The following is a 144,179-nucleotide window of genomic DNA, read 5'->3' as shown; positions in this document are numbered from 1 at the left end:
AAATCAACAAGGCACTTAAGCAAGAAATAATTTAAAGTGCATGTATAAACCCATCAAAATCAGCAGGATCTGGGCTGATAATGTATCTGGGCTTAGCAGCATGTATGTCTTGCATGTATGCCTTGCCAAACCAGGCCTTTAGGTATTAATTCATATAAAGAGAGGGGACACTGTGACTTTGAGCATTAAAGTGTCTTGGGAGTAAGGTATTTTTCCTAATTACTTTAGTGCTCCTGTCTGGAGGAATTACAGTAACAGCAATTTCTGGTGAAACTTTAGGAGTCATTTATAAAATCCAAAGGATTTAAAAACAGAACAGCTGAAACTCTCTACTCTTTAACACCATAAAAAGGCAGACCGGAATAAAAGATTTCCAAGCCCCAGTTTTCTTTCTGACCAAAAATAAAGCCGTTGTTTATCAAAGAATGAATTCTGCACTGACTAGGCAAAACATCCTTGGAATGGACCAATTGATATTCAGCGAGCAAAGAGAATTAAGGACTTTTAAAAATGTAGTCTTTTATGTCCGTTCATTGCATACCATACTATTGCAACCATAGTCATGTCTTCATCTTCATAGTGCATTTTTAGGGTAGTTTACTTGATTCTGAAATACATGACATACTTTAGTACCTATTGTAAAATGTCCTTGTAAGAAAAAAACATTTTGACAGTTACTTTCACAATTTCATCATATTGATTTTATAGTATTATTAAGAGCCAAGAGAAATGCAGATTCTGTTTACAGAAATAGCAATATGTTAGCAAATATTTACATAACATGAAAGTTACCTGGTCAATATCTAATGAGATGAAGAGAAAACTTATGGCTTTTAGTACAGTATGAAGATTCCATAAATCCTCTGATAAAAGCAAAGTAACAACTTTGGCTTGTAAAGTGAACTACAGATGAGGTCACATCTATTCTTCTCATAGACATTTTCTCTGACAGTTTGTCCCTACAGAAATTACATTCATGTACACTGTTTAAATAGAGGTGTAAGTAGCACAGACCTTAGGTTCTTATACATGCTTTGGATTTCATTCTAACAAGTAAATAATACTTTTTCCACTTCTGATTTGTGACACAGGGTTTATTATGTTTTCTTCTTTTTTTAAGAAATGGAGATCATGAGAGGTCAATAATTACAGAAACTTCAATGACTGGAATTCCCCTCCATTGGTGTTTATGTATTTCTGTGTCTGCAAAAATACCATTTTACTTACTATTTCTAAGTACATTTTAAGATACAGTACTTAAAATTAATTTGACATTGTTGGAGGAGTAGCTGCCGGTTTGTTTCGATTTTCATAAGCCTATGTGATGATGTTGTTTATTTTAATTGATCATTAAGGCCTTGATCTTACTGGGTAAATAAATCTACTGGGTCTCTGCAAAACATCATTGAAATCAATTGCAAATGTGAAGAACCTTATCTGTGCAAATCACACTGTAAAATCAAGAAAGACATGAACAATTTTCTCAATCTGATGTTATTAAACAAATAGAAAGCATATAAAAATGAATAAATTTTTATAAAATTTTCAGATTATGTTTTTATCTCGTAAATACATGATTAATCCTAAATTCTGGGAAAAGCATGTATGTAGACAAGAGACACAAAGAGAAAATCACAATGTCTGGACATTCACTTTAGGGCTGGACTTGAGAATCCTTGTAGGTCCCTTCCAACTCATAATATTCCATGATTCTGTCATTCTGTAAGCAATTAAATGTAATAATGATAACATTTAAATAATGCACCTTCTTGAGAACATATCCTTTCATTGTATTGATGGATTCCTATGAAATGTGAGTTTTTATTAATACTAGAGAAAGAGATATTGGATGTGTTCACCAGAATAGAATCTGTCTGCACTTCAAGACAGTTTCTTTAAGAAAAATTTCTGTCTGGCTTAAAATAGCCTTGAAAGATAGCTTGCCTGGATGAATTCTGATTTGAAATGTAATTTTTCTCTTTTTAAAGTTGTTATGCAATGTCTTCTTGCTTTTAGTACACAGTTCAGAGTGTCTCTGCTACCATCAAGGCTACTGTGATTCCTTATTGTAAAAATACTGCATATGTAAAAACGTAATAAGTCATGTAGAGTCATTAATGACTATCCAGGCAAAAGGAGTTTTTCATTTCAGCATATGGGTGATCTTTATCAGGTTACTAAATGTGGTCAAATTTTCTTCAGTTCGACTAAGATAGTAACAAGTCTTCTGCTAACTAAAGGTGATTCCACTTCCCATACAGAATCAACAGCAAGAGAGATCTGGGTGTGTATGTTTCTTCATGCTTGCAAATCTATTTATTTACAATTCAACGATCCTTTTTTAGCAGTTTTTCCTGTTCCTGTAGTCTGGAAAGTGAAAACGGGGGCCCTTCCTAGAGACAGGAATTTACACAACTTCATGCAAACTTGCTGGAGCACTTTGCTGTGGTTTTTAGGTCTAAGAGCCTGCACAGGACAGACTCACAAGTAATGGCAATCCTTTTATCACACAAAACAGTAGCCATTTGATAAAAAATCTGCAGGAAATTACCTGGTCTAGGGAAATATTGTGCCTCTAACTTTTGGCCTTATAAAGACAAGACTAGGAAATGCAATTTACAACTCCAGTAAAAAGCAAGACAACATGGATTTGACAGTTACTGGATATTACAACCTACCTCTCTCTGTGCATTTAAGGATTTCTGTTCCTCTTGTCCTAGAGAAGACTTCACTCTCAGTCTCTATGATGTCATCTGTAAATCATAAGTATTAACCCTTTTTTAATTCAAAGGCAGTCTAATCTGATCTCTGAGAAATGACTGAGGTGAGTTTATAGAGATAAAATTTCTACAGATCTAAATAATCTGGAGAGATGAAAAACCTGTTTGATTTTCCCATCTTTACTGATAAGTCTACTACATCATAATCCTTCTACCCACATGCCTTGTCCTCTCTTAGGAAAAGTGGGCCTTGGGGGCTTGCTGGGGTTGAGCACAAACACTCATCTCTAAAGGCCAAGTCATACCACTGTAAACTTCAGGTCATTCTGCCTCTTTAAATCAGGAGTAACACCAGGCGTTATAAATGCACAGAAATTGAGTATGGCTTAGGTGTCAGCGTATGGAAAAAATTATACTGCATATCAAGTAATTTAATAATTCAGATGTATAACAATTCATAGGCTCTCACAAAGCAGCCAACATGAGACTTTGAAAGAGGACACTGGCCATCTTTATCCAGTGTCAGGCATAGGATGTGATGAGATGGATGGAGCAAGCGGGCAGACAGGATAGGTGTCTGCACCCTTATGTACACCAGCATCTTCCCCACCCAGGACTGGCTTTCTTGGTCCAGAACATACCACTGGACACTGCTGCTGGCAAGGGTCTCTTAGATGTGTGGCATGATCACCCTCAAGCTTTACTGCATGAATCATTCTGCTGGCAGTAGAGACACAAGGTGTGCTGACATCCTATCCCAAAGTCTCTTGTTATGACTTGTGGTTTCAAAAATAAGTCCTGGTAAACTGAGATTGGTGAGCTATCCCCAGAAACAGCCCTGTAAGCACTGCTGGGTAGCACACATCTGTGAGTACAGCCCAGTCACTGGGATGTCCCAGTGGCATGTGGAATCAGCCACCAAACACCTGGGCTTTAGGAGTGTTATGACCCACTCCTGAAGGCAAGGGTAATACAGGTTCTTGATCACAAGCTTTTTTTTTCTAACTCATTTCTAAGAGATTAAATTTGCTCCTCTGCTTCCTGCACAGCTGATTGTAATAATAGAATAATTTCCCTTTCCATCCAATCTGCTTCATATTCAGCTGCTAAGTATGAGCACTCCTTTCTTAGTTTCTGCAATACTTTCATTGAGTCTTTTAAAGGTCTTCTAATTTCAGACTCAGATTTCTGAGTAGCCAGTAGTTCCTTTTGTTCTGCTTTAAGGGCAGCACCTGAAATGGCACACAACTGCCTTTCCATTGCCAGGTTTTAGTTCATGATCTTTTGCAAGAATTGTAGTTTGATCTGCCACTGCTTGTTATGAGCCAAAGCCAATAGTTATGAGCCCACATCATGCCAGGAGGAAGAGCTATCATTCTAAGCTGTTTAATTTTATCAGGAGGGAACAATCCTCATTTGACTCACCGTTGGTAGTAATATCTTTCAGTAATCCACTGAAGATCAATGTTTTTCTCCCCACTACCCTCTCTAAGGGTCAGTTAGACTTTCTTATGGAGAGAAATTTACAACAGGTCTGGGTTACTCCAGAAAACCTTTCAAGTCTGATGTGCTCAGGTGATACCAAGAGAAGAAAAACTAGCAGTGGGGAGGCAATTGAGATCAGGTATATCTCAGATTGCCATTATTTTCTGCTGGGGATTTTGGCTTTGATCAAAAGTAAATTCTCCTTTGTCCGCCACTCAGATATTATCCTCATAGAAAAACTTCCTCACTGCTTCTCAGAGTAATTCTGCCTGTCATGACTAAATTAATGTTACAACCCACCCCTGAAGGCGAGGGCAAATCAGGCTCTTGTTAATAGATCTTTGGGGTGGATTACAGCAACAGTGTAAGTATAGATACACAAATATATGTGTGTTTGTGTGTGTATATCTATATAGATATATATATGATTTATCTTACAACAATTAAGTTGCAAAGGAAAGGAGCTATGTAGCTGTTTTGACTATTATTATAGGGAAGCAGCATTATAAAACATAAAAATAACACTTGAGAAAATATATAAGGGAAAAGTAAGAAAGAGAAAGAAAGGTTCAGAGTAGAATGATATCACCACCTGTGGACCCAGTGACGAGACTTGGTTGTTGCAATTTCGATGTTCGTGGGTGAATATCATGGTCACAGTGGTGGTTGCAGTCTTGATCCGTTGTGGGTAGGAAAAGCGTGTGAAACACAAAGTTCAATGGGTTAATATATGCTTAGGCTAAGTGGGAATGCTCAGGTACCTGCCCTGGGTGGGGAGTTTTACACTGATGCAAAACTGTGGGTCATGTGCAGTCCTCAGGCCCATGGAAGGCCTCAGAAATGTGTCTGAGGGTACTTTGGGGATCTTTGATGATTTATGATCCCCTCTAAGACATGACAGCTGCCTGTCATGTCTGTGTACTGAGCCAATTATCACCCATCAGAAGGGATGAATACCTTCAGATCTACATGTGAATGTCCTGGTACTTCTCCACTGGGGGTTTTCACACCTGAGCCAGTTATGTCCCATCAGAAGGGACAGATAATGTCAGTGCCCCTTTCCATTAGGGAGAAGGGTGTGGCTGGGTTTACAGTTGAGTCAGTTTTGTAAGGGAGAATTTTGGGGTGATAAAAAGCATTATGCCACCTTTGCAGGATCTGCTACTTTATTGGCCTCTTCCCTTATCTGGCTCAAAACACATCTTGAAGCCTCTGGTGGTGGGTATGCACCCCTCTGCACATGCGCGTGACCTTGCACTCATCAGCCAAGCACTCTGCTGCTTTTGTAAATGGCTGATTATCTCAGTCAGCAGACACTAATATTCCAGTCTCTCCCAAGGAGCCATCACCAAAAAACAAGGACATTGAGACCAAGTAGAGGGACAGAGCATGGAGAAGCAGACTGCTTCTCCTCCTAGTCAACCTGTACAGGCCATATGAAAGGTAAAAGCATAGGAGCTAACATACAGCCTGCTGGAAAGTAACATGACAAAAGAAGAAGGTAGGGAGCTTGTTTGAACTCTAGAGGTCATGAAAGGCAGTAGAACCTAACAGATCACAGGGACATAGAAGTAAAAGTTGTATCCTTAGGGCCTGTTGTGCTGGAGAAATATTGACCCTTAAAAGTCCTAAAAAAGCTTTTTAATAAAATAAATATAAATTTAAAACAAGAATGAAACTGAAGATGAGTACACCTTGAAGGACAGAAACAGCAGAAGAAATCCATTCAGATTTGCACATATGGGATGTGAGGTGCAGTCATAATGACTTCTTTAGATGCTTTTCTTAATGGAGAATTGATGTTTGTTTGTTGTTTGGGCTTTTTTTTTTTAACTAGGGATATGAAGGATGGGGCAATGAACCTAACCTAGCAATAGAATCTATTTCTGGTTGTTCATATATATTAATCTATCTATCTATCTATCTATCTACTTATCTAGCTATATGTAGATATAATATAGATATAAATAAATTCCTACACCAATACATATATATATATGTGCACAGTTACATATACACATTAACAATTTGTGGATATGACCACTCTTCTGATATCTTAGTTACAGAGTATTTTTACAGAGTATAGTATTAAATGTTTAGAATCATCATTCACACCCCTCCAGCACTCAGGCATTCTTTCCCTAAATCATCAGATTTTGGAGGTATTATAGAAAGCATGAGTATAGAAAGCAACAGAAAGGGTTTTGGAGGAGTCCCCTGCAGTCCTATGGGGTGGGGGAGAACACTTTTTATGAAGGTGTGGTTATGGCAGAAAGGAATTGACTGGAAAAGTGGAGGATGAAACACTCAGAGGTGACACTACATAGGTAAAAGGGGGCAGAGGCATGCTAGTTTTGAAAAGAGGATTGGATATGGATGTCATGGAAAAGCATTTGGAAGTGAAGGAAACTGAGGAGCACAGACTGAACAGGGAATGGGAATCTGTGTTCTTCCATGTATGTCTGTCTTTCAAACATCTCAATTACTTACGAGGAAAAGATGAATTTTCCATTTCCATAGTTAACCTTTTCTCCTTCTTTCTCATAAAATAGCAAATCCCACTTTTGAGAGAGTAGGGTGTACAAATAAACAGTCTTTAGGAAAATACAAGTGCATTAACTAGCACATATTTCTAAGAGCATATTGAATTTTCTCTCTTCTCTGGTTCTCAAAGTTGTAAAGTATATTGATAAATTCCAGTCAACAAAATGGGCTGCAAAAGTCTTCTTTCCTCCCCTCCTTCCCCCTCCCCCAAATAACTGAGCTTTTAGTCTAATTACTTATTTGCAGTCTCAGCAAGCCAGAGAGGAGAATTTTATCCACTTTGGCTTGTTTCGGAATACTAACTAGCCAGGCCAGTCAAGGCTCTCTAAAGAGTGAAAGTGCATGAGAGACACACTGCATTTGACACAGTCAGGAGGCAAAAGAAAGAGCAAAACAAAAGTCTATTCAGGGCTGAATCCTCTGATATACTTACCCATCCCCCACCTCCTTTAAAAATAAAGAGAAAGGCGAAAACTCATGAATCCATGGCTGAATGCCTGAGGTTGTCAGAAAAAAGGACAATGAGTGACAGCTGACTGTCAGCACAATTCTCAGAGTCTGAGTTATCACTTTTTGGCATTGTTCAAATTGGAAAAAAGCATGTGTGCTTAACAAGAAAGTATTGCAGAAGTGCTTTGTGAGGGGCTGTGCTCACACCAGCTGCAAACAACTGAGGAAGCTGTCGTTCCACATGGATTTTTTTCCATGCTCTGTGAAATCTTCCCTACTGAACTCATTAAAAACTTTTCTAAGCATGTGGGCACTAAATGATGCCTTAGAACAACAACTTGCCTTAGGAGTCATACAACTTTTCTTTTAAGGAAATCCCGACAGGCACACCTAAAATGGAGCAACTTACATGTTCAGAGCATTTATGTACCTGTTGATTATTTAAATAAAAACCCACAGTGGTGAAGGCCAATCTTTAAATATTTCCTGCATGTTCTACTTGTTTAGGATCTCCTTGCAAGCTTACTTTTTTCTCTGCAGATTTGACTACACTTTCATCTTCACTGACTGCCTTAATCCTCCAGTCTTTGCTGCTCCAGTGCATGATCAGCTTGTTTTTAAGTCACATCTACCCACATTTGTTAGTGCTGAAACATTACTTTAGGCACTTACATCTCCATAAATCCAAATGATGCACAGGTTTTTCTGAGAAAGGTCGAAAAAGCTAAAGCAGAGAAGATTTTAAGGTTATTTAAATAATGCATTTTTTAAGTTGGCAGATATTTAGCTGCATGGTTTATGTACTAAAAAGAACTACCTGAGCAGTGCAACAGCTCATGACAGAGAGACCCTGGAATGACAGGGTTTTTAGTAATTAAAATAGATCTAGCCTGTGTTCAAAGCATTAAGTCACTTAAGCCTGTACACCATCTGTGCTAGAGAGACATTGATTTTATTCTCAGCTCCAGGGTCTGTCAAGGTCCATAACAACTGGAAATAGGACCAAGTGTCCATGGCTTGCCACCTAGGCATGAGGGCTGCTCTTTGGTGTCCCTGAGAGGGAGGATGTGGCCAAGAAGCAGCCAGTGAGAGGGACAGAGGTGTTGGTCTGTATCACTCTTCCTGCTAGCAGAACACCATTGTGGGACAGCTCAAACTGGTGGTACCACTCCAGCAGGTGTTATGCACATTACGAATCTTTGGAAAGAAACAAAGAAAGGAGAGTTGGAGTGTAAGTGAAATACAACAAGGAAAATAGGAGGAAGTTAATTCACAGACTTTGTGGTTTTTGTTGTTGTTTTTTTTTTTTTTCCCAACTAAGAGGAAGAGATTTCTGTATCTGGCAGATGTGATACTTAGAGGTTCCTGCATAAAGCTAGTAAAATAAGCACCTACAAACAGAGGAAGATAGGTTTTAGAAAAACTTATTTATCTATCTTTGTAATCTAAGCTCTGGAATAAAGGCTAGGTTTTCAGGAAAGGGAACGGACTCATGCAAAACTCTTGCCAAAACTCTTTTCTCAAAACATGAACTTAGACCTGACCTTGAACTGAACTTTGCAACTTTGCTTCAGTGTCTATGCTGATATCACCATTTGCTGATCTCTGTATGTATAAATATTAAGAGTAGAAGTGCTCCTTTACTAGAAAGAATCCCATATTTTAAAATAAACCCACCTACAACTACAAAAATTGAGCTTATTTTTAAAGGTAGTGCCTAATCTTGTTTGATTTGAAATGATTTGCAAACATTTTTTGATGTTTTTATTGTGTGGAAGGCATGGAGAAGTGACTTTCCATTGGCAGCCTCATCATATTACCCAAATTTCTCGCAAACATGCTGTGAGTTCATGTGGATCATTAGTCATAACTATAAGAGCTACTCTCCAGATGTCACATAGGATATTTATAGAAAATAGAGAAAAAATGGACCAATATTTCCAATGCAAAACCAAGCAACTTAGTATTGAGCTTTAGGAACATTCAAATCTAATTAAAACACAGGCTATTTTTTTCCTGGCCCTTTGATAGTAACATGACACTTTCCAAGAGCTGTTGCTGTAGTCTTCCATTTTCAGGAGCTTTCTCCCTTTATAATTTGTTTTGGAATAATGGAACGCCAACTAAAAGTAGAAAATATTGTGTGGTGCAGAAGAAAGAGATACATCAGAAATTAATGCACAAAGAAATAGAAATGTGAATTGGATGAATAATCACATGGAAAGAAATAAAATTAATCATCCCTCTACAAGTTCTGTGCAGGCAAAAGATCTGTCTCCTCTGTTTAAGTCTGTGCATTCACAGGATGCCAAATAATTTTGTATTTTTCTGCATTAGTTTCCCTTCCACCTACAGCATGAAGCTTGGCTAGCTAAATTAGATGTCTAGAATCCCCTGGCTCCCTCTCTGGTCATTAGATAGCCTTTCCCAATAACTAAGATAACTAATTTAATTTTAAATGGTCTTTTGCTGAAGACTGCCTATTCCCTTTGACTGAATAAATTTAGCCACCTGTAGAGAGATGGAAGTTATAGACTGAATTTCTTGCCTATTTTTAGGACTAAAATGGGACAATATAAATTTCTGTTTCCGTGTTTTAAAATCACATATTCTCCTAAAATTTTCAGGTCAAGGTGACTCAAGAGTGATGTTGCTTCTGGTGTTTCCTACAGAACCTGAAGTCCTCATCTTAACAGAAACTTTGCTCACCTTCCTAAGAGATGAAGCAATGTTCCTATAAAGCCTTGGAGGTACAGGGGTTTGGTACATTTCTCTACTATTAGAACTACTATGTGTTCAAAGACAAAAATACACAAACCTCAATCTATATGTAACATACAGTACTTTACAGAAGAGCTGTTTTCAATGTGTATCACCTCACAGAATGCACACACCCACTCACAGTTGTTGTCTATAACCTCAAGAAACTTGTTGTCTGCTTACTTTCAGATGAAGGTACTCATGACCACATTCGTGGTGTTACACACAATTTTCAGTCCTCTTACCCAGACTATAGTGGTTGTGTCTGTTCATACCTCCTTGAAGTGTTAGCCAGTTTCATGGCTACCCCAATGATAGACATGTAATCATAAGAGATTTCTGCCAAATTATCTTAGTCAATGGGATTTGGTCAGTTATGTGTTTTGGTGCTGTTTTGTTTGGGGTTTTTTGCTCTCCCTAGCAGTGATGGGATAGGTATGCGAGCCAATAGGGTGAAATCTCACTTCATGAAGCCAATGGGTACACTTCTGGCTTGCCTTGTCCTTCGTAACTTTTGTCCTCTCTTTCTGGTTCACTGGAAGGATATTATCAGCTCCAAAAATTGACTTCTTCACCACTGGAATGAGAATACATCCTGCTACTTTGCAGGTTAAATAGGTGTATGGAAGAAATTTGTAATACAGCATTTTAAGATTTAGAAAACTGGTAGATCTCCTGAGGTACTGTCTGGGGAAAATATCTGAAGAAGTCTCTGGATGTAGGTAGGCTATTAGGTGGTAGCAGCAGACAACTAAAGGCTAGATTAGCAACATCGGGCAAGATGTGAAAGACCCATAATTTTAAGACCCATAATTTATCAATACTTTGGGTGATCCATATCTGCTATTCTGCTTCCCATCAGGTGCATTTTAAGAACTATGTTTTTTATTGTCATATTCTGGGAAGGACCATTGTAAAAACCAGCCATTTTGTTTTCATGAGAAAAAGTCCAGTTATAATTTGTCAGGTCTCTGATGTGGTAGTGGCAGGACAGTACTGTCCTTCCTCACAACTACAAGAAGTGACAGCCTTGAATTCTCTTTAGATAACATGTAGCATTTCTCAGAAACTGGACAAAGAATTCATTGTATATTTATCATTTTGAAAGCCTTTTTTAACCAATATTTTCCATTCTGTGTCAAAGGTCAAGTAAAGTAGAAATCCTTGTACGTGGAAAATAAGCTGTAGAAGATAAAAACTAACCTCAAAACAGTGGAAATGAAAAAGTTAAATAGATATTTACCTCTACATTCCTTTCCTTTCAATTTAAAATCAATGCACTCACAGAAGAACCTGTGCCAACTGGAGTGCTCAGTAAGTCATATGAGCTGCTGCTCAGGTTCCCTGCCGGTTTATGATCCTGGCTTTTCAATGCAGAGCTGCTATTCAGACCTCAGTACTTGTCCTGTGTTGTCTTCGGGTGTTTAACACTTATAGCACAGCACTTTCATTATGGGTAGCCCAGTTTAAACATTCTGTCCATTTATCTGAGCCCTCTGCAAACGTCTGATGGAGACCAGCTGAGTGCTCAAATTGAGTCACCTAGACAATGTTTCTTAATTTTCTTCTGCTTCTCATCATCTTCAGACTTTGTAAACAGCATTGCTTTAACTCAGCCTTGAAAGGGTATGTGTTTAGCAAAGCCTGTGTTACCAAAATATTTCAAAGATTTATTTTATCCCCTGTTTAAAGTGGAATACATACTCTCTCTTAAAATATTGTCTTTATTTAATTTGCTGTCAAAATGTACAAGTATTCATTATTAATCAGCACTTTTTTATTCCTGAAAAAATGTATGGCCTATTTCAAAAGTGTTCTCTAGATTGTTTGAATTTAAAAATCCTTTATTATATACTGGGAGTTTGAATCATATAAATTCCCAAACACTCCTATTTCTGGAACCTCCCACTCAAGGAATCAGTTTTATTCACTCTTAGTATTTTCCCAAAGAAAGATCATATGATGAATGTCTGTTTTCATCCTTCAGAAGGATATGAATAAGAAGAAATTATTCTGAGTACCTTCAGTAACTCTGCTATTGAAAAATGGATATTCCCAAAATATGCATATTTTACAAGCTAAAGTATGTGTTTGTTTGAAAGATCACTTTATTGTTGCTCACTCTTTGAATAACTCATTATCTGTATGACCACACAATGATACGGAATAAGCATTGAAAGGATGAGTATGAGTACACTTTGGATAATCTAATGCTTGACTATGAATGATTCATAGGAATAGTAAGAAATACTTGTTTAGAACCAGTGACAGCACTAATGCAAAGCATAAAAGACCAGTATAAAATCTAAGAAGGTTTACACTGGGTGAAGTTTCTGTTGGGAAACCAGGGCGTTGTTTCATGTACACAATGCTGCAGAGAAAAAAGTAACTTGTAATCCTGTAGAATAAATTAATGTAGACTTTTTTCTCTCGTATTTCTGACTAGTTTTGAAGCAACACAAGATCATCTTCCTTCCAAGGTTTTTATTCTTTGAATTTTTGGCGGTACTCAGAACATAGCAAAACAGCATAAAAAGCACTAAGAACAATAAACTGCAACACAAAATAGACATTTTTGACCTTTTAAAAAGTTACAATTAGTGTCTGGAAGTGTTAGGGAAAATTGCATATAGTTTTTTGCTACCTATTCACACAGTCCTTCATGTGGGCTAATACAAATTAGGCAGCAAAGGAGCTCAGTTTACCCATGCTATCCAGCTCCCATTTGTACTGGACTCTGTTTACTTCTGCTCTGCATGGGAAAGGGGACCATGGCACTGCAAATGCCCAATGCCTCTACCCTGTAAAAAAACTAGAACATTATCTAATACTGAGCTTTCCTCTATCTGTCAGGCTCAACCATTATTTTTAATTGTACTGAGGTGCAGGAACTGTTGTACATTCAGTTTTACACCTTGCTCAGCACTTTTGCCATCTTTACAAAATGCTCTGGACATGATTGAGTGGGGTATATTGCCAGAAATACGGAATTTATTGCAACACATTGTAAAAATGGGGATGAATTATGCAGGTGTGGAAGGTCAACATCTGGAAAATTGACCTCAAGTATTCATAGGTATGTGTAGAGAGCAAGTAATATGTAATTTTCCAACTTTGCCTATACTTTCCAACTTTACCTGAACTTCTATATTTCCACTAGGGCATAGAGCCCTTTTCTCATTCAGAAAAGAAATGCAGGTAGCAGTACTTCTGTCATCCTTTCCTCTAGCCATTGGGTGCTGACAGTTAATTTTATCTGTAGCCAAGATTCCCATCAACCTCCTTGAGGCTCAATATGGCACTAGTGGCTAAATGACACATTCTGAGTTTAGACAGCAAACATTGACTTCATTGCCCACTTAGCTCTAGCCATGAAGTTATGAACACAAAATATAGGACGATGTTGGATTAAAACAAAAAAAATTTAAAAATGGAGCAGACCTTGTTGCAGCTGCTTTTTCTTTTTTTTTTTTTCTTTTCCTTTTTTTTTTTTTCTTTTCTTCTCTGTACCTACCATATAAGCCATATAGCTGTAGTGATCCCTGCTACCACCTGTCACTGCAACTGAAAGAGAAAAAGGATCTTTGACCATAGTGGCTACTGCATCAGCTCTCTGTCACAAGCTGGATGGAGAGGTGCAGAGGGCATCTCGTCATCAGAGACTAATTTGTTCACTGCTCTGGTCTTCCCTACATATATTGAATTAGGCAGCAAAACATCAAAAAAGAGGGTCTGCAGAGAGACATGTAATGTTCATCACCCATTACATTGAGAAATAACAATTTTCAGAATTCTATGTAATTTGTACACTCAACATATAGGCATGATGATCTATTTAGGTGATTATAGATACAGGATAAAATATATGCATCTGTAACCCAGGAACCAATAGTTGATTCAAATGGGGGAAGATGGATGAATTAGCATTAGCACTTTTGCAGGCCATCTGTGATTTTTTTTGATGGAAGCCATACACTTTGAGCATTATTTTTGATGCATTTTAGTCTCTGTTGCATTAGACAACTAACAATGTAATGAGAGTTCTTCCTTGGCATTGCATACTAAATAGACATCTGAATAACTAAGGTATTCTGCTAACATAAAAATAAGTTTAAAATAATTTAAAAATTTGAAATAACAAAGCAGAATCTCTGAGGTGAAAGAAAGATAAAATAACAATACAACTTCACACATTTTCAACAAAAAAGTTGAAATGATGAGCAGTTTCCAGATTCAAGGTCCAGGTTTCACCCCATATGAATGTGGATTGAGACCTTCAATTTCCTGCCTAAAGTCCTGGCATGTCAGGCCATGGTAGATGGGAAGATGAAGGAGAATTCATCTCACACCTTGCTAGGTAGGTAAGCCTTGGTAGGTAAGGCTTTTTGTGAATCTAGTAGGACTAAAAAAACCTTTAGTTTTGGAAATGCCAATACAAATAATGTTCTCATTTTCATACAATTTTTGTTTCTTTTCCTAAACAGATGGTTTACAAATTTTAGTCAAATTAAATAGTGAATAAAAGATGTTTCAAAATTCTGTCTAACTGCAGAAAGTGAGCCCTTGCATGAGAATATTTTTGATTTTGTCCAGGCATGACCCACACCTTCCTTACTCCCAGATGGCTAGTGCCAAATATAAAAATTCTAACTTCCTCTAAATTTTTGAAAGTTAGTTTCTTCCAATTTTATGAAAACTTTATCTACAAAGGTACATATTTTTTATGCATTTACTTTTTTTCTTGTTTGAATACTCCTTGCCACGTTTATGAAATTCTTATATTCTTTTCCTTTGCTTTCTAGCAGAATATGTATCAGCAAATTTCTACCAGATATATGAATACAGTAAAATAAATGTAATATTTTAGTCACAGAACTGTAAAGAGAAATCCCAAACCAGAGCAATAAAAATACACAGTCACTATTAATCACTCACCCCTCTCGGAATGATCTCTCCTATCTTCTATATATCAGGATTGGTATCCTTTCATTCAGAAAAAAATGCCTATGACATCTATCTGTCTCTGAATCTCGCTTCATCCCTTGTTGTTTGGGGTCCAGACATCTGGGTAACTCAACTGCTGTTCTGTGCTCCTTTCCGCATTCAGTTTTAATCAGGATCTCTCATGCAATCTGTACTGGTCTTCTCACGCTGATTTAACTTCCTACATGTTAGAACAGACCATACTTGTGCTTTCAGGAGGATACCCTTGAAGACTAACCAGGCCTCCTAGGTGCCAGAATGCTGCAAGGAAGTTTCCTGAATAAGCCAGTGGATCTTCTCTCTTGAAGTCTGGGATTGAAATTTTCTTCTTTGTCCTACTCATTTATCTGGGTTAAACACTACAATCTTATGGTCATTATGGCCAAGGCTGCCCGTGTTCTTCACATTATGAATTAATTCTTACTTTTTTCATTATGTATCTAGTAATGAATCTGCCTTAATTGGCTCAATCCTATCTTGTATCAAGTAATTGTCATCATCACACTCCAGCAATCTGTTGTATTTCTCACTCCTGCTATATTCTATAAGGTTATTAAAATTTGAAGTTTTGCAGTTGTGACTACAGTAGTGTGAAGAAGGTAACACCTTCATTTTCTTGGTCTGTATCTATCCATTGTAGTTTTCCAGTTAGATGCACTATCCCACCATTTCTCTGTAATGCCAATAAAAAAGCTCTGCAGTTGTTTGTGGACTTTTAGCTCTTCTTTTCAACTGTGGTGAGTGAACTCATGTACATCATGCAGGATCTATCCCCAAGTCTCACTGCTTTTGCAATTGAAATGCAAGAGCTTCCAGCATCACACTGTCCCCTGGACACTTCCTTACTGCTCCATGTCAGTTTACTTTTTTTCAGGTTCCACCTAAACTCCTCTGACATGTATAGCTTAACTTCACATAATTTTCTGTTTTCAGAAGAATAGCTGAATCATAGCAAAAACTCAAACTGTGCATGTCTAAAAAACTTTGTAAACTGATCCAGCATCCTGAAGCAAATCTTTAAAATTTTTCTTAAAGCTTTCTGTGGATTTCAGCTCAGAATAAATCAGCATAATTTAGCAGAGGATTGCCATAAAATACACTTGACTCCTGTTTAAAAGCTAAAATAAATATAAATGGCTAAGGAGTGCAGCTCACACCAGTGAGACATTTAACAAGACAGTAAACCAAGTATGATTTAAGTATCAAACCTGTGATGGTGGTCCATAACACTTTCTTATTATTCAGTCTCCTTTGTAGGACCAATGGGAGGGGACATTTGGAACCAATCCCATTGTAAAATGACAGAGCTCTATATTTGGTCTTTTCTATGTGTCTATGTGTGTGGGGAAATGGAAATTAAAATCCCGACTAAAGTTGATACTATAAATATAAATAATTCTACTCTTCTACATTGGTATGAAACAGAATCATATACAAAATACAGCTTTTTCTAAGACAACACAGAGTAAAAAATAGAGAAGAATTGTATTGCTTCTGTGAAATAAACCATTATGGAACAATTGTATTTGTATTTTGACCCTGGTCTTTGCTCTTTTAAAAAAGTTAAATAGAAGATTTTTTTATATGTCACTGCTTGCTGTGTATGGCATGATGGAACCAAGCTACTTACAATAATAATTCACACTTAATCTATCATAGAATTATAGAAAAATACATCTGTAAATGGCTTTGAAAAGGTTTCAACATATGTCAGAGGTGTTAAAAAAAAAATCACGTTTGAAACAACACTCAAATTAGGTCAGAAAGTACTCCAAACAATTCCTGCTTTTCTACTGGTGTAAAAAGATCTGCAGACAATCAAGAGACCCAGTCACAGATCTCCTCAACAGTAGAATTTATCCTCAAAGGTTTAGTATTTATAATCCTATTATTTTCTAATCCTATTATTGTAATGTTTGGATGAACTGAATGTATTTCCTCTTTAATCTCTGTGTGATCACACATATTTCCCTTCAATGATGACTTCTAGCTGACCCTACAAATACTTTGTTCTTCTGTACTTAAAAATAAATCAGCAGACTAGTTAGGAAAATTGTATTTTCTGCAGATGCACCTTGCTGTTAGATAATGTCTCTTGATAAAGCTAATGCTTATAAAATACTGTAGAGGTGTTTGATCCCCACCTGATTTCCATTCAGATCATGTATTTCTGCTTTTCACTTGCTCAGTAAGTGGCCACTGTTAAACAATGTTTTAAAAACTTTAAAATCATATTTGTGCCTGTGCCTGGAATGCAGGACTATTTATGGAGATGTTACATACAGCACACAGAAAAAAATGCTGTGCAACTTATTGTTGTATGGATTTAATGCTATTTAAGGGTTTAACAGTGACACCACAAATCACAAGAAGGTATGAATTAATTTATGTCCTAACATAAGCCTAAGATAACGTTATAGCCTGGATTTTGAAAGTTGATTATTTTTGCATTTCCTTTCAATTGCATTTTCACTTACTATGCCTCTAACTTGCCTTCTTGTTTTCTCTTTTTGTCCTTTTTCCCATCATCTCCTGTTTTTACTTTCTTATTATGTTTCAGAATATCCTACTTGAATAAGAGATACAGAGCTTCCCTATAACAGGTACATTTTTTGTCATCTTTAAATAGCATGCATCAGAGAGAAACTAGGATGTTAAGGGCATTTAAAAAAAAGAATCAGTCCTCATGACCTGAGTACCCTTGAGATTCACAAGAGGGATGTAAATATAATGAAATATTTATGTAACAATTCAAACACAAATGATGACATTTACTTGTACTTGACAACAGTGTGTTTAAGCCTACAACCAATATAGTATTATAGAAGTATTTTCTCTTGCGATACTTATGCAAACTCAGCTTATGATCTCCTGCAAACATTTTAGTCTTCAATTCCTCTGTAAGGTACACACTGACAGAAAGTAAACTTCTTTTTATTGTTGTTCATTTACCCATAAGAACAAAAAGGACAGATGCATGTGAATTATACCGTTAAGACAGAGAGATCTTGCATGTATTTAAGCTGGTCAAACTTTTCCTTCTTTTAGTTTAACAGCAGCACATATTTGCTAACAGAATTCTACAAAATCAAGCATTTTGTATCAACCATTTACAAAATATTATCTTGTACAAGGCTAAAATGATGAATGCTTCCAGTGGGTTAGCTATTTACAACAAAAAATAGCTACTTCAGTTATGGATATCTTCTGGGTTCCACTTCTCACCCCCGTCCAGCTTTCTATGCCTTCATAAAGGACTTTGTTCCACAAATTATCAAGAATAAAAATAAATAGTTATAAATTAATTATGACTCTTTTAATCCTTGTTTCAAGTCACATACTTCAGTTTAATTCAATTTCTACACTGGAAGTTTCTAACCAGTAGTGAAGAATTGTATTACTATATCTCTTTCATAGGAAAGTCCACCTTGATTCAGACTGGACAGCTAATATTATTTTGCTATGAAGAACATACTACTATCTTAGAGAAGCAGGGATATGAGCTCTGGAGCTTCTCAGGAGGTACTGAACTTGTGATGATATTTCACATCAGCAGGAAGCTTTGTCAGCAGTACACCTACAAAAGAGGAAGCTAAGTTTCCCTAAACTGCTAGCTGACAAACTGCAGATTTTGAACCCACTTCCCGCTCCTATGGCATTGTAAGACAGATGCTAATTTTTGCTGCTTCCAACAGAAAAACAAGTTCCCACATATTCTCACACAGGATTAGAAAATAATCTCAGTTGAAATATAATCTTATCTGAAAGAAATCAGTGAAATAGCAGGAGTGCTCATGGGATGCTGCAGAAATGCTCTTGTGGAAGGAAAATATGAAAAGGAAGGCTCAAGTCTTTGATGTTTAGAGATAGTGAGGGAAGGATATTTAAATAACAAATTCAGAAAGAATATCTAGAAAAAGATTAATATTTTCACCATGTGTGGAAAAAAAATCCCACTGCAAAAGAGGAATGAGAACTTTAAGATGAGAGACACTGGACTGAAAATGATGGACTTGTTCAATACCACTGGTATAGTGATCTGTATGTCTTCATGGTTTCTCAATTTTCTTTCCTTCTTCATGTTGACTGGTATCTCTCTCATCTAGAGTTTCCTACAAAGGGATATGTTTGGAATGATATTATTAAGTAAAAATAAAAGAAAATCCTATAAGACAGTTTTCAATAAGAAAGACAATACCAAACAACAAAAATTAGAGTAATATCTTCCTTTATCAGTTATAAGAGATTATATTAATTAATGCCCTCAAAAATACATGCCTGGACTTTGCAATGTCTATAGAGAAGATGACCACTGTCTGCTCCTTTATCAGGAACTCACAAGTTCAAGGAGTCTTGCTCAAAATGAATTGTGAAATGGTTCCATACATCTGTTCATTTACTTGTTTACTATTAAAAAGCTAATTAATATTGATTATAAAACACAGAATTATCAGGGACTCTGCAGAAAAATCCAATGCCAGCAGTACAAAAGCCCAAATACTTTATCTTACAAAACACTTGACTGAATTGACAAGTATAAACATGCCACATGTTTGCACTCAAAACACCACAAGATTAAAAGCAGGGCTTCAAAGAGCTCACTTGAAAACACAACTTAGTGGTTTTGATTTTTCCTTAATCAAGAACAAATTTGGTATTCAAATTGTCTCCTGACATTCCTTATACTGTGCCCCATGTGGACAAAAGTCTTCTGTACTGTCCTCACAAAGACTGGCTGAATCCCACTGCAACAGTTTGCACATGAGGTATATATTTTTATGTTTAGTGATCTCTTGGGACAAATCAAACATTAATACAGATTCACAGGCTGATACTCTGAAAACAGACCTAGGAAATACAGTTTTCCAGAAAATGCTTATATTTCAGTGCTGTCCAAAGTGTACACAGACTGAAAGATGTTTGGAGCTGGATTGTTAGGTTGGTTTGAGGTTTTCTGGTGGCTGTTAAGTTTTGCTCGTTTGTTTGTTTTGCTTGTTTGTTTTGTTTTGTTATAGTCAAGCTAAATGGTGACTTCACATTGACTGCAGCTCTCGCATGAATACATCAATAGGAAGTAACAACACTCAGTGACATCCTTTCACTATGCTAATCTCCACCCCAAATATCCTTATGTACAGATGGTATGGAGATTCAGTCTTGTATTGATCTCTCCTTTCTTTCAGTAACGTTGCATAGAATTAATTCCTCAGGGAAATGGTGTAGAGAAGCAGGTTACTGCAGAACCATGAAAATAAAAATGTTATGTGAAAAGTGCTTCCCAGCTTCCAAACTAATGTCTTTGTCAAGTCGCTATTTTTGGTGCTTCTGAAACATATCAAAGCCAATATGCAGAAGAAAATGCTTTATCTAAAGCCCACAGATAGGAGGCAATTTTCAGAACTGGGAATGCAGCTCTGCAAATGCTGGTCACTGAGATTCACACTTCATCTGGCTTCTCTGCCAGAGAATGAGGGCACACACTAAATAGCAAATATTCACTCTCTATATAGCTGCGGTGCTGGAAGTCTTCTCATTTGACAGCAGGTTTTTCTTTTCCTGCATGGTTACTACAAGTATGTCAATGAGCTTGCTTGTTCAACAAAGGAGGTATCAGGGCAGGAGCCATTTGGACTAATAGGTAAAAAAAAAGGAGTCTTAACATTTCATTGTGAGCTTTCTCTACATATCCCCCTCACCCCAAACTTCTTCTCACAGTTTAGCACCCACAAGTGCTACATCACCTTTGCAATGTTCTAGATGTTGCACTCAAAACCTCAGAAATACAGTGCAAATCTTCATCTTTCACATCCCATACAAAAATATACACTATTTACTACTGATCGAAGTAGATGTGGTGTATAACTGCTTAAATATTATATGACTTGCAATATTCCAAACTATACTAAATACCCCAAGTTAAATCAGTGCCAGTGCTTCTAATATCAGGTTTTGATGTATGTGGAGTCAACAAGACACATCAAAATCTGAGTAATAATGACTTCAGAGCTATGTATATTTATCATGGGCTGGATTTCCTGGCATGCTGAAGCCTAGGGGGAAAAACTGCTGAAAAAGTCCAGCTCTGAGGTTAATACTCAAACTAAATCACTGGCTTTAAAAACCATTTAAATCTAGGACTTTAAGTTGAAGAGCATTTCACAACTTTACTGTCTTAAAAGTGGGGAATCCTAATAAGTCCTAGGTAGCTGCTGCAAGTAAACTGGAAGATGTTTCTCCGCAAGAATTCTTATCCATAAGTAGTAGAGGCACCAGGAAGAAGCTGCTACATTTGGGAAATATATGTTTAAGAAAAAGATAGCAATAAGCAGATAAGAAAAGGGAAAATTCACCCATCAACGGGATGACTTTATGATGGCAGTCTTGAGGTCCTGCATCTTGGTAGTCCTGCAGTTAGCTAGGATAGACACTGCAAAAGGGAATAGGAGTTGTTTGGCATGTGGATGTAGAAAGAGCTTTGTTGGGGAAAGTGCCAGTCAGCTAGAAGCTGGAACACTTCTGTCTCTCTTCTAAGTTTGTTTTTAAATCTAATATTGAAAATATACTGTGAAATGTACCATGAAGGTGTGAGCGCTCATAAGAAGCACAATGCTTCTTATAGTGGGCAGCTCTTTCAGAGTGAGTGTTGCAGTCTACCAAGTCATGTGCCAGCAGCAAGGCAACAAAAAAAAGGAAAGGTCTGTCTTCTTCTTCCCACATTCTTCCCACAGTCAGATATATGAGGAGGATGTGCTTTTTCTTCCCTTTTTCTCTTTTATACCCCCACATCAGTTTCATGTCTTTGCAGTTCAAGATTCAGGCCATGGTGCTGGCAAAACCCAGCAACAGTCCATGAAAAACACCATAGTGGTATTTTACCCTATCTGAATTCTCCTTTTTTTTTACTCTCTCTGAGGATGTTGGGTTACGTGAAGTTAATTTCCCTTTTATGAATCCTGCACCTTACCTGTGGCTGACAAAGAAAATAAGCACTTCCATCATAGGGCTGTGCTGAGCTGTTGACTCATCTGAGAACCACTATGATAACTCCTTGATACCACTGCCAAACAGTCCAATCTATGATTGTCTTTTTCTTTCTGTTATAGTATACATATTTCATGGATATGATGAGAGGGCCATGAAGTATATTAATTTTCTACTCATCAGCACACATTTCCAAGGAACTCAGAGTCTGGTGTCTCTATTTTGCAGCTGATGAATGTCATATTTAGTTCTCTTAGACTGAAACAGTTAGTTGCACGGCTTGACTTTCTGTTGTTAACTAAGAAAAAGTTTGGGAGGATGTTGAACTGCACTGTAGAGCACCATCTTGCCCCTGCCCACCAACTACTGAAAGTGTGTGCCTTGAGCAGGGAGGTTATCCTGAGTCCAAACTGAGATATGCTGCATATGTTTCTGGTCTCAAGGGCCAATGAGAACCTGACAGGAGGGTGGGCTACTTCATCCTCCGATCTGGCTCTTCACCAATAAAAGAAAAGAGCAGATTTAGATTTGAAACAGATAATCTTCTTTGCCATTTTGTGAGTTGAGGAAATATTTTGTCCAGTCTACTAGGGGCACAGAAGAGCTATATCTGCAGCAGACTGGGTGTCAATACATGTAATCAAGACAAAGTTTTTTATTTGTCAGGAGGGCTGCAGGAGGGATGAATAAATAAATCTGCTGCTTTAGAGCTGCAATTTCCTTTCCTGTCTCCTTCAGCTGCCTCAGGACTCTTCACAGCGATATCTTGGCCCTGAGGATTGCAGCTCAGAGAACCCTTCTGGAACTTGGAGCCTCCCTCTGTCTGGGAGACCCAAGCTCTGCCCTGAGCCTTACAAGAGGCTGGTGATCTTGCCCTTCCCACCTGCATCACCCAACCAATATTGCCCTCTTGCTTACATAAGCAGAACTGCTTCTGCTCAAAAAAGATGTGCAGAGCGTTCCTCTAATGCCTTTGGTAGGTGGGCTCATGCTGGGTGACTAGAACAACTGTTAGCTGAGGTCAGCCAGGCAGGAAAACAATAATGTCTCCAGCCTCCAGGGGCTGAAACTCTAACATCAGGATTAAGGCTGCTGCACTGTACTCAGGACATTACATCTCTTGCAGCTGACCTCAATCAGCAGCCATGTAGACCACCTGGGGGAGAGGGAGTGGAAGGGGTACAAAAGGTTTTATTAAACCCAAAAGAGCAAAAGGAAGACAGCCTTGAACCCGCCAACAAAAGAACGAAAGTTCTTGTAGGGCAAAAAGCCAGGTGATATTCTTTTAAACAGCTTTTTTCCTTCCTTTGTACTTCAGCTGCTAAAACCTGTCTCATATCTGCAGCTGCACGGGGGAGATCCTCCAACCTAACTCCCCTGACTTTAAAAAAAAGATAGTATTACTCTTGTAGCTGTAGTACAGAGAGCAGAAGGAGAGAAAGAGAGAGAAGGAGAGAGACAGTTTTTTGAACTAAGCAGTGCAGGATGTAGGAGGAGTTAACTTGAGCTCTCTTTTGCTCATACGCACTCATATTTCCCTGAGTTTGGCAAGACCACCATTGTGAGAGGGCTTAGCAATGAGTAGATGGTATGCATCAGTAACAGGATGCATTATGAAGGGGTGCTGTTTGGCCATGGGTGAGGTTATTTGTGTCTCTGAGCAATACCAGGAATGGTAAATGTGATAAAAATTATGCTTTCTCAGTGGAGAGGTTTTTCTGGTCTGGCTAAACTGTGCAATGGAGGAGATTTGAGTAAACAGGCATTTAATACAAACTTCTGAGTTCTTCAAATCTCTCTTCAGCTGTAAGTAACATCACTTGATATTTCTACAGGGCTTGATGAGATGAGCTTGCCTCAAACCCTTGGACAGGTTTGACTCCTGATCAGACAGAAATAGATAATTAAAACTTTTTCAAATCTTAGTGACTCAGATTTTTGAGGAAAGATAGCTTTATGATAGGTGAGTCTGCTATTGATACTGCTATTGATAGTAACTGACAGTACAAAATTCACTAAAATTTGTATTACAGTCATGCGTGGTGCTACTTATTCACGGATGAGAGGAACGATTTAAACTTGTTTTACAAAAGGAAGTTAAGGCAAAGAAGTCTGGATTCATCTTAGCTAGTTTTAGGCATGTAAGAGAGGCATTTAGTTAGAATTGCCATTATTCTCTTCTTCCCAGCTAATCAATGGAGAAGGACACACATATCAAAGGACAAATAAACCTGTATTTAAAACATCAATTGTCTCCCAGATGTCCCTCTCTCACTACTCATGAGCAAGAGAACCTAAAGCAAATATGATTTTAATTAGATCCCTCAAATTTGGCTGGGTTAAATTGGCCAAAGAAACTAAATGTCCAATGAACATGAGTCAAAGCATGTGCTTGGGAGCCAGTTTCAGTTCACTGCTTAATTGTAAATAATATTATTTAATTTATATTCTTTCAAAGCCTGTTGCTGAATTACACATACTACACACACAGGAGCCTCAGGAAATATTTAGTTAAAGTAGCACTGAAATAATTAAAAATTTTTTTTAAAAGCTCTTATCTTTATTATAAACATCAGAAACTTCAGTCTGGAGGAGATGTGAATTTTATAATGGTGACAGGCGTCAATAAAAAAACAGAAAGAAAATCAGTCAAACAACTATAAGAACAATTGCACTGTAAGCTAATGATTATAAAATTAATGATCAGGAATACTGTCTATTGGGTTTTTACCTTACTCATTTTTAGTAGGATAAGAAAATAAAGGGCCTGCATTTAAAATTATAGTATTGATGTAATTAACAACACTGAACTGGTCAGAAAAATTTCTCACACAAAGAGAGGATCTTGCAGAGATACCTTGCAGCATAACACCTGATAACAAAAGAAATTGTTATTTTCTTTCTCGTGAAAGCTGCTGGATCAGCCAAAATAGGGTGTACCTGTAATTGTCTGATGCCTGGACCCAGCAAAAAGATGTTTGAAACCTTGAAACTAGTGTAATACCTTTTCCAGAGTCTGATAATACTGCCTATTTTCCTTACCTCTTAATGCAACCTGCGATAAGAAGACAAGATTGCAATGTTCAATGAATTTTTTCTTAGAAAATGGAGTTGAGCTCGTTGAATTTATCATGGCCAGCTAACTACTTTAGCTGGGCAAGACTTAATAGTAATTCTGGAAAAGGGAATCAAAAACTCCCATGTCATACCTTCTCTTTGCCTTGGCCTTATTTGTCACACAGAAGAGCTCGAGGGACCCAACAAAGCATTTGGAGAATCTTCGTGGATAATGCATTGAAGATGGTAGGTGCAGAGGGCCACTAAAGGCCTTCTTCACAAACTCCATGTGAGATATTATCCCATGGAACTGTGAAAAAGAGAGAACATGATTTGGGAGAGCTTTAGCAGAGTTCTGAAAGCCCTGAGTGGCATTCTGAGGCTGACTACAGGCTAATTATTCACTATCTCTCCTAATGTGGAAAAGTAGGCATCAAAGAAGTAAAAGTCAGATCAGAAGTTACGGCTGGAAAAAGGCTTCTTTTTACCACAGAACACAAGGGAATCTGTAACTATAGGTGGGCTGAGTTACACTGAGTAATTTCACAGAAGAGGAATCTATTGAGGATTGTGGAGAATTTACATAACATTTGCATTAAAAATCCATTCAAATTTGGAAATTCTCTGAGTTAAAAGTTAAGTGAAGACTAGGAGAGTACTAAAACAACAAACACATAAACTTTCTCTCTTCTTTCTCACCCCTGGACATCTCTTCTGGCCACTCTTAAATGGGCAATGATCAGACCCAGTAGGATCATGAAACTTCTGCTACTATTACAGCAGAATCTTTGTCTTATGAGGATGTTGATAATGAGAGAGAAGTCCTTTAGAAGGCTGGGGCTACTGATAATAGCACTTATTTAATGAAAAAGTTTAGGGTTTTGAGAGCATGTGTCAAAATTTATTGAGTGGTCCTTTTTTTTGTCTTTTCAAACAATTCTTAGGATGAGATCATCTTAAAACAGCACACATGGAATCTACTAAGGCCACAATAGAATCAATTAAAAACAGTTCCAAGTAAAACAGATCCTCTGAATTTTATATTCCTCTATTCTCAGATCAGATATTTGTGAATAATTTTATCATTTGTAAAAGATTTTTCTGCACTAATTAAAAATTTAAGGAAAGACTAATCATTATTTTACCAGTTCTGCCTTACAGAAAGCACTATGAATTCCACACAGAAACTGAAATCAGAGTATTCATTTTCCCAAAAAAGTTTTGACACCAACCTTGCAAGTCCCTTGTAAGAGCAGTACAATTTCCTTAATTGTTCAGCAATCCAGTTTTGACACATAGTATTGCACAAAATATTAAAAAGATAGGTGAAGTTATGTGCATTTACTAATTTTCTAATCCTTGAAATGAATGCACTTTTCCCTTATGTGTACAGAAGTCCAAAAATCTGCTAAGCTACCTGTGTACAAAACCTTCCTCAAGGGCTGGTATAAAACTAAGGAATCAAATCCTACAAAATTAGTGTATGGATCTTTGCAAATGTCAGCAGCCTATATTTCCTGGGCATGATGCATCACATCATCTTGATTTTCCACGATAAATGTTACATTGAATATTAAAGAATAACAGCAATCCAAAGTATATGAAAATCAAAACCTACTCAGAATGCTCATTCTAGAAGGAGGATGGGAAGAAAAGGGATTACTGACACCACTTAAATTGGGTTTTTTTCAGCTCAGACTGAAGTTGCTTAGATGTCCTACAGCTGTGAATAGAAAATAATCTAAAGAAAATAGAAAGCAAAAAAATAGACATATATTCAAAATATGGGAAAGTTTTGTAAAATGAGATCAGGAACAACAAGATTTTGGCATAGGGGTTTCTGATTTTTGTAAACATTATTATTCTCTTACACATGTCTGGATACATGTGTGTGTCATAGAGTCAAACGCTTATGTACCCAGTCATTGCAAGATAATATTTTTTCATTTTTGCCACAATTCCTATGTAAAAATTCACATATTATATTAATTTACATTATAGCTAAACTATGTATACAAAAATTAAATACCTTTTCCAGTTAAGTTGGGTTTTTGGCTTACTGTTTCCTTAAAACCAAGCTTCCGAGCCAAATCTATGCTTGCCCTTGTGTGCTGTTATTTTTTGAAAAAGAACAAAAGCAGATTGCTGATGATTCCTACCCAATATATCGCAGTCTTCAGTCCTTTAATCTTGTATCACAGCTGAAGGTTAGGTTGACCCATGTAATTCTCAACAAAAGAAATGGTGGTGAAGGAAAAAGCTAAGGAAATTCTTGTGATAAACCTTGTTTAATTCTATTTTGGAGAAAGCAATCATCTCTCTTATTTGGATGGTCACGTAAAACTGCAAAAGCTTACACATAAATGATATTATACTTAATGGCATTATGCCTAAATGATACAGTGTCGTTTCATTTTTGCATAATAAAAGTAATTCACATGCAGTGAACACAGGGAAAGTTATGGAAAACATTTCTCACCCAAGGACAGAGTACCAGATGTGCTAAGACTTATGGGAGCAATCAAAGGTGGCCAAGACTCTGCTGTGGGGCCTTATTAAGTTAGACTGTGATCTAGCACCTTCAACTTATTAAGCTGTCGGGAGTTTCAGTGATTAAAACCAAAGAAAGGTCACTCACAGACCTTCAGCATTTCCCTGGACTGGTATTTCCTTTTAGGCCTTGGACCCTAATGAAGGCATTTCACTTGATATGTGGATTTTTAAAAATTGGTCTTTTGAGCTGGATTTCTCCATAGCTTGAGAAAATCTTCAATAGATTTTGCTTCCTCAGAACTCTGCATACAGTTATCAAAAATCCCAACCAATAGCAAGAGACGAGGTCTTATAAGATGGCTTTGCATATCATCAGTGCAGAGATCAAAGGAACAGGTTAATGAGGATCTGGAGTAGTTTAATTATGTCCTAGGTAAGAAGTGGGGGTTAGTGGCTGTAGGTGGGACTGTTATAAATAAGCTTTCAAAGCTCTGATAGATGGAGTCTAATGTTTGTAAAAGGTATGATAAAACTAGTATTTCTTATGGATTTAAGGTTACCAAAATCAACCCTCTAGTCCTAAAATGTCATGCGGCAGGAACAGACATAATGTGTTCCAGGTATAAGTGGTGTCAATGCTACCTTTTCAAGGGTGGGGTAAACATTGTTTCATCTACAGGATCATATCTATCACTGCTTACAAAGCCCTAATTTTAATACTACTGTGGAGTGTGCTTTAACTTGACCTTTTTGTGTCTAGATATCTGATGTGGTTAAAAAGTGACAGCTCTCTTCATTATCTGTATTTTTTTTCTTCTATTTAATGCTTCCTGTATTGGTTATAATGATATATTTAGGGTGGACTAGTACTTCTGCAATAACATATATCTTGTTGTTGTAATGATAGATTCTGGAAACCTGGCACATGTTGCCTTTATATTACGATATTACTGTGTTAAATTCAGTCTGGCTGGTCTCATATTATACAAGATAAAGAAGGAAGTTTTATACTCCTTACAATCTAACAAACCAAAAATACTACCCCATTACAAAGCAGAGTGTGATTGTGCTTCTATGTCAAGATTCATCCACCTTTAGTATACTCTTTCATTTCCTTTTAAAAAATTGCTGAGTATCAAGCGTTCCAAGATCATTGGGATGACAACTGTAGTAATTTTTAATATGTTTTTTATGCAGATATAGTGGTATTCATTACTGTTGGGTGGATACATATAAAACATGAAAGAAATTTACATCATCAGTTTTACCACTAAGGATGAAAAAAGAAGAAGTATTTAATTTTATTCTTTTATTAATTTTAATCTTATTATTAATAATAATTTTATTATTTAAAATAAAATGTGCATTTCCATCATCTCTAGATTATTCTGTTCTCATGTTGTAATTCTGCTTTTTACTCATTACAACCCAGGGGCTGATTCCACAGATCACATGTGACCCCTCAAGTTCACACAGGAATTATGCCTAAGAGAGCTGGGAGGGAAGCAGGAAGTTGGTAGTAAGAGTTGCGTTTGTTGCAGAACTGCACATCAGGTGGATGCTGCTGCTAGAACATTTTTGGGGTGGCACCTGCCACATTGAGGAGTGTTGGTGTTTTTACATATCTCTCTTTTATCTCATGAGACAGTACTCTAAGGAATGAAGATTTGCAGTTGCTGCAACCTTTTTTGGGGCCAAAATATAATCTCTAACACCCAGTTGCATTTTCTTAATTTTATTCCATTGTTTACTGACTTCAGGCAAATATTTCAGGTGTTTCAAGGCTGTTTTAGTTTTAATTTATAATGCATGTATCTATGAAAATGGATGTATCCTGCAGTGCACACTGTGAATTAGAAGAATAAAAGCCTTTGCCTCCACAAAGCTGGTGAGGAAAATGTGCCATTTTGTCCAGTGTTTGGCCAAAAATTTCCTGACCTTTTCTGGAGCTACAGGGCACTCTGTCATATTTGGCTAATAACTCAAAGGTTTACATTAGATTAAAGAACATGGCTACTGAAAAGTGGATAGCTTCCTGTGTCTTGGTTCACACCACTCTCTATCAGTCTGATAGAGTGGAATGATCCTCTCAGGGCTGCTTGGCTTGACAATAGGTTTTTCAAAACTGACTATGCTGTTCGTGATTTTTTTTTTTTTTAAGAATATTCTGGTTCTCTTATTGTAAGATTTATTTTCAGGCAGATAAATGGTAATCAAAAATCTTCCTACTTTTAAAGCTGTGAGATTCTTGTGCAAATTAATTTTCCTGAAAAAAAACCCAAAATCAAATAAACCACAACCCCCCCACAACAACCACTACTATAGCTGAGGACCTGAAGCTTCTAAAACAAACAGATAGACATAAGAAAGTCAACAAGAAGTTTTCCATTCCATTTCAGTCAGCTTTCTGACTTTTTAATATGACAGCAACCTATTATTAATAGCTCTTACTTGCCAGAAAACCTACCAAGATCTTTTGGAATAAGTAAATGAAGTTGAAAATAAATATCATGGCAATGGCTTAAAGAGCAACTGAAGAAAGATAACACTGAGATATATAATAAAGAAAAAAGGAGCAAACACCTCCCAGAATGATGAGCCTCTTCTCCTGTAATTGTGCAGGACTTGGAGAGAGTGGACTAAAAGGTAAACAGAGAAAGGACAAAAGTTGTCCGCATATGTGCATCCAGGGAAGACGCTTTGCTCTGGCTGATCTGAAGCAGTTTTTTCAGGGGCTGTCACTTCGGTGGTGTTTTAGCATGGAATTGTAAATATGGTGACATATGGAAAACACTCATTTTTCTCAACAGGTTGCAAAATATAATGTTAATTGAGGTTTGCTTTGTGAAACAGGTTGTCTGCAGTGTACAAAGCCTCATGGAAGAGGACGACCAAATTGAAAAAAGGTGGTGACCGATATCTCCTTTTCAATCTCATTATGAAGGAATGGCAATATGTCCAACGAACATATAATGAAACTATTTATGGTGTTTTTGTTTGGGTTTTTTTTGGTTTTTTTTTGGTTTTGTTTTGTTTTGTTTTGTTTTTTTTTTGTTTTTTTTTTTTTTTTTTGGGGGGGGGAATGCCAAAAAAAGCATGTTTCTGTTATTGAGTTATTTTCTAACTGGATACCTTCCTCGAGACCCAAACATTTCAAGTGGTAGAGGAAATATTGGAATGGATATTCTTTTTGCTTTTGGCTTCAAGGCAAGTTGAAGCAGCCTTATATCAAAGACGAGCTTGTAATACAAGTTTATGAGGGAGTTAGAGTAGATAGCATTCATAATTGAATTAACCCAACTTCCAGCTGTGAGTACATGCAGGATATTTCCTTTATAGGGACAGCTGTCCATTGAGTTCCTTGGCCAATCAATTCTGTTAACCACCTGCCATGGTGGCATTTAAGGCAGCTATTTTCCTTTTCTTTTAAAACTCATGTTTAATGAGGTGTTTAGTAGCCATATGAAGCTACACAAGCTACAAATTGCTGTTGCTCTTGGGCTGGTATGAGGGCTTTGTGTATTTATTGCATTTAATTTTATTACAGATGCCTTAAAAATTGGGTTTGTCTTCCAATACTCTACATAACCAAAGAATGGGGAAATAATTTGGGGTCCCACAGATAGAAAAACATTCTTCTAATAAATGAAAATTGCTGCCTTCCTTTAAAATGGTATTAATTTTAAAGAGAAATCACCATAAATTACCTGCTGCTGACAGATATATTTCCTATTTCCTACACTGTCTATGTAGGAAATTTGCTTTAGCGCTAGGAAATATTTTCTGAGCAGTTTATAAACTTGTCTAATTTATGATTAAACATATCTGGTTTGTCTCAACATTTTGATTAAAACCTCTGTCAGGTAGGTTAAATTTCTCATCATAAGAGTTTTCAGATATCTCCACTGACCTTTGTGGGAACAAAGATTTTCTCTGATATGTCAATAGGCCTTCACAGTTAACAGTATGTTCATTTTATTTCAGAAAAACATTTTAGGTCTTCCTCAAACAGTTTTTAAGAAAGTTTTTTCACCGTCCATTTGCAGCCTCAGGAATATGGTTTTGTATATGGAAAGATGATTTTCAAGTGGGCAGCTTCAAGGAATTCAATGCAAATTGAAGGTTCCTTTACTCAGATGTTGCTTTTGAGACAGATAAAATAGTCTGTTCCTTTAAAGGCTGATGGATGTTCTCCACTTCTAGGGCCAGGCAGAGCTCTCATATATGTTCATCGTATGAAGTTCATTTTTGCCATACCAGGTCTGCACATGAGAGCTTTGGGAGTTTAGGAAGACTGCGGGGCTCTGTTTTGAAGGGGATAAGAATCTTGCAAACACCTTCTTTTCTCCAGAGACATCATATTTTCTACACCCACTGCTGGCAGATTGCACTAAAATGTGAAATTTGGAATCTGCATTTGAAAGCGTGTGTGCCCCACAGTATTGATTAAGGTTTTGGGTCTAAAATATTGCTTTATGGAAAGACTCCCACATGACACAAATTCTGCATTGAGCTTTATAGCATAACTGCTACTAAGCTTTAAAAGGAATTCTCTGTAATGTGTGCACAAGGATCAAAGACTCTAATCTGGTCAAGAGTCTACGTTAGTTCACACGGAAGGACTGCAGAGATGCTGTGTGTCATGATCAAAGTTGGGTAGCTGACAACCAGCTGAACATTCAAGTTGCTCATGGAATTGTTACGCTTAGATTACCCTAAAGGAAGAAATAAAACCTTTCATTTCCAAGTTGGCACTTCCAAAAAGCATTTGTTGACATTAGGTGCAGGAAGAGGCTGCTTTTTTCAGTGCTAAATTTAATAGTTTATTTACAGTGAGAAAAGTGCAGCATTTCCTGCACATTTCCACTCTACATCAAGGGGACACCAACTAGCCCAGTTTGATATTGCATTTATCACCATGGCAAAAAGCTTGTATTAAAAAAAATAAATTAAAGAACATGCAATTCTTCTTGGACAGAGCTGATCTGCCTTTTATTTTTGTTTAACTCTGTTTAGTATGCAGAATGGACACAATGCCATGGTGACTTTTAACCCCAAGGGAGCGCAGAGCTCTAATGGCAATTTGAGTGTGAAATGTGGTCTCTGGAAGAACCCTTTAGAGTCAGGCTTGGAGTGCTGTTTGCCTTCAACTAGAGTCATTTTGCTGCATCTTGAGGTTCCCTTAGTTGGAGATATAGGAAGAGCATAACAGAATCAAAGTAATTGAGTGATGTTTGTGCATGTTTGTCTGCACTCTGCATCTTAAGAGAAGACTTTTGAGAAGTCAAATCAATACTACAACCATGTCCTGTGCAGCTGCTGCATTGTTTTGGATTGTTGCAATAATGAATTGAAGCCTCACAACAGCAGGCATAATAAGCGCTGCTCAGCCCATGGTATTCTGTCACCTTTAACTGCTTGTATCTATCTAAACCCCACTGTCAACTAGAATTATAAAGAAACCTTCTATAGACCTTTTACAGGCCTCAGCTCAAAAATGCAGGAGGCTTTTCAATGACATAGGGTCTGTGATGTCCTTCTTCAGGCCAAACTAGTACCCCTCTTTTCTTAAAACCTTAGCATAAAGCATGCAGAAATTGAATACCAGAATATTTTCTAGCAGGAGGGTATTTTTTTCTAATTTCAGCCTCTTGTGTCTGGACATTGTCTTGTTTTCACACTTTTCTTCATGCACTTTGGATCTCCTCCATTATGATTCTCTGTTCAGAGAGGGTAGAAGCCCTAGAACCTCATTTTGGTGGTGGGTGTGGAAGCTACATACTTTACTCTTACAATTTAAATTTGAATTCTAATGGCTAGACTTTTAATTTTGGAGTAGCTTCCATGGCAAAGCTGGTGTCACTGTGAAAATGAGTGTGAATGGGCATGAGCTATTTGGATGTCACAGAAATGGCCCTCAAGCTAGGCAGCCAGGGGCAGAAAAAGCAAAGCATTGCCTGTGAAAAATGCAGACAACATAGAAGACAGCTGGGAAGCTTGAGAAAATGTACCAGGTCCAAAAATTCATGGACATTGGAGGGGATTCAAGGCTGTGGCTTTCTTCATCTTTATGGCAGAGCAATAGGAGGAAATAATAATGGGCTTTTCCCACTTATTTTAGCCTAAACTTGACTGGACAAAATTTCTAGATGAAAATTTTGGTCCTCCCAACACACAGTTGAATTTTGAGACTGAGGCAGCCTTTTAGTATCAGTCCCTACAAAGGGGTTTCTTCCTGTAGTAGTCATCTGGTTTTGCCCAGCAGAAAGCTGAAAAATTTTGCAGCAGAGAAAGTTTTCCTGTCTTAGAGAGGGGAACCTGAGGTAGAAGTTTGTGCACCCACTTGTAAAATGATGCAATAATTAGCAAAGTAAAGGAAGGAGCAATGCTGTATTAATTTCCTATCTTTGCCAATCCATACTATAACTTTTTACTCTTATTTTCCATTGCTCAAATAATCAAAATTTGCACTGCCCTCATTGGCCTGCTAGAGGGTTGACACTTTGACATTGAGAACTTTAGACCTTTAATTTCCTTTTAGAACCACAAGGTTAAGTATAAAAGAAGAAGGTGGAAAAAAGAAAGATATCTTCCTGGCTAAAATATTCTGTTTTGTCAAGGGTGGCAAAATCAAACTTAGCTTTTATAATTAAAATAGTGTCATGTCCAATTTCCCTTCCTGTCTCTGCCTAAATTCTGAAGTGTTTTGAAGTAGCAGACAGCCGCATTGCAATACAATCTGCAAAATATCGGCACTATTTTCAAACATGTGGTAATGTTTTTCCACACACACAAAAGTGACCCAATCCTAACAGCAAACCAGACTGTTTCAAAAGTAACATCAATGTCGACAACTCCTATAGCTATTTAGTTTTACGTTAAACTCAAGAGTACTGACTCTTGCTGAGACTTGAAAAGAGCAACCACTTACCCTCATCCCAACTGATATGATTAAGTGGTTTTTACTACAGCCAGCCACCAATAGGAAAAATTTAGGTTTTGAGCCACATGCCCAAACCCCCCTATATTCTTGTGAATTAACACCTAGAGAATGCTTTTGATGGATACAAATCCTTTTTTATGATACATCATTTAGAAGGCTTTACTTCTTTTACTGTGGCTTATTAAAGGCAGATATATGAGCCCCCTTTCACTCTGATCGACATCACTGGCAAATTCTAATTGATTTTGCTTAGAAACAGGATTTGGTCTTTCATTGTCAAAGATTTCTTTTGAGAGCTGACATTTACATGGAATCCCTCTTCCTTGTAAAGTGATTTATTACAAATTACAGTGATTATCTCTAAACAGCATAGACATCTTTCAAAAATAGACTTAAAAAATTTTTTTTTGGTCAATTTATTATACTTGATAATTAATAACATTCATGGGAGGTAAGTAGGACAAAACTTGAGAGTTGGAGAACAAACTGGTGTCAGTTATCAAATTAAGGGGTTTTTTGCCTGTAACTAACCAAAAACAAACTACATTCCATTTGATTAATTAATAACAGGAAAAGCATGGAAACCATGCAAAAATTTAAACTATGCTTTGAAATGACAAATATTTGTCTTTTGATGCTCCTCACTACAAGAATGAAATAGAATTTATTGAAGTTCAGCTTCAACTGTATAAAATTGTTCTATCGCTAGAACACAGAAATGATTTAATAAATTCTATGAAAAGTCTATTTGCATGACATCAGCACCTAGCCTATAACCAGTGGTAATGGATTGTTGGCTTGATTTTATACCACTTGACATCAGATTACAATACAATGAATAAATGTTAACCTATAATCCCTTTAGTAAAAGCTGGCATTGTTTGTCTTCCCTTGCAGAGACCACATTGATTTTCTTTTATTGGATGCTCAAGTGCTGTGCCTCAGATTGATTGCTTTGAATTAAATGTGCAGAGAACATTTTTATTATTCTAAACCTGGAGTCTTAACATTAAAGGGATGCTCCACCCCCTGCTACACTGCTAAAAGTGTGTTCTACCATTTAATTTGGATTTCTTTCATTTTCTAATTTCTTTTCAGGGCTGCTGAAATGCTGACCCCTGCTCTGCCCCTATGCCCCTTGACCCTGACACATCTGACCAGTGATGACTCTGAGGGTGGCAAATTAATAGCAGCATTGCTTGTTAATTGCATAAGAGAAAAGCCAAAAATTTATCACCTCAGTCATGGCCATTGCTTCCCTTTGACCCCCTTCTCCCACAAGGCTTTAGCTGATGGTCACATCTGTGGTTTTTCTGTATCCTACATATTTCCTGTATAATTATTCAGCATCAAACCTTATTAATCAAATCGATGCTGTGTTTTAAATGGAAATTACTGGATTAATACAAGCATTCATTTCATCCTGAAAATCTTGATGGCTTTAGCACATGAAATACAAGCAGAATATGAAAGAAGGGATGTAGAGACCTGATTGAATTAGGAGAGGCATGCTGCACATTAAATTACATATGCCAGCAGGGGTCCTTGCTTTTGTAGTAAAATACTTCTGTAGAGTGTATACATATAAACCTCCTGTGATTTCTTTACACTAGTCAGTGCTCTCACATCAAATAAGGTTATATCGGCCATTTATATTTCTAAATACATATAATTTAATGTGATCCATTATTTGATAAGTATTTTATTTAACTTTAACTATTTCTTCAAACAAAACATTAACAAAACAGCAATTGAGTTGTGGCACCTCTTACTGGTTGAAGATATTAGTTAAGGAGATATCTTGTCCTTTTCTCTATCTATTATATTCAGTTTTGCAGGAATAAAAAGTATCAGTAAAAAAAAAAAAGAAGCAATTAAGTAATGAGGAGCCTTTTTTATCAAGATGTAAACATTCTAAACATCCTAAGCAAATTGCAACTTACCCGCTTGGGCAATTTCTGGCCTTTTTTCACATCTTGTGTAAATTTTCAGTTTCCTGCCAGTGAACCCATTGTGTAAAGGGCAGGGGTAAGGAAGTTAAAAAGTGATAAACTGTGAAATTAAGAAAGAACACAGACCAGTGGTATTACAAACAGATTGGATGAGCAGCTTACAGTCCTTCTCTGGACATAACTTGCATGTTTCTGAAAACTCCTTGTAGACAATCATTCCCATTGAATCGGTGGCTTGCAGGGTGGCACTGATTTTTGATTGTTTGCTAGCAGAAAGTGGAGAGGAAAAACAAGTAATGCCATGTACAAGCTTTTAAAATCAAGATCATAAGACTTGGAAAGAAGAATGGGAGAATGGGAAAACAAGCTTCAGATTTTCTCCCCTGCAAATGCTGAAGTACGCCAAGTAATTTTGGAGACCATTGATTGCCATTATTATTTTGAGATCTGAGCACTAAATTTTGCATACTTATCTCTCGGTAATATATTTTTAAGTGTAGACATCCCTGCCACATTCTATGTCTTGCCACGTGTTCATGCATTGAATAAAACCCAATCCCAAAAGCAAAGGAGAAGGATGCATTTTTTGTGTTCATTAAATGCTGCTCATGTTGTTTTCACTTGGCTATATCATGAGTTTTCCTCTACCAACAGGCATTCTTCAGAAAATCAAAGTTTTCTCACAACAAAAATTGGAACACAAGCACAGTTCAGAGGAGGAAACTAGAGCAGGCCTCTTTCTCTTCTAACTCAGCTTGAGCTCTGCTGTATATCAGCATCATGGTACAGTGCAAAAGCACGGATGACATGCTCTCCGAATGGGAGTCATCAGCAAAGATTTCTGTATGTCCCTATTTTCAATGTGGCATGATAATTCAGAGGAGATTTATACTTAAAATCCTCAGAAAATGCATTCTATAACTAATAAAATTATGTGCTATCATGCAAATCCAGTCTTAATACAAGATTGAAATGACTCAGAAGATGTTTACACCAATGTAGTAATGGAACTGCATTTGGCAATCACAAAAACAAGTTACTATGGTTTATTTGATGACATAAATTATTTCATTTTAATATCTCTCCTGTCAAATTAGATGAATTTACTTACCAAACTTTATACATAGTATATGATTAGTTGCAAAAGAAGATTAGTTGTAAAATAAGTCAGCTTAACATCCAGACACAGGATTTTAATAACAACTTGATATACAAAGACTGTCAGGTGCTGTCTGCTAGTGAGAAATAAATAATACCCTAGATATTTCACTATAATTACCATCATTCACTGTATGCACAGGATCTGCAGTAAGGCTCAGGCTGACATAGAGTCAGAAGTGCTTAACATCCCTCACCTGGTTCCCAGACAAATCTGTACACAGGAGAGAAACATTGGTGGGTGATAGTAAGATGCTCACTGGATTGAGACTCACCGGTGAATTTGCACACTGGTTCATATAATGTGAGCTTAAATGAAATTAAATGAAAGCTTTTTCCATGTAATTTTTCTTTATTTTTTAATTTCATTTTTCAGGTCAGTTAAAACCGTATGGACATATGATTGTGTAAAGAGTGATCCCTTATCTTTCCTGGAGTGAGTGAGAAGCCCAAGTGCCTGTGGTGCATCTTGGACACCAAGAAAGTCACATGTTCGGAGATGCAGTGATTTCTTTCTCCAAAACTACACGTTATGTCTATTTTCTGTAGTTTGATTTTTCTGTTACCAGGAGAGGGAGAAAGTTTATCCATCTTTTCACACATATGGGCCTCGGAAATGAAACATTGATATCTCAGGCATGCTACCAACAACACTTGCCATTCACCCAGGTGACTAAAAAAAAAAGTTGAAGTAAGTGATCAAGCTTATACTTATGTTTGAATTCATGGAATGCAAACATTCTTTAGCAGATCTGTTAAATGATAAATCTATGAATTGAAACCCAAATGCTCTACCATGGTTTCTCTTCTCTATGTAGCACGCACTAGATATTATTTCCAAACATAAATCCTTCTAAATGATTGAACAAAAGAAACCTTCCAACTTTCTGGAGGCCCATTAACACAGAAATGAAATTTTTGTGATGAATAAACTCTGTGAGGGTTAGGGATAATAACAGAACAAATACTTTCTGTAACAGTCTACAAATTACATGTTGTACTGTAAGAAAATCCAGCTGAATAAATAACATTCAAAGGACGAGTTCTCCATTGTCCTCACAGTACAGTAAAATATAATGTAAAGCATGTCCTAAGTATATAGGCATACTGATAACAAGCCATAAAACATACAATGATCAACTCAAATCTCTGAAACACATAACCGATAAGAGCTAAACATTTTTCAATGAAAATATTTTCAAAGTGATCATGTTTTGTGTTTTGCTATCTATAGCAAAAAAATCCATAAACCAAAATAACAAACACACAACAAAACAGCAGCACCTCTAAATGACAGGTTTATACAAACTGCTTACCCCTCAGCATCTGACTGACTGTATCACACAGGGATGGGCAGAACACAGGCTTAGACCTCCGCCTTCATGTAAAAGGAATGAGTAAGGAATTCACAAACCTGAGATATTTTCCTTGTGCAATATATGTATCTATTTCACAAGATTCTACCCCACTGACATGGTGGGGGAAATAATCACAGACTAATTTTCTACAATCTGACCATTTTAGTGGAGATTGCCCATTTGGAAAATGCCCACATTTTAAATTCATGTCTTACTTGATTTTAGTAACAGAAAAATGCATCAGACTGAAGATTTAGATCAACCCAATATCCTTCCTCACACCAGCTCCTCAAATAGTCTAGGACATCTCAACAAACACTTGAAATGCTACCAAACCCCAGCCGCCACTTCACATGATTTATGATGTCATTAATGTCAAGCTATCAGTGGACAAGAGTAAAAGAGACAACAGCAAAGCTGACTAAAAACAAATAGTTTTGATTAAACTCAAGGACGTTTGGTACAGCTTTCAGCAAAAAGGCATTAATCATTTCCAAAGCTGACCTTGTTTTTTTTCATCCTAAATGCAAAAATAATATGTGTAGGGATTCCAGCAAAATCTTTGAAGTCTACTGTCTGTGTAGCTGGATTCCCTTGTTAAGGCAAAAGTAATTAACAGCAATAGCATCACCTTTTTTTCTCTGGGGTAATTTTTGTTGATAATTGTCTGAGCACCGTAAAATTGCACTGTTTTTGACTCCATTAAGGTATGAAGAGTGTTCTTTAGGTCTGAGGCATTTTTCATCCCAATAAGAGATTCCTATAGTATATTAAAGGGGGTAATTATTCACAGATAGACACTTCCCCTAAAAAAACCCCATAGCAGACAATGACAATACAGCCTAATGATAAACAGAATAGGTTAAAAAGAAAGAAAAAAAGGAAGAAGAGAAAAAAGGTAAAGGAAGTACATCAAGTGGAATAAATTATTTTCATACACAACCCCCATCTGTATAATTGCAGAAGTTCTCTGGAGGTCTTTAGCTTCCATTTACAGAACTAGAAAGGTCTATAATAGACTGGATTGTTATCAAAAACAGAAAAATATGATTTTCCTGTTTGTAAGACCATAAATTAATGTCTTGGTGTAATGTGTGCACAAGTTCATCCTGTGTACATATGTGTGTATTTATAGAGAGAGAACACAAAGTGTAATGGATGGCTGTGATTGTTATTTAGGCAACCTCAGACTAGATCAAGTTGCCTCAGGAAACACATTCCAGGAGTATGAGACATCTACCACAAGAATTTAAAATTCAGATGGAAAGTAATGCTCAAGGCTCAAAAACATTACTAAACCCTCTTTTTTATGTAATAGGTATTATTTTGGAGCTAATGAGGATTTTTACAAAAAATTATCTTCCCTCGAAGAGGAAGATTCCTTAGAAGCTGCTTCCCTCTATGTCTTGAAATCTTTACAAAAAATCTCAGTCTTCTACTGTCTGTGATTCTAATAATCAGCTTATATATTATTTCATAGTATATAGCAAGAAGGTTAAATATGTTCTTTCAGCAAACATGCACTTATAACTTAGCATGTAATTACAGAATCACAGAATATTCTGAGTTGGAAGAGGCCCACAAGGAACAGCAAGTCCAACATCAATAAAAAGCCCATAGAGGGACTGAATCCGCAACCAAGTTGTTTATTAGACCATCCTCTTACAAACTGAACTAATCTCAGTCCATTAGATTACTAATGCAAAAATAGAGAAAAGCTACTATGGCTTCAGAATGAAATAATTAAATGGCTGTATGTCAATTTTATTTCTTTGTACAAGTACCTAAAACCTTCAATTTTTAAAAATAATTTTATTAAAATATGTAGTCCAAATACCGTCTCACACTCCTCTGGTACATACTTTGAAAAGGAGTGATACTCACCATTTCCAGCTGCAAACATTTTCTCAAAAGAGATTTGAAACAAAAATTTTTGCTTCTAAAACTAGTATTTACTCTGATTAGTGAAAACTTTCTGCTTAGCACTTTTACGGGAAAAAGACAGGCTGTATCAATTGTGCATGAGAACATTTGTAATATCACCCTCCGAGAATAATAAACAGATACTAGAGGCTGAAATTCTGACATAGTTTACAGAACAATAATCCAAACATCTGTTATAATGACAAGGGATTTGAACAGAATAGAGAGTACATGGGAAAGCGATGCTACTTTTAGTACAGTTATAACATTAAATCAAAGCACTGCAGCTCAAGGCAGCTTGCTGTTAATATAAACAATTTTCTACATATTCCTGGGCCACAAGCCAGAACTCAGGATTCAGTTACAAGCACAAGGTCAAGAGGGAATCAATGGTAGGAAATTTACCTTGTATGAATCAAAAGAATAAATTGGTAATTAAGGATGAAAACAAATTAGAAGGTATACTCTCACTTAACTCATCAAATAAATTTGTTGAGTAACTTCAGGCTCTGAATATATTGTAGGATCTGTAGAGATTTTAATGCATTTATTGCTTAAATCCAGAGCATCAGCTTTTTTGAGGCAGGCTTAGCAAATCACCTTTTTATATGTACTTCTTTCTATAGCAAACATCTGACTACAATTATGAAGGTAAATATTTAATCATGAGAAATGTAAATAAGATTTCTTTGAAAATCAATTCTTGCCTTCATATTATAAAACCAAACTTTTATCTCACTTCTGGTCTCACTTCACCTTCCACACCCAAACAACACCATTTAATGCTGCAGTGAATGCTAAAGACTTATAGTCGCTGCTGAAGAAAAAGGCTTCCTGTAAAAGATTTTCAAAACAGTCTTTGTAACCACGAAAAATTTTGTATATGTTTTTTAAAGAGCACATTTGTTTAATATTTTACCCCCTCACAAGCAGACATGCAGCAATCATAAGCCACTTGCTGGTGGATGAATGTTTTGAGATGCATGGCTACAGTCACTCATGTTTCTGACACAGTAGGAAAAAGAAAGCATCTTTGGAATGTAAATCAAGAAAAGGTGTTCCTGTGTTTCTTGGCTTTACCCTACTGGAGTCAGTGGCCTAGTATATTTAGGGAGCTCATCCTACGTAACTGTCTTAAATTCATAATTTCTATGGGAATAAATATTTTCATATGAGTAACTCAGTCTCCAACTTAACTACGGAAGGCCGGATAATCAACTAAGATATTGTACCTCATATGTGTAAAATTGTGGTAGGGTAATGAAAATCCCTCAGAGACACATTGCTTTTCATCTCTCTCAGCTTGGTTCAGCATTTTCCACAAAACAGAGCCTGAAACATCCTCATAGCAAACTGACAGTCTCTTTCCATGTGTTGGAAATGCTCTTTCCATGCATTGCATCCTGAAAACTTATTACTAATGTTTAATTCTCTGCATAGGTTTAAGTCACAGTCTTTCTATTAAAATGTCTGCACTTACTGCTGGTTACTAATTGTTTTGGTATGGTAATTGTTTGGTAAGGCTATGAAGTGATGAACTACTTTTATGGAGCATTATTTAATAGGTTCTCATTACTACTGACTCACATGGAGTTATGGCCATTTCTCTTGAAATGAAATTTTCTTTAATCGGTTTCCTAACTTGAATATATTGACAAAATAACTCATTATGTTTCCATAACTGTGACACTATCAGTATGTTTAATTAAAAAATACATGGGTTTGATTATTTCTTTGTGGAACACATTGTTGATTTTGTTCCTTTGAAAGATGATTTATAGGCTACCTTCTTTCCAGAGGGCTGCTAATATCAGATGCCACAATCACTGTAACCATCAGTATTTCTTCTTGTTGCCTAGAAGATGATTAGAGATGTCATGTTAGATTTTATAAGGTGCTGAGATACATCAGTTTGCAGATCAGATGCTGGAACTGAAATCTGCATCAGGAAGGCTTAGTACTTGAAGCCACAGAAATAAGATGGCTGTTAAGAATATTTTGAATACTGCCAGGATTTAATAGTAGCAGAAGAGTGATGATTAGCTACCTTGAAAGAATAAATTTCAACTTAGCCAGTCATGGGGCGAATACATTTTTGGCAAAAATATCCCTCCTCTTACAATTACTTGAATAGTAATAGCCATTAAATGTATCCCACCTTATGAGTCCTACTACATTTACTCTCTTAATTAAGGATGTATATTGAATAAGACTTGTATGCAAAAATTCTTTAAAAAAAAAGAAACCATGAAGACTCTGCTGTGTTTTTTGTGCCGTGTGTGGCAAACTATGAGATTTGTTTCTGGTTGTGTCATTATTGTATCCCAGTAAATCACAATCATTTCACCCACAGAGCCTCTGTTCTCTTTGAAAGCCGGATAAGGGGTAAGCCTTGAAGTCAGGTCAGCACTGTGTGGCCTATGCTGATCTGCAGGAAGAAGACACAACAGCAAAGTATGTTTTCATCTCCCAGATTCACCCTTAGGCACTTAGACAATTATTGTATGTGCAACCCTTTGTTCTCATCATTTTCTTGATACCATGCTAATATTTCCAGAAATGAACTAGTTAAAATTAAGGGAAGACTTCAGTGGGAGAAATTGATTAAGGACTAACAAGAAAAGGCAAAAAACCCCCTTTCCAATTGTGTTTTTAGGGTAGAATGACAACTGATTATCCTGTGTCTAGAGGTACTGTATCTTCCCCATCTAAAGTCATTTATGCAGATAATCTTAAATCATGGGCTCAATGGGCAAAAGGGAAGAGATCCTGAGAGTTTTTAAACAGAAATATGTCTCTGAAATCAAACTTTGTCAGGAATGCACTGACAGATGTCAGCATCACAATTCCTCAAAATGGGAAAGTGGAGAATTGTCCACAAACATTTGACATATTTGCTCAATAACATAAAACTCTTATAGGCTACAGTACAGGTCAGCAATTTTTCAAAGCATCTTCTCCTATAGCTTAATAAATAGTATGTTTCCTGAATGAAAATCAGCAGTACTTGGCAGAAGCATTTTTAGAATAAAAAGGCTGTAGATTTATTTTTAAATTTGAGGAATTTTAATATTGAATATTTAATACTGAGTATTTATTTTTCTTAATCTAAAACGTTATATAGCAATTTTATCCCCCCTCACAAGAACCAGAATGAAAATGATCGGTCTGCTTGTCACTGTGGGACAGTTTTTTAAAATGCATGTATCTTTCTAGGTTTAATTTAGTTCATGAGCTAGCTCACAAAAGCTACAGAGACATGTCAGAAGGAAGATAGTAACAGTGTGAAAGAACCAACAAAAATATTTCTTCAAAAGAATTTTACATCGATTTTGGATTATAGAGAAACATCTGTCCTAGAACTATCAAACTTTAGATAGATACAGATCTAGGTATCAAGGTGAAACTTGGCTGAATTTTTTCTGTTCTGGTTTTTTTTTTTTTTTTTTTTTTTTTTTGTAATGTCTTCTTTTATACTTGTTGCACTCCATGGATGCTAAAAAATATCTTGGAAAAAAGGTATTGCAGGACATTAAAGTAACAACTGAATTCTTCTGAAAATACCTATACGTCCAGATCTTCCATATTATAGTGACTGAGCTTTCCACTCTTGAAACACAAGGGGCTGGAAATAACAGGTACAAGGCAACACTGAAAATATATTTGTATTTAAGTTGATATAGGAGGGATGAATACTCAGCCCTGGACAATAGTAGGATTCAGACATTGATAGTCAAAGGAGGGACAGTACTGCAGAGAGGTAAAAATGTGTGGTTGGGTTTTTCTTACGCCGTGTTGTCTAGTCCAATATAGCCATCCATGTAAGTGCCTCCTCATAAAGGAATGTTTCTATTCCTGGGCCTGAGTTAAGTAAGGAGAGGAAACAAATGTCTAGCAACACTTTTATTCTACACAAATGAAGGCTTTTCCTCTTTAAATGGAAGATACAGAGAAAATAGGGCTGAGAGAATGGATTCCCAGCCACTTGCATAAGGATTTTTTGTTCACTTCAGTAATTGTGCCAGCGCGAGAGGTTGTAAATTGAAAAGGTCTGTACACATCCATGAATAATAATGTTTCCAGGGTAGACTGTGAGGTGGGACTGCCCAAAAATTATATCTTGTTTAAGACTGTGCAAAAAATGGTGAGATAGACTTTAATTTGATTCTAGTGTGTTTTGCCATTTAGACCCAAAACAGCAAAGTAATGAGGCATATTAATAGTTCTGTGGGAGCCAATAAACCTACACTTATAATTAAGCATAAGTTCAAGAATTTTTCCAGATAAAGGTTCATATTTAAAATTACAGCCTAATTAAATTATTTACCACCCCCAGTGACAGAACGTCAAAACTTTTCTTGGGCTTGTCCATAAAGGATGCGAAAATACTAGAGTTTATGATATATATTCATGCTGAAACCTTTTAGGTAATAATCTCATTCCATCAAGCAGTAAAATATTATTGTGTGTGTAAAAAAATGTAATCCTGTGAGTGGGTGTCATGTAAAAATGCCATGTTAAAGGAAATCTGCAGTTATTATCTCTAGTACTTTTGCTTCATCAATATATGTGTGCTTCCAAAACACAGCAAATGTAGCAAAGCACGCAGTAACTAGACTACAGAAAGAGTGAAATACATACTGCTCAGCTTATATCTCAGTTCTTTCAGGTTTTTAATTTAAGAAACTGTATATGAATTTGTAAATAAGGCATATAATCCTATATTTTAGAAGTTTATGTGGAAATTCTCATTCAGCAGTGCTTCACAAATCTCATTATTTTTACTGCTGAGATTCAACAACGCTTCTTACCTGGAGTTTGCACTGGGAAGAATTATCCCTTTTTAAAATTTTTCTTTTCGCACCCCTCCCCCCGCCCCTGAGATCTAAATTTCACTATCTTGGGATATTGATTTCTTATAGTGTTCAAAAGACCACTGGAAAATAATAAATGAGTCACACAATATTTTCTGCAGAATTTGAAAAGACCTTATGAATGTTTCGTTACCCATGCCTCTGCTGTCACAGCTCATGCAAGAGAACTCAAAAAGTCCCATGAATTCCTAGCTTGTTTTAGTAGTCAAAGCTATGAAAATTCACAACACCCCACCCCCTTTTAGTTTTAAATTTTTCTGCCAAAAAAGCCAAAATATTTTTGCAATTGCAAACAGGAAATGGATAATATTATTAAATGAAGGCAGGAACTTTTTGCAGAGGAATAAAAAAAAATATTTAGATTTTCATCATCTTAAATGGGGATAGTTGTAATTGCACCTATTGTGCAAAGTACAAGTTCGCTGTTTTTTTCTCCACAGTGGTGTGATATTATCTTGTCATGGTGAGCTCTGCTTCTGGGCTATGCATTAATTTAGCAGTAGGAAGAAGCTGGGATTGAAATGCCCATGTTTTAAATATCTGGTTGATGTAAAATAGCTCTTTCCTGAGGCTAAATCACCTAACTGTTCAAAAATCCAGACTGACGGCCTCACAACTCTTGCCTAACAGCAAAGAGCCCATTGGTGGTGGTATTTTAAAACAATTAAACAATTCTATTTATTGTTAGCAAATTATATATAAATATAGTAAGGACTGACAAATATTTAAACCACTACAGCTATAGCCTATTTAAACCTTAACACAAAATCCCATTATTATTGTATGAGAATGAACAAGTGATACAGAAAAGTGACACAGTGAGAGGAGGAACTTATGCTGTTCATAAAGTTCAGATAAGGAACTTCACCAGGCATGAAAACAGGGATCCTCCTTAACCCAGCCTAGGTAAAGTATCTAGCATGTAACGGGGACAGATTACTACATCTCATAAATGTGGCACATAAACGCAACTAGTTATGACTATGAATAACGCTGATTTAGTTTTGCATATTGTCCCCCAGTGTCTAATAACAGAAGATCCTTCTGTTCATCTTCATAAAAAATGCTATTGTCCACTCTGTCCTTAGAAAATCAGTTGGAAATGTGAACAAATATAAACCCAAAGTTTTTAGTGTTATATTTGCAACAGCAAGTTTCCATCTTCGCCTCTATTGGGTAGACAACATCTGAATCATTCTGAAAGCCTCCAGACCTTTTCACAGCAAAGAAGGTAGCTAGCAGTGGGATTAAAAATGATTGGGATAGTATCAAGTTGATTTGAATTTTCATTTTCCCCTTGAATCTACACCTAACGTTGACACCACAAATACATATTTATATAAAAGAAGCATACATTCTTTTTCTTTCTACATGGTTTGCCTCAAACACAGACTCATTGTAAATTTCAGTGTCTATAAATAACTAACACGTTTGCAGTAGCTAGAAGAAAGTATTGTATGTCAACAGGCTAAAGCAAAGTACATCAATCCAGGGTTGTAGCATATTTTGCTATGATATTGTGGATCTTTAGATGTGACAGGTGACAAAATGGATAGTGATACTCATGTAATCATGAGAACTATTTTCAAAAGTACATTATAACTGGTATTCTTAGACATATCAAAACATAGATTTCCAGAACTGAACTATATGCAAGATATATTGCTATGAGACATGAGGAAAAGACAGTATTTTTCTGTCCTAATGACCTATAAAAAGCTTCTCTTGTCATGCAGCCTGAATCAATATTTTATACCTTGAAATAAATGCATACTGTAGCTTATAAATATAAGAAAACAGAACAATAAATGTACTGATATGTGCTGAAGCCTTAAGCATTATTCTCTCCTGCTAGTGCATCCTGCAAAGACACATGTATATGTGCATAAATACAAACAGGTTTTCACATATACAGCTGGTAAAAGCATGAGAATTAATTTCATGAGGATGCAGTCGTGCCAAATATAAAGAAATATTACTGTACTTCATAGGAAAGTTGATTTTTTAATTAATTTGGAGATTCTTAAAAGAGGATGAATGTTGTAATGAATGATAACTGAGAAGAGTTTTTTGCTTATGTGCTACAACACTTTTTGAGAGAAAACAAGTAAGTTTTATTGAGTGCAGCTATGTTGACTAAAATGATATTTTATGGTGGAACAAGAAGTTAGAATATTATTTTTTGTACAGCGTCTGTTTACCAAGTGAAAAGGCTTGCTTCTGCCATTGAAAAGTTACAGCTTTTTTGTGTAACACTTTCTGCAAATTTTTCAGCAAGTTAATGGAACTGTCCAAGAGCACTTAACTATCAGTGTCTTCATTGCTAGCAACAAGAACAGAGTTAGTGCAAGGGTTTTTCTCTCCTATTCTGCCCTTGTTGCTTTACATACTAGTATAACCTAGTTCATACTGCCCACCCAACCAATTGTATTGTATTAAGTCTTCCTCCTGGGCAGTGGCTGATTCTCTCATCACCAGAAACTATCCCTATTTTCATTGTCTCACCTCCCCTCTCTTCCAGGTACTAACACAGTCACTCTTGTATTCTCATCACATCAGAGGCAGTTTCTTGTTTGAATAGATGTGGAAACAAACACTGAGTTAGACTGTTTTAAGTATTACCATTTTATATGAAGAATAACACACTAGAACACAGCAGTCTGTAATACAAAATATCGGTTCTTGTTTTATAAAAACACAACTGTAAATATGTTTTAAATAATGACAGATATCAAGAGGAAACTTAAAAAGCTGCACAGCTTCTAATTGTGTCAAACCTATTTATGATTTCCAAGTGATTTCTTCTTTTAAAAAGAAGAAACTGACAAAAAATTTGCCTTGCCTGTGTGTCACTAATTTCATATGATGACTTCACCATTAGACAAAATAATCTCTATCACAAAACAAGATACCAATGCATCTGAATTGAGAGTGGACCTCTGGAGTTCAAATACTACATTAAATATTAATGAGAAGATAAGAATTTGGCTTTTAGAGCTTCTTTAATCCTTCAGGTATTTCCATTTGTTCATATACTGCAACACTTTTGCAACAGCATCTAGACAGATTTCCCAATCCAGTTTAGCTGTTGCTTCCTTTGAATATGTTTATTCTTTAAGAGGTTTTGTATGCTTAATTTAAATGAAACATATCTCTCTTTTTAAATCATAGGAAAATAAGACAAGAACTATGAATTGTTCTCCATTTCTTCACTTTTGCGAATTATTTTTCCTTTACAATAAGCAGCTGGACCAACTGAACAAGGATGTAACTGTGACTTGAAAAAAAATTGTGCAAAATTTAGCTCTCTCAGATTCTACTTCCATTAGAGTCAGTGAGAATTTATGTACATTTCTGCAGTGCTGAAAGAGCAATACTGTGGGCTCAAGAATGAGAAAAAATGAGGGTGTTTCTTATAGTACTATTGCATGCAGTTCTAACAAATATTAAAACCCCAAGCCCTGGTAAAATCACAAGCTTGTTTGTCAAGGAAATGAATGGGAAAGATTTTTTGTTTATACAAAAAATTCTGAAGTATTGAAAAGTTCTGAAAAATAGGATTTATTTACAAAATCCATGGGAACTATATCCTCTAAAACTGCATCCTAACTACAAATTTTCATGTATCTTCAGTATTTTGCCAAAGAGATCAAACTGACATTAAAAGGAGTGAAAGAACGCTAAACCTGCAAAGTTGAATATCTAAAATTTAGTTAATGCCAGAATTCAGATTGCTCAGGTAATCCTGTTTCTGACTACTTGTGATTATAGATTTAATCACAGTATTATCTCCACAGCTGACACCTCCTGTGATTTCTGAGACTTTGTTTCCAGAGGTGCAAAACCCCTCTGTCTTCTGCTTGGTGAGAGTTTCTTCAGTCAATGACCAGAGCTTGGACTACATCACCATAGACACTCAGGGACATCCCATCACAGATGGTCCGTATAGTCCTCATGCCCATCTTCATCGCCCATCTTAGTCTTTTGTCGTTTATTTGTATGTTTTTGCTGTTTTATTGTACGGTGAGTGTGGGTTTTTTTTTTTTTTTTGGTGTGAAAAATGTATCCATCTCCTCATTTCCGAACAGAGCAATATGCAAGCCCTTGTTTTTAGAATCACTTCAGCTATGGACACCTGACTGAGTCACTTCTTTCTCCTTGCCCACTCACTGTTTTCCTGGGACATTGCGCATCTGCCTTTACACTTTTCTGATTATTTCAATCTCCCTTCCTCTCTTGGCTAAGCCCCTTCCTGTGATGGCACGTGGGGAGTCCAGAATGCTGAGAGTCTTAGGCAGCTTGGAGAGGCAGAAGAGAGCCTCTGTACTGCATCTCTGGTATTTACATCCAGGAATCATCTAGTGAACCAAACCTTCTCTGTATGCATAAGAAACAAGCATTTTGAGAAAGCATTTTTCATAAACTCCTTAAAAGAAATTCCAGGTTGGTCAAGTTTACCTGTCTAATCTTCCCCAAACTTTTGGCCTCAGTGAATTAATAAAATGGATAGTACTCAGTGGATAGGTAACTAGGCGTATTTTTTTTTTTTTTTTTTTAGTTTTTCTCATACCATTATTATCTTAGCTGTTGTTTATCCTCAGGGATAGAAACACTGTGCTAAGCACTACGAAGTTATTAATTTGTTAATATTGTCTTGAGCATGTCTTTGAGTAGCTTCTGAGTGAATCTGAATGATAATAAAGAATGTATTTTTCTATATACACTAAAATGATACTCATTAAGATTGTATGTGCCACACAAAAATTAAATACCCTTTATCGTTTTTAGGTAATTAGTCAGACTCTTTGTACAGTAGTTGGATGCACATTTTCATTAGATAAAACACTCAAAGAATTTAGCTGTCAACTTGCCAGACTTGTACTGAACTCATACCACTTATAACTTTTATTATTTTCATTATTTTAAAAAATATTTTTAAAGTTGTCTTAATTTAAAAAAATATACATGGGCATTCATCAACTAAATGAACATACCTGATATCTGCCAAACTTCAAGTCACCCTTCTTTCAAAGGGTTGTGCATACATTTTGACATTACATGATTAAACCCATAAATACTTTCTATCTGTTTTCTTAGCAAGACCCAAGCCACTTATAAAGACCAATTAAAAGAAATCAAAAGAATCAAAATTTAAACTCAACTTCAGTGTTTGCCACAATGAACAATGGACAAGGATCTCTCTTGGGCTTTCTTGCAGGATCTAGAGAAATTGGTGCTTTGTCCAGAGGATTAAATTAATCTTATACTTACTTCATTTGTTTAACAAAGTACATGCCATTAGCAATTTCATATGCATATTGCTTAATATTTTTATGATTCTGTGAGCAAATAGCTTGCTAAGTAAGAGGGAAAGCAAGCAGAGTCAGGTACCAGGTAGCTCTTGTCAAATATTGACTTTTTCATTATGAAAACCAAATCTTTACATTCTCCCAGGAGAGCAAATGGGGAGGTTAAGTCCCAGTTTAAGGAACAGTAGGGGATGAACTAATTTAACATCATTTTTCCCTAGAGTATTTTGTTTCCATTATATGGCCAGATACTTCATCCATAGAGATCTAACTCCAAAATTGCTCAGCCTCTGCTGAGGGTACAAGCAGCTACTTTTCACATGATATTTAAAAGGACAAGCACAAACTCTGGTCTGGAGACCACAAGTGCTCCAAAGACTATAGATTAGGAGATATCTCTGTCAGTACCTTCAAAAGGAGAACATCTACTACCTTTAGGCTGCCCACTGCTTCTTATCTGTGGGACGTTCTCCACGCCTTCTCATTCAGACCCTGGGGGATTACCTGCTGGGTTGAGAATAAAGTTAGTGGAACTATTTGGGGGTGAAATAGATGAGTAATTACAGTGCTTCCAAATGAAGAAGAGTTAGGACATGGCAAATTTCTTCAGAATCTGTGTTACTTCTATGCTTATACAGGGCAAGTAATTCAAGGTCTATGAACTTATCACTCTGTTCCTGTTGTGTCTTCTCATCTTCAAATCTCATAATTTAACATGTGATTCTTCTTATTATACAGACCACATTCTACAATAAAAAAGTCTTCATGTACAGACATAATTTTTTTTCAAGTCAGTTGCTTGTGATAATCTATGGACAATATTCATCAGATGGTTGTTTCATCCATTATCTATTTCTGTCTATGGCAGGCACTAAAACACATGAAAAATATGCAAAATTTGTTTTGAATGATTGACTCTAAAAGGGGGAATGTGTGTGGGATTGCTAAGAACAGACATCTTTTCAGTCATGGCTTTCATTGAAATGTATCTGTTCAAATTCCCTAGGCCTGATCTGTTCCTAGTTGTTAGTGATTTCTTTTTCTTATTGGTTTGAATTTAAGGGAGATAATTTCATTAAGACATTTAGATTTTTCCTTTAATTATTTAAATATTCTGGATGTGAGAACATGCCAAAAATAAAACCCATAAAAAAAGAAACAAAACCCCAACAAACTGTGAGAAATTAAAAATCCTAAAAGGGAAGCTGCAAATTGTTCTTTTAAAGAATAACTGTTCTCTTTTTATTATTCACTTCATATTCCTTTAAAACATATGCAACATCATCTGCTGGCTTTACAAAAAAGTCCTTCTATACCTTGCCTTTTCTTGGCTAGCATTGACCAGCTTCTTCCACAGATCATTCCTCAAACTCTGAGGAATATAAACAGAGCTAACAAAATCCATACTCTAATTAATTTAAAATTATGTTAATGTCTGTTCTTTTATCAGAGCTACATCACTCTTTTTGGTGTATTTTGCAATTTTTTATTTCCCCTCCCATGACAGATATTCCTACCACCAGCAGTCTCCAGTGTGTAAGTGTCACCATTGACAGAAATGTCTCCTACCAGGACATCGGTTTGAAGTGGTTGACATCTCACTAGCTGCATGTTGGCCACCATTTTGGAGCTGCTGATATGTGGTTGCAAATTAAGCAGTGTGATGAAAGGCTATGAGTTTTCTGGGCATGGTAACATGAGTGCTAAAATGGAAATTAAGCCATATAGGGGTTAATATTGGAATGCTTTCATGTAACCAAAATATCATGTACTTCACTGTATGTAGGATTTTTAAATAGTGCAGCACTGCCCACATCTCTTTGAGTCATGTTAGCTCTAAATTCTGTAGCAAATTCAAATGAATTAAGCTTTCTAAGATTTTCATTAACTGAAAAGTGACAATGAGTGAAAGAATTAAGCAACCAAAACTATAAGGATACAAAAGAGGAGTTGCTAGGGGTGAAGATTCAGAAATGTCGTCACAGAGTGGGGAAAAAGTTGATCATTCTATTATCTAAAAAGAGCTAGAAGTGTTTGGGATTTGAAACTGAAATGACTGATGCCTTCAGTTCCAGCATAAAGCTATACTATCTATCCAGCCATCTTTCAGTGGCTGCTTAGGAATATGTAGAACAAGCCTAACATTTTGGGGTATTATTTTCTCACTTTGTCTACAATCTCATGTCTTGCACGTATCATATGGTTGGGAACACCATTCTGTACTGGTGTCTCAATATGTTGGAGTCATGGTATAAACATACACATGTGTTGGTAATAAGGAACACAATAGTAGATGGAATCTCCTCAATCACCAGTCCCAGTTCCCTCTTGTCATAAGTAAACAAACCATATAATCACTTTCATCAATTGATCTAGCTACAGCAGGCACCAATTAAATTTTCAGTTCTTATAAAATTCAGCATCAGTGGAGAATAATGTAGTTGAATACTTCAGATAAAATTGTTAATCTTGACATTTAAATAGTCATCATTAAGTTACAGAGTTAGCAGCCTATTCATAGAAGGGAACTCAGGTTTTCTTTACACAGCTGTTGGTAGTGAAGCTAATTTCTTACTTTCTATTTGGGTTTGAAAGGATCTCCTTCTCCTAGGATCATAAATCCTAGAAACACAGATATTTAAAAATGAAATTTTAATCCTTTATCATTTTTGGCAGGTAATTGGTGATTTAAATAACTAGTGCTTGCTATGTATGCTTCATTACAATCCTTCAGTAAAACAACCTATTTTACTGTGCCTGTAGAATTTTAGTCATGAAGCAAAACAACTGTTTAGAAATTTGCAGATCAAAAATGAAAGTAAGAAAGGAAAAAAGCCATTTTCCTCAGTGATTAGAAACAATTGCTTTATCCCTTGTTCTTTTTAGTGACAGACTAATATTGGTCTTTATTTGCTCATTTTTTCCTTGATGCATATAAGAGATTTTCTGCCCCTGTTCTTATTTACATTTGAACTAGAAAATTATTAGTTATTTGAATTGTTGATGTTTAATGGTAAATATATTTTTAAAAAGGGTTAAATTAAGGTCACTGGTAAGTAATCTGAATAAATAACCTCTATTTATAGATTAAATTACTAAGAGAGAGACTGCAAACTCCATTGTTGTGAGGGGTACATTAATATATTGTAGCTCTAGGGACACCTTCACATTGCAGTCGGAAGCATCTGCAACATAATATAGAGATTACCGAGTTTTGAAGTTACATTGGTCTAATTGCAGTAGTACTGTGCAGGCTAATCTACCTTACTTTCCCTTGGCTGTAGTACACACTTGCTAGGAGAAAACTTTGGCTTCCCATTTGTCCAGCAATGTGGAGAAGTGAATTAAATAACCAGATGTATTTCATACTTATCTTGATTAAGGAAAAAAATTGTAGGCCTACTGAAAATTAATTTGTTTCACCCCATGAGCACTCCAGGGTATTGCTGAATTACTCCTCACTGCTTCCAAGTCTCAGGACTTAGCTGACAAGGTTACACATGTCACATTAACTAGCCTGTGAGATGCCTGCTTCAAGGATTAACGAACAATGCAAATCAGTTTTCTATAGGATGTCCATCATTAAAATACAGAATTCCAGAATACAATACCACATTGAAATGCAATGTTGTTACAATTCCGGCCCCATATTATAGACTTGCAAGTAGGTGTCATCTTCCTATGGATTCTACAAGTAACAGGATCCTATAAAATACTTACTAAAAATTAAATTAATGATTGCTGTAGAGGTTTTAGTAGCACAAATGAAATTGTTATATCATTAGCTTCTTATCAGCTCTTTCTAAAATTTAATAAAACTTGTCTTATTTGTCTTTATACGACTTATCTAATATGAAACTAATTTAATTTCATATCCTATGTTTAATGGTAGCTGCTCTAAAACCAGTAGAGGATGTCCCTGTGGTTATTTGGAAAATGTCCCTGCGGTTATTTGGAAAAAGTCCAGTCAACAAGAGCTCAGCATATTTTTACAGGGCTGTCAGATAAATCTCTCTATGGAAGTTGCCATGCTCAAGAAATTCAATAGAGCACAGCTTGGTAGCATACACCACATGGAGTCTTCCCAAGGATTAAGCCCATGTTTTGTTAAAATGTAAAGTTAGTTTTAGAAAATATGCGAAAAGTGATTATTTGGAAAACATAGTATAAGATCAAGAAGAATCAAACTATATTAGTCTACAAGTAGATTTGGTTTCTTTAAAGAAAGTGTCTTATATTGCTCATACATAAACAGAGAAACATGAGAAAGTTTGAAATAAATCAGTATTTTGTGAGCATTGCTGCACTTATTTTAATGCCTTTAAACATGCATTTTAATATAGAGCTCACACACCGCTGTTCTAGGTTTTGTTTTTAAACACAAACCCAAATGTGTGGCTTAACATTGTACTCACACACTGTATGTAGAGGGGAAACTAGTGCAATTGCAAAACTGTACAACTCTGTATGCAAGTAGATCAAGCCCAAACATTTACACTCTCATGCAAAGCCTTATGTATATTGCAGGTATGCCTTTGTGACACAAGGACTTTATTTTTGCTGTTTGTACAAGCAGACGTTTAGTCATTTGCAGATCTGTCCCAGCCACATAAAAATGATGGTATGGGCTTTTCTGAGGATAGAAATCTATGGGAACACACTCATTTCTAAATGCCATAGTGTACACCACACCTGCTGCTGTACAGATCACATACAGACAATGTATACAGTCTAAAAGTGCACATCATTTGCAGTGTAACAACCATGCCTTTGAAGAATGGGGTTTTTAAAATTTAAATTACCTGTAGCAGTAGTGTTACTTTGGAGAATGATGTTTCAGTATTACAGAACTGGGCTAAAAGAGACCAGATTGCTGACTAATTACCTTGTCTACAGTATTCATGGGCCTACATTCTATATAGCTCTGGTATACTGATCACAGAGTTGAAAAAATGCTAATGTTATTAATTGCAATTGTATTGAAGCAGCTAAAAATGCAACTAAACTAACAGGTTTTGATAATATGACAATTTCAGCTGGGTACAGAAGTATTTGGGTATTATTTTCTGAGTTTGTATAGTCTAACACTTGAAATCTTCTGATTTCTGTGAGTCCCTTGTTGGTCAACAAGCACTGGGAAACTTGCATGGGTCATGGTTTGTTGTCCAAGCTGGAGAACCTGTGCTGATAAGACTCCTGGCCCCAGGCATCCTGGTCGGGATGGCTATTGTACATCTACAGGTCTCACTGGTTTTACAGGAGAAGTCTGGTTTGCATTTTTTCCATCCCACAGAATAAAATAAAAATAAGGTAAACTTAAGGCCTTTAAAAACAGAATTACAAGGGACATGGCTAGATTTTTATCACTTGACACATTTTTTGAGAAATGAAAGCTCAGTTGGTAGCAAAGAGGGGAAGTTTTTCCTGGGTTCATCCAGCAGTGTTTGATTTTTACCTAGAAAATATGCATCTATTCTTCCGGATAAGAAATGGAATAATGACATTTTTATTTATGACATTTTAGATTTCCTATCAAAAGAATACTGTAACACCTACTCTGGTGTACAATTATTTGTACTGTGGATATAAAGAGTGAAAAGGATTATTTATATATATGTATATATAGCTGTACATATATAAAGAGGTACATATAGATAAGTATGTAAAATGTATATACACTTATTCATGTTTTCATGAAAGTGAAAGTCACCAAAAAAAAGACTGCACAACAATAGAGGCCAGATTCTAAGCTGTTATAAAAGATAGAAGCTTGTAGATTAGATGAGAGCTCTTGAAGTTACACATGCAGAATCTAATTCAGAAATTCACTTCTGTACATTCAGATAGGGAGGAGGGGATGGGAGAGGCTGCAGCATTTTATTTATAGAGACCATCCATTTTGTCATCTCTGCCTGCAACCCATGAATAATTTCAACTCTGCTCCTGTAACATGGACCAAATACTACTGCCAGCATTCATTCTCTCCCTTTCAAAAATTACAGAGCTTCAGAGTCACAATAGGAGCTGCAACTTCTGGCAAAATTATGGTGCTGTTGATGCCTTGGAGCAGCTACCTGAAACAGACAATGTTAAGAGAATAAAACAAGGTATTTATTAAAGGCCTTCAACAAGAACACCTTGCTAAGTCAGGTCTCTGAGAGAGGCTACACCCAAGGTAGCTGATGGTCACAAGTTTTTCAGACAATTATAAGTTTGGTCTGTTTTCATATCAGTTGGGTTAATCCTCCAATTACAGCTTCAGGTAATAAAGTCATATATCCCCAGTTCATGCCCCTGACCTCCCTCAGTTTTTGTTACACTTTTCAGTGCCTCGGACAGTAAGGTGTCCTTGAGTTTCAGGCCCAGAGAGGAACTGTTTTGTCTGAATAAAATGGGAAGGCAGTAACTAACAGACTAAAATCTAAAATCCTAAGACATCACCATTACGTTTTCCTTCCAAGTCTGTTTGCAACTATGCAGCCAAGAGGTCTATGAACTCAAAGGATATAAATAAATGTGTAAAATACATTTTCTCAACCAGTTTCTCAATAGTAAATGAGTGAGTCAACAATGAATGAGAAAAACAGAGAAAAACATGGTGTCATTTAGCGGATGAAAGTTAAAGAAAACCTGTTTTGACAATATTTTACTTACCACTTTTTTTCATCCCAGTTACCTCTGAACCATAAAGAAGCCAAACAACCACACCAATCTTCAAGGATTGGTGTTTTAATATCTTGATTCTAAGTTAATTTTAGCTACCAAGGGTAAGGCTTGGTATGGTGACTTAAAAAACTTCTGAGGAACTCCTAGTAATACACACACCCTCTAGAAGCTCAATGAAGAGAACAGGGTATAGCTCAGAAGTATTGTTTCTTTTCTGCCATTTCTGTCTTGAATAGAGCGTTACATAGGCCCAAAAATGTATTTGAATAAATTAGAGCTTTTCTGCCAAGTCCCCCACATCCCAAGCCCCTTTACTGAAACGAACCTCCTTTATTACACAGGTGCTATTCCGCTATTTCTCATCCTAAGAAAGTTTTCCACTGAGTATTTAAATATTTGAGATCAGGAACTCAACTGCAGCACAAACAAAGGTCTCAGCTCTGCCTGAGAAATGCAATTTGACAATATACAATATTTCTCCAGGTAGATGTTTGCTAGGATCCAAAATCCCAGTCTCCAATACTCATGGATGGTTATAAGAGACGTTATCTTAGAAAGCGAAAAGAGTAAACATTTTTCAAGTAAGAATGTGGGAAATTAAAAAAGTGATTCTTGTCTGCTTGTTTCCAACTCTAGCCAATAGTTTCTGTAAAAGGTCAGAGGACTAAAAATTTGTAAAGTACATTTTTATGGCAGAATAAACACTTTTTATGGATTGGGATTTCCCGCCTTTGGTGGGATAGGAACCCTGTGCTATTCTTCCTTTACATGGTCAGAATGATTCCTGTTTTTGCAGATCATCCAAAGATTTTCTGTGTCACACTTAACATGTTTTCCAAGTCAAGTTGGCAAAAGGGTATTTTAAGCAAAGTGCAAAGCACAGTAGGATGTACTATATAATGCCATCTGCTGAAAAGTAAAGAGCACACATAAGAATAGAACTTCGTGCATTTTACATTAATGCAGAAAATAATCTAGTGTTGGTATATGGATATGTCCCATTCATCTCCATTTAGAGCAACTATCTCAATTTACATGATGAACATGAACAGTCAATTCTGGAGTTGATGGCATTGTGAATGACAGTGTGAATGTTTCACAAAGAAGACACTTGAACACATATTGAACATATTTGCATAACCAAGACTCTAGACAAACTGTTTAAGAGATTTTGCTCCCATTCTAGAAAGCAATCCTCATCTCAGACTGTAGAGGTTTTGGTTTGCCAATTGTTCAGTTTTCCAGTCAATACACCAATTATGTAGGGGGTCATTGCTGGCTAAACATCAGTGCACCCACTAGAATATGTTTATATATTTTTCTGCTGTGAGACATGAATCAAGAGAAGGAGGTTAAAACAGGCACAAACTTTAAAGGGTACAAAGAAAACATGATTAACAGAAAAAAAACAATAAGACAAAAAAAAATCAGAATAAACCTTCAGAACATTTCTCCTTCCCCCAGTGACAATGTACAGAGACAAAATCTGGGACTTTCAAGTCAGTTTACCACTTCTAGAATAGTCTTTCTTCAGTCTGCTTAGGGTGAGGAGTCTCTCTTGCTATGCTATGGAGACTTCTCCACAAGAAAGCGTTCTGTTGTGGCATTAATGTTACAGAGAATCAGCCACCTGGAAAAGGACAATCTGTTTGCAGTGTGAAAAGTCTTTCTCATTCTTTGTAGCTTTCCCACAGCTGCTTTTATGGCCATGTCAAGTTATTGAGGTGCTATTTAGAGGATGAGCTATTCTAACATAAAACAAATAGTTCTCTTCATCTCTGGGAACAGAGGATTTTTATAACTATCTGTGGGGCAAATTTCTCATCTCTCTCTGTTCAAGTTTTTCATTGGATTAAAGCAACGTCTACTTGCTTCAGTACCGGTGCCTCAGCTCACATTTGGGTTAGAATACTACATCCTGCCAATGCATTTTCATGAGTTACAGGGAAAACAAAAGTCTGACGTATCAATTATATCTTCTCCATAAATTAACAAAAATAATTTCAGCCCAAGACTAAGGCATCTCCTCAATCCCCTCCTATCTAGAATTTTGACTCCTTTACTGACCTCAGAGTCCCATGTTGTTGTCTTTACATGCCTTTGCCCCTTCCTTTTCCTGATTTGGGAGAGAATTGGTGTTCATAAGTTCATTTGTTCTCAAGTTTTATTAATTGAAACAGTTTTTATAGAGTTTTGTATTGTTGAAAGGTTGACCTTCTCTCGGGTCCACAATTGAATCGCTGCGTCTTTTGCTACCAACGACATGGTCCCTACCGGCACTGTGCAAGCTGCACTGGCTGCCAGCACCACCCCCCATTTTTCTTTCATGTGGGGCACTAAGAAAAAAGAAAGTAAAACTTCTGCTGCTGCTTTTGTCCTTCAGTCAACAGCATATCTAGCTAGAAGCGGCTAATTGAACAGTCTATTGAGTTATGTTGACATAGCTGTATCTGCATGGCACCGCCCGGCTGCTCCAGTCTTGACTGCCTGGCCCTGACCAGGTGGCTGCTCCTGGTCTGGGATGGAGGTGGCTGAACGGCCGCTCCTGGCCCTGGCTCCTCTTAGCTTTGGGGCTGCTCCCAGCGCCAACCACAGGGCTATTCCCAGTGCTGGTCCTCAGCTCTGCTGAGAAAGAGCCCCAGCCACCCGCTGGGATAGGGCCCAGCAGTCTCCCCCGTGAGGAGCTCGGCTGCCCGCTTACCGCCCCTCTGAGGGCAGAACATCTCAGCCCGACTGCCGGGGGCTGCCCCGGCCACGTGCCAACCCGGCTGCAGGGGCCTGGCCCAACCCAGCCACACAGCCCAGGCCTGGCTACAGGGGTCTGGCTCAGCCTGCTCAAAAAGCTGGAAGTTAAGAGAGCTTTTCCTGGGCTTTCTTCACTTTCAAATGTGCTCTTTCACAGGGGCATGTTCAACTTTTAAAAGTGATTTAACTGGGTGTCAATCTTTAAACTTAGCCAACTGATTGGCTCTTCAAAACTAACCAGTTGATTGGCTCCTGCAGGTCCCCACAGGGAACCACCCCTCTCCTCCCCCCAGCTGAAAACCAGGCTTTTGCTAAACCATGACACAAAACCCAGATATGATGTAGAAAGAACATAGGTAGATGTACTTTCCTGTTTAATATTTTTACTTCCCAAAAGCCATTGCGTAACCGTTGCATCAAATCTGTTTCTACTTTTCTGTTTCAATCTAAGACTCAAGACCCTTTAGATAGGGACTTTGTGTGCTGGTTTTGACATTCATTTTTTGTTTGTTTTTGTGAAATCACTGAAAGACTCATGCTGTCTGCTTTGCTGATTAACTCAGTCTGCTCAACTGATTAAAAGGAAGAGCAGTCAATATGTTGTCCTAATAACTCTGGAACTATTCATAAGCCAGAAGACCTGGAATAATAATTTGCCTTACTATGCTGTCTTTGACATAAAGGAAAAGGCTGTATTTTACAAAATAGGACAGATGTTTAAATTTAAAACTTTTTCACAAAAGTCTTTTCACAAAGCACAGGAAAGCCCTCTCATGTACAAATTTAAGCAAATACATTTATAATACAAATCCATGTTTAGCTCTAATTTTGTTGGAAAACTTGCTTTTCAAGCTTTTAACTGGTGTTCTTTGAGAGGGCTTAAGCTACATCATACAATAAATTCATACCCAAGAAAGACTTTCCTTGTGCAGACAAACTGTTAAGAGTAGGAAGCACGTCTAAGAATTTTCATTATCCTTAATCTTAATTTTCCTGCATTAGAGTTTATTTGATAATTTTCCGAAGTACAAGCTTGTCAATCTATTGGATAAAACTATTCAAAAATTCAAATATCTGATAATATATATCACACTGAACTGGGTGGAAATAACTATTGCATTGTATTTTTTGAAGTTATCTCAGATTAGTTATCTAAATGTCATAGATCTAAGGCAGTATTGTCAACTGGCAGGCAGATGCTTCAGTTCACTTTAAGTTTACATCTTGCAGTGGATTTAGGATATTTGCAATATTTGTGCCTATTTTCCATCCATTTGATTTTCTATTGTTTGCTTAATAATGACTTGTAGATAATTCCAAGAGGGGCAGCGTAGCCCACTGCTGCAGTAGAAATTGAACAATAATGTCAGTATAGCTTGTTCACTAGGATCTTATGGAGCAATTGCAATGTTCCTCTACAGTTTATTGCTCATCCAGTGTTACTGTAAGGACTGCCTTCACAGGGGTGTAATTCCAGTTTGTATCCTTAAGGGGCCTACAGGGGTGCTGAAACAAATATCTCTGAAGTGGATGAAAACCATTTGTTATTAGGAAGAGAATCCAAGACTACAGTGATAGGTGTCTAAACAGGAGAAAGCCAGACCTCTGCAGTCTTTGTGCAGTGCATGGACTATCTCTCCTACAGAAAATTCTTGTTCTGTACTCTGCTTGCCTTTAAACAGTGTGTGAATCAGCACATGCACAGGACTATAGGCAATGAAGAAACCACGGCTGAAGTCCAAAGAATAAATTTATTTCGTTACCTTGCTGACTGGAGAATCCTGAAACAGCACTGGGCTGCAGAGGCACACAAAACAAGGATGTAGGCACCATCAGCCTCTGCCCAGTCCCAGGCAAAGCATCAGGCCTGCTGTTGGCACCTGTTTCTCAACGGTCCACTTGTGTATTTTACTACCACATTGCAATTTTCCTCTGTGCTTTTCTGACCACTCTCCTAAGAAGGAAGTGCAAGCCTTTCAGTAGAAGTGTCACTGAGTCCCTGTAAACACCTACATTATCTCTACATAGAAATTCTACTTCTCAAAGCAGACTGAGGATAAACAGCAGTGGGCATAGTATATGATTTTCCGCACTGTTACTCTCCAGGCCTTGGCATTCTCAGCTGCAAGGCTGCAAATTTACCGTCCTCTGTGCCATTCTTCCAGTTTTAACTCTTTACTCCCAACAAACAGGCTCTGTATTTTGTTTTGGAAAACTTGTTTTTACTGAGTGTATTTAGAAACTGGCCCAACCAGATTTTTTAGGTCTTGCAAGTTATTTGCATCATGTTAGAACTGGCTGGACTGATCACCATTGGCTGCCAAAAAAAAAAAAAAAAAGTGCATCAGTTCACTTTACGTTCAAGTATTATGGGTTAAGGACAGTTTGAGTCAGAACCTATTGCTCCACAAAAAGGTGTAGAGTCTGGATAAACTTTACAGAAAAAGAGAGGAAAGAAATATCCACTTTCTTTGACTGTTTTTTTTTTTTTATATAGTGAATTATTATATGCTTCTCCATCTTGCTATTTTTGTTTCTTTCCTCTACTCTCTTTTTGGTTTTAAATTTAATTATTTTTATTTTTCGTGAAGTTTCTCTTCACTGTGCTAGGTCTGAAACTGGTGTTTCTGAATCATATTATATATAGCTCTGGTCATAAAATGACCCAGAGAAAGGCCCAAAGCCAGAATCTCAAATATTTTCATAAATGTCATCCCCTTAATCTTCCTTCTTACCTGGGAAAAAAAAAAAAAAACTGAACAAAACAGTTGTGCATAGCACCTCTGAAAGTAAAAGGAGATTGGGAAAGTTATTGTGCCTTTTCCCTATAAAGATAAAGGACTTACAAAAAACACATGTAGAAAGATGCAGTTAGGGAGAGGAAAAGATGGATCAAGAGAAGAGAGTGGGAAGTCCCCAGGGAGCACAAGATCAGTCTTTGATGCAGGCTGGGGGGAGATAGGGCACCCCACTGTGTCACCTGACAGCAGACAATACTGGACTCTCATTAATGCCTGGTCATTCTTCTATGCAAAAGGGCAATCAGAGGTTGAAAGGCATCACAAATTAAGCATTGTTCAGTCTTCTTACACATCACACATTTTCATACATCCTAGGGGAAAAAAACAGCCATAGAGCCACACCAAAAACTTGGTGGAAAATACCTCACTAAACCAGGGATTTTCCCCTCTGGTCAGGAAATAACTTCAGGGAGTATTTTTTTCCTTTTCTCTTTCAGATTGACCATTTGTCATGGTTTAGAGCAAATTTGGGAGGAAACTTCCAAAGGGGTCCCTCTAGAAAGCAGATTTAAGCAGCCCCTACCCCTACTGGTTCAGGAAAATATTTCCTTGGAGAAACATGGAAAAAACCTGTTTATTCAACAAGTTGTTTTATTCACAAGCATAAAAAATTCATCATATTAAACAATAAAAACTTCTTGCTGTTCTGAAGAGATGGAAATCTCAGAAAGCCCTTTTGTGGGGTGTAAGTTTTCTGTGCTGTCTAGGTGGCCTGGAAAGGCCCAGGGATGGCCTTGAAGAGCCCGGCGCTTCAAAGGACGAGGAGAGACTCCTGATCTTGTCTCGGTCTCGGTGTTTATTAATTGTTTATCTAAAAGATTTTCTTTCAGCCCGACAGAGGTCTGCACAGCAAGTCAGCCATGGGCACACTGCGAGCCCCCGGGGCGGTCACTTATCTTTATACCCGAAGTTACGTGTACAATATTTATCATTTTTTCCCCAATACCTTCTACCCTTATTAACCGGTGCACTTTTAGTAATAACCAATCCCAAAGTGCCACCATCACCACAGAAGATGGAGGCCAAGAAGAAGAAGAAGAAGAAGAACAGGACACGCCCCAATTCCTCCATCTTACTTCTTTAGACCCCCCTGTACCAAAATCCTAAACCCTGTGTCTCACACTCTAATTAACACCATTCACCCAGTGAAACCTTCCCAGTCCTCATACAGGTGTCGTCTCCTGTGTCGGATCAAAGTCCAGCCACCAGACATTTCTGGCAACATTCCAGGACTCCCGAGCCCCCCAAGGGTGTTCTCGGCCATTCTGCACCTCCATCCTGAGGTGCTGAGATCCCACAGTGGGGTGTAGCTCAGCTCACTCAGTCTCTCATCAGTCCCTTCTGCGCTGGAAAATGCAGCAACCCCAGGCCCTGGTGGGCCACAGCCGTGAGCTCCTGATGTTCTTCTGGGTTTGCAGTCCAGAGCAGGGCCAATCAGTTCCAAGAAAAAGAAAAACCACAGTCCAGGGAATTCTCTCCCTCAGCTAGCTAAAAACTAGCTCAAAGCAAAGGAGAGTTCTGTCCGTCTGACCGTGCTGCACACAGCACGGTCTGTGACAGAGAATGCTGAAGCTCTTATTGCCATGTTTTTGAATATGACTGCCTCAAACATTTCCCTGCTTCTCCTTTCCCCTCTTCATTCTGAGATCTAGTTTTAAAGGGGCAAAACTTATTTCTGAGCTAAACAGATAATGGAACACCATTCTTTTTTCACTTATGAAAAGACAAAACCAGAAAATATTTTAAATTCAATATTGTCTTTTTGTTTTAAATTATCTTCAATTAAACCTTAACAGTACCTATACAATTTTGGTTTTGTTAAAAAAAAAAGAGGAAACCTGTTTTGGAAAAGCTTTGATTTTTGTTTTTAAAGTAACTACATTTCCAGGGACACTGCTTCTGAACAAGTAGATGGGATTCTTTGGTACATTAGTCAGTATTTTTAACAGATGTTAATATTGTAAAGGGAATAATAGAATTATTAAGTTTGCAAAAGACCTCTAATTTCATCAAGCCCAACTGTTAACCCAGCACCACCATGTTCACCACTAAACTATGTCCCCAGGTGTTATATAACATAGTGTCATGGTTTAGGAATGGCATTTTCCAATTTAGTGATCACACTGAATCCATGCACTGTTCTCTTGCTCCCGGCCTCCCTTTCTCTATGCCCTGCTTGGGCTGGAGAGGAGCACTGGAGGATCAGAAGGCAAAGATTCTGATCCTCCAGTGGTTGAGATAAGAGCAGTGTGCTGGAAACAACAATGAGATAAGGGAAGAAAGTACAACAACAGCACTGAGAGAGGGTACAAGAAAGAGGTGAGCGATTCACACTGATCAGCCCCACTCAACTGCTCCCGCACCACACCACACTGACCTAGAACAAACCCCTTCTACCCAGAAGAGTTCCTTCCCCTGGCACCTCTGGGGAAACTCTGGGGAAATAACATCTGGGTCCCTGCCATGGCTCCTTCTGGCTATTGCACAAATTAACCCTGTTTGTTTGCATAGGACACAACGTTCTATGCAAAGGCATATGACATCAATGGTTTGCCTGTGTTTTCACTATTCATTCTACTTGGAAACTTGCTTTCGGCACTGGCAAAAGTGTTTGTGCTCACTTAAGTATAAAGGAGTTGGTCAAAAGTCTAGTTGCTGGGACCCACAAATAGGGACAAACCTAGTGAAAACTTTTCATGCAAATTCATGACCCACCGTCAGGCTGAGATCTAACTAAGGGGCCTGAGTCATCCCCCAGTACAGGACCCTGATCAGAATGTATTCTCCCAGGATTATACCAAAAGGTCAAAATTCAGATTTGTGGCTAGCCTGTAGATTCTGAGCGCTGGCATTAACTTAATGACTCAGTCCTAGGCTTACTCAGGGTGGAGTAATGGTGAGCTGAAAGAAATGAAAACATCTTTTTGAAAACTCATTATCTCCAGATGTACTAAACACAAAACTAGTACAGCTGATGAGCCAGCCTCCTGTGATTAAAGTAATTTCCATCAGATTGAAGTAAGAAGCAAAACTAATGAGGGGAAAACAAAAGAGATCGTAGAAAACAAAAGCAATGTGGTTTTAATTTACTTGTATAGGTTCCAAATTATGGGCTGCATTGTCTGAGAAGTCAGTCTGACAGTTCAGAGCACTGCTGCAGTTTTGCAAGAAAATTCTGGTGTTCTCTTAAATGCAGGACACCTTAAAACTGTTTATATTTTGTGTAAGCAAAAGGTATGCCTACAAATTTATTACAGTTCACTTTAGTTAGTTTTCGTATTTCTCAAGCTGCTGTAGTTGGTAAAATTTTCTCAGTCAGATTCCTGTACAAAACCTGTTGCCACTCTTGGCATTAACTTTTCTGTGGTCTATGGTTAAATGTAGTCTTAAATGCTTGTAGACTGCATTTCTGTGGGCTGTGGTTTTGTACTCTTCAGGATATAACTGCCTTGTGATATAACCAAATGCATCCATGTTGGGATGATTGCCATGACCATCTAGCCTAAACTAGATAGCTAAACAACTTATTTTTCCTTTTTTAATTTGTAATTCACTCAAAGAAATAAAGGAAATTTTCCAACATTATGAAATCAAGTTTTCCTGCTACCAGGTGGCATTATTGACTCAACTGTAGAATAATAATCAGATCAAAACCAACCACAAAATAGAAGCTTCAAAATAATATTCAGAACAATTCTCAAAACTTTTGATTCAGAAATTATGGAATTCATGTGAATGAAGTAATATTTAAAATCATTGAATCTTCTTGAAGGTTCTTCTTTTCTGTTTTGCTATCTCTTTTCACAATGGAAAACATAAAATCACATTTTAAAAGATATTTTAATGCTTCTCTTTAAATTTTAGAAGGAAAAAAGGTAGTTACAGAACTGAGGAAAAAATACTTTCTATGTTGTAAAATTGGACTGTTCTCTTTAGTGGGATAATTTTTTCAATTTTCTATAAAAATTCATTAACTAACCAAGATATAGCATTGTTTTTTCAACTTTTCTAGCAATGTTATCACATTTAGTAGATCCATTTATTTTATAGCAAAAAAAAAGAGGAAATTAAAGAAAAGAAAAACATTATCAAAAGAGTCTGCTTGTACAACAAGGGTAAGAATTCTGCTGGATGCATGGTGGCAGACCTAACACATGAAAAAATTAGGCATCCTTTAAGGAGTTTCTGAATTAAATAGCTGCTAATTTCTGGTATTAGTACTAATTTCAATTTAGCTAATTTTTAAGTTTAATGCTTTATTTCTATGGCTTAAGTTTGTGTGACCTTTCACTTGAGCTATTGTGCTGCATAAGCACAGGAAATGAGAAGCTAACTCCCTGTGGATGAACAGAGCTTGTTCCAGTTGCTTGGAATACTAGAATTCTTGTGTCTGGTGGTTTGTTTCACAAAGGATTAATTTTGGGAAGCTCTGTATGATGTCAAATCTTAAACAAATCTTTACCTTAAGCCATCTTTTCTCCTTACCTAGATCATTCCTTTCTAATATGTAGTAGTCCATCTGTTTCCAGTGTGTGGTTTTGTGTTGGCAATATTGACAAATCCAGATGAAGAGCTGGTGCAGGACTCTAGCCTGCAAGACCTCTCACCGCACTGTGCCCAAAAGCAGCACCAAGCTCACAGGTTTTACTTGAGGCAGTCAGTAAGACAGGGATGTGCATACACATTCCCCTAATGCCTGTAGAGGAGATTTTGGAGAGGGCCAACTGTACGGACTGTTCCTTCCGGAGTGTCTTTTTATGTGCATATTACATGAGGAGAAGAGAATGTATTACAGAAGTGAGTCCCCTCATTTAGCTTGTTTCTCTCTGTGAACCTTTGTCAGTGAAAAACCTGCTGGCAGAAAAAACAAAATAACCTGTGATTGATTTTTGAGAGGAGCTTTACACCATTTCCAGAATGTCATCTCAATCTTTGATGGAGGAAATTTTCCTTGGGCAGATGATGTATAGTAGTTTTTGGAGGAGATAATAAATATCCTCTCTTACTAAAGCATTCCATTTTATTAGCTAGATCAATATTGCTGTAATTTCTAGCCATTAGCATCTCATTGCTGTATAGTACAGAAAAATATTTACATTAACACTGATCAAAATTGCAACAGCATATATTAAAATATGAATGACATATAATCAGAATTTTCTGTTTCTACTGCCTCCAGTTATTTGTGACCCCAGATATGAAGTTCAAGTTTACACCTAATAGCACAATTATGTAAATCTGTAATTCTAACACTGAATTACAGCTGGTAATGATCAATAATTATATTTATGTATGATGTGAAGTTAATACTGCCACCATAGATTAACGTAAACAACAAAATTATTTCTGCAGTCAAGAGCTAACAAATCATCATAAATAAAAAGAACTAAAACAATCTCTTCAGAGCTTTAATTCCCTTAGCATCGTAAACAGATTTTTATTTCTGATGAATGTAAAAGCACTGATTAAAGACAACACATGTCTACAAAAATTGCACAATGGCGATATCTGTTAGCATAGCTTGATTTTTTCTTTTTTAAGAATCTTTGAAACAAATTTGTTTGACACAAATAAAAAATCTCTCCAAATGAATGTGGATAATAATTTTCTTGGAAAAGTTCTGGAGGAAAATAAACCCCAAGGAAAAAAGCAGATTAAAAAGAAAACCGTGAGGAAAAATCCGACACTGTAGTCCACCACTTTGGAGTTCTTCAGTGTTGTCTATCCTGTAATATTGTTCTTTGCTGAGTAGGGCAACAGGGAACGGCATAATGGGGCAGAGCAGTCCTTGGAGTAGCTGAGTTGGCTTGAGTAGGTGATACCAATGAAGTTTTGGTGTGATTTGTTCAGTGTTCTTTCACAAACACAAAATCACAGATACAGTAAGAACTTTCTTTGCCTTTTAAAGTTCCATCTGAACATTTTTCAGCCTTGCCTAGTACTTTTAATGTTCAATGTGTGTGAATTGGGACATTCTTCCAGAGTGTACTGTTCTGCAAAATGCAGTTGCAAGACTGCCCAGAGCTTTATGTTTTGTCAGTGTTCCAAACCAGCTTTAACACCTACAGAAATCAGGCTGTTTAGTTAGAAAGACAATCACATTAATACCATGATGACTTCCTTTCAGGATTGGTTCAAAATTTACCTTATACAAATGGTAAAACCCAGGGAAATATGTGGATGGCTCTGAAAGAAAATAAGCAGTACTTACCCTTCAAGTAAGAAGCTTGTATGCCCATCAAGATATGAAATGGGAACAATGCAGAAAGCCACTCAGTGTTTGGAGAAGTGTTGTTAAAGAATTTTTGAGGAGGAACACTGTCAGATCTGAGCTCCAGTTCCTATTTCTTCATAAGTGGCGTATTTTCAAAACAGCATTATGAAACACAGAGGGTATTAGCTCCCAGTACAGAGAAAAATGGAAAAAGTAGATTAAAATCTCAGAGCAAGGGAAATAATTATCTATCTTTACAAAATGCTAGGAAACATGTTTTTGAATCACAAGCAGAGTGACTTTCTTTGCAGTGCCAATGGGCTGACCCAAAAAGGATCAAACTACTGATTCAATTGAACATTGTCTCATTCCCTACATCTGCTTTTTCCTTGATACATATAATTAAAATTTTAAAGAAATTACTGCTGTTGTGGTGTTTCTGTATAACCTGAATGAGACTTCTATAAAATTTCTCTCTCTGGAGAAGTAGTAGATTTTAGGCAAACACTTATTTACTGGCTTGGAATAACTGCAAGGCCATGCATTCAACAGGAAGTCTGTGCTGCAGAGTGTTGATGAAATATCAGTTAATGGCAAGGTTGTGTATTACTTACTAATATTTTTTTATTGTTTTAGTAAACATGTAGGAACAACAAAGGGAACATTAAATTACACTAATTTTCAAAAAATCATTGCTACTTAACTACAAATGAAGTAAACATGGTTTGGTAGTAGCCTTTTATGGCACCTAAATGATGGAAGAAAGCTGCCAAGTTTATTACTGTTTTTTGATTGTTCTGAGACTGTGGCCTAAGTGGATGGAGAGTTAGCTCACAAATTTCAATTTCATTAATTTCATAATTTCTGCAAGATGTTGCAAAAACAAGAAGATTAAGAAGTAAATATTGAAGAGGGAATTAAACACCTCTTGCAGCAAAAATTGTTTGAACAAAATTGGAAGAGTTGGAATAATTTTGGTATTACATTTTTTAAAAAAGGTTGGTCTTCCCTTTCACACTTCTTTTCACCTTACTTTCTCTTCCAGCTGCAATATTTCCTTGTAAATATTCTTTCTGATTAGGAGAATTATTGATAAATAAATAGCAAAATGCTACAAAACATTTAGCTGCACAACAGAGTGGGAAATTTGAAGAAACAGAAATTACAGAAAACAAAATTATGACACACACTCTTAAAATGAAATCAAATCTTTAAACATCATTAAACCTAATCCAGGGACTTCGGAATAAATTTAAAGCAGATTTAAAATTTAAAAAGAGGGAAAAACAGACGACAAATAATAAAAAAGGGAGGAAAAAAGAAGTCCTGAGAAGTTTGTGTGAGACTCTAGGGTACTATTTCAAAAATTACTGAGATGATCCTATTTTCTGTCATATTTTGTAATTCACTTAGTATCAACAGGAAAACCAGGGGAAGCCTGTGTTATGGCAACTATTTTATGAAATATAGAGTGGCCAGCATTGAGAAGTATTCGGCAGAAAATTTTGCATAAAATTCTTTTGTTTTATGTTCATAGTAACTTCAGTGGAGAAAAGAGGTGTGTGTCATACTAAAAACAACAAAGAAGTGTGAGTAATTAACAAAAGTGAAATAACAATCAGACTTCCTCAAAGGATGATTTTTTATGGGTTTTGTTCATAATACTTAGCCAGTTTATTTCAGAGTAATGACTCGCTTTGAAACCTTCTCCCAGTCCACACTCAACTTGGAAACTAAAGGAATCTGGGAAAATACTTCTTTTGGTAGTTTTTCTTCCCATAAAATCTTCATAAATGTTTTTATCATGTCAATATAATCCATATCTGTAGCTAATCTTGTTAGTTTAAAGAATCAGTAACGTTTGACATACTAGTTATATGAAAAGCCATCCAGGTAATTCAGGTGGAATGTAAAGGAACCCATCTACAATAGAGTTTAAAACAAAAGACCTGAAGACACTTTTCTTTTACCTGGGTCACCATAAACCAGATTTGTTTACATACCCTGTAATATACCCTGAATACATCTCTGGATGTTCATTTTCCTGTGGGTATTATTCATTTGTTGGGATGGAACAAGTAGTTTGGATTTATTTAGTGCATGTGGTGAAACAAAGAAGACTGGGTTAGAAAAGATGTATGTGTTTCAGCACAAAATCTTTTATCAGAGCATGTGAATCAAATAATTTAAAATACTTCCATTGCTGAGTAAAGAACTTTAAAAAAACATTCCTCAAAATATGTGACTAGACCAACAATTAAACAACAATCATGCATATTAGGACAATGGAAATATCATTTTAATTTAATCCATGTGCTGAAACATGGCAGTAAAACTGCTTGTCATATTTGCCATAGTAGAAACTAACGTGGATCAAGATATAAAGTGTAAGTGCATGTTCTGGATTTTTTTTTTTCAATTTTTTAGCAAATTTGGAAACTGATATAAGAAACCTGTAAAGATGAAAAGCTAGTAGTCAAAAGTAACATACTTGAGGGCTAGCCAGAGGCAAAGAGAAAAGAGATAGCTTTGGCCTGTTTTGATACTTCATTGTGGGGGATTTTGCACATTTCTTCTGTGCAAAAGTGTCACATTCTTGAAAGACTGCTATCCAATCATTCAAAGCAAAGAACCAGAAATATTCTTCCAATGTCTTATGCAAAGACATGCATTGCCAGTGTGATTTCAAAACAGTTGTAGTACTGCAAATTCTGACCCTTGAAGTGCAATACAAGTGCACACTGGAAACTCTGGCAGAATGTAACAACCCTCTTAAAACTATCCTTGTGAACAAAAATATTTCTGATAAGTTGTAAAATGAAATTCAAAGCACTGAAATCTGTTTATACAAGAGGTAGTTCAAATTTTTCTATATGAGAGATGGCTCACAGTACTCTGTGTCAAATAAACTAATGCAGTGAAAAAGGAAGGATACACAAGATAATAAGGCAAAAGGATTATTGCATTTCACTACAGTTGAGTACAGCAAGATGTTGTGGAAAGACTTACCTAGCCCATTGCTTCTGAGTCAAATAAACAACATGACTTCAGTGAAAACTATTCTGTTTAACTCCAGCAGTAATGGTTTCATTAAGATAACAGCAGTTCGTAAACTGATGCAGGACATGTCCCCTCTCCAAACCTGGTTATCAGGTAGAAGCATAGCAAAGAGAAAGTCAGAAATCTGATCAGATCTTGGTCAAGGAAATTGCTTCAAAACATGCACAGATGTATGTTCAGGAGGTGTTAGAAGCCATCCTTGAGATCTATTTTAAAATCAGTAAGCCAAGCCAAATTGGCCTGATTGTGACAGAAAAAAACCCAACCAATCCACCTGTGAACCAGTCAACCAAAAAAGCCCAGAAACACAACCCGAAAGCCAAAATCACCAAAGCTCTAAGAAGGACTGAAAGCTGCTGGGAAAGGTGCAGAAAGGTAAGAAACCTCTACTCTACAGAGAAACCAAAAGCCTGCCATATGGTTTGATCTGGTGGAGGGAAAAAAGAGAATACAACCTCTATCCAACTACTGCTCTCCATTAACTTGCAGATCTGTGCAAGACCAAGCCACTCCCTGTGCCAAGGGTTGGTGTGTACTCCCCAAACCTTCCATGAGTGGAACCAGGTCAGGAAAGGGCTGGCCAGTCTCTGCAGGTTGGTTGCCTAGCAGTCAGTGCTGGCTGTGACTTTAGGTTTTCTGCAGTCTCTCTGAAGAATGATGTCACAGCACAGAGCTGTGATGATGTCTTCTGTAATTAATTATGCAGAGGAACCAAACACAGCTCCTTTTTTTTCTGGGAATTACTTGGGAATAATGCTTGCTCCATGCTTGCATTAAACCTACCATACTTTTCTTCCTATGATCAGCACTACCTCCTGCAGCTTCCCAAAGTTATGTGATCGTCTCTCAGGTGATCACCAACAAAGTTGTTACAAATCAATTAAATTCTTCATTAAGGCTCTCCCTTGCATTAGCTTGTTACATTTTTGTCAAAAGATGTCACCTTTAAGAGGCACATTTTCAATGTGGAGTTAAAATTTGCCCCTTATCCCACTTCAGAAGTGTCTTTTACCTCTTAGTTCAACATTTCATGTCTTACCTTTAGCAAACATCACACATTTGTATTTGTATTGAAAATAGAAAATGCATTGAGGGTCTGGGGCTAAGGTGTTGGTAGGAATATCTAGGACAAGATTTGAAGAGATATGAAAAAAAATTAATCCAAGTGTATTCACCATCTAAATGAAACTGCGTTTCAACTGCCTTGCTAACATTTCTGTAATATACTCCAGAAAATATATAGCTGATTCACTCAAAACTGTTTTGATATCAGTCTTAGAAATCCACATTTAACATCTGTTATCACTTGCAAAGTACCAATTACTAGCACTGCTAAAATCCCATTTTTATTCTTGGTTCCAGTTACTTGTAAAACAGCATAAGATACCTATGAAATTATTTTTAAATAAAAATTTAAATCCAAAATAATCTTTCCCAAAACATACACCCTTTGTCCAATTCACATCAATTTCTACAACAGCATTAATTAAAACCTGTCAAACAATCAAAGAATGACTGGAAATGAAGAAATCAATTGGATAAATTAAAAATTTTCTGCATCTGTGTTGAGGACTTACTAACAAAAAAAATATATTTTTAAGAAACCCCGTAGTGATTACTTTGTTTTGTTTCCTTCCGTTTCCTTAGGCATACCACCTAATCTTGCAATTTCCTTGCACTTCAGGAATCTGGCACTTCTGATGTTTTTTGTATGGGGAACTGTCAACACTTTATAAGCAAACTCAGGCTTTAGAAGAGGGGCCTTCAGGGAGGTTGTTTATTTTCCATTTGTTCTAATTTTCCCTCACAGAAAACCTAGAAACCAAGATTTTTCACAGACAGACTCTTCGAAACAGCCTTTTTTTATATTTTTCTAGCAATGTTAGAGACTTATCCTATCCTATGTGACAAGGAGACAATACTGATGGCCAAATCCAGAGCATCAGTAAAGTCTGCAACCGTTATTACAATGTAGTAACTTAATTTTAACATAAACTAGCAACTCTCTCCCTAACTTGTCTATTTACATTTCTGGTTTTATGAGAGGTAATGGAATTTTCTCGATGACCATTATTTCCAGTGTAAACCTACCGGACATATATTTTTTCTTACACATCTGTAAATGATCAGGTAAAAATGAGTAAATAAAGCTTAATTTCAAACTCACTTTGAACAGCCCATAGTCAATTCATATAAGAAATCTGTAATTTTACATAGTTAATTAACTTGCAAATTCCTATCTACCTAGCATATTTCTTCCTTGTTCAGCAAAGAAGCTGAATGAAATGCTTTACTGTGCCAGCAGCTACTGTTGCTTGACCCCTTCCATTTGATAAAGAACTTGTGCTTGATCATCTTACCTTTATCACCAAGAAGAAACCTGCTGAACTCTGAGACTTGACATGATTATTATCATCTAGGAGGTCGAATTTATGATCCAATTCATGATCAAAATGATGATGTTCTGAAGGAATTCTTTGCACTGTGATTCTTCACCTCTTACCCAAGTGTTGGAGATTAGGATTTTTCTGTTTTTTTTTTTTTTTTTTTTTTTTTTTTTTTTTTTTTTTTTTCTTTTTGCTCAAGGAATTTTCTCCTATTTGTTGCCTAACATATGGGAATGATGGTACTTAAGAGAGACAAAAGATGTAGCCAAGGAGGAGTAAGAAGTGAGCAGTTTCCTACTGTCTCTGGGCTGGGGAGGCTTTCTTTTAGGAAGGACAGAGATACCACAAGATTTCGGCTGGGGGCTGAGGGGCTGGGCTCAGCTTCTCAATCTCTTGCTCTTGGTACTGGAGGTGAGATGGTGCTGCTGTTGCCGCGGGGAGAATTCACTGCCACTGAGGAGTTCCATCCTTTACTGCCTACTATTGAGTGAGGCTTTGCTCGTAACAGCAGCTGTTGAAACTTGTCGACACATGAAGTCATTGGAAAGGACCCTCACCATCTACTTGGGTGCCTTGGGGAAAAACGCGGGACCCCAATCCCTTCCCAGTTCCAGAGGGAGCCTTCCCCAGCTATTTGCGGGAGTCCAGTTGCCATTGACCAGCCCTGCTCTCTGCGGATTCTGCTTTGGGTTTTTTGCTACACTTCAATCTGACACCCTGTGTCCGCCTAAGCCCCTGTGGCTCCTGCTATGGCTTCGGAGTTTTTGCTACACTTTGTTTGCCATTTTGGGGTGTGCTCAATTCTGCTCTTCTAGCCTGCTGCTCTGCGTTTCAGACTACAGCCCACTTTGCCATGTGGAGCAGCACCAGGACCAGCACCCTGCTGTGAGTTAGTAATGGAAGCCGCTTTTCTCTCTTCTGCCGGCGCGCCCGCCATTACCGTGCAAGAGAGAGGCGGCTGGGCTCGTGCCACAGCGTCCCCTGCAGCCGCGGGGGAATCACCGCACCCGCCCGGCCTGACCCGGAGCCAATAGCGCCCCTGCCGGCCAGGACTGGAACTGCACAAAGGAAAAAAGTGCCTGGCGGCTAGTGAAGGCTGCTGCTGGGTTTCTGGTTTTTGTTGCTGCAGTTGTTGGGGTTTTCTACCTTGTTATACACAGCAGCAAAGAATTATTATTCATTTTCACATATCTTTGCCTGAAAACCATGTAATTTCAAAGTTATAATGATTTGGAGAGAAGGGGTCACATTTTCCATTCCAGGGGAGGTTCCTGCTTTCCTTAGCAGACATCTGAGCTGTAAATCAGGACACCAAGCCTTATTCTTCCCATTATTTATCTCTTAAAAAAAGAGTGGATCTTTGTGGTAACTTAGATGATCATCAACTCAACAGTCTTGTCGAATTGAAATTATTTTCTCCATCTTTAGTTCAACACCAGGAATTACATAAGTATTAGGATAACAAAGAAAACAGGGTGGGATATGGATTTTGAAGAGTATACCATTTGGATGTATGAAGTGCTAAAAGAAATGAGTACTTAAAATGCTATGGGCAGAAACTACATTTCTATTCTCAATTGAAAAATATATTATATTTCATTCTACTTAACTACTTTTGAAAAGCTCTGTCTTCGGGTTTCTAGTTTGTATTACAACCCATTATACGCAGAAATAAAATTATTTCCTGTAAAAGTTGAAAAGTACAAGCTGTTGCAGTCCATCTACTTATCAGTTCAGCACAAATGCATTGTGATAGAAACACACCCTTTGCAAGGAATCTTGTTTTAAACAGGCTTTAATTCAAGGGTTTTATAAAGTTATGGAAAGGCTACTTATCCATGACATTAGGAATCCATAGGAATGTTATGAATGCCATAATTAAGATACAAGCCTAAGTCTAATAATGAGAACAGTTTGTAAATAAATACAGTTCATTTTACCTTTACAAACTGTTGGGAAAAAAGATTTCAAAAAAGAATAGAAAGGAATGGAATAAGAACATCTAATGCATGCAGGTGTTTGTACTCAATGAGTAAATAAGGCCAAGCAACTATCACTTCCTCTCATATACAAAAGCGCTATGACACTAGGGGTGAGAAACTGTTTTAACAAATGTAAGAAATAACACAATATAATGGGAGGGAATAAAAGGTAAGTTGAAACAAATATATTAGGTATTTGATTACAGTCTCTTTTTAAAGCAGGTTTCCTCCTACTCTAGAGAAGACAACCAAATTACAGAAAATCTTCGACAATATTTGTCTATACTTCTAATGCAGTAATATGCATAACTACTCATACCACACAAGGACATGATGCTACGTACGACCACACAGCGATTTAAAGGGTTCTATTAACTTGCAGTGAGGACAAATTTTATTTGTGATCCTATCTCTTTCCTTTCAAGCACTTGGGCTTGTGAGACAACTTCCATGTCAAGCAAGAGGATGAGTTCTGGCACAGGAAGAGATGTTTTTTATTCCAATAAACCCAGCTTTGATAACAGCGGAGTTGTCAGAAAAACATTAGCAAGTAAATGAGCTTTTTGAGCATACTCTGGAATACTGGGAGTCAGCTTTCCCCACTGAAATAACATCTAAGTCTGCAAACTTTCACATGTTAATAAGAAGGAAACTCATACCTTCTATCAGAAATCCCTCCAATGCAGAAATTCCCAGCAAAGAGCAAAGACAATTCTGTGTCCTTGAAAACTAGATATTGCTTTGGGTGCAAGTAACTGACATGGGATCTGGGATTGACAAAACATAAGAGATTGAAATAATTAGGTTTTATATTAAAATATGTTTCTTTCATGCTCAGCTGTATAAAGAAGGTGTAAATGTTTATATACTATAATTGACTCTTTCTCCTTCTCTCACATGTACATCCACAAGATTCATAGCCCTGCTTTTCAAAAGTATCTTGGCATAACTGCAATTGTGGAAGTTGAGCTTTGAGGTCTGATGAACTGATCACTTGTCTCTTTCAATAGGATTTGGCTCAAACCACTTCTAATTAGTTAAAAAAACCAAAACAAATAGTCCTGTGAGTGAACTGAAGAAAGTGTTATTTCCCCCCCCCCCAACTCATTTAAACTAAAACTGGCCTTAGAACTTGCAGACAGAAATCAGTACAGAAACAGATATTGTAATTCCTCATCTTCTTTCAAGTTGTACCTCAATCAAGACTTCTTTCTTTGGACTCCTTTTCACTTTCAAGCAAGTATTAAAAATGCACAAAATATTTGGAAACAATTTAGCTTTTATTACTGTGGTTTTAATTTATTTCCAACCTTCGACCTTATTAATTTCAGATATTTCCTGTATATCTACACTTCAGATTGTCTTTTAAAAATTTTCTCTTCTATCATCTACTTCACTTCCATTTTTTTTTTCTTTTATCTTTTTTTCTCTATTTCAAACCATTTCCCAGGACAACAGCCCTACACTCTTGGATCTTCTAATTTTTAATTTACCCTCTCAATACTCTACATTTTTCTCCCAGTTTTTGCCTCCTCTCCTGTATGTTACTGCATAAGCTGTATGTATTGTTAATACCATACAGCAGAGAACATCCACTGAGAGAAAAAGATAATGTAAGAAGATTATTTGCAAATAGGAAAGTTGTGACAGAGACAAAATTAAAGTAACTCAGTAGGTGGGTGAATTGGCGGAATTTTAAGGTTTTGTTCCTTTTCATTGTACTTTGAAAAATTTTTTTGGGGGGTGAATTTCTGCCCCTTTCACTTGTCTATTGATTTAAAGTGCATTTTCTACCTTCTTCCCCCCCTTCCCCTGTCCAAGAACTCTTGTCCATTGACCATTTTTCTGGACTCCAAACATGTCAGCAAAGAAATCTCAGCACTCCATTCACAAAACTCCAGCTCAAAATGGAAAGACGAAAAGCAGTCTTTAAAAAAAGCAAACTTAAAATATTACTGAGTGGGTGAGATCTTGTGGAGGTAAGCTGAGCTTACAGTTAACAATGCTATGGGTAAAATAACCAGGAAGTAAATGCTAACTTTATATATATGGTACGGGTTATTTTTGTTGGTTTGTTTGTTCCTTTTTTGTTTGTTTTTGTTTTTGTTTGTTTGTTTTTGTTTGTTCGTGTGTTTTTTGTTTGTTTGTTTGGTTGGTTTTTTGTTCTCTCTCTCTCTTTTTTTTTGTTCTGCTTTACCCTTAGGGTAATTAAGAAAGGCGGGAAATAAACATTGGCTGTGCTGAGATAACAATGGATAATCTCAGATACGAATTTGGATTTTATGAATATCCAACCTAAAATAATCTTCTAATTTTTACAGTTTACCAAATATTAAAGACAATACTGAAAAATTTTTGCCGGACAAAAATATTTAACTTTTCTCTAGGAGAGAAGTTGAATTTTCATGACTGTAGGAGATTGCAGGAAATTTATTTTACGTACACAATAATAACTCATCACCAATAATTTCATCAGATTATTCTAGAAATAGAAATTTCAAAGCCCTTTACACCACTACTTCAACTATCCTGTAGAATCCTACTAGTAAATCTTGTGTCTAATTCACACCAGGTGTATTTCTCAAACAGATAATTGAGGTGTTTCTGTGATGCTTCTTTGCATCAATTACTGAACTTCTGAAAAAAGTTTCATGAGCAGATTTTTATCAAATAAATTGTTACTTTAACTGACAAAAATCTGAACATTCATGCTTAATGGTAATATTCTGTCTCTTGATCACTTAGTTACATGCCAGTATTTCAATAAGTATGGAATATAGAACTCATCATTTTAAAATTTCACTACAAAAGCCAGTTTTTATTTGATAACTGAAACTTCAGGGTGGCCTCTGGGTGCAACTAATACAAAATTTTGTACCCAGTTTTCAATTTTTTAAAAATTTTGCTGTTCACAAGTAGAAAGTGCCTAAAACATTGGAGGGAGAGATAGTGTATAATTACGTATAAGATATTAAGGAGGCAACTGTAATCCAAATTTCAAATGTAACCTTGGAATTATTATTATTTTTGAATTTTGCATCTGAAAAGGACAAAAACATTTGAAAATGGTCTTCCATGAGGCTTCATTTAATACATTGTCAGTGGCCCACATTTGGTGCTATGTATGGGTTCAGGTGTTTTTTTTTTAGGTGCTAAAGTATCTGAAGCACCTCTCTTGCCAAAAGCTATTAATAAATGCTTCATTCATGTGGGATGGAGTTATAGTGGAGGTATGTAAATGGCAACAGAATAAAGGCAGCATTCCTCTTTATTTCCCCTGCAATCCTAATTCTGTTGCCTTCAGCAGAGTCAACTTCTAAGTAACAATGGGAGTAGTGAAAAATTAAGCCTATATATGGCCTTTTACAAGAAATAAAATGCCTGAGAAAAAACTCAGCCATGCCAGAAGCAGGGCAAGATTATATTATAATGGCAAACTCACCATTTCATCATAATGGCCACTTCTTTTTTGCATCAGTTTTCTTTTCCAGTTTTGTGTCTTGAGAAAGTAAAATTGCAAGGAATAATTTTTAATAATTTTAAAAGCAACCTGGTGGGATTACCCTGAGAGATTTTTTTATTAAAAACAAAAAAAAAAAAATTAGAATTGACTGAAAGGGTGAAGAAAGGAACTTCAAAAATTAAAAATTAAGCCCTTGAATCATAAAACTATTTTTCACATTTCACAAGTCATATCTTGGGTGCTTCCAAAAAAGCCTTCATATAGCGTATGCGTATCATATGTGATGGGCATGCTCTTACATTTTGCAAGCATAAAGGTTATATGAAAAATTTAGGCCCAAAATTATTTTTCAAAGGCTGCAAAGATTAAAGATCATTTTACCTACACAGCTGCCATCTCATTTAAATTTGCATCCAATCTTCAGTAATTATGAATACACATATATGCATACACACACACAGAGACACACTGTAGTTATGTACTATTCTAGATTGAATAAAGATCCTGTATAAATGGAATCTCTTGTGCATTTCTGTGAGAAGCAACAGAACTAAAGAGAAGAATCCATTAGAATGTATTGTTCCAGATTTCAGAGTGCGTATTAAATACTAACAAATACTTTTCTTCCCAAGAGGAAGAAAATGTCAAGTTAATTCAGTTTTGAACATTTATTTCAGAAAATATTATAGATTTCTGTACTAAGATATTAACCCACTTTTGCTATTCATAAGATGACCTTCAATTGAACTGTGAAAAGTAAACGGCAGGAATGTTTCCTGAAAAAGTTTAGTGAGGATATAAGAGATTAATGAACATATTTGTGTTGGACACTCACCCCTGTATAGCATAATCAGAGTGATAGAATCACATTATTTATTGGGTTTTTTTCAGATCATTTGCAATGTTAATTTATATGAGTTTGATATCGCTTTTGTCTTCTAGTTGTGTGTTATTCTGAGAAATCCCTGGGGAAGGAAAGGATTTATATGCTTTGTGTACACATTCTGCAGACTAAGCACTCTGGCATAATTATTTTTGGCATTCACTAACTGATTAAAACATCCAATTTAACCATGATCAGTAAGATTAAACCTTTTTAATATACCTCAAAAGTAAATTATCATTTGCTACTCAAACATCCCTTTCTGCACATGTCCCTAATAAAACTTATTTTATTTTGTCGATGTACCTTTTAACGAGGACTCCCTTTTATTTCTTCCTCTGGGCAAAACTGCCTTTTCTTTTTTAGAGAAGTATGAAAAAAGATGAGCTGGAAGCTGACTATGCTACTACATATCTTTCTAATGTCATACCTCTTAGATGTTACCTCTTTTGTGTGTGTGTGTTCTGTACAGACTCGGCTGTTAAAGAAGACACATCCTTGTTTTGTGTTTACTTGATGTACAGACAAATGTACAAACAGCTGTTAGGAGGAAATAATATTTTGAAAAATAATTTGCATGACTCAGAAGAATATTATGCAGGCTCTTATTTAGTTTCTTTATAGCTTTTTTTTTTAGGATAAGTTGCATTTTAATTTTACAAGAAAGCTATTTGAAAGCATATCCTAAATATGCCTTAGCATTGAAACTTGAAGGGAAGAAAAATTATCTGAGAGAATGAAAAACCCTCTTCAGCCCTACATGAGGAAGGAAACACTTTTTGCAAAGCCCAAAACAGCATGAGCACCCAGAAAGTTATTGCTGGAAATAAAATTCCACAATGCTTTTGATCAGCACAAATAGTGTTCTCTGCGTACCTAGGACCAACATGGAAGTCTAAGACATCATAAATATAAGGCAAAGTGGTGAGTGTAGGTTTTGTAGTGTTAGTCACCTAGATTTTGTTCAATTAGCTCAGAATGATGTATCTGAGATTAAAGAAGCCTTGCTTTAGAAAAATTGGGTCAACTTGGCTTTCTTATGTAAGTGATGCCACTTATGTGATGCCACCAATCCAAGCTTTCATCAGTTCCCTGAAAGAATTACATCTGACCTGCATGAAATATACTTTTGTGATGAGTGCCTTAGTGTTTCAAAACAGAGGCAAAAGCTGGGCAACAGTTCAGAAAATGTTCAATGTGAAATAAGCCAATGTAACATCAAACACTGACTTTCAGAATTAGTATGTGTTTTCCTTATTTGTCTTTCCACAGAGACAAGGGTTGTCATAGAAGCAAGCTACTATCAGAGTTTAGAAACTTGAAAATATAACTCTTTGTGTCTAATAAAACCAAAGAAAACAGCTTCTGAGAAGGCAGCTCCGGGCAGCTCTCTGTGCCCAGCCAAGTTCATTAGCAGGCTGCACTCTCAGCAGCGATGCAATATGCCATTACCCTCTGCTTTAACTGATTTATTTTAAGCACAGGAAGAAAAGTCAAGATTGGACACAGAAGGAAACAATTGTTTTTGGCCTGTTGTGGTGGAATTTACATGTAGAGGTGCCTTGTAGCCTAGTTGCTGAAGGGAAAACAAGCACAAATATCTATGCCTTGGCTGTTAGGGTCTGATTATAAGCACTGTGCTAGAGAATTCATGGATTATTCATGTGTAATTACAGATAGCTATTGTGCTCTTTTAAATCATCCCTATAGCCCATTATGGCCCATAACAACTGAAATAGCAATTGTCATAGTAAGGTTTGGGCTCTGTCATAGAGTGTAGGCTCTAATCAATAATGATGAATTGCAAAATTTAGCATCAAGCCAGAGAAAGTCTAGTTGCCTCTTGCCATAAATCTGTGCAAATATCAAGTTGCACAGCTGCTGTATCTGGAAAATCTAAAAGGCAACACTCTCCCACCACCCCCTACGCATGCACCTCTATAAAAGTTGAAAAAGGAGAAATGTGCAATATGTCCATTCTAATAATCCACATGCTGTTAAGTCACTTTTCTATTTATTCAAAGCAGGGTGAACCCTAGGTTGTTTTCAAGGTCAATTCCAGGTGAAAGGGGGGTCATCTGGAGGCCACCTCGACTCCCATGCAGGTCAATAACGTCTCCTTGCTGCCCCAGAAGACAAGCTGCTCACACCCAATCAATCCACAAACGCTCCTGCACACCCAGTGTAATGAACAGTGAATAAATGTAGCCTATCATCACAAAACATGCTTTTTAAGTACCTTCCCTTTTCATGTAAAACCTCTAGCTGTCAAATTCTACATTCACTCATCCAGCAGTGAGTAGCAAAAGTGAGAAATCAGGCTCACATTGGGGTTGGTAAAAGGTCATTGCTGACAGACACGGAGGTTAAACTGCCGAGTTAAAATACTGTTCATTACCCACTGCAGCTTTTTGCTAACTACACTTCTTTGTGTTACAGTCAAGCAGTACATCAATATGCTCCTCCTCCTAATTCATTAACAATTGTTGAATTGTACAGGAGGGGGGAAAAAGGAGGATTGATCTTTTATACCTTTTTTTAATCTCTTTTCCATGTCAAATACTTTTACATCTTTATCCACTCTGTATTAAATACTCTGCTTACAGGCTGTGCTGTCTGCTTGAACAGTTATCATTATAGGCACAATTCCTGAAGGCAGAGACGGCCAGTTCATATGAAACCCCAAAGGTCTGGGGCTGCTCAAGCAATGGTTTCTTTTCTCTTACCCTTTTTATTAATTGCCCTTAGAATAGTGACATCTGTATAATGACAAACTAGAAATTTTGCGTCACAATTGTGTCATGTTAAAAGAGGTTTGGATAAAAGAAATGCTCCTCCCCCAGATGAAGTAAATTGGTTAAAACCAGACCTAGCATACTAAATTGATATTTAGCTTAAATAAAATGCCTGTGTCCTGTTCGTGCTGAGTAGGATGGACCTTCATCAAATGCCATCCTTGGTGTAGATCTCAAGACAGTCCTTAATCTAATATTTTATTAAGAAATTATTAATATCTGCATTTTTCCACCATTAAAAAAATTAATGAATCCAAAAGATATTTAGAGTGCAAGGAATCATTCGAGTTCAAATGGAAACAGCAGTGAAGGTTTCATTTGTACTGAAGGCAATGATTTGATGGGAATTCTTAACAGTAAGGACCAATTTCCCAAAAGGAAATTCCATTCTTTGATTAATTAATAAGTAGATGTGATTCCCTTTATTGAAATGCAAAGATTTTGTATTCAAAAATAACCATCTTCTAAAAAATATTCTTACAAAGCAATAGAAAAATTATCTCTAATCACGAATAAAGTAAACGTTTATTTATGTGCACATTATAACAATAGTTTTGACTCAACAAATTACCATTATCTATTTAAATCTCAAAAAATGCATTCAGAGATATCTGCAGGAAAATATATCTTTTTTTCTTTCTCTATGCTTTTTTTCTCAGTGGGACTGAAAATAAAATGTTATGACTTAAATCACAAGAGGCTAACATCATTTTTAGCAACAAGGGCTGCATAATTTCAAGACTGTGAGTGAGTGGCTGACTTTAACTAAAATGTTTCAGTTCTGTGCGTATATAGGTACATAAATAATTCAGAATTAATCCCTGCAGAGGGGACAATGGGAATCGTAAATTATCCATGTGCCGTCCTCAGCGTTAGAGGCAATGAACCTATAGTAACAAACTATGAGTGTTACTCATTACATACATTTCACAGACACCTTAACCTTTTGAATATTAATTTCCCTCTGCAGCTTGTAGCTAGATGGCATAATTCCCTTCCCTTCCCTTCCCTTCCCTTCCCTTCCCTTCCCTTCCCTTCCCTTCCCTTCCCTTCCCTTCCCTTCCCTTCCCTTCCCTTCCCTTCCCTTCCCTTCCCTTCCCTTCCCTTCCCTTCCCTTCCCGGAACCTTCCCTTCCCTTCCCGGAACCTTCCCTTCCCGGAACCTTCCCGGAACCTTCCCGGAACCTTCCCTTCCCGGAACCTTCCCTTCCCCGCCCCAATTTCCCCTTCCCCTTCATTCTTTCTCCCTCTCCCTCCCTCTTGCATTTCTTGAACAACATATCAATTAAGATTTTGAGGGGTTGTGATTACTGAAGGACTATTGATTATTTTCCCAACTAAATATTTACCAGAGAGCATTTTTTTAAAGATTAGATTAGTGTTTCAGCAAAATTGCATGCAGCCCTTCATGTACTCAGAGCTTAGATATGTGTAGGATAACTGGCCTAGTTCTTTGGTGCAGTCTGATGCAAGTAAATCCTGAATCATGGCTACTTTCAAACACTAGCAATATTTTGGAACCCTTATATTAAGTGGCAAATAATTTTATGATATCTAAGGTTTCCAAGTTTCCCATCAGAATATGGAAAGTGTATTTTATCAAAATTCAAGAGATATCACACTAATATAGCTTTCAACCTTACATTTTTTCTCTGACAAGATATTTTGGTTTTTTTCTGTTTGGTTAGTTTTTTAAACTCTAAATATGGCATATAAGAATATTTTCCCCCTAAAAACTGGATTCAGAAGGAGATATTAAGTAACTCACCACAAAAAAACTGCTTCTTGGTCAAAGTCAGGAAACAAATTATACTGACACTTGCACATTTTATGTTTAGCTGAAATTATACCCTGGCTGTTCTGTAAATCCCAACTTCTCTTAGGGAACTCTACTGGGGCTTTTCATAAGAGGGTTTAGAGGATCAATATCCATTTGGTAAGCTCATGATGCTATTTCTGTTAAAATGTGGAACAGAACAATACTGTCAGGAGGTTAATCCCCTGATTTCAAGGGGACTTTATTCACATGAATAAGAGCTTTGAGTTCAGTCTAAGGTCTGTTAGATGAATATTATGTATTTCCTACTGTCTAGTATATTCATATATTTTTCTGTAAACTTCTACAGCTGCTTTGAGAGAAACAGAAATGCTGGGCTAAGTAGATGTTTTATCAAACCAAATAAAAGGTAATAACAACATTTTTTTTTGCAGGTGCATCCAGAGAAGTTATTTGCTTTAAGTTAAAGTTATCTCCATGTGTGTACTGGTTTTGGAGGGGGTAGAATTAATTGTGCTTGTGTTAGGCTGTGTTTTGGCTTTCTCCTGAACACAGAATTAATAATATAGAGATATTTGTTATTTCTGAGCAGAGCTTGCACGGACCCAAGGCCTTTTCTGTTGTTCATACTGCCACACTGGCCAGGAAGTTGGGGGTGCAGAGGACAATGTAGGGAGGCATAGCTGGGACAGGTGGCCCAAATTGATCAGACAGATATTCCAGACCATATGATATCATGGTCAGAATGTAAAATGGGGAAAAGAAAGAGGATCGGGGGACATTTGGAGTGGTGACATTTGTCTTCCCAAGTATCCATTCTACTTGATGGAGCCCTGTTCTCCTGGAGGTGGCTGAACCTGCCTGCCATTGGAAGGAATTAATTAATTCCTTGCTTTGCTTTGTTTGTGTTTGTGGCTTTTGCTATTAAACCATCTTCATCTCAACCTATGAGTTTTCTAGCTGTTACCTTTTCCATTCTCTCACTAATCCTGTTGGCGTGGGAATGGGTGAGTGGCTGCATAGGGCTTGGTTGCTGGCTGGGCTTTAACTACCACAGACATGCACTAGACATGCCAGTACACAGGAGTACTTTTGTGCTTAGCAAGGAAGATAATTTTAAACTGATTTCGCTTTTTAAATTTTTTGAGCATGAACAATTCAGATGCCAAGTTTCTACAGGATGGCAGAACACGATTTAAAGTGGCACCTTGTCACCTTGTGAAATTCCACTGACATATACCAATTTATTCCATTTATTGGAATAAAGACACCTTTTACTCCACCATGTCCAGAAAACTATGTCAGAGAATACACTAAATCAGAAATCATGCTAACAAAAAAATTAAGTACATTTTCAGGCAGATAAAAAAGAGTATAAAGTACTAACAAAACCAAGGTTGTGCTGCTATGTTAAGAAGAAATGGAAAAAAATTTATGTATAGAATTTATATAAAATGAAATTGCGATAATTGTGTGCTAAAAAAATAAATCATGTTAACCCACTTGACTGAGAGTTGGATGGTTTCTCTTAGAGAAAGAATTCTCATAAACCACAGCCCAATTATTTAATTTCCCTTACTAATTATGGAAAGTACTCATTTCTTGGCCTCAAGCACTAGATGATGTATCTCTGAAGGGCAATGCAAGATTTATCATAATCTATGGATCTCTTTATTTAATGAGAATAAAAATAAATACTTCAGTCTAGACTGGTACATTCTCTTATATTATATATCACAATTCAAAGCATTTTCTTATGTGAGGTAGTTGCAAAGACTGGGGTATTAATAAAATGTAACAAAGCCCAAGTACAGCTAAAGAAAAAATTTTTCTCTAGCTCCAACAATGATTTTCTATGGCCCAAAATTACCTGGTTTAATCAAAACATGGAGATGTTATCTGCCATAATTCATTTAAATACAATTCCATATAATCTTAGATCATCCTGTAGATGCATGTAGTTCATCTGGTTTCGTGTACATTCAATGGATATCCTGAATTAGTGGGTAGGAGGTGCCTCAAAGGAGATGGACAATATCAAGGAAGAGCTAAAGAACTGATCTGGAACACATAAAGTACATTGGATCCTGCAGTGGGGTTCAGACAGTTATTTTCATTCTTGGAAAAAGGAATAATCAATACAGAAATTTCTCTCTGATAGTAGAAAAAGCAGCTCTTGGAAGATGTTCTTCTATGTCCACATCTTACTTTGAGCAATGCATGAGAGGAGGGATTCACCTTCTAGCACATATTTTTGCACCAGGACTGTTTACACTTGTGTCTTTGCAATCACCAGAGAAAATAATTTCTGTGGCACAAAAGAGAATCTCAAATCACATATCTAAACTGCATTGATTGGGTGATGTCCTACACATGCCTGATAATTTAATTTCTTTCCACTGCTGTAAAAGGAGCCTGGACACAGCTGTCTAAAGCTGTAGACAGGAGAAGTTATGGGAGACAAATCCCACACAAACTATCCCAGTCTAGCCCAAAGTATTTATTTGGAGCAAATATTACTCTCTTTCAGCATCAAATGTGAAACAGGTAAAAAATAATAGGAAATGGCTTAGTCTATACAGGGTAAAAATTCTTATTCTTTGTGTAAAAGTAGTAACCCAGTCCAAAACAATTCTGGACTGACAGCCTGCAAACTTTTCATATAATTGACCAGACAGTTTGCAAGCTCTTTTAATAGCACTTTAAGTCAAACTGTTTTTCTACAGTGTTTTAATCAACTGTACATTCTGCTCTTGTAACTTTTCTTCCTAGGTTTTATCCTACTGTATAGGAAATCGAGAGGATTGTCTAGGGGTTATAATACAACAGTGCACTTAAAAACCATTATCATAAACACAGCCACATTTTTTCTGAAATGCTTTATCCTCAGGTCAGATATAAATTCAGCTGTAGTGATTTTTTAAAAAATAAAAACCCCCTGACTTATATTCCATAAAGAACATAGACTTTCCAAGTAAACTTTTAATTATTATCAACCTTTTCTTTTGAAAAATCCGTGGACAATATTTGAGCCTATGCCTGGGCGAATCTGACCTGATCGTTCGCTTGTCAGATGATAGTCTGTATTATACCCAAGTTTCTAGAAAGAGTTGGAAAAATCTGTCAAACCATAATTGGATGAATGGTAGGACTATTGATAAAGAGAGTGGTTTGGGAGTTTGTAACTTGTGTTTGGAGGTATCTGAATATTATCTGAGGAAAAGATTGGTGGAGAAATTTCCAAAAGTTAATCTTGAACCTTGTGAGTCCAGGCAAATTAGAATAAAGTAACAAAATTTGTACAAGAAGAAGCAATGTATGATAAAGATCATAAACAGCTGTTGAAAGGATATAAAAGAACAGCCAGAGATGCCCAGTCCTGAACACATACTTAAGAAATTATTTAAATGAAAACAAGCATATATAGTTCCAAAGGAAAAAAAATGTTAAAAAAGGGTTAAAACAAAGGGAGAACTAACAGCAGAAAAAAATTACTAAAATGGAAGATACAAAATCAAGTCTAAACACAAACAAGGATAATACCAAATATCTGATTTCAGAAATATCAGATGAAAACTGAGTATCTGTCCTAGCAGTAGCATGTCCAGTAGGAGCATGAATTGAGGTGGGAAAGAGAGCAGGAGGGAAGAGGAAATGATCAAAATATCTCCTCATGTGCAGCTGAGGTATTTTTCTCTAACAAAGAAGACTGATCAATTAATAGAAATGTGATATTTAGGTTTGGTTGGAAAAATATAGTTAATTACTTGTAGGACTATAACTTACGTTATTTTTGAGAAAAATAAAGGTTACAATAATACTGGCTATGATTATTGCTGATATATCTATTGAGGTTTTCTACTCGTTGCAACAGCATATTGTCATAATAACATACCATATTGGCAAATTACACCTGACTTCATTAACATGCCTTTATCTAAATCTGCCCACATCTGAGAGCATTAGAGTACATAGTTACTGTAGCACATAGGACATAGCATTAACTGGAATGCCGCATGCACTGTTTCACTGTTTCATACCATTTGAACTTTGCACAGCTCACTTCACAAGAGAGAAGGTATGGGAAGTGTTGGGTATTAGTGGTGATCATACTTAAAAGTATAATGCTGGGACACAACAATAATTATATCACATGGGCATGCCCTGTCTTTTGAACCTGAGATAATTTAGTATTCCCTTTTTCACAAATTATTTTTGCTTTTTTACCACGCGGTGAACTCTACAAAAGCATTATGATAAAACCTGTAAGAAAGTCAAGCAAGTATCTGTAGAAAGTATCGAGTATCAAGTAGAAAAAAACCTGTCCTGTGATGGCGGAACATCTATTCATTGTTCTCACCTTTGATAAATTAATTCAAAGACCACAGCCATACACACTGTATTGTTTTTCAATACACTGAATGTCCATTTATTCGCCAATCTGCCCTGGCATGTAAAAGGGAAACTAAAAAAAAACTCAAAATCCCCTCTTCAATTACTTTTGGAAAAGAGAAAACCAAATAATACTAGAAAATAAAAGCTTGAAATTGAACCTTGAACAATAATGTAGGTCACATTAGGATTAACATCAATTTTTATTAATATTGGATATACTCTATATCCAATATATATCAATATATTGAAAATGCATGCCATTTTCAAACTAAAACTACTCGCTCAGTCTTCTTCTGAAGTCTCAACTGTCCAATGACTCAGGCTCAGGCCCAGAATCATCACATTTCAGGCACTACACCTGAAGAATACTGAAAAAAGGTAAATCTCCAAGTAATCCCATCAGACAACTTAATTTTTCTGTAAATAGAAATTAAAGACTATGACATTGAAGTAAACTTTATTTCTCAGCTGCAAAAATGATCAAAATATTTTAGACTAGTTTTTAATACTTTGGAAATGAAAACATTCAAAAATTTGGGGTTTTGTTTGATTTGTTTCCCAGAGGAAGAGGAAACAAAATCCCCAACCCCTTAAAAAGGTGTTTGGAAGCTCATAAGGAAAGGTGAATTGGGTAAATAACAGGGCAAACATATCAACAGTAAATCTGGCTGATTTGGCAAGTAGATTTTGAAAAAAAAATTAAGAATAAGTAAGTACATACCTATTGCTTTATAAATTAATGAATGTACAAAATTCACATAGTTCAAATTATACACTAAACTGGAGATAGTGTAGCAAGTAAAGAGATATGGCTATCCAGGAGTCAGGAAAAAAAAAAAAAATTACTTCAGGCTTGTTGGATTTTCAAGAACTACAGAAAGAAGTAACTTGGCATCTGGTTTCAGATGCTGTGAGTGAAGGCAGACTCAGGACTCAACATTATCTCAAAAAAAAAGTATATTGTGAAGTATATTAAAATTATGACAGGTAACGCAGGAGAGTTTTTATGCAGCAAGCTAATTAACAAACAACATAAAAATTATCAATTTACCCAAGTGCCCCATCAAGGAAAGCACTGATGGGGCACCATCAAGTGGCTTAAATGCTCTAATTACTAATTTGTAAAATTTTCCTAAGTGTTTGAGTATCTGAGCCTCTGAATTAAAAAAAAAACAAAAAAATCCGAACACTTTAATAGAATGGTGGAAACACTACAACACTTAAAAACTGCAAAAATATATATGTGATATATATATATATACATATATATAATGATAGGAGGTAGACTGGCATTTAGGCCATGACTGCTTCAAAATTGATGAACTTTAGGGGGAAAACATGACACAGACATAAAAGGCTATTTTATAAGGACAAAACTTAAATACTAGGTTCTCATAGCCTCAGGGGTATGTTTGTTTAACTTACCTAGATTATTTTATTTTCCAAACTCCCCTAGTTCATTTTAATTTAGTTTCCAGCTATAGTCATCCCAGGATTGTATTTATTTGTGGATCATTAGTTATATTAAAAGAAAATCTTTCATTTATGATCTCACTGCATCATCACAACTTTTGAAAAAGATCTTTAGATGGTGAAGTTCAATGTATTTTTAGTTTAATTTTTCCCTTTCAGAATATTCATTAAAATGTTACTATGATTTAAATAGAAAATAATTACATATGACATTGTGCTAGAGAACCGAATATCTGGATTAAATGTTGCACTGTTCTCAAAAGCACTTTTTTCCTATTCCTTCCCTCAATAAGCAGGTGCAAAAATCAGAAGGTTGTGAACACCTGCACTGAGCCTAGTGCATTTTCTATTCTATTAGAAAACTCATCAGTAAAATACCATGCTTTCTCCTTTGTGAGGGGAGACCCTTCCCTTTGCCTCTCACTTTTTGTTAGTTTGTTTGTTGAATGATGTTTGGCTGCACAGTGGAAAGGGCATTCCTTTAAGACTTTAAAGGCAAAGTAGAAAAAATGACATTAAAAGCCTGGCTTGGATCTGATTGATGCACTCTTATATTTGAAGTTCACTCACAGCTTTGTGCTAGAAAACCAGGGTCACTCCATTCAGTCCTTTAATGAGACTGTGCATGAACACTTGCAGCTTTGTAGGCCTTGTTTTAATCAGAGATTGAGAAACACTCCTGACTGATAGTCTTCAGGAGCAGATCCAGACAGAAAATAACATCCTCAATTTGGCCTCTGAAGGTGGGTTGAGCAAATCTTTGTGATGTATTGGAGTATTTGCTGAGTGCAAGCACACGTGATATGGTTCCTGTTTCTGTCGGCAAATAAAAATTTTTCACTCAGCAGGAATAATCAGAGCTAACTCGAGAGGAGAAATAACAAAAGCTCAACAGCCCTTAGCAACTCAGCATGGCATAGAGGGATTTAAGACTTTAGCATTTTATCTCTATCAGTATGAAAATGTATGAGGAAATCTGAACTTTGGAAGTGCAAATAAACACATTTAACACATTATAAACCACCTATTCTATGACTCTTGGGTCTTTTTGTATTTTTTCCTTTTCTAGCCTCCGTCTCCTAAAATAATAAAGCTGGTTCATTAATTTGGATTTAAGCTAAAATCAGTTTGTTTTGACAGAATTACTTTGAAGGTAAGAGAGTAAGTGTTTGCAATATATTTTTAGCATTTCTAAAATGATAAGGGAGAAAAATAATGTTCTTCTTTTCATAATGTTTTTCTTTGCTGCTCCTATTTCCCTTCTCTTTGCTGAGAGATGAATCCACCCCAGTGCTTAAATTTGCTGAGGATATGACGGCTTTAAAAATGCTAGGTAGCTTACCCAAATCTAAGCTAGATAAGCTGTGTTCTGCAAAAGTAAAAATCATTGTCATTTTAACTAAAATATTTACCTTTCTTCCTAGAAAATACTGTGTCAATGCATGTGGTTTATAATCACAAATGCTTCACTATAGAAACAGAGACTTTGGAAAAGAAAAGAGGAAGAAGAAAAGGGAGAAAAGAGAAAAGAGAAAGAAGAAAAGAGAAAAGAGAAAAGAGAAAAGAGAAAAGAGAAAAGAGAAAAGAGAAAAGAGAAAAGAGAAAAGAGAAAAGAGAAAAGGAGGAATTTTTTTACATGGGATAGTAGACCATTAAAAAAACATAAGAAAAAGAAATTCACAACCTTATATTAACATTGAAAATCATTTTAAACACTGAAATTTTAATACAGTTTCTCACTCTGATTCCATGTCATCCCTGTATTACTATATTTGCTTTCTATATCGCCCTTTTTCTTGTTTAACCGACAACAGTTGCATCTCGTCCACATGCTATTATCTACACCATGTTATCTGTGCCCTTACAGCAAACACAGCTGTATTCCTGTGTCCTCTGAATTGCGTTCTAGGGCTGGACATCAAAACCTCCCACACTTGCATGTCAGCCCCGTGACACATTGTCTTCCCATGGAAATGTTCTAAAAAGTATTTCTTCAAAACAGAAGAGAACAAGAGTGGATTTCATAGCCAAGTAAATAAATAAAAAGGAAAAAAAATGAAAAAGGAAAAGAAAGCATGTAGTCTATCCTAAATTTAGAATGACTTCTTTGGTTTACTCCAGATTTGTCTTCAAAACACAGGTTTTGATAGAGACATTACACGTAAGCTACAAAGAGACCGCTTCTGTGTGGAGCAATTCAGAAATGTAGATTTAGAAAATCAAGCTTATAATGGGAAATGTAATTAACTCTAAAATGAATCAAGAGCCTGAAATAAACTAGTGAATTCCTTCAAACTGACAGATTTACAATTCCAAAATGGTACATTTCAATTTCTCTGCCAGGATTTGCACAGGCTTTACCTGTTAGCACTAACTTTGATGTCAAATGTCAGGCTGTTAGGATCACTATTTATTTTCATTCCCAGTAAGCTTCTTTTCCATTACTTTTAGTACAACTACAAAAAACTTTTACTGAGTAGATCTAGCTGCTAACCACTTACTCAGAGCTGAAAGCAGCAATCTGTTATGAATCATTCTGTGGGTATTAGAAGACAATGAGTTCTTTCACATCTAGTGGTTTAATTCTTTCTCTCTAGATAATATCCCTTATTTCAATTACAATGTTTATCTTTTTGAAGGCAACTTACCCTCCCCCCTAATTGCAGTATTCCTAGAAACACCTGGCACTTTTTTGCTTCATACTTTACAGCTCAGTATGAAAAACATCGTCCTTAAATCTTTGCTATCTCATGGGCCACAACAGTGAAGAAGGTAAATATTGTTGCCTAGACCATAATTTACTGTCCACATCAACCTGACCTATGACAGAAATGGCATTCCCATTTTTAATTCTTTTGCAGAGTGTTCAAGATGTTGCATTGTATTTCCTAAGGGCAGATGTGAATTTGAGTAGCAATCTCCAGCTACAATGCAAAAATTCCCTAAAATGAGGCAGTTCAATCATCCAGCTGCAATGTGGCTGAGTCTTCAGTGAATAGCATATCTGAGGACTTTGCTTAGAGACAGGAGAAATTGAAGGATGAAATCCAAATCAGCTGTATCATGAGGAAAACCTTCTGTCAACCAGGGTGTTTGCAAATATTAAGATCAGGGATGTGCTACTTTGATTCTGGAAATAAAGAAAAACTTTTTTTTTAATGATCCTTGTGGATTCCTTCAAATTCAGGATATTCTATGATTCTATAAACACTGTAATTGACTCACTTACATTAGTTTAATCTCCTGCATTATCTATATCCTCATGGAAATCAGCCTACTGCCATTTGGTCAGAGAAACATCAACAGCATTGAGCTTCCTCCTGAATTTCCCTTCTCATTTCGAGAATGAGAATTGGTTCACACAGCTCTGCCCTGGGAGACCTGTACTAAGGAAATTTGGAAATATAGTAATAATTACCTCTGCTCAACACCAACATAAAACCATTATTTTACTAATTTTCCTGAGACTCCAAAACAGTTCAAAAAATATCAGATCACGTTTCAGTTATCTGGAATTCTACTGAACAGGAAAAATAAATTATCATGTTCTTTTTTTTTAGAAAGCAGATATTTGTTTAAGGTTCTATTTTTCTTTGGAAACAATCATCTTCCCACTCCTCCTCCTTTTTAAAATTACCTTAGGACTTGCTTGATTTCTTGGTGAATTTCCAGTTTTTATGTCTTCTCTAGCCAGACATCCAAAAAGTCCTCTAGTTATAGCCTTAGTTCACTCAGAGTTGCCACAAAAGTAAATCTCCATATATAAAGCCCAGCATCTTGTGCCTCAATAAAAAGTTTATTATCTAATATAGTGTTTTGCCTTTCATATAATTTTTCTAACATCAGTTCCACCTAAGATACTCAGATATTATTAGTTTAAATATTAGTCTTATGTTAAATTAAAAAAGTCCCATCGCAAACATTATTAGCAAAATATCTGTTAGAGAGGAGTTCAAAACAGCCCTGTACCTTTGAAAAGCCTGTAACTGATTCAGTTACATATATTAGTAAACTGAAAATGAAGGATCAGAGAGAAGAAAAGGTGAAATATGATGAGGCATGGGTGGATATTGATTTTAAAACAGCTCTTATTCCACAGTTGCTGACCACCTATTTGTCTTCTCCCTGTTCCTGAATTGTATTTGCTGCCATACATGGTCTTTCCTCAAGCATCACAAGGAAGCAATAAAAGTATGGATGAAATAATAAAGGATATGTGAGTATTGAAAAGATCTTGTCTAAGGAGAAATTAGCATGCTTGCAAACACAGGGTCAAATTCTCCTATTAATATCAGCAGTGAAGCTTATTTAAAATCATTGCAGATACAGTACCAAAACAGAAGAAAATGTGCCCTTAAAAGCTGGCAGGATCCGTGTGCTGTGTAATGCGTGGACCTGCTTCTGTTTTCAGTCCAATAATTTACTTTCTCTAATGAAGCAACATATGAGGACACACAGTGCAATTGCAGTGATGCCTGCCTATAATAATACAACATAATATAGCATTGCCAAAACTCTTTTCCACATTATCAAAGTACATAATAAATCACACATCATAAATGGTACTTTACCCAGATACTTGTATGGTTGTGTAAGCAGCACACAGATTGGACCTGTAATACTTCCATACGAAGAGATAGCTAATAAAAACAGAAAGTGAATTATTGAGATACTTTTATTTAAACAAGTATAAATAAAAACAACTTTTTGATGGTATTATTACAAGGCTAGTGAAATTATACCATGAATTCACATTTTATTAATGCAATGAAGGATGAACAGAGCCAGCAAGACCCAAACTTAAGCATATATGAAGCACAATACATTAAACAGGCCTCAAGTTATTAAAACATAGCAAGTAAGGTTTAAAAGGAGCATGCCTTCCATTCTTAGACAAGAATCAGTTATAAATCACTTCTCTCCAAACAGAAATGTTTCTCAGTCAAATAAAGAAAAAAAGGCGGGGGGGGGGGGGGGGAAGGAAAAAGCAAAGGTCTAACTGCCATGTATACTCGATTTATATGTCATGTCTTATTAGAACCCAATAAGTGGAACGTCTGTTTTCCTTCTTTGGTTGAGCCATCACATTTGTCAAAATTTTATGATAATTCATTCTATCATTCCTAAGACATTTGAATGGCAGACAGTCATTGGGAAAAAAAAAAATCCCTGTAATACTACTATTCATGTTAAACTGCCTCTAGAGAGTTTTTTAAAGCACACCACATCATGGTAGGAGCAAAACCCTAAACTTCTCAGTTTCACTTATGATTTGCTGCCTCTTTGGAAAATGACAATAAATTGGCTCTCTACTATTCTTGACCTCTTGACTTTTGAACTCTGGCTGTCCATGCCTTAACTTTGCTTGTTTAAGTCAGCAGCTATCATATCACTCTGATCCTCTCCCAGAGGGTCTGGAGATTTAAGTTTCCTGAACGGTTAAGCTCCCCCTCTAGTGTTCACTGCTCATCACATTATTCCTCCAAGAAAGGAAGAGACACTTCACTTCAGTCACTTCATAACTTCTCACAGAGATGGCTTCTCATTTATAGCTTAAGACTTTAATGGCAGTAGCAGGAAAGGGTAAACAGAAACCTTTAAATTTGTTTTATTTTTTTGGCTTCTTTCAGCTAATTTTGTAAGCAAAAACAGAAAATACCAATGAAGATCTAGTCTGAAATTAGTGTAAAAAATGCCCGGTATTTCAGAAAAGAAAATAAATCTAGTGGCATGCAAAATATCTGAAATAATCAGGGTTTAGAAGGCAAAAAATAGGATACCATTGTCTATATTTGTCCATAGGTCAGTGAGTTAATAACTAAAGATCAGGTGTTTGGAATCTTCATTTAAGAGCTCATTTCCGATAAAATATGGGAAAGGGTTTCTTACATTTCTCTTTTCTTACTAAGTATTGTTTTTGACCTGCAAAATACATCCTTTTTTGCTTGAGAGTCAACATATTCATATATGTACAAGTACATTGATGCCTTGGATTTGCATCCATGAAACAAAATCTAAACATAATTTAGCTATAATAATCAAAATCCGGAAACCTGAAAGGTTAAAAATTCTGTGTCTTTGTTAAACACAGCCTTGGACCTGCGTCTAGACACAACTCAGAATTTATTTTACTGGAAAAGACTGAAAAAATAAACCCCAGCTTTTCAAATGAGAGTATGTCAGCATATCATCTGTAAATCTGATTTAACTTTAAATAACATTTAATGGTGTTTTAGTTAAAGCAAGAAATGTACAAGCCTTCTTTACAAATTTAGAACATAAAAACACCCCAAACAAAACAAACTCTTCACAAAATATTACTAGAAATATTATTAAAATTATTATTAAAAATTCAAAGCACATATGATAATCTGTGATGGAAAATAATTTGGTTTTTATTAGCCTGGATAATTTTTCTTACGTGGTATATACCTGTGATTGAGATATGCAATACTTCTCTTGTAGCAGCCATTGTTTAACTGCACAGATAAAACAAGAAAAAAATAAACAGATGTCAGCTAAAACCACATTTTCTTTTGTTTTGTTTCATATATGAAAACATCTATTAAATGATCTCCAAGCAAAATTCTAATGGAGCATTTTTCATTGTTCTCATGACTGTCTTGCAAAAAGAAAGCCTTTGAAAATTATGCTCATTGGGGCAAAATTTTCTTTCAGAAGAAAAACAGAAATCATGCCAAGTTTGATAACCTGTAGATGGCCTTTTTAACTTTTGCCTTTTCAATGTGGCTTTTCTTCTTTTTTCCCCCACAGTACTAAATATTGCAGCATGTAAAATTTGAAGTAAATATGTAAAACTTGTCTGCACAAAATCAGCCCCTTTAATGGATTTAGAATTTTTCTCATTATATTCTTTCATTAGCAGTTTCAATACCTGGATTTTTCATTCCAAGTCACATTGAAAGATTTAGCACTGTGATGCAATGGACAATTCTGCCCTCTGCACCTCTCTGTGAGGTATACGTTAGCAAATTTGGGGGTACTTACGGCAAAAAAAAAAAAAGTATCAGAAAATAGAACTGCAAATTTTGTGAGCTTCTTAAAGTTGTTTATTTTGCTAGTGTGCAGCAGAGCTCTGCAGTCAGAATATATTTAGACTAGTTATATCTGTGAGCTGCAAGTACATGTGGATTATATCTGTGCTGAGAAATTTCTAGCTGAAGTGGACAGAACTATAGAAATCCATCTTAGGACAATCTCTTTACAAAAGTACAATTTCTAAAGTAGTATGGAAATAAGCTGTACAAGAGCAAAGGTAGGGCATGGATTGATTATTTTGGAAGAGAGAAAGGGGTTAGTATGAAAAGATGAAAGATCATATTTAATACCATTTATTCTGTGTACAGGGCACTGTTGGACAGAGAGCAAAAATATAATGAGAATTGACTAATGAGGCATTAAATCATCTATAAAGCAAAGTCTGATGTCTTCTCTATGCAGACCACTTAACATTGCGTGCAAAATAATACACACTTGAGTTCCTCAGTGCTCCTATAACAGTGCCCATCCTGCCCTTCTGTCCCCCAGTGAACATCCCCAAGAATAACATGCCATCGAGGCTGAGGAGGTTGTCTGGTATCATATTGGCTGATATTCCCCAAAATGGGCAGATGGTCGTCTGTGTTGCAATAGGGATGGCCTGATTCACAGACCAAGGAGATAAGTCAAATGAGGAACACAAGTAAAGGCAGTATGTAAGCAGGACTCAAACTACAACTCAAACTACAACTCAGCATCCTAATCAGTTTCTAAATTGTTCCTCTGACAAGAAATCAGTTGCTGTGTGAAGGGGAGCAGGGTGCAGAGGAGACAGTCAGGAAGACAAAAAAATAAAGACACAGATATTCTACCCATAATACAAAATTCCCTTCACCAAAGAGTCAGAACAGAGTAAAAGACACAGCACTATATCAGAGTATTTGCTGCTGAAATCTGGTTTCTTCAACAGTAAAAGTCTGAATAAAGTGATATGAATATTGTTTCACATATCTAAGACTGAAAGATGGCATGAACTTCAAAATATGTATTAAAAATGGTATTGACTGGTAGTGTAGAGGTAAAATGAGTAAAAGTTAAAAATAAAGAAGGAAAAAGAAATTTTGTCTATCATTTTTCTGGTCAAAGAAAATTCTTAAAAAAATAATACAGGAGATTGTTGGAGAATTTTGCTCAGAAATGGCTTAAAAGGCAGCTGTGAGGAGCAAATTCTCACAGCCTGTTTCTGTAAACAGCTAAGTTCTCAAGTCTGTCTTCAATACCATGGAGGCCTTGAGAACTTTCATAACAGGGTGAGAAAATAAATCTTGGTTTCAATAACAAACCACAGGTATTGAAAACAAAAGGAGGGATTAATGTTTTAGCTGTAGCCTATGAGGAGCTCGGATTTTGCAATATGCATGAGCTTAATTGACACCACTATAAAAGTGTGTAAGTGAGATCAATAAATCAGAGTTCAATGCTGATCAACAAGGATGGGTCGTCTCCCTTCGCTTTCAACAGGAGATAACAATAGAACTGATGTGAAATTCTTTATAAAAATGCATATAATGTCTTATTAATCAATCACACTTCTCTTGAAGGATATTATGCTTCTAATGTGTTTAAACTGGCAATTTAACATACTTCTGAATTAAAGAGAGAAACACAACAAAACAAACCCCCAACACTACAGATAACAAGGTTGCAGTTATAAGTCCTAGACAAGACTAAAAGATTTATTTACCTAACAATTTACTGTGTTTGCAAGGTATCCTGAAGAAGATATTTGAGTGTCATTGAAACAATGCAGACACTGCATATGGATTAGAGCTTTGTTTTCTACGCTGCCTCCGTGACTTTGATTTACTTGGAGAGTGCTTGAACTTCTCAAGTTCATTAAATCATTACCCAAAGAAGTTATATGTGATTGGACAACACTCTTGCCTTTCACTGAATAAAACCTGCTAAATATTATAATAAACTTCAGTTCTCTTAAATAATTTTTTCCTTTAACTCCTGGATTTATTATGTGATACAGATGTTTGTGTATAAACTTCACAGAGTTATAAAAATATGAAACCTGCTTTATCTGAAGTTTGTATAAAGGTTCTTTTGGTACCCAGAAAATATTTTCTTCACTAATTTCTCAAGTGTAGCTTATTTAACTGCATTATATTGTTGTAAAATCAGGAATGAAACATCCTGCTGTAACTTCAATTAAATAGCAGTATTTCTGGCTTGTTTATGACAGTGGTGGGACAGAATGCTCACATTCTTTGAACTCTTTTCCTACTTATTTAACATACGACTTAGGATATTGCTTCATTACTATATATTCATCTATCTCCTACTTTTTTTTTTAATTAAGACTACATAGCAAAAGCCATTTCTAAGTACTTTTATATCTTTATTTCCTTCCTTGGAGATTGTAAGGGAAAGAGATTGATTTCCTGATTGGTTTTCTGTTTGTTTGTATTTGTTATATATGTATGGGGAGGAATTATTTCTTGGGAGACAATCTCTGAGCCTAACCCTGTGGTCAGTTTTGTGCTCTTTCTTATTTCTTGTGAGAGTTAATTCCATAGTCAAGGCTGAGCCTCTGAAGTGGGTAACTAAGCATCCCTCCTGTTAGTCAACAATTGCACTGAACTGCTGCCACAAAAGGTCACAGAAGGAAAGCTGATCTCTTGGATATCACGGATCAAACCTGTAGAGGGATTTGGGCAGTGGATCAGAAACCTTGAACTGGACACTTCCATCAGCTCCATATGAAAGGGAGAGCAGTAAAAGTAGAACTGACTAGTAAGCAAAATGATTGACAGACCTTCTTGGTGGAGCATACACACCAACTCCCACCCTGCCTAGAGTTACTAGCTGGTGCTTTTTCTGAGTGTTTTTCATTCTTAGATATAGTGAGCAGCAATTATATTGTGTTATATTTTTCTTCCTCTTTCATATTCATAGCAAGTAAATGCAGACCAAACCAAAACACATAAGCACCAAGGCTATCCAATTTTCCTTTACCTAAATACTGTCAGCTGCAAACAGTGCTATAATTTTAACAGGTTTTTCCTTTGTAAGTTCACCTTTTCTGTTTTCTTGTATCTTTTTTTCTTAAATTTTCTTGATCAGTCTTATCCATATTATTCTTCAGAGAATCAACATAAACTCCTTTTCCTAGTGCAAATCAATCAATCAATTTCTTATGCCTGACAAGGCCTGTTACATACTAGAGAGTCACAAAGCATCCATTTATGTTTCCTTAACAACATGTTTTCCTGTGTTTATCACAAAGAGATTGCCAAATCCTTTAGAGGACAAATACACAGACATCTATGTTACTAACTCTTATAACAGGTGTCATTATTATCTAATTTCTGGTATCAGGCCTGTCTTTAAAAGACCTTCCCTACCTTGTCATAGCAATGGTTGGAAATATTAAACTGTACAGAGGTACCACATCTATCCATATTTCCACAACACTATGGCTATTTAGGGAAAAAATTCTCCAGACTCAAATCTTTACTTTCACTTTAAAACTGTATCACTTCAGATGGGTAGTGTAGAAAGGACAGTTTTTAAGTCAATGCCTTCTCTTCTCTCTGTTACATTGAAAAGAAAAATAGCTTTTTCTGCTTTTCTAGGGTGTCTGACACCTAGAGGAAGATGATGGACCGGAGCTGGGATGATGAACACTCTACTGGCCTTCTTCAGCCTTTGAGTTAGGTGAATTGAAAAGAATGGTAGGAAAAGATTATAACCTCTGCTTGTGGCTGACTTATTCGGGGCTTTGCTCTGACTCTCTTAAGAAAAGCAAGATTTTTCAGTTGTCTAAAACTTAATAATTTCTTAGTTTTAGTGGGCTATGTGCAATTTAGGCCTACTGTTTTCAGCTGAAAGGATTTGTTGGGCAACTTCTCTATAACTCCTTATGCAGTCTTCTGCTTGCAAAAGTAGAGACAACTATACAATATTTGAAAACCTATGCATCTCCAAAATTAGCTCTTACAGTTCATACGTGCAAAGAACATTGCTCCAAATCTGCTAAAGAGCAAAATATATGTATACTGGTGCCTAGATTCCTAACTCAAATATACTGCTATTAGGAGACAATTTTTAAAAAAATTCCATTAATGGATATAAATTGTTTCATGGATCTTACTTTTTTTTTTTTTTTTTTTTTTTGATCTGTTACCCATCCCTTTATACTAATAGATAAGGCTGACAGAAATATGGATGCTCATTTCAGAACAAGTGTTTTCCAGCCACATACACGGGAGAAATTGCCATTGAGATTTGTTCCACGTTACTTTTAAACTTTAAAAGAAGCATATTTTGCATCTCCTAAAAGTACTCCATTGACCACCACTGAGGTCTGTTCAGTAGCACAGGCAGCAGAAGTGAAAGTTTTCTTGGATCTTTTTTTTGGATGGATTTTAACCTTAAGATGATCCACACCTGAAAATTCTCTACATCCATTTGGTGCTTAAAACTTCTTTTCAAGTAGAAATAGCTTTACTGGGTACTCTGAGAAATGTACAGACAATCATATTTCCTGTTGACTATGGAGAACCAGTAATGAAGTGTCATGACTTTAGCCAACTAAATAAGGCAGCTATGCTTTAATATGCACTTGAGTGTGATTTTGCTTAATATACTGAATGAATTCAAAAGCAATGTTTCCCATTATTGAAATGGATAATTTTTGAGGGAATCTTTCTGATTCTCAGAGACAACTAAAGAATGTACAGTATAACTCATTTAATGGCAGGAGTTAAAGTATTGTTGAGTTAATCTGACATTTCCTCTGATATAGGACAGGCTTGCCTTATGCTAGGGGGAAGCTACAGCACTCTCAACACTTGTCCATATTATATTTGCTGTGAAGAGGCCAGCTGAAGTATGGCTTCTGCAAAGAAACACCCATAATTTTCTCAGTCATTCACATATGCCAATTGCAGGACTTGTAGGAGCTGCAGAAGTAATAGTGTCAGTACAAAGTCTTTTTACCTGGAATTGAATATCCTGGTATTTGTCAAAATTGAAGAGGAAAAAAGTCGAGAAATATTAAATATTTTTCATAATCTAAGAAAAGAAGTGATTAACTGCATAGAGAAGAAATGCAGAAACGGGGTGGGGGATAGTTAAACTTTTCCATAGTATCCTATAATGCTTTGAAACTCTTGGAAATGAGGCTAACAAAAGTAATTCTCACTATGCTTTTAATATCCTGAACTTTTCCAGAACCAGTCAATTTCCTAAGAAGTAATAATGTTATTCAACATTTCTTATGCAGCTAGATTTAGGATTAAATGAGGGAAGCCATGTCTGAAATGAAAGATAAATACAGCCAATGTGAAGACTACAATAAAAATAATAAAAATGTCTTCCATTTAAGAAAGCTAAGTATTGAATGTAGAAAAGGCAACTGTGATGTTTAGCTAAATCTGTGCAAAATTTTTTATGTTTCTTCTTCTGAAAAAAAGCTAGAACACTCAATTATCATTAAAAAAACAAAACTGACTTGGCTTCACAGTGTGAGACAAACCAAATATATTCCAACCATACCTCAAAATTAATGCCGTTATGTAGTGAGTGACTTGCAAAATCACCAAAATGCTTGAACATCTAACTAGGAGGAGACTGGGTCTACCATTAGTGTTAAAAACATAGCACAAGGACAGCAAAACAGTGTCTGTTTACTGTTATGTTCCTATGTCATATACATGTTTCAAGACTTCTGATCATTTTTCACTCTATCTACAGTAGTACATATTGCACAGCCTTGCATAGTAGATAATTGTAAAGTTGAAGTTAGATGTTACACCGAAATAATCTGAGATGTATTTTCTGACTTTGACACTTAATCCTACATATAATTACATAGACCTGAGAAAATTTTGCACACCATACATGTTATTCTTCTGACCAGGTAAATTTTTACAGCAGCACTTTAAAAGGTGCAGTGTTGGGTTGGGCTGCTCAAGAGACTGAAATGACATTCTGCAGGCAGCATTTTAATTTGATTACATTCGTGCTGGTTTACACCAGATGCAGTGTGGCCCATTCAGAGTATAAAATTACTCATCATCCTACATCCTGCAAGTAACACAAAGCTATCTGTGATTTCTGCATACAGAGACAGTTTGGTAAAACCAGATGAGAATTACTCTGCTTTGAACCAGCCTCAAACATAGCGTAAGTCCGGACATTAAGGGCATAATGTTGGTTAATGTAGATTGCACTGTATGAAGGAGACACAATAACACAAGCAAATGGCATGAAACAGCAGAAATGCTTTACTCTGATTTATCCTCTCAAGACTTGGAGCGTACGGGGGCAGGATATCCTCTACAATATGTTTTGAAGTACAGCACAAGAAGCATATATCTTTCCCCAAACCGTAGCTAAGTTTTTCTCCATACAGTAGCCACAATAGCCTTTTCCCCATGTACTGGGAACCATGAAGGCTTTTTTCTTTTCCTGCTTGCAGAAAGTTTAGAAGATTCTGGAGCAACCTCCAAAATCTGGAAGATTTAAGATGGCTATAATGCTGCTTGTGCATACTACAAGATCTTATTATCCTTAGAATGAATTGCCAGAAGACCTTAATTCCTGTTTTTGAAAGCTTTTCTAATGTGTTTTCTGTCCATATTTTCAGAAGGAGCTATTGATAGTGGATATTTTGGTTTTGTGGCATGTAATTGAAATGTTTTACTTTAAGAATTATTCTACTAGTTTCTTCCATCTCTTGTAATTGTCTAGTAAAACTTTAAAAATTCAGACTGCTAAAATTTGTGCTACATACAGTTTAACATGGAAGCCATCTATTATCCCTAATTTATCTGTATTAGTGATCCCTAATCATACACAAGTATTTTGTGTGTGTCTGGTCTTTCTTCATGAATAGTACAAGGTTGAAGTATTGAACCCCAATGCTATATGATCTTGAGATTAGGAACTCTGAGAAGAATGACAAGAACATATTTTGATAGGATGAATTAAAAAAAGGGTAAGAAGCAAGATGGCATATCAATGTCAGCGATTTCAAAGCAAGGTTAACTTGACGGTTCTTTGCATGAAGCATATTACTGACTTTTCTTTCTAAGGGTTTTGTGGAAAGACCACTAACATACTGCAGAAAATGTTGCTACACAATTAAGAAGTTACCCATCTGAGATCCTTATTTACTTGCTGATTAGAATTCTAAAACAGCAGAAAGTTTACGAGGTAAGAAATAAGTAGGCACATTATCATCTGTAACATTATGCCAGATTAATTTATTTTTCTTGACCACCTCACTAAACAGGTGTCACAGACATCTTTTCATAAAAATCCTTTCTTTAGGATTGTTCTCCCTTCTGAGAAGCTGTGGAATGCAACAGGTGGATCCATGATTGGTCTCCTGTGGATGTTGGGATTTACTGACCACTCATGGCAGAGCTGCTCTCGCTTTCTGCTGAGACACAGACCTTTGTTATTCATTCTTTTCTATTCTTAGCTTAGCTAGCTTCTGAGAACTTTTCCTTCTATTTCTTTTTAGTATAGTTATAATGTAATATATATGTATCATAAATTAATAAATCAAGCTTTCTGAACATGAGGTCAACATTCTCGCTTCTCTCTCACCCTGAAGACCCTTGTGACCGCTGCCACAAACAGTATTATAAACAGTTATTGATTTTATTCAGTACTTATTATTACACAAAAGAAGATAACAAATGAAGAAGACTGCTGGCTTCTAAACTTGTGGGGACGGAAAAATTATCATCTTCAATTAATAGATAAAATGTGATTTCAGTGAATCTTTTACTGCCTTGATGTTCCTTAATGTTCCTTGATGTTCATAGGTTATTTCACTAGGTAATTTGTGTATTATGCTGTTGAGATTGTCCACTTCAATACTGTCAATAAAATGAAAATTACTCTAAAAAGCGTCAAAAGGAGAAAAAACCATAAATATGGAAGCAACATAAGAAAAAATCATGCCTTGAAATAAACAGAAGTGTGATAGGGTTGAGTCTTCAGGCCAATCTATGTTTAAATTAGAATCAAGTAAACATTAAAATAATTTACAGGGGACACCTTGGCACAGAAACTGGATTGCATGAGAAAATTTGTTCTCCATTTCTTGGATTCAACATGAACACCATTGCTGTTCCTAAATTTCTTCTGAAAATTGGCTTTTGTATTGTAATGGAATTGTTGTGCAACTATAGCTTACTACATAAAATTAGAGCTATTATTCTTGCCCTTGTATAGGTTTATGCTAGTCTATAAGAAGTTTACTATGTGCCCATGAGACATAGAAGATCCTGCCCACTGATGCCTCACAGTCTGTTCAGGGATGGAGATTTGTTCTTCTCCTTATCAGTAAAGCAAACAAACAAACACACACATACACAAAACAAAAACAAAATCTTGGTTGGTTCTTTCTGCCTGTTCTTATAGAAGAAGACATCAGCTGAAAACATCAGTTTAAAAAACTCCAAATTCTAAGATGCTTAAAATAGAAAAGAAAATCTTGATATTCAGAAAGCTCTGAAATTTTCTTTAAATCTTATTACTCAATATGATGAAGTATTTTATCAAGATCTATATAAATAGAACCTGATGGATGTTGTCAGACTGAACTATTAGAGTTTTAGTAGAAAGAAAAAAAGAAAACTGGTGGACATTTTCACCTTGTCTGCTTGTGATGAAAACTAGTATGTTTTGTGTGTTTAAAATTAAGATTACAAGAAAATTAATTCATCTGTACAAACTTGTTTCTTGGTATATAAAAAAAATCCCATTGAAAATGACAGTTTAGTTGCAAATTACAGCTATCTTAGTGTGACTACTAAGCAATCTTATTCTGTTTGTCTGTGTAAAATATTTTTATAACTTATCAAAAAATTTATTTTCCTTTCTCTTGTTCATTTATCAACAGAAATAGCAGACAGTCAAAATAAAATCTGTGTCCATTGGCTGAACTTCAGAAAATTGTACTCTCTTTTTGTAGGAAAAGAATCACCTATATATGCTCCTGCTGTAGATTTGCAATTTGGGTTTTATCCATGCATAAAAAATTTCCTTGCACTAAAAGAACCTCCATAGGTGTTTAGATCAAGCCAGAATATCCTTAGAGAAAGTAAAATCCGGCATCTGTCAACATCAAAAAAGATGATCCAGTTGTATGTTTTGTGACGATGGGAACAATGGAAACTAATCAAAGATAGGAGCTGTGTTACAATTATATTTTTTGTCAATTGATATATCACCATGTTTGAAATTTGATACTGATCTCTTTAAGTTTCTTGTAGAGCAAAACAATAGATATGTAATCACTTTTGTCTGTACTAACATGAAACAACAATACCTTTAAACTTCAATTCATCAAGAGAGACACAGTCAACAAAAAGTTTTCATTTTGTCAGAATCAGGAGTGGCAACAAAAGGTCCTAATGAAATTATCTCTTTACAAAATGCTAAGTGAGAAGTCTTTTGGAAAAGTGCCTTAAACACAATTCTGTTTTAAATGTGGCTTGGAAAGCTGTCACCTGAAGCTCACCTGAATGCAGTGACATGACTTTTCAAAAAACCCCAATAAATCTAAACCTGAATTACAAACAGTTCAACTCCCCCAATCCCCATCCCCCTTTTCTCCAACTTTGCTATGGCTGTCTAAAGAGCCTCAGAGAGATAAATCAAAATCTGAACTGTAACCTTGCACTTATATACTTGTTAAGTGACTATTTAACGGTCTATTTTTGCTAGAAATTGGATTGCTTTTAAGCTAATGTTGTCTGGCGGGCAAAAGTGAGTGAAATCACAAAGCCTGGAGGACCAACAATAATTACCTGTTTTAATTAGCAACAACTTTCACTAGAGTATAATCTCCCTACAGGCCACTTTTTGGTAGGTGTGGAAAATTAAAAACAAAAAAAAAAGGTACATAGAAACAAACCAAAAATCTCGTATTTATTCCTAAATGACAGCTGTGCTCTTATTCCACTGTAGGCACAGGCTTTAGAGGGAGCTGCTCACTCCAGGGGGAGTGGGGCCTGCAGCACTGGCTGCTTCACTTGGAGACCTTTGGCAATCAGCTGCACAAAGCAGTCCCTTATTTTATGCAGTTACATCATAAAAGTGCTCCTTTTGTTACATTTCCTCCCTTTAAAAGGACTTAATCCCCTTTTCAGTTCAGCCTGTAGTGAATTCCTCAGGGACATCACTCTTGTCACAAGAACTGCAATGGCCCACTTGGCAAATCTTTCAGCCTTTTTTGAATTCCTGTTTTTTTATTTGCCACATTAAATCGCACTTTTCATTCCCCTCAACACAGGGCAACCCCCTAAATGATAACAGAGAAATAGAAATTTCTACACTCCCCGCTATGTCACGATTTTGTTTCTGAGAAGCAGCTTCCGAGTCCAGAAATGAAACATAGTTTTCAGCAGGTGGATACACTGAAAGTCATGGGCTGAGAAATGGGCAGCCTACAGGCAACTTGGCTTGCTGCAGCAAATTAAGTTGTCCATGAAACCTTTTCATTTACAGGGAACTGGATTTATGGCTGGTTTTAACATCTGGAAGAGCTGGAATACAGGTGCTCGTTGTGGAGGGTACCTGGGTTTGTTTGCCTGGATGACCAACACAGATGATTATTTTTTGTCAATAAGTGACAAAAATTTCAAGGCTGAAGAATAGAACAACTACTACTGTTTTGACTATTGCTAAAAAAAGAGTTAGAAAAAAATACTAATCTTAGTTAAATGTTGTTTGGAGTCATAAGGACATGGTAAAGCCCATTGAAAATGTAAAAATGTGTTGAATTATAGAAGATATATCCATATATAACCTGATACATATAATCACAGAGAATCAGATATAATGATTCCTTTAATCTCATAAATTAGGGGAAAATAATATTGGCTTTTGAGAAGAAAAAAGAGAATGTTCTTACCATTTGTGTTACTTTACATTGAGCTGACCAAGCTTCTTGAAACAACATGACTTCAGCACTTTACTAAAATTTCAGGTTTTACTAAAATCTAGAGCTATGCCAACTTTTGTCCCTTGTCTGGAGAAGATATGTTTGACGTTTTCATCTGCCATTTATTTTTCTCTCTTAAGTGCAGAAACAACGAGGAACAAAAGGAGCAATTTCTTAATTATAGAATTTCTTAATAATACATTATTATTTATATGCTAACCCTTTTTAGCTGGAATTTGAGAAGGACAACATAGAAACATACTCTCTAATGACAAACATACTTTTGTGTTTATTTATACGCATATATGTATACATGCGTGTATACTTTTGAGACTGTGGAAATCAGTCTATAATATCAAAGTTGTTGAGATTAATGTCTCTATCAGCGGAGTAAAGAGCACAGGAAGGACAAGCTACCAGAAATGCAGGTTACAGAAGCTGGAGTGACAGCTGCCACCTCCTGATCAAAGTATTCATCTTTTGGTCTTAATTAATCTGATGCAATGATATTGCGGGGGGGGGAGGGCAGGGCTCGGGGCGGAGGAGAGAAGGCATTTTTACCTACTGATTTTTATTTGTTTTGTATTCCACCTTAGAAAGTGGCAAGCTGGTATTATAACATCTTTATGTGAAAGTGTTTTACAGCTTTATCCTTTTGTTACAGTCTGTCATGTATAGGCAGGATTGCCACATTTTGTAATATGCTGCAAAACACACTTTGTGGTGCACTTCAGGCATGAAAGCAAATAACTGCTTTTGTTAAAAAAAAAAAAACAAAAAAACAAAAAAACCCCAAAACAAACAACAACCACACACAAAAAAAAAAAAAAACAAACCACAAAAAAAAAACCCCAAGAAAACCCCCAAAACGAACAAAACCCCCCACAAAACTCCCCATGTCCAGAAGCAAAAATCCCCACAAGCTTGCACAGGGATGAAATAAAAATCACAACAGCAAAAAACCAAAAGCACCAAGGAAAAGCTCTGGACATTATCACACAATGGATTCTAATTTGTGCTGTTTTTGCCGAAGAAGGAATAGTGTCATTCCTTAACCTTAATAGATAACATTTTTACCATCTGGGGAAAAAAGAGAAGGGATACAACTTGAAAATATTCACTGGGCATATTAAAGCAGCATTCTTGTCATTGTGGATGCACGTGACCAACCTGCATCCACAGTGAGAGTTGAGAGACCCAGTTTTGGGTAATAACACAAGGAGAATTACAAAATGTATTTAATAATAGTATTCATCATCACAACAGCAACAATAATAACAACAATAATAATGATAACAGTAGTACCAACAGCTACCACTCCTATTACTACAATAACAACAGCAACACCAACATTAATAATCTGATTTCTTTGCCCCCCTCCTCTGGATGGTTTTTGGCTGGATTTGGTAGTGTTTTTTTACCACAGTAGACATCTGCTGGATTTCATTTTCTCTTTCTCTGCCTCCCTGAGCCGGCTCCAGCGAGCTGGTTGTCTGGAAGTCTGAGACTGAAGGAAGGAGATATTTGAAAGAAAAAAGTAAATATTACCAACAAAGACTATAATTTAAAGGGGCTTCGTGAACAAGGGGTGTTGTCGGAAAGCAAAATAGGCGAGGGTGGGGCTGCCTGGGGCTCTTTGTCTGCGTGCACACTGAAACTGCCTGTTGTGCTGCATTGTACTAGGCAGGAATTTACCATCTCAGAAGCAGGCAAATAGCTACCTCTGCAAACAAATCGAATTATAAAGCTTAAATATTTATAGCTATTTATGACTCCATTTTAACTTTTAGTGGCTGCTTCTACTTTCAAGACCTAGGAGTTTTGGGAGTTTATATATATTTTTTTTAAATATATGTGTTATACTAATTGCTCGTTAGTCTACCGAGCACCATTCCTGAATCTGCATGCTCTGCCACCCAGAAATGACAGAGGGAAAATAGCTCTATAACAGTTATTTGCTGTATTTTCAATAGAGCAGTGATTTAGAACTACAGTTTCAGATTCTTTACCTGGATGGTTAGAAATATTTTTGTGGGTTTTTTCATTTAAATTTCCTACAAAACTTCTTTTTATCATAAATTTGGTGCCACTTGATATGAATAGAACAGAAACAGGGAAAATACAAATGGAGAAGAGAAGCGATGTTTTAGAGGGTAGACAGTTACTGATAATTGCTTGAAACTGAAGCAGTTTGTGCAAAGATATATATGTTGAAGCATCTCATCACTAAATGTTAAAGCTTGGAAATATTTCCAGGGATAGCTTTCATTGCATCAATTTTAATCTAATCTATATACATATGGGATCTAAACAGAAATTTCAATGCAGCACACACACCTATACATTTTCATTGATTGCACAAACTCAAGTGACTTTACATTATGAAGTTGTAGCAAGTGTATCAATTTAAAAAAAAAGTCAGTGAGGAATTAATGTAATAGTTAAAAAAAATTACATGCTAAAAAATTCCTCAGAAAACCTTGATTACATTCTAAAATGTCGTGATGTTAAAGATCTTTTGCCTAGGTGTAGTTTTCTGACTATGGTGAAGACAATGACAATAATTTTGTTAATACATATTCTCTTTTACCATAATACCTTCATAACTCTGGGGGAAATCTCAAAAGTAGACCTTAAGAAAATAATAGATGAGTTAAAAGGATGTGGGGAAGTTTTCACTTTGGGGAAGGCATCACTTTTGGGCATTTCTTTTTGTTTGTAGAAAGATCCCAAGTGCCATATGTCAATAAATCCTCTCTCTCTCCTCTCTGTACAGCAGCTACACTTCAAGAAAGGTTATGATAACTACCCTGCAAGATCAGCATAAGCTCTGCAGTTGTAAGCAAAATTGCTCAGTGTGGAGCGTACAGAGATGTGGATTTGCTGCAAAAGTACTAAGTTAAACCATTCTTTTCTGTGATGCAGTGTACTCACATGGTTATATATGTGAAGGGTCAGCCTCTGAAGCATCCTGAAAACTGGTAACTGTTGGGTATGTGTAATATGGCATGAGAAAAGAAACTGCTTTTTTCATAAGTTTAATAGAAAAGTACTAATGATCACTTTCTGTCCTTCTACATAAGCATTTTATATCTACATCCAGTAATGTCTTTATTCCACCTGAGATAGTTGTCAGGAAAATAAAATGATCACTTGATATACATTCCACAGGGATGTATTTAAATATTTCTCACTTATTATTTATCAATGTTAGAAACTTTCAGAACAATTATAATTTTAACTTTCTGTTGACCTTTTCCCTATTCTATTCTCAAATTACTAAATAGGAGCTGCAGGAAACATAGCACCAATAAATGGTAGCAAAAAGAAGACACCACATACATACTTGTCAGATACTAAACACTGAATAAGGCTATATGAAATATTTGTGTAAAAATGCATGTGATTTTACTAGTTTGAAGATTACTATCACGTAATACTCCATTCTAAATGGAGGAATTACACAAATGAAGAGTTTACCAAAATTTGCTTCATAAAATGTGTTCATGTTATACCAAATTTGATGTCCTTAAAGTTAGGTAAAGCTATAGGCAGAAGAATTTACCATGTGAAAGGTATAGTTTCTGCTATGTCTGAAATTAGAAAACATATTGATAATGCTTCATCAGGTACTTAAAATCTGGAAAGGCCTAGCATCTTTTAAATAGTGTCTGAAGTATAATTTATTACTTTCTGTATGAATTTCAGAATTTTCTTGAGGACTGTATTTCCTCAAATAACAATAAAATAATAATCCTCCATACGAAGGTTTGTACCATCTCTTAGCTGCCTAAATTCCTTTCCTGTTACTATAAGGATCTGGAAAATCCAGAGATTAGGAATAGCTAAACTATTTCAGAGAGAGCTGGATCCAATACTTATCAATCATTGGGACAGTCTTTAATTATAAAGTGTTTAAATAAAGTTAGTTACTGATCAAATCTGTCGTAATGACTGATAGGAATTGTAGTCCACTCACTTACAGACAGCTATTGGAGTCATCAGGACTCTGGAGGCTACTGCCTTGCAAGAGTATAAAACAGAATTCAGGTTGTGAAAGGTAATATCCTTCAGGTTTTTATCTCTCTAATCTGAGGCCTTTGGGAAGTAAAAATTGCATATTTCATTTATGGTGACCCTGAGAAATGATCGCCTCACAATTCTCTCATGACCTTCAGGCAGTATAAGCATCCTATGTATTTGATTTTTATTCTGAAGGGAAAACAAAAATATATAACTAACCAAAAGATTCACAAGCTGGTAGCTGGCAGCTCTTTATACAAAATTTGGAAACATTGAGGGTGCCAAGAACCACAGATTCTACCCTTCACACTCTAAGCATTGAGAAAACCCTCATCACCATGAGAAAATTCTTATCACTGTGAGGAAGCATGAAGCACAGATCAAGTACATATTTTTGGGAACATGAGGTCCTGAGCTTGGAGGAGGAAGAAACCTTTTCTGCTGCAGGTAATTATTCTGTGACTTTGCAAAGAGAAGAAAAATTGTCCCATTAGCCATGGAACAAATTGAATGTAGTTTCTTGAGGAGTTTGATAGAGCTTTTTACAGCCATAATTACCAGTGCACCCCTCCTATTCCCATACTGAGATGATGACTTTAGGAACTAAATCTCAACTTCCATTGATCCATTTGGCAACAAGAACATCTTGGTGGATTTTATGTAATGGAAGCACTGATCCTGTACTGAGAGTCTTAGAGCACTGTTTACTGATAGTCTTGTAACACAGAAATAAGTTGGGTCTGCCCTTTGTACCCAGTCACTAATTTTCAGGAAACTTACAGGAACTGGTTATTTTTTTAATATTTTGTCTGAAGTTCCTCTGAAACAGGACAATTGGTCAAAAATTACTAAAGGGGAACTACCAGGCACACAGCCTTATTTTCCTGGAAAAGAGACTATGTCTTAAAATACCAGCTACTGTTGCTGTAATTATTTTCTCACATGCATAAAACATGTCAGTTAGTGACCTTCACAAAGTTCAACTAAGTGACTTGGATAGGACATAGTAAAACAGGTTCTTCAGTGTCAGTAAGAAAGGTAATTCTCTCAATCCGTATGATTACCTGTTGAATGGTGCTTCAAGCATATCTGCAGAACGTAGCTTCTTCCTATTAAATATAGCAGAGGTTTTTTTTTTTACTTAACTTGCTATCTTGGAAATAGAGACTTGTCTTTTACCTTTTTCTCACCCACCTCCTTCACTTATGAGCAATATTAAACCCATTTGCCTGCCTGTCAAACACAAGTTTATATCTATATTCCTGCACTTATCTGAATGTAGCCCTTATACAATAAATGCTTTCATAGAGCTGATTTGTAAAAAAAAGACCACCTTGCTCTCTCTTCAAGATTAATATTTGTCATAAGGCTTTATATGAGATCACCCAACTACTCAGCCAGTTCTCTAGAAGGAATAGACAGCTCTTTCTTTTTCTGTAAAACAATTCCCATAAAGATCTGAGTGTATTGATCTACATTTGCATATCGAGGAGATTATTTTTTAATGTGATTTTGGGCTGCAGGAGTTTTGTGGCTGAAGTTGCTCCTGACAGGTTCCTCCTTCTCCTTCTCTTTAAAATCTCAAATATTGGCTGTCATAATCTATTCTGCCTAGGTAGTTTCTTAGGTCTGGTGGTATCTTGTGAATGAAAATACAGATTTCAACTGAAAATGCTGTCTTGTCAGGAGAAGCCCATTTTGTGATTATATGAATTTCCAGTATATTTAAAAAAAAAAAACAGAACAGAAAATAATATGAGAATGAAAAAGAAATTCTTCCTACTTTAACAGAACAACAAAGTTTGTCTTCGTCTAGTGATTCTGGAAAATTACTAGTCCTTGCATATGAAATGGACTGTTCTACAGATATATCTTGCTGCTGGAAGGAACCCCACTGAACCCTCTGAGCAGAGGGAAAAAGATTTAGCTCAGGAGCTAATATGAGCTCTAGTTAAGAAGTGAGTGATAAAAAGAATGAGTCCATTTTAAGAGTGAACTTGAAAATATTCTTCAGAGGTGTAACATTCACATGCCAAAGTAAATATCACAAAGCATCTTTTGCTTCTGAAACTTAACTGCTGTCATAATGACCATCTGTTGGCTGTTGGTTTCTTACATTCCCTGACCTATGGCATTTATGACAAATTACGCACCAAAGTGCTAGAGACATCTTGTTAAAATGAAGCCTGAGGCCCACAAGTTCTAACCCCTATTGTCTTTAAAAGCATGGGTTAAATGGGAACAAGAAGTAGTTTAGACAGAAAACAGACATGGCCATGGCTAAAAGAAAATGAAATCCTAATCCCCTAACCCTTTGACTTTTGCAGCTTGCTGCACAGCAATGTGCTTTCAACCATTAAACTACCTTAACCTTCTGAAGAGCCAAATCTGTTCAAACTGAGTGAAAATTTGCACATTACCACACAATCTTTGATTGATTCCTGTTTGATAATTTTATGGAAGACAACCATTTAATGCAATACTTTTAACTAACAAAATATGTTTCACATTCACTTTCACTACATATAATATTTGGTGTCATATAAAATCAATGGGAAGAAACACTTTTCAAAGCCACGAGTTAGTCCAGCTGTAAAACCCACTGGTGTGAGTTAGATTTAGAGAGAGCTCTACAGTTTCTTTAGGGCTAATATTTAGAGGAATTAAAAATTATGCTAATTTTTAAAAACTCTTTCTTTGATGCGTTCACCAGCTTATCCTGTTGTGTTGCTTCTGGGCTTTTAGTTAAAAATAAGAGAAACTCAACTCTTGTTACAAAATGCTAACTTTCATATCCATGTATATATATATAGATATGGATAGTCATATATAAATATATATATAAAATTATGAACCTGACAAAAAAGAAATATAAACTATATTAAAATGATAAGGGAAAATTGCAATTTTTATCTGATCAATGTAAAACTTCTTGACTTCTAGCAAATGATACAAAAACATACCATAAACCCATCAAAAACCCTATATGCTCACACTACGTTTGTAGCATTATGCTTTGAAAGGTCAAAAGTAGTAAAATGACACATAAGATGCTTTAAAACAAACACTTATTGACGTTTCAAAATAAAATTATTTGTATTTTTTCTCTCATCTAGAATCGCAATTGAAATAGCATAAGTCAGCGCATTGAAAAAAATAGTATCACAAAATCACTATTATTGTAAGTTTCTGATTAACACATTAAAAAATGTTATGTGGGGCTGGGATATCCACAATTAGATATAAAGTCTCCATACAGTGCCACATGCTTTGAAAAAACTTTTTTCTACTGCATACCATGATCTTTATATTGGATAAGGACCTGTGAAAACAAACTAGGCATTACATGATTTGGTGATTGGACCTGTAGTCATACATCATGATAATGTTATGACTACAGGATGGTGGTTGGTCCAATCTCTGTAACACTTCAGTATTTAAGCAATGATGGCATATATCAAAAGGGTATGAGCAGAAAACACCTGTCACCTAATTTTGCTGCATAAAGTCTGCTAAACTTGCATCCCTACAGTCTTCTGTTACCTCTGTTTCTTTCATCTTTCGTCTTCAAAAAGGTGGTTTTGTAAATCTGTGATGTTTCTATCAACTTGCAGGCTGCAGTGATTGACTTTGTCTTAGACTATGCCTAGCCATTGACTTCTTTCATACAGTAGGGCTGTCCTGACATGAATAAGAACTGCCAAAATGGCTATTGGCAGGAATGACAGTTTATTTTCCACCAGAGAATCAACTGGGATTGTCAACTAATCTGGTAAGGAACAAAAGAAAAAATCACACAAGGAAAACTTGCATGTAAAATAAGAAATCAAAAGAACATTTTGAATACATCAGACTCACAATTGAGGCAATAGTTTAAGCAACTGTGAAAATAACTATTTCTGCATTTTTTGATTAAAAGCTTTGTTTAAATTTGTTATGCTTTTAATTTATTTCTGTTAGAAAAATATGAGATATGCTCTTCTTCTCCATAAAATTCCAGTAACCTTAATTTTCTGCCACATTGATTTACATGGAAGGAAATTCAGGAACATGCAACTTAACTAACACCAAGTAAATTGCTACCTATTGAAGTAAAATATCTCCAGAGTATTTTTATCTCACTTCCAAAAGGCAGAGGAGACAGTAAATGATTTTCTTCTGTGACATGGGTCTATAAGATTTTCTTCAAATTTTCATTTTACAACAGCGTAATAGGCAGAGTTTGATTGTTTCTTTCTCCTAGAAAGAAAAGGAGAAGAAAAGGAAAGGAAAAGGAAAAGAGGCTGAAAAAGGGATAAAGACAGGTTACTGAGCTTAGGGAACATAGAGAACAGAATATTTGGGGTTTACTCCTGTGCTATCAGTTTTCACGTTCTAGTGTTCTACCCCATTGCTGAAACGATTGTGTTATGGCAGTCAGAAGACTTGAAAAATCAAACACAAATCAACAAACATACAGCCCAACAAGTAAACAGCAGAAACACAAGGAGATGGTGATAAATCTAAATCCCATAATTATTAATTGCTAATAGAAAATAGAATGTCCACAACTGCTGAAACTTAGGCCCAGACCCACTTTGAATCACTGAGGCATGAAACTCAAGATTGTCTCCCATGTTGTCTAATTAATGTAGTGCCCACCAGTCAATAATCCTGGATTCGATCTTAAAATGTTCTTGGAGGCTGAGAAAATTTTCATATTCAACCTCTGTGCTCTTCCTTTCTGCTCCCCACTATTCCTCAGTGGTTTCATTTTGATGATCTGTAGTTTTTAAAATTACACACATAAGCCATAAGAATCCCAGTCTAAGCTAATTATTGAATGGAAATAAATTAACCCATTTGAGTAATTCTGGGGTGAAGAGACTTCAAGCTAATTTAATTTACCTCTTAGATTCATTACAGAGCTTTTCACATTCTTAGGCAGAAAAACAAATCAGTACTGAACACTTACAGATGAAATGCCTCAGCAACTTTGTCACCGTCAAAGTACATCTTATTTGACCTCAGACACTGAGCATGAAAAGTCATGAAACTACACCAGAAAGAGTATATCCAGACTCTTGACAGGATCAGCACAAGTTTATGAGAAATAGACAGAGAGAACTTCTACACCCACACTAGAGCTGATGTCTAGGCTGTTGGGTCATCTGGTCTTTTGAATCACCAGGAGTACTTTATATGTGGCTGAACACAAACACTCCTAAAATTCTTTGGGTCTGTACATAAAGACTTCTTTGATCTTCTAAGCAGCTTATTTATATAGACTAGGAGTTCCTCTCCTCTATTGCTCAAGAGATATTAAAATCTGAATTTTAGTATCTTAATTTTCTGTGTCTTCTAAAAGGCATATCCAAGAGGCTTGAAATTTGGTGAAACAGACCTCAAAAAACTTTGTCATTTTGTAAAGCACCTCCAACTGACTGCTCTAAATCAGAATAATTTAAAGGCACTGAAAAATATGGGACATTGATTATGTTTATAAATTGCTTTCTTTATGCATCTACGTTTAGTGTGCTGTCCTAAATTACTTTGTTATGACGTGTTTGGAAGTAGAGGAGACATGGAAAAAATGATAAAACAGCTAGGAGAGAAATAGTCATATAGACACAATAGTCAGAAATACAAGTTGTGATTACAGCATTAATTATGAGTTATACATACCAGTTCAAACTGCAACAATACAAGACATTAAAGTCATTATAAATGCTGTATCAAAGAAAACTACTGGTAGGAAGGATCATGATTTTACATACAGTCCTGTCAAAACCCATTAATCAAAACAAATTAATATTATTAAGGAGAATTATTAAGAGATTTAAATTTTCTAAACAAGTTGAAGACTTTCCTCTCCAGAAGTCACAGAAATTTGTTTGGATGCCAGACCAAAAGTTGGATTCCAGTTTTGCAAATGCTACTCTGTACTTTGTTACTAGTGATCTTCGGAAAAAAAAAAACAAAACTCATGAGCTGTCATGGTCTCTTCCCTCATCATGTTTTTTTGTAATCTACTAGATACATCAAAGCAACCCTGATGCTACCTACAAATAGTAGCAATAAAGACTCACTTTGCGTGCTGTGTAGAGGTAACAGAAACAAAAATTTTTCCATACAGGTTTGAAGCTCTTTAAATTAAAGATTTATGAGAGCAGGTTAGCCCTTCCTGCACCCACTATGATCCTTGACCTCAAAAGACATTCAGTACAACCAAATGCAGGACATGTTACAACAACTGCCTTGGGCTTGTCCTATGTGGAAGATAGCAGCCTTATATTTTAGATTTGTGGGTCAAATACTGCTGCAGGAAAGCACTGAGACCATAAAGCATGTTACAGTTTTCCTCCATTGCCAATTTGAACTCATCTGTCCTAAGGGCTTCTCATGAAATCTTTGCTGCTCCAGCCATGGCCTGTTTGTCTCAGAAGCTTCTGCCAAGAGAGGTGCTTTGGTAAAGCTCTGCTTTTGCAAAACATTTTGCAGAAAGAATTAATCTTCTTGCTATGGTGAACTTGGTAAATTAACTATGAAGTTGTTAAACAGTTATGCCAAACAGAAAATATCAAGAGAGGTGCTTTTATAGATATCATCTAAACAGAAGCAGTATACTCAGTTTAGCTATGCTGGAATTTTCTCCTCAAAAACTCAATATTTTGCCCATACAACTGATTAAGCCCAACTGGTTTTGCCCATACAACTGATTCAGCAGGAAAGCAGCAGGAAGAACACCAAGCTGAATGCTTAAGCTGTGCAGCTCCTTATTTCTTTTAGAAAAAGAAGCTAAATAGTGCATGTCCTAAAGGAAGCATTTCCAAAAAAACGGTTTCCAGAAAAAAAAAAGAAAAAAAAAAATTTAAAAATCCCAAACAAACAAGAAAAAGCCCCAACCCTAGTCATCACCATAACCATTACAACATTATTTATAAACCTAAAATTTTATTACACAGAAATCCTGAAACAAAACCAGACTGAATAGCTACCATGTTATTCCAATGGTTTCATATTACTGGGTAATATTTTGTTACAACTAGAAAGATATAATTAATGGAATTTGTACTATCTATACTTAGGGCTTATCCAGGAGATGACAGCATTGTTCACACTAAATAATAAAACCATGCAGGATCTTCATGGGTTCATTTTCCTTAAGCTCCTTATCTTTGCATAAATAAATAAAAATACTTTTTTCACCTTGTGCCAGCAATGATGGTAAATTTACTGAAAACACTGTAGATACTGCCTATGAATAACTGGCATCAACATATGCTTGAAAATAATTTCTCTATCCTGGTATATATAGACAACAAATACCCTGTAATTTTTGTATCAAAAATAATAAAATAAAACAAACAGTGAACATAGAAAAAGGCTGAGTATCACACAGATCTAAATTTGTACTCTATCACATTGTGAAACCATTCATTTCACAAAATGACTGAAAATAGTAGAGAAAAATTACATGAGATGTTACTTGCCAATTATTTCAGTTTTTTACTGAAGTAGCATGCAAAACAATTTTCTGCATGCATTTAATTTTAAAAAATCTTTTATATTTATTTTAAAAGTTATCAAAAATAACTGTACTTTTCCCAGAAACAATGTTTACTCTTTCAGTTCAGACTAGCAGGCTATTATATTTTATCATTTCTTTTCATGGTGTTTACCTAATTTACATGTCTCTGAGATACTATTACATTTTACAGAATCCTGATCTCTTTCCATTGAAGACTAGACAAAGGATATTCAGAGCATGGGAAACAAGACATGATAATTCCCAAATTTTGTAGCGTGATTCCACCTCTCTCTAAAATGGCAAATAGGTTCGTTCTTATTACAATGATGTTCCCTGAAGCAGGTATCTGTAGGAATGTGGTCAGGTGCATTGACTTAAAAAATTTTCCACCTGAAGTGTAATTGGTTGTGTTTTATCAGTGTTTAAAATGTAAAATATGGGCTGAGAAATCTTCCTGCATCGTTCACAGGAAACTGGCATACATAACCTCAGACTTCTGGGGAGCAACTCTTGATGGCAGCTACCTGGCCAAGGACTAGGTCAGGGAAACCCAGTGCTCTGGAGGAATTTGCAGAGACTTAAGGTCTGAAAAACAACTTATGCTAGTTTTAATTCTCACTGGGAAAATCTGTGGTCTGAACGAGATACACTGGTGCAACAGAGATAAAGGGAGAAGTGTTGAACACCTCAGGCAGCCATACTATATGAAGGGCTGATGGTCACCAGCAAAAAAGACCTTACCTCAGTCTGCTACAGAGCCTTCCAAATCCCTTGGTAGGCAAAATATCCAGATCCCTCCACAGGAGTAGGATCTTCCCTCTGTGATACAGGTCTATCTATACTATAATACTAAATGTGTTACACATACATTGGTTTGATCTGAGGAGAATGCACCTTTTTTCATGGAACCAGGATGAACTAAAGTTATAAAATATTTCTGAGATCACAACTGTGTTAAATTTAGGTACCTTTATGTTTTCAGCACATAGAGGAGAGAAATTAGCTAAGTATTGTGACTTTGTATTTCAAATACAAAACTAGGATGCAAAATACCGAGATATTATTGGTAACTGATATAGGGAAGGAATGAAACAATAGCCCTTCTGTGTCTCTAAGTGTTTGAATGAAATGAACAGAAAAGAAAAAAACATAGAATCATAGAATGTTAAGCATTGGAAGGGATCTTAAACATCATCTAACCCCAACCCCCATACCATTGGCAGGGACAACTCCCATTCTACCTGTTTGTTCAACCTGGCCTTGAACACTTCCAGGCTTAGGGCATCCACAACCTTCCTAGGAAACCTGTTCCAGTGCCTCACCATCCTCACAGTAAAGAACTTTTTCCTAATATATACCCTAAATTTCTCCTCTTTCAGTTTGTACCCATTATTCCTTGTCCTATTACTACAATTCCTGATAAAGCATCTCTCTACAGCTTTCCCCTTCAGTTACTGGAAAGCTGCTATGAATTTTCCACTTAACTTTCCCTTCTCCAGTCTGAACAGCCTCAATTTTCTTAACCTGTCTTCATAGGGGAGGTGTTCCTCTTATCAACTTGGCCCTCCTCTGGACTTGCTCCAACAGTTCCACATCCTCCTTCTGTTGGGACACCAGAACTGTACACAGCACTCCAGGTGGGTCCCACAAGAGACGAGCAGAGGGGCAGAATCATCTCCTTCCTCCTGCTGGCCACACTCCTTTGGATCCAGCCCAGAGCACGTTTGGCTCGCTGGGCTGTGAGCGCACACTGCCAGCTCATGTTGAACTTTTCATCAACCATCCCCACCAAGTCTTTCTCCTCAGGGCTGCTCTCACTCACTTCTCTGCCCAGCCTGTAGGTGTGTTTGGGATTGCCACCACTCAAGTGTAGGACCTTGCACTTTGCTTTGTTGAGCTCTGTGAGGTTTGCATGGACCCAGTCTCAAGCAAGTCAAGGTCCCCCTGGATGGCATCGCTTCCTTCCAGCATGTCAGCTGCAACACACGGCTTGGTGTTGCCTGCAAACTTGCTTGGGGTGCACTCATTCCACTGTCCACTTTGCTGACAAAAATAAAACAAGAAAAATATTTTTTGTGCTGTTAAACCTTTACAGTGGACTAAGAATGGAAAAAAAGAATCTTCTATATGATGCAGCATATTTGTAATCCTTTGATCAATCTCTTAGACAACAATTTATAAAAAGAACACAAAACTGAAATTAGAAATCAAGCTTCCATATACTGAAATGTCATATTGCCATGGAATATATTTCATAACTAGACAACTGTTTAGAAAGCAGTATGTATTCTTCATATATCCCTAAATTAAAAATATCTATATCTCTCTATCTAGCTAGCTAGTAAAGAAACATATTTAAGCACATGTTCAATTTTCACAAAGGTGAGAGGATCGCTTTTTGAACATGATAGAGATAGCATGCTACTCAACCAGAATGACCAAAGACATCCTAAACAGTTTACACACAAACATGTGTAATATTTGGTAATACATATGTCTCCAAGTCCACTGTGATATGAAATGAAAAGTATTAGCTGTATTAGTTGAGCAGCTCAGATATAAGAGTTGTGACCCTTTCGCACGTAAAGGGCTATGTTCATTTTCCAGGTAATAAGAGACAACTTTTCAGGCCTAATATTCATATCAGAATTAACAAAGTTTCATCATCAACTTCATATCCAGGAACTTATGAAATACAGTTGTGTCTGACATCTAACTCATTCATTAAAACGCTCACCTGGTCAGCTAAAATCAGTTAATGAATGTTGCCTATGTAGTTTATGTGTACTGCATATTGGTGAACTGTAGATCTATTACATAATCCTTAGGCTGCAAAATTGGTGTTTAAACTACAACACAGAAATTGGAGTTTTGTAAGTTAAGCTCATGTTATCACAGGCAACCATGTCACTTATCATTGATTTCACTTTATCTTGCAAAAAAACCCCTGAAATTCTGACCTTATTCTTTCCTCACTTTCCTGATATTTTACAAAAATTCCACCAACAGGGCAGAAACTAAAAAATCTGCATACCTAACTACAAGGTTCAATTATCAAAAGCTAAAAGGTCTGTTCCTATAGCTCATGCTGATGAAGTTAAAACAATATAACCCCATTTTCCTATTTCACAGTAATTAAAATGTTAATTTGCTAAGAAATGTTACCACTTTTCTGAAAAGCTTTGGATTTTAACATGTGAATATCAGATTTTGAAGACCAGCAGCCTCACAGTGGGATACAGAATCTGTGAGCCTGGATAATACCTTTAAAACATTCAGAAGTGACAACGAAATATCTTTTTTGGACATGCCAGAAGGAGTTAACTGTGATTAATTGCTTTTTACTCCAGCTCATTTCACAATTATGATTTCTGTCAAGGAATAGTCAGAATGAAACAATATATCAAAGCATAAATATCACTAATAAAATGGCACAGAGAGACATTCTCTGACTACCTAAAACTGAACGCATTTTATTGAAAACGTCCTTATTTTGTTTGACAGTCATCCGTGACCTCCTACTGTTGACAAAACTAGCAGCAATTCCTGTTTGAAGTGTACCAGAAGATGATCCTGCTCAGCAAAAGCTGCTGCTTTAGAGCATTTAGAGGATTTATCTCTAAATTAATATTTTCATCTAACACTCTCACTATACACCTTACATAATCTTTAAATTATAGGAAAATGCTAGAAGGGAGTTCTGAGATTCGGCAGCTGAAGTAATGCTGGAGATTTATAGCTCTCTGAAGTCGACATTTGTGACTGACCCAGAGCACACCAGGGCTGCTATTTCACTTTCCTGATTCATGATAAGTGTAGCTGTCTCCAAATAAGCCTCCAGAGCCCATTAATGCCCAGTTCCCTCCCTTATGGTAAATATGCACATATCTAGCTTCACTTTTTAATGCTCTGTTTCAGTTAAGTTGAATAGAAAATTGGGCTTTCTTTTCCTCCTTTAAAAATAAAATTTTCAATTACCCAGGTAGAGTTGACTTCAAAGACTCTAGTTCACACATTTATTTTTTTGTCTAAATAAATACTGAAGAAAAAAATGCTATTTATACACTGAAGACTGCAAAATCATATTTCACTTGATTGATGGATTTTTTGTTTCTCTTAGTGTAGTCCCCTAGCTTCCTTGCATTTGTTGTGTGAAGCATATACAACTAATTAACAAAATCATTTGCATGATGACATGAAGGTAAATATTATAAATAAATAGAATACACATTCATAAAATGCTAAAAAAAAGCACTAATGCATTTGTCATCCCTGCTTCAATTTATTTTTCATTAATAAAATATACATTGTTTTCCATTTGGAAAATTTACTAGTGGCAACACATTCAGCATGCAGCTTTGTCTCTTTAGAGATGAAGCCTTTGTTTAAGCATCAGCAATGGGTTTTTTGTGCCATTGTCTGGTCTGTCAGATTGGATGAGCATGTGTGTTTAGGGGTGCAAAGATGTGCAGCCACATCTGCTGTGCAAAGCCGTGAACTCACAACTCTCCCCACCACTACAATGTATTGCACTTGGAGCTCCTTTGTTGTGATGGACCTGCTGGTGGTTGCGTGTCTGAAGTGTCACAAGTGTCAGGCCTCATTACGGTCATGATAATCACTCTGAAACAACCACTAATTTTGACCATTTAATATTGAAGGGTAGGAAATTAAAGGCTAGATACTTAATAGGTTTTGTGATGTTCAATTGATTATACATTGGGATTCAAAACAACAATGCAAAAAATAAAAAGGTCTGTTAACAAAATAATATCCCTTGCTCTTCTAGAGAACAATTTTTTAAATGATATCAGTAACATCATGTAAACAGTTGACAAACCATTTAGATGGTTTAGCAAGCCGTCAATTTCTTCTATGGAATTACTTCTGTAGAATTATAGAACAGGAGATTAACAAACCACAAAGATACCTTAAGCTAGTTTTTATTCTTTTTCCACATTAATATCTTAAAAATTCTATTGTCTTCAGCACTGCACTGGGCTTAGCATTCAGTGTTTATGTTAAAAGGAAACAAATCTTATTAGTATTCGGATCACAGGCTTTATATTAACTGATTACAGAAACAACAGCTGTCAAATTTGAATCAGAATATTTTTGAGTTCTTCAAAGCTAGATGGAGTTCAAACTTGCAGTTTTGGTTTTAGGTATATCTGTACGATAGTGACATTATCTTTCAGTCACTATTTGATTTTGAAGTTAATTTTATTAATAAAAATGAAAAAGTAATGACTTCAATAGGAAGGTGAAAATTCTTGCATCATATAGAAATAGGAATTCTGTCAGAAACTCAAGTATTTGAAAAGATTTGTATTCCACATTGAATTTTTCTGAACACTTATTTTCTTACTTATAAATAACATCTTTGACTATATTTTTTCTTCACAAAGTTAATTCTCAGTAAGAGTGTGTTACCGGTTTGGGATAAATTTTCACTACAGTCGAGTTACAGGTGAACATAACTAATTAAAGAATACAGCTGATGATCTTTATGAAATTATGCTTACATCAAACCTACATCTGTTTTCACTCTAATAATATTCTGCAGCCCACTACAGGATTAATCTATTCTAATCTAGATGGGCCTTTTTAGAGACCTTAGACCTGTATGGCCTCATTAATTCAGACGGTACGTGACAGTTCAGAGGTTTCTTAAACCAGTCATAATCTGCAAAAACATACTTCTGTGCCAGTTTGAGATGCACACTGTTTTCAGGTTAGAATTCCTGTCTTCCACCTGAAGATAATGGGTAGCAAAATTAAAATAAGTGAACTCAGTTTTCATCCTGAAGTTTAGGAAATTACACACAGCTGTACTCACAACACAATGAAGGGTGAGAAATTTTATGAAACCACCTTTATAAAGCTCCAGTGTCTTCCAAAATATTTCAAGTACTATTAAAAAAAGAAAAAAAAGGTGGCAAAAGACATGACAATTAAGGAGAAAAATGGAAAAATACAGAAGAGCTCAATTATACACTGACTTAAGTTTGATCCATTTTATTTTTGCTATAAACTAACCAACCAGAATTACTGTTCTACATAGGCAATGTTGTTCACTTCTTTCCATCTCTCTGTGAGACTTTAACACTTGTCATTTGTCTGAGGTCCTCTCCTCCTCTTTTACTGATCTCTCTTACACCTTTCCAACAAAAAATAAACCTCTGTTTCTCTCAGCAGGCATTACACCCTCTGTGAAGGTGTTAGTTACTTTGTTCTGAAGAACAACTGTACCCTGTCAGAGATAAAAAAATTGAATACAAGGTGATAACACTACTACTTCCTCTACAACCACTCTGGAAATACGAGTTGAAATATTTAGACCATATAAATCCACTGTTACACAGCTAAATATATATAAGATTCTTAATTTTTGCCTATGTCAAACATCTGAAGGATGGATACAAAATACTATGGATGTATTGTCATCAGTTTGCTCTCATGTACGGTCCTGGGAAGGAAGCACAGTGCTGTGAATGATCTCACTCAGAAACTGTGCATGACCGCTTTAGCCAGAGATTAACACACCTCCAGAGAACACCTTTTAAAAGCACTGTTCCTTTAGTGTCCTATTTTCATGATCAATGAGTTCAGTACCCTGCAGCTGAGTCCCTAAAGAATAGACTGTAGCAAACTTTCCTGGCCATAGCCCTAAAGAAAGTTTTATTCTAGCTCATTGAAACAGAACCATATTTAACTCTATGAGAGAGTAACGATTAGCTAAAAACCATATATTTCAGCTGCCTGAACATGTGGAGACTTGTGCCCTTGAGCTCCTGAACTGATACAAACTGAGTTACAAGTAACTCTGAGAAGATCTTGCACTCTGCTATGATGACATTAGTAATAAACTTTTACTAAAACAAATAAAACAATTTATGTCAAAGGGGGTGTTAAATGTCACAGAAAGTTCACATTACCTATGAAACTTCTAAATTCTTATATAATCTGAATTTTGCAGCTCAAGCTGTTTTATTTAGCGTTATATGTAGACAACAATTCTTTAATTAGGTCAATTAAAATTAATAGTATAGGAACAAAAGGGAAGCTTGGGCACAACAGAAACACCGCAAAATGTCCAGATTAGGATGCAGCAGACCCTGCGAAGCAGACCACCTTATAACATTATAAATCAACAGCTATTCATAGTGCCAGGCTTTTTCATTACTATTAAAAGAATGCATTTTAAAGAAAAATTTTTAAACTTCAGCACTGAAATAGAAATAATTTTCCTCCTCTGGCTTTGTGGTTGCTACAGAGAACAGAGGCATGACTGCTTCCAAGAAACAAGGTTCCCTGTCAAAGGAGTATGCAAGAAGCAACACTTCCCCAAAACCTGTGGTAGTCTTGGAAGGTGAGGAAGGGACACACTAGTCATTCTGAAGATGAACATTCCATGACTAAGGACTGACCCAAACCTGCTGAAAGTCTCTTTTATGCATGACTTAAAAGAAACAAGTTGGGACTAATCCTAATGAGAGAAAAAGCCTTGTACCTCTTCAGTAAGTACATTAAAAGTTTGTCAAAGTCAAACTTTTTAAATAACTTTTTTTCTTTTTTTCTAAATCCAGAACTGAGATTAAAGGTTTGTCTTTGTAGACCAAAGTTCTGGAAGGCAAATTAAGCCTTTTACAGCTCTGTGTAGAAAAAAATGCTATTACTACTAAAGATCACACCACAATAAAACCCAACAAAAGGAATTATAGGAATTATAAGTAAAGTGAACAACATTCACTTTGAAATATATATATGTATACTCTTCTCCAATGAATGTGTCATTATCTCTTTATTGATTTCCATGTTGAAAGAAATTTTAACTTCTCTGAATGGTCAGGGTTATATTCAAAGCAGATAATGTGGGCATGTCTGCTGTGTAATCAGATAGCCTGCAATAACCTGCAACCTAGGAAAAAAATCAAGGTTTCCGTTTTAAAAACATTTGAATTTGTTATTGCTGACACATTTTAAATTTTATTACTTTTGAGGGAATGCTAAGAAACCATTCTACTTTCCAAAAGTTTTAAAGTTAAATAAATACAATTAGGGATAAACTGTTGGTATTGGAAATGAATATTTAAATCAGAAGAAAAGAAAGTGTCATTTCTTAACAATATATTTTTGCTTCATTATATCTCAAAAAGTCTCAATGTCAGTATTCCGAGTTACATTTTTATGTGCCAGATATGTGTCTTTGTATTTGTTTTGATAGAAAAGCAGACAACAGACTATTTCATGGACAATAAATTCAAAACAGTAATGAGGAGACAGTAATGCCACAGCTAACTGCACACAGATTGGAGGGTCACATCTTTGACACAGATCTAGTATGGCCCTTAATGAATCTATACACTTGATTAAAGTTACTAGCTTTTGTAGCACTAAATAGCTTTTCATGGGAAGCTAGTTAATTTCAAACAGAGTTAAGAGAGTCATTCTGTTCTGAAGAAAATAACTTCTGGAGTTTTAAAAAAATTTTAAAAATTTCTTGCTTCCAGTATGTTCATATGCAAAGAAGAAGACTAAATATAAATATTGCAAAAGACAAAGAATGTATCCAAATATAAAATCCTTGATGGAACAGTATGTCACAAAATATTGCAGAAACTGGATTAATTTAGCCTGAAATCTCCATTCTACTAGTTTCTTCTTTTTCTTCTCAGATTATTTTCCTTTTTTTTACCACCCTAACTTCTCAATTGTTTTAAATGAGTAGGCCTTCACCTAAAATGCCCCTGGTTAATGAACTTATTAAAATTCTCCATTTCTTATCTTTGATACCAGTTGTCAGTTTTCCATTTCAAGATCTTGTTTTCAAAGTTATCTGTCTTCATTCTCCAAATTCCTTTCTGTTAAATTTTCTCTCTCCTGTCATAGGTTGCTTATTCTCAAAATCTATTTTTCTGCCAGGAAATGTAATTCTTTTCCTTTTGTTGGCTTTCATAAGAATTCATATTAAGTGGAAGCCAATTTGAAGGGTGAAAATACAGCTCCACAAAGATCAATAGTGGGTCTTGTCCTGCATCATGACCTCTACCAAGGAATGCCAGTGGCATCACCAACAATTGCAACCTATAAATAAAACCTGTGATAATAATTCAGAAAAATGTATTCCCATTTCTAATTAAAAAATCACAAATTACTCTTGCTCCATTCCAAGCCATTTTGCAGTGAAACTGCATGAATAAAAATCCATGCATGTCCCATATGGAATCTGCATAAAACAAGAATAATAGGGTGCAATTTGTAATTCTTTACCTGTGAACTATACAACATTTAATGTGCAATTTCCATCTGAGACAAGCTTAGCTTGGCTAGGAAGAGAAACCCATTCTGGCCTGAGCTGCTGCCTGTGCATGAAGCAGAGTCATATTTTGAGCTTCAGCTGTTGCAACATACAGAGCAAATACAAGATGTACAGGATGTAAAGCAAGCATGCATGATGTGATAAAAAAATAGCTGCAGCATCTAACCTCAGATTATAACAAAGATGATGTAGCCTCAAATTCCATCTGCTTTGGAACACAGCCATAGGACAAATTACAACCAAATTTGAAAACAGACATATATGGACAATGCATTTTCCTTGCTATCTAATGTTATTCCTTGGGGAAATACCTGTATGTTTATACATCTTAAATTGCTCTTTTGCCATACAGATATTTTTGTCACAGCTCTTGATTAGTAGATACCACAGACTAGCAACTTTATTGTAGGATCAGATTTAGCGAGACCTGTCATATTCTTTGCTTTTTTTCTGCACTCTGGATAAAGAAAAAGATCATCTGCGCCATCACATATCCTTGAACCTCTACTTTCAGGTTAGCAGTGTGAACATGAACATCTGGAATACAATTTATTTCTCCTTTGTATCACCTTTGCAATGTGTTAAGGGCACATGTTTGTCTTCTAGTAAAATATATTGCACCTCTCTATCTCACTCTTACAACTCTACAGTATTATGCTACAACACTACAGATAGACCTTTTTTATTTTTAATTCCAAGTTGTTTATAATCTTTTCCTTTTTGGCTTATCTTATGTCCTCTTGCAAAGTGTCACTACAGAGACCATGGCCATAAAACAGCCGTCATGGCTTGTGCTTTTTGTCACTCTGCCTTTCAGGCACAGGGATGGTGTTTTTATGGGTGGTTAACAGCACAGGTCTTAATGCACAGAATGATGCCCGCCAGGGCATGTTTTTGAATGGAATAACAGACGTATTAAAAGATGAAAAACAAGATAACAAAATTGCTTTCAGAGTATTCAGCCCCACCCCCAAAAGTATAACCAGAGTCCAGAACTGAAACATAAGGCCGGACAATTATTAGAAACATATGCATCTTGCATGTAAATTCTGGGCCAGAAGTCTAATTTCAGCAGGTAGCCGGAGTTACAGAATCCTATATTTAATCACAGTTTACCTTTCAAAACACCATTCCCATTCCAAAACCTCTCATAAAGAGGCAGTATTCTCAAAACACAGGCTTTTAGGATGCATACGTTATTTTTCCATGCAATATTCAGCCAGAACTGGATGAGCTGTGAAAAATTGAAAACTAGATTTCTAAGAAATGATATTATCAGTTCAGAGCCGAGAGCAACACTGAATGCTGGGACTAACCTGTTTCTTCAGATGTAATTTTTCTGACACATGCCAACTGTAATCTCCTTTTTCTTACTGTTTCTAACAAGACCTCGTTGTGGAAAACTAACTCCAATGAAGATTAACTGATTTACAATCATAGAATCGTTTCCACTATCTCTTTACATTTATCATGTAAGTTGTAGAGCATGACACAGGTAAAATCCTGTTGCCTGCTTTGAACTAGTGAACATTTCTATTGCCCATGCCACAAAACAGCTAGGAAAATGTTTAATGCAACAGTAAAGTTCAGTTTTCTACCAGCGCTTTGGAACAATAAATTTTTGTCTTCAACAGTGGACATTTTTTTTCTGAGAGAATAAAGCACTACTCTTTGTGAGTGATAGCAATCTGTTTTTCTGTCCTAGCAGGAATACATTAACCAGGAAGCCCTCTGCACATGATTATATTTCTTAGCTTTGAAGAGACAACCATTATAATATATCAATGAAAAATAACGTCTTTCTTTAAATTAACTAATATCTATGTTTAATGAAGCTCAGTTTATAGTGATTTTCTGGATGAAGTGCTTTTCTTTCAGCCTAATTATGTGCACAGCTTTCAGACAACAAGGAGTGTCTTTAACATTAGATAAGAACCTAGGCTTTTATCTCAATCAATAGTCTTTAGCCTTTGAACTCATGTCAGAGAAAGACCACTCCGTCACATTCAGTTCTACCTGACCTCTTTCTTCTTAATGCACACTGCCATTTACAGAAGGAAAACATACAGATATACAGTATATGACGAAGTGTTCAGGGTATTTTGTGTACAGGGGGGATGGGATCTTTTATGGCTGTAGAAATGGGTGACTGAAATGATGATGTTAAAATTTTCTTGTTTCCTTTCACTGGGCTTTGTGTATCTCACAGGAGCCCCATATGGTGCTCTTTGTCCGTGTCATTACCTCGTTACAGCTGCTGTCTGCCAGCCAAAGGTAGAACGCTGCAGCTGTAGACAGCGATACAACTGGAATTGTCTAAGGTCAACAGTGCCGTAATTACTTTAAAATGTCAGCGTACAATAAAATACAACAGTTCATCTGGCAGAAAGCAAATTAGCTTTGACCATAGCGTAATTACCCTTTTCTCAGCACCATTAGAAGAGATCAAATCTCCACATTCAGTGTTTGAGGAAAGGCCATCAGAGTACACTCTACCTGACAAGGATGCACATTTGCCATTTTGAGATGTAATGAATTGTCCCTATAATAGAAATTTTTATATTTGACTCTGGAATTGAAATGCGTAATAACCTGGCTTCTTCATATTTAACCATTTCTACTCTGAGTCGATATACATTGCAAAGTGAAACTAAGCGATATCAACACAATGAAAACATGTTAATCACTCAATCAGTAGAAAACTGAAGCAAAGTTAGTTTTATTAGTTGTCTTAAGCTTAATTGGACAGCCTCTGTTCTCACCAACACATATGTAAATCTGTGATAATTTTACTAAAGCAACTGATGTGACTCTGGATTTATATAGGTTGCTTTGACTTTGGAACTGGTTCATTATGTTGTTTGGGCTACAGAGTTTTACCTAAAGGAGAAAAAATTAAAAATCCAAAGCACTGGATACAATAAACAAATAATTACCTTTCCAAAACTACGACCTTTAATTGATCTTTTCAGTCTCATCTTGTTAAATAAATATAACCTTACTTATTAGAGTTCAAATCCTGACCCTGATCAGAACTTCAGCCAAAAACTATTGCAATGAGATGGGGGTGATGAACCTGGGGTGTTGAGACAACTACCTCATATTGAAGCAGCTACTTATTCCAGGGTTTTTTTACCAGTATGTTTACATATATGTTCACCAGTGATGTGTTATTGTGGTTAAATGGGGAACAAATAGGAAGAAGCAGACCTGTGACTACAGCTGCCGTAGGGCAAAGCACGATGCCTTGCATGCATGTTCAATATCATTACTATTTAAGGGTTTTGAGAGAGGTCTGAGCTGATTTGAAATGATTTGCACTGTCTGAACAGTATACTGTTGTATGTCTCAATGTGGATTAACATGGAATAGCTATTTCATACCAGAAGTCCCTGGTAGAGTATTTACCAAATTCCACCAAATGTGAGACATTATTATGCATTGTGCTGTGGGTTTTGTGTCTGTAGATGTTAAAACTGCAGTGTGCTCTTGTGACTCTAAAACTAAACCTTGAAAGATTTTATTAAAATAAAATCTCTGAATATGGCTGGTAAAAAAGATAAAAATGTTATAGTACATGCCAGAAAGCACATAAAAATCATGGGTTTTAAAATATATTTGCTTTGGAAAGCATGTATTTTTATACTTAAACATACTTTTGAAGTGCAATACAGCAAATAACACCTTGAAAACTAAGAGAATACCTAGACCTAGTTGCAATACTTTGACAGGTTTTAAGCAGCTCATCTGCCTACAGTATTTGCCTTGTCCCAAGTGTCACAAGCTCTTGAATCATAATTATGCCATGATATTTATACATACAATATGAAAGGAAACAAAGCCTCTTTTCATTGAAATGAATTCTCAGCAGGACAGAGCAGATAAACACAAACTAGAAGAAGGCTGAATTTTTTCTTTGCTTAAAAAAAAAAAAGTAAGAAAAGAGGTAAAAAAAGGAATTACAGTTGTCTTTGGCTTTGCCTACTTTGTGCCCACAGCCAAAGTAAATGTGTTGTACTGCATATACATGGTGCATAAAAGTGTTGTACTGCATATACATGTTTGAGGGTGCTACTGAAGGTCTAATTTAGCTTTCCACATCATGGAATCTGTAGCTCAATCTTACTCATGTACTCATCATCACTTTCACTTATAATGGAAAGTTAATTGAAACTCAGTGTAGTCAAGTGGGAATGAGGAGGAAAACACAAAAATAAACAAAAGCTGAATCACCAAAACTAGGTCAGAATAGTCCTTTATCTCATTTTGAAAGTCTATATAGAAATGTATGTATAACAATAAAAAAATTAAAAATTGGATAGAAATGACCAGTAAAATTAAAAATTAAAAAATATATATAGAGAGATAACAGTGATGAGAAGTAAACACTTCCCACTTATTCTGGCAGCTTTCTTTATCAAAAGATGATATATAATAATATAATATTCATAAATATTTTCTCTTTAGTATCATTTAATCATAATTTTTCTACTGATTGCAGGGTGTGGTGGTTTTGCATGGGAGGCATTTGCAGAAGTGATGCAAAGCATCTATGTGATTGACAAGCTGTTTAAAAGATGTACACACCTCCCAAAAACACATGTTAAAGATGAAGGACACTTGAGAACTTTCCCCTCCAGCTGGCAAAGAGGTAACACGGCCAGCCTGGCCTCTGTCTCTGCTGCGGGCGCCTGCTGGGCCCCACTCCCGAGTCTGCCGCCACCGGGCAAGGGGAGACAAGGACAAGCCAGGGCCGTCCCTGCCCGCCCCAGGCCGAGTTCTGCTCCCCCAGCAGGCTGCCGGGCAAGGGGAGACAAGGACAAGCCATGGGCCCGTCCCTGCCCGCCCCAGGCCGAGTTCTGCTCCCCCAGCAGGCTCTCGGGCAAGGGGAGACAAGGACAAGCCATGGGCCCGTCCCTGCCCGCCCCAGGCCGAGTTCTGCTCCCCCAGCAGGCTGCCGGGCAAGGGGAGACAAGGACAAGCCATGGGCCCGTCCCTGCCCGCCCCAGGCCGAGTTCTGCTCCCCCAGCAGGCTGCCGGGCAAGGGGAGACAAGGACAAGCCATGGGCCCGTCCCTGCCCGCCCCAGGCCGAGTTCTGCTCCCCCAGCAGGCTGCCGGGCAAGGGGAGACAAGGACAAGCCATGGGCCCGTCCCTGCCCGCCCCAGGCCGAGTTCTGCTCCCCCAGCAGGCTGCCGGGCAAGGGGAGACAAGGACAAGCCATGGGCCCGTCCCTGCCCGCCCCAGGCCGAGTTCTGGCCGGGCTGCTGAGACCCTTGCTGCTCCCCCAGCAGGCTGCCAAACCCGGCCGAGATCTGGTGACCATCTGCAGGCCCCAGGTGAGATATTAACTCTGCCAGTGCTTCCATCCTCCGGTGAGAGAAAAGACAGGGTGCAGACACGTAGAGGGACAACATGAAGACCCCAAGGTCAGTGAATAAGTCAAGTCCCAGAGGGGAGGGATGAGGAGATGCCTTTCATTCACTCTTAGGCTAAAATCCTCTTGTAAAGACATGGAGAAGGGCTCTTCTTTTCCCCTATAAAGCATGAAGGTATGAGGAGATTTTAGTGTTCAAATTGTAGATATTGAGCAAAGGCCTCTATGCTAAGGTAAGCAGAGGTTAAAGTAGCTGTGATCCCGTGAGAAGTTTAATCAGAGAAGAAGAGAAATGAAGATCCTGTGCCCCCAGGAAAAGAAGAAGATCTCTGTTCCTAGAGATGAAGATAATTTCAAAAATAGATAATGAGAACTTTAAACATCCTTAAAACAGTACACCATAAGCCCATAAACACAACTGTAGGAAAACCTTGTAGAAAATGGGAGTGATTTCATGATTGCTATTTGTAGAAATTGAGACCCATGAAAGTGTTCTTTTGTAGAGAAGTGTTCATAACAATATCAAAAAGGACTGCTCTCCCTAAATGAACTGGAGAAAGACTATTCTAGAGGTAGTAAACTGACTGAAATTTTAGGTTTTGTTTCTTTACAATAATATTGATAAAGAAAAAGTTGTAAGGAGAGGAGAAGTAACCTGAGGGTTTTGTTCTGATTCTTATTACTCTTTCTTTTAATTACTGTTAATAAATTTTTCTTTATATGCTTTAAAGTTTTAAGCCTGCTTTGCCTTTCTCTTAATCCTACCGCATAGCAGAAAATAAGTGTATTCTAGTGAGTGCACTAGTAATTAGCCAACACTAAACCTACCCACACTAATTAGTGTGTTAGCCAAAAAATCTCAAATTAGGAAGCCAAAACCATTTTACATAACTGGCGTTTCTGCCTGGTTTCAAACTGAAACTGTCGCAGTTTGATGAATGCTATGACATAGGGATTTATTGAAAGAAATAAATGGCAAAGCATGTATTTGATCATATGGTTAAGTAGAATGATACTGGAAAGTTTCTATTGTACTTATGGTAAAAGTCTAGGAGTGAAGGTTAGTATAATTTTTTTTCCCTTCTGTTTAATTTAGTAGTTTTTATTATTCTAGGCAGAGGTTGCATACGGAATGTAATTTTGATAATAATTTTTGACACTTGTACTTTGCAGAGGTGAGGGGGGGAGTGTGGTGGTTTTTTATGGGACCCATCTTTAATACCCTGTAAGTTAACATAACCCATAAACACAACTGTAAGAAAAGTCTTACAGAAAATAAAAGAAATTTCACAATTATAAATTTCCGCAGCAACTACTATTCATACTAAACTCACCACACTAATTAACACATTAACCAAAAAAACTTCTCAAACTAACAAACCAAAACCACTACACAGGTCACCTGCATAAGCCTTCAGGAACACAAGGTGAAAGGAAAGACCAGAAATGAGCAAATGTTGCAGCAGCCATAAAAGCTGAAAGACAAAAAAATGCCAGCAGTACCACTCCCGGCCACAACAATCATGCCTAAGAAATTCCATCTGAGAGAACACATCAAACAAAGATGTATTGAGCCTGGCCTTGGTCTCATGTATATCAGTATCATAAAATCTTTTTCAATCCCAACTCAGATGTAAACACACTGCAAATGAAATCTGCATCCATTTGAAAGTACATGTTTGGACTGCATTCACATATGGCAGGAGACAGAAACAAAATTTAAAGGAGGAGGCTGAGGAGCAGCATGGTTTGAAATAGAAAATGCTTTTCTCCTAATAGTCATATTTGTCAGCATTCCTGGAGAAACTCTAAGAACTTGTTGTTCAAGTTCTGTATGAAAGCAAAGCAAAGACTTTTTCCTTGACTTAACCTCTTAAATATTGTCCATGGAATAACAGCCCATTTTTTTTTTCTGCCATCAGGTACATTTTTATGAGGACTTGCCCATGTAAGGAAAATAGTGACAATTTTAAAACAATATATTCAAAACCAATTTTTTATTTATGAGGATATGCAAGACAAAAAACTTAGGATTAATGTATTCACATCCCATAGAAGCATGAGAAACACACTACAAATCGTAACTTTTTGTTTCCTGCTGACTACATCTGTTCACCCACTCAGTACCATTGCATGGTTTTCTTTCAAAATTCCTGAAGAGTGGAAAGATGGGGTGTTGAGGTGAGGTGGCATTTCATCAATAAAAGATAATGTCCACTTGTGGTGTTTCTGATCACTTTATCCAAGTTGTCTTGCTCAAGTAATGTCATTATTCAATTATTGATTGCTCATTCGGATGTCTGAATAATGACTAGCCCTCTTCAGAGCATTGATATCAGAGAAAAATTTTAAATCCTCTCTACCTCTAAGAAGCACTTGTAGAAATCAGGAAATTGAGATGTGCTATTCATAGGCAGGGCTGAAATGATTTAGTTACCTGAATTATCCGAACACCGCATGGGGAAATGAAGAGTGGAATAAAAATAGCTGCTGTACTCTTTTCCCAAACCTGATTAGGTCCATCCTTCTTGGGTTCTTAATCATAGCACAAACAAGTTCATACACACACATAAGAAAAGCTGTAAGTCCAATTTAATCTGGATTTCACTTACAAAATATTCCCCTGCAATGAAAAAGAGACAGGGCATCTGATGATTCAGCTCTATCTAGTTTATAGCTAATGAACAATAACATTTCAAATTGCTGATACATAACACTCTAGAAAGGAAGAAAACAGATAAGCATTTTAAAAATGTGTTTTGATGGATACCAAAATAATCCTAATTGATTGAAATTCTTTTTCTGGCTAGTAGCCTGCTAGAGATGAAGCACTTCAGAGCAGCATGTAGTTATGCATAGCACAAGCATCTTCTGATATCCAAGATTATAGACTGCACTAGATCTTAAGTATCTTTGTTTTCTGTTTAAAGACATTCATGGATAACTACTGAAAACAAAGCACAACATGTAGTTGTTCATGATGTTCAGTATGGCACTCACTCGGCACTCATAATAGCACTTTGGTTACATAAAAACATCCCTGTGTTTCTGGAGAAATCCTGTCACATACAACATTAAACATTATTTATATTTAATTAGGCAAAATCAAATCCTGCAAGTTAGTTCATTAGATTTCTCTGAGGCCAGTTGTTTATGTTAGCACCAAATCATTTATATGCAGCTACTTTCATAATTATAAGACTGTCAGATAAGAAACCTGCTGCCTTGGACAGATAAAGAAACTTGGAGACATTCACAGATATAAACCCTGATTCAGCTCTACCCTATTTGAAAAGACTTTAGCTAGAAATGCAGAGTCACTTCCCAATACCAACCAGCCACGCAGAAGTGAAACAATAAATGTCACATTAATATGACTTAGACAATGTCTTGTTTTGAAAAGACAGGTGTCTGCTAAGGAGGGCAGGATCCTCCATTGAAATGGAAAATGTAAACCACCTCCTTCTGAATTACTATAATTTTGAAATTAAGGCACTATCAGACAAAGATATGGGAGTAGGAATAACAGTTCTTTATTAGGGGAAAACAAATACAGTCATATAAAACAACACTGACAGAGTCAGAATATGACCTGACACCCTGTGTGTCAGGGTGTTGGTAGCAGTCTGATTAAATGGTGGCTGCAATCCTCCTGGAGTGACAGCTGTGGTTCTGTTGGAGCAGTGATGCTGTAGAAGGGTGTAGCTTTCCTCTGAAGGTCCAGTGGTGGACCAGAAGGGCCTGGTCTTCCTCTGGGAACCTAGAGGAAAAGAAAGCTGCTCCCCTGGGAATCCAGAGGGAAAAGGCTGCCTGTGGTGTTCCAAATCTCAGATTCTATCCAGGTACGAATTGGCTCCTTCTCCTGGGCAGAGCATCTCCCAATGGGTTGATATAATTTTATCAGTCATGGAGTGAGACTCAATGGCCCATGGACAGAAGATATCTCCCCTGAGGGAGGATGGGTTGTGGAAGAGATAAAGAAAACTGCCCCACCTGGTTTTAACAGGTGGTCCAATTAACAGAAAATAACTGCCCAAGCTCTAACACATGGCAATAGAATATACAGCCCCATTTGCAGCCTAAGACAGACAGGAAAGCAGAATAGAAAATAATGTCTGTAAACTCTTACTGCATTTTCAGAAAGAAGGAAAAGACAAAGACGTTGAGCTAAATTGATTTGTATAATTCTATATTTATAAAGATGGTGAAATTGTACTTTCATATTTGACAGGAAAAAATTTTGTTTTAAAATAGATCTTTTTTTAGGCAGCAGCATCTCTGAATTGATATGGTGAAATTAAAGGTGGGGCCAGCATGTTCCTACAGAGTACAAGGCAGGATACTTGCCAGTTATCTAACAGGAGAAAGATAGATGTTACATTCTCCCACATTCCTTTTCCTGTGTTTCATCATACCTTAACGCTTCCCACAACCACCACATAGGCATGATATGTTCTACAGTGGACATCAAGAATTCTTCTAACTTCATTAAACATTGAATTTAACTGGTCTTCTAAGGCAGGTTTGTCACTGGACCTTCTTTTATGGGACACTTTATCTTCAACTTCTAAGTATATATAGAATGAAAATACCCATTTCTTGAGGGTGAAGCACTAGCTTGCCACAAGTAATGGAAATTCTCTCTCATTTGAAAATCCTTTCAGCTAAGGACACATCTTGACATGGACACAAAAGTACTTATAGGAGGAAAACTGCCAATTAGTAAGTTTTATTTTTAAAAAAAAGTCTAAATATTTATGTAGAACCACACTGCCAATTCTCAGAGACATTGACAAAGCTGCTCTGTAGGATGCATAATTTACAGAAGGTCTTGAAGTGGCCATTGGGATAGGTCTAAGAATTTTGCCCTAGAATGGCTAGTACGTCTGGAGTGTACCACAAACCTCACTTCAAGGACATGAGCTTATCTATACAGAGAATGTTCTGTTCCCAATAAATTGATGTTGTCTGTCCTAATATTTGTTGATATTATCCTGCCTTTTCTGCTGGAAACTCAGAGAGGGAGAGGACCAGAGCATGGTGGTCTCCTGTCATCAGCAACAGCCATAGATGCACCACATTCTACATAATATTGAAAAGTCTAACAGAGCTTTATCCAAGATTTCTTGTGGTAGTTTACAGTACCTGTCCCATTGCTTGTTGACATATCCTGCCTTTCATAGCTGCAGATCCAGGTAGGGACAGGATCATAGAATGAAAGGTTCTTGTACTCAGCCATACAGTCAGGGATTAGATCCCTTCTGCAAGGAGGCAGACTGAAAGTTACAGAGTTAAAACTGATACCAGCTCTCGGCTCCAGCCCCAGTGATGTGCCCTGTCACACGGAGCCACAGGCTGGCTGTGGCCCATGGCACTCTGGGACAGGTGTTTGCTGGCTGACAGAGATGTGGGACTGACAGCCTCAACCTGAGTCTGGCAGAGCCTTGGGAAGGGTTTTGCCCAAGGTGATCAGGGGTTAATGCCTAATACTTTGTTGTTCTGCTGTTTAGACCTGTAAGTTCACAGAAAGACAGGTCAAGAACAAGGTTCTGGTCTCATTTCATTCCTCTGGTGTCACTCAGACAGATTTCTCCTGTTTTATACATAGCCCTTCACTAAGACGAAGGAAGAATACACATTTCCAGGATGGACTGCCCCATGGTCTTTATAACTAGGAGGTTTCATTGAGGGGAGGATGTGGCTCTTCTGCCCTGGCCTAAGTGAAAGAATGACAGTAAATGGCCTTGGGTAGTGCCAGGGGAGGTTCAGATTACATATTAAAAAAACAAGAATTACTGAAATTGTGGCATATGTGGTTAGGCATTGGGATAATTGGCCCAGGGAGGTGGTAAAGTCGCTGTCTCTAGAGGTGTTTCAAGAGGTATGTCCATGTGTGGCCTAGGGATATGGTTTAGGGGTGATTGTAGTGATGCTAGGTTAATGGATGAAGCAGATTATCTTGAAGGTCCCTTCCAACCTTGATTCTGTGTTTCTATGGTCCCACAGCAGTAGTCTCCCCAAATTGTGGGCAATTGGAGCTCCATGCCACTAGTCCTTCATGTCCATAATATAACTGGAATTACATTTTCTGTTTCATGAATCATTGCCTTGTTCCTCTGGTTTGTGTGGTCTTTTGTGGAAACCTTATGGAACTTTTTCTTATTGTCCATATTACGTGTGATTTTTAGATTGTAAGTTGTGTGTAAAGTTATATTTATCTTTATATGTGATATAAACATATAAAGTATATCTTCATCCTCCTTATGTGAAGGAAACAGGGAGACATTCAGAGGCTACTCTGAGATCATGTGGGTATGGTAGTTTCAAAACATGGAACTCAGACCATCACCGAGATTAGGAAAACACATGAGTGCGTGCCAAAAGAACAGTCCTTTGTCAGCTAGATGAGGGCAGAGGGTGGGGTCAGCCTGTGGTACAGGAGTTCCATCCAAACCTCACCATGAAGTCATTTTTTGTGCACAGATGGGTGTTCTGCACTCTGCCTCTGGAATTTTTCACTGAGATCATCAAAGGGAACCTCTCACTACATATAACAAGCCGCTTTCTTGTATACTTTGCTGCTGGTGTACCTTTTCAGATTAAGTACAAAAAGATACCAGGTACCATTAAAACTTCTCACAATATATAACTGTAAAACTAAGCAGTCACAAAAAACCCCATTTTGCTGAGACACTTCATTTTAAGTCTTATGTGACTATGCTGGTATATTCATTAGTTTGACAAAATCAACGCTTTTCATATTCATTCACTATCTAATGCATGTCTTAAGTTTTAACAGTTTCAGCACTTTCACACTTTCTCTGCTTTCTTGTATTTACACCAATGGACTAGGTAAAGTTATTTTTGAATCTCATGCATGATCTATTGGTCTTTTACAGGGTTTAAGCATTGTAAGCAAGCACTATTGTACCAGAAAAACCTTTGCTAAATCAATGGGAATTTTTATTCCATAGGTAATGAAATTCAAAATGTAAATCAGGGGGTGCTAGAGGAGGAACAGAAAATGTCTGAAAGTAATATTTGGTTAAAAATTATGTACCCTTATACAGTATATTTGGCTTTCAGATGATGCCTTACTAAGGCACTTTTAGACATAGACAAACAAAAGGTCAGGCAGAATAAAGCTATATTGGGCAGAAACTCTGCAAAAATTGAATCTGTTATGTTTATTAGTGGACAAGAAAGTCCTAGCAAAACAGAGTTATGAAAAAGATATACTAAGCATGTCCTTTATGAGAAAAAAATAATGGTCACTGAAACTACATAAAAATAAAAAAGGAGTTTACTTGTTAGGTGGTGTAGAGCCTACATAATGAACTTAATGAAGAAGATTAAGATATAGATGAGCAATTTATTGCTGGAAATGATGAGCTGGATCATGAGCTGGAAATGTATTTTTGGCTATGCATATGTATATTGAAATAAAAGAATAGAGATTAATCATGAATAGATTATGCATATATTTTACCTATGCCTAGCTTAAAGGGATTAATCATGAACAAAAATATCTCTTATTTCGCAGGTATTGATCAACTCTTCCAGCTGTGTGACCTACTTAAACCTTGGATCCTCTTCTCCAGCAGTAAAACGCTGTAGGTGTTTGGCAGTCTCCATCATTGTTCCTCCCACACAAGATTTTATCCTGCCTATTGGTGAACATATAGCATAATATTAATCATTCCCTTAAGGTTGTCATAAAAATTTTCTTCTATAGTATATATTGTGCCACCTCAGGCATATTATAAAAAATACCACAAAAGAGAGAATGAGGACCAGTTGAAAGGCACATTCAGATAAAGCAGTAAATGAGTTTTTTATTCAGTAGCATGTTTTCCTTCCTTTCTCCAGCCTCAGTCTCTAAACATGCACAATTGTAACTCATGTGGTGGTGCTCAGCAACATATAAAAAGCAAGCAACACTTGTAAAAGGATATTTTTATAGTAGTAAGCAGAAGTAGACAAATCAAATGCAGCAACAGAGCAAATCCGAAGCCAACCACATGCTTATTAAAGCAATGGCTTTTAAAATTTTTTCATACTGTTTACATGAATCAGTTGAGTGCAAACGAAGGAAAGATCTGTGTCTGGGTTTTGGCGAGAGTAAGGAAGTTAAAACTGAGATCTGAGCTCTGTTATGTAACTCCTCCTTGAACTAACCCTGCTTGCCTGTTGCCTTTCAGTTACAGAGGAGTCAAAGAGCAGACCTCTAAGCCATAAGGTCTTTTCTTAGAGGCTTGGAATTTTTAAAATCAACAGAGAGAAGCGTTTAAACCAGAAGGTGTCATTCAGCACAACCCATCATCTCATTTGGAGAGTGGAT

This window comes from Ammospiza caudacuta, chromosome Z (genome assembly GCF_027887145.1).
Source record: "Ammospiza caudacuta isolate bAmmCau1 chromosome Z, bAmmCau1.pri, whole genome shotgun sequence".
Taxonomy (NCBI): Eukaryota; Metazoa; Chordata; class Aves; order Passeriformes; family Passerellidae; genus Ammospiza; species Ammospiza caudacuta.
Note: the sequence above shows the minus strand (reverse complement) of the source record.